At 46.8% G+C, this 142843-nt stretch overlaps 2 protein-coding genes across 3 annotated transcripts; both read left to right on the top strand.

Annotated features, from left to right (window-relative positions):
- Positions 1 to 21785: 21785 nt before the first annotated feature.
- On the top strand, positions 21786 to 110704 carry IQCJ (IQ motif containing J; the record flags this gene model as incomplete). Its single annotated transcript, XM_088530440.1, has 5 exons — positions 21786 to 21955; positions 55814 to 55878; positions 56934 to 57014; positions 60536 to 60686; positions 110465 to 110704. Coding segments are annotated over exons 1-5 (546 nt in total), but the record flags the coding sequence as incomplete, so codon positions are not given.
- Positions 110705 to 110820: 116 nt separating this feature from the next.
- On the top strand, positions 110821 to 138742 carry SCHIP1 (schwannomin interacting protein 1). 2 transcript variants are annotated; one of them, XM_088530470.1, is made up of 7 exons: positions 110821 to 110947; positions 131369 to 131487; positions 134714 to 134831; positions 135434 to 135631; positions 136411 to 136534; positions 137178 to 137271; positions 138691 to 138742. In XM_088530470.1, exons 1-7 carry the CDS (start codon positions 110861 to 110863, stop codon positions 138740 to 138742), a joined length of 792 nt encoding a protein of 263 aa, XP_088386596.1. In that variant the 5' UTR covers positions 110821 to 110860. The 2 variants fall into 2 exon arrangements, with proteins under 2 accessions (XP_088386596.1, XP_088386597.1); XM_088530471.1 differs by lacking the exon at positions 110821 to 110947 and adding an exon at positions 125037 to 125109.
- The last annotated feature ends 4101 nt before the right edge of the window (positions 138743 to 142843 follow it).

Raw genomic sequence — 142843 nt, 5'->3', positions numbered from 1 at the left:
AAAAGCCAGGAGTTAAAAGCGGTGGTTTTGATTCCTAAGTTTAAATGGGACAAAAAGTTTAAATGGGACAAGAAGTCTAAACACTATTATAGGATTTACCTGTATGGCCAGGGCATGCTCCCAACCTCAAAAGCTTAATATTCAGTGGTAGACACTGCAGGAAAGAAATACTGAGATAGGGAATTTAAGAGCAATCTGAAAAAACTATCTGAAAACCAACAGGCTAAGAATAGCTAAAATTTATATTTCCATTTAGGAAGACTAAGTTATATTGTGTTGCTAGCTACGGAAGGCTTAAAATTGGGGAAAATATTAAGTGTGAAACCATTAATCTACAATATTGTACTACTGTAGTACAATATTACAATAGTACAATATTGCAGCATCAAAAGCAAGACCTTGTCTTCCAATGCCTGGGGCATTTGTGTTGGAAAACCGTTCATTTTACTCAAAGAATATCTTTTTTATGTTAAAAGCTTGTTCTCTTTTTTCCCTTGTGGCTGCATGTGCTCTCCAGAGATGCCCACGGAGCAGCTCAGCTCAGCAGTGTTTGCACTGGCGCGTCAGTTTGCAGGAAGAAATCTCTGGGCTGCTGAAGGTGAGAGGGAGGTTATTTAAAGGGCTGGGCAATTGCTCCAGCCTGGAGCTAAGGAGCAATGCCCTTAATTTCGTGTTGCTTATCCAGGCCATGCCCGTGTGCACCTGGTTTCCTGGGATGTCCTGGCGTGGGACAGGGAACCCTGCTCGGAATGAGGAGCTCCGCGGGTGCCGGAGCGTTCGCAGCCACACTCGGGAACAGCGGGAAAACTGTCCCCCTGGGAGCCTCCGAAAAGCAGGGCCTGCCTTGCACAGGGTTGCACTGAAAGCAAAACACCCGTGTTACCCTAATAAATTATAATAACAGTGCCCGGCAGCGCACGCTCATTTAGAATAGATTAATCTAACAACCCTCAAGTATGAATAAATAATAAACATCCTCGTGCAGGGGGAGTCTTATTCTGCCTCCTTCTCGATGAATATTAATTACCCCTCATCAACCCAATGCAGAATGGATCCGGATGGAGAAGGCACGAGGCGTTAAGGCTTAGCTGGGCAGGGCTGCAGGAGCATCAGTTATTAATGTGCACGGAAGGCAAAGAGCAGACCTGGGAAAGGCTGTTGTGAGAGATTCCAGGCAAATTCTGGGAAAACACTCTGAAACCTTGGAGCTGGGATACCTGGTGGAGCCCTTAAGCTCTTGCACCTGCCAGCCTACTTGTATTTACTTGGCCTGCTTTCTGAGATGCCCAGGGGTTTTTGCTTAGCCCCTGCCTTGCCCCTGCCTCTCTCTGCTTGCTTAAGAAATAGCACATAAGGTGGGCACGGGCACACCACTGTTGTGGCCTTTTACTTATGGCCTTTATTTTGTTATTAAGCACATACAGGATGGAAAATGCAGTGGTTGTATTAATAAATGCATTCCAGTGAATGTTTTTTGGTAACACGGATCTTTTTTCCTTACAAAGGTTTCTAATACTGCAAACTCTCCTGGGGCTGTTCATACAGTTTAAAAACAAAACTGAGCAGGATAATAGTATTTAAAGTAATCCAAGCACTGCTATTCTGAATGCAAAGTTGTCACTGGTTTTGTTCCAATATAAATCTACCTGGCTATTAAAGCTGCCGTGACTGATGAAGTCCTCCTTTTTCAAGCATGCATTAAGGGGACTGCAATTGAAGATGGCATAAAAATTACGTGGTTTTACTGCTGAGCTCTCTGATTACAGCTGTCTTTTATATCTTCTGGAAATTCCTCTATTTGCCATAGACCCTGCGAGGGTTTGTAAGTATTCAATTAATTTGGCAGCGTGAGGCTCTGAGAAATAGAAGATATCCACGTGCCAAGAAAAACTGTATTTATGACTTTGTCCAAACTTCATCTGGCTCTTCAGGAACCTTGTTCCTCTGCTAGGAAATCTGCAGCTCGAGGAAAGGACCCAAATAAGGCTCCACTTGAGGAGCTGTTGCCTGATAAGAGGGAGCATTATGGTCCCACAAGGTAGCTTGAGCTTAGTTTTAACTATATTTTCCTTATGTCAAGATTTCCCATATGGTTTTATCCGTAGGGCATTGCAAAACGTGTGTGAATGTGTATGCACATGGACACTGTTTTAGCTGGTTCTGTGGGGTTTTTCCTTGCTTTGATCATCCAGATGAGGAGCCAGGGTCAAGAGGATTTTCCTTGGTTTAAAATGCAAACGATGTTGAGCACTCGGATATTTATAAATGAGTTTCTGCCTAACTGTGTTATTTTAACAGCAGATTTCAGAAGGCCTATAACAAGAAAAACAGGTAAAGGTCAAAACCTTAATTGAAAAATAAAATGTGAATGCAGCATCTGGTTTCCCTTCCGCTGCGGAGTGAGGCTTCACCTCTAACTTCCCAAATAGCTCTTAAGAGAGATTATCATTAAGATTTGGCAGGAACTCAACTGGAGTGCATCTGCGTGGTGTAAAATGAAATCTTTATTTAACTGCAGAACACTTGAATCAGCCAACTTCCCTGTTCATGGGAAAACCCCCGATCTGCCCGAGCAGCATGAAATAATCTCCGTTTTCAGGACCGAGCATGAGCAGTTGGGGTTGCCGGTGCAGCTCCTCCTTGGTGGCAACCAGAGGGGATGTTCCTACCGTCTCACCACAACGTAGCAATAAACTGGGGGGGACGATGAGAGGCTTGTGGCCAGGAGGAGGCTAAAACATCTTGTATTGGCTTTGCCACAAGAGAAATTGTAAGTCAGAATTGTGCCTTTTGCTTTATGGGGCACACCTCATGGTGAGCTCTACTGCAAGTTGAGAGTCGTTGTGTTAAACAGCTTTTTTGATATGTTTCCTGCTTTGCACAGACATGTATTGCTGATCTTTTACTTATCCTGTTGATTAAGAAACAGTCCCCAAGGCAATTCCTCTTGGAGTTTAGCCCAGTGTTTTAAGTCCCATGGTTCTGCCCAAGGTGGTGTTCACAAAGCTTCTTGATGCTTGGATTTAACAGATAGATACACAGCCCCTTGCCTGGGTTGGTGAGGATGATCCTGATGATGATGATGGATGACGCATGCAGCGGCCTTGGTAAAACAACACATAAAACCCCAGCCCCTGAGTATGTAAGAAATTGCTGTTTGGTTGCAACGTGCCAGGGGTGGTGTTTGCATGATAGCAAACTTTCTATCTGGAATTCATTGAAGGATTGAGTGCCCATGTCTGTAGGGTTCTTGGTGTGGCCCAGTGTTGCTGAGTCCTTAGGAAACACGTAGCTCTCTCCTGAGTAAACTTCCAAAAAAGCCGAACGGATCAGCTTCAGGGAGCAGGAGGAGATGAGAATGATGAGGGGGCCGGGAAGCCCAGCGGAGGGAGTAATTGCTCGCTGTAATTGAGGAGCAAGATCAAAAGAACTTGACACAGACACTTGACTTCAAACAGTAGGAGGGATGGTGAGAAGATTTCAGGAAAAGTAATTCATAAGGGAAAAAAGATGCATCTGATTGTTGGAGGAAAAAGATGTTCAACCAGCCCAAAACGTCTCCCTGCTTCCCCCTGCAGAAGGGCACCTTCCTCATCCTCCAGGTGCTGGTGAGAATTTGGTGGCACAAGCCCAGGCTGACGGCTCTTTGGTGGCCAACTTTGCACAGTGAACCAGCTGATGGAAGACCATCTCAAACTGCACACAACTCCTATATCAGTACTGATGCTACTGCTTACCAAGCCAGAACTGTAGAAACGGTCCATTTTAAGGGATTAAGAAGCCAGTTATGAGGGGGGAAAAAAAAGGAAAAAGAAGTATGTGTGTAGGGATAAAGTCCAGCAAGAAAAGCAGCAAGCTAAAACCTTCCAGTGAAACTTTCCAGCCACAGGCCTACCCCGTGAGGGTCACGTATGTTAATTTAAAGACTGGAGTGCGATGCGCTCACATTTGCTCAGGAAGCACGTGAGGAAGCATTGGATGCTGATGGTCTCAGTATTGTGATGTGCCTTTGCGGTGTTTTCTGTCAGTTAACGAAGAGGAGCTCTGTGGTGTCCGCGCGTCGCTGCGGAGCAGCCCTGCTTGACCGGAGCTGCAGGAGCCGTCAGGCCGGTGCCGAGCGCCCAGGCGGCCCCGCGCACTGTTGGGTTCCTGCCCTTCACCAGCGGCCTCGGCCTTCCTTACCGCTCTAGGAGGTTTGAAGCATTCGTTATCACTTGGGCAAGATCTGTCATCGCTGTCTAGGCAAGATGGATGTTTGCTCAGGAGCCGGCAAAGCGGCTGGCGGCTCCGGAGCTTTGGGAGCGCGCGGTGGAGGCAGGACATGAGGAGGGGGAGCGCGGCCGGATCACGGGCTCTTGGGCCTCTGGTGCCGGAGGAGGGTGTTTTGGGTTTTTTTCTGCCAGAATGCTCTATCTGGTCCCTATGTTGGCCACACATCTGCTCTGCAAAGCCCTGGCACTTGCTGTTACTGGCGGCGTCCCTTGGACAACCACCTCCTTGGCTGGTGGTTTTCCAAGCTGTCGTGTTTTCTGCAGAGATTTGTTTCACATGGTTCCTCTGCTCGTATGCTGAGCTCTTAAATGGCATTGAGGAAACACTGGGGACTTCTTCCAGCTGCTGCCTCTTTTAAACAAAATCCAGGAGCACAGTTAAAGTGTCTGCTATGGGCCCTGGTCTGAACCATGGTCATGTCCATGGGAAACTTGTCCTGGCCCTGACTTTGGGTCAGACCTTTTGGTTTTCAGCAGGGAATGCATCTGCCACAGACTGGCTTTGGGGACTCCGGCCGCTCCGTGGTTAGTCCAACAGCTACTCTCTTATCTCCTCCCCGGTGCCTCGGAGATGGAGCCTGCTCCAAAGCTGGTTGGGAAGAGTGAGGCGGATGTGCTCCACACGCAGGAAGAAGTCAGGACCTGAACTCAGGGCTCAGGAATCACATGAACTTAAGCAAATTTGATCAGGCCTCTGGCTGTTATCAGCACATGCTGCAGCTAAAGGTTTCCTGCACGGCTGCTTATAAAGCACTTTTTAATATACAATAGCCAAGCTGTCCTCAGCCGGCCTCAGATTTATTGCTCGAGCCCCAGTTCATCTCAGGGCTTATTTCTTTCCTGGTGTTTCTAGGTGCGTGTCCGGTTCTTCCTCACTTGCTGTAATGAGAGTTGTGGGGATTTGTGCAAGCGAGAAGGGTCCACGTTGGCGCGGAGGCGACGTCGGCAGCGCGTGTGCTGCTGCTCGATCCCTGGCGCACGGGAGCTGCTTTCTTCAGTGAGGTAAGATATATATATATACAGCATGCAATCAGGTGAGATACATATGCAATAAGCCATCCCAATTTCCTTTGCTACATGAATTGGCTCGTTATTTAGTGTTGCTTCTGAACTGGCCATTTAAATGCTGGGTATAGCTATAGCTTGTGCCTTGTTTGGTGCATCATCTTCTGCCTGTGCCCTATGGAACTGGAATCACGTTGAGCATTCTGGAAACAACTGAGCGGGAGAGACATCTTCGTAGAAGAGACTTCTTATCGGGCAACATTTGTGAAGGATCGGTCAATAGTACAGCAGGTAAGTCTGACGGAGGAGTGTTAAAACAGTCCTCAGAATGAATATAAATATATATGTATTTTTAATAACATGTATATTTATTATTAAATGCATTGCAGAATGGTATCAAATCCTGCTTGAAAATTTCTTCTGAACATTGCAGAATTAGGCACCATGGCCATGCTGAGTCTCTGAGGCATCGAAGCCCTGTCTACCTCTGCATACAGTTTATGGAAATTCATTGCACGAGGGGAAAAATGCCTGTTGTTTCCATCAAGGATGGAGAGGAAAGGTGGATGGAGAGACGTGCCCGAAGCAGCATTAGTTTGTGAGTGTATATTAATTTCTGCACGTGAAGCTGTGGCTTTATCCTCCTTCCTTTCAGCCTTAGGCGCGTAGGGATGGAGGGTCGAGCTGACGTTTATGTGTGGACATAAAATACCATTATAAAATGCAGCAGTGGCGTGTGCCCTAACAGGTCTGTATTTCATCATGTGTTTCACAACCTGCTGGGCTGTAGCTGGGAGAGCTATTTACTGACAGGCTGTAACCTCCATTCTGAGCCTTAATTCAAGAAATCAGAGGGGTCTCCGCAGGATGCTCTGGGGCAAGTTTATTACACGTTGCTGTTGAATGTGTATCAAGACCTGAGCTGCAAAAGACGTTATTACAGCTCAAAAAATGGCTAAGCTGTATTTCTCTAAATTAGAGCTGAAATAGGAGACTTTCCCCAGGGGGGACTTAATTTGCACAAACGATAATAAATTCCCTTTTTGCTCATGCACAGTTTTGTAAAGCAAGGTGCAATGCATTGCTTCACGTTTGGCTTCGTTCTCGTTGCATTAACAAACTTGTTACAGGAGACGTTGCTGCCAGCTGAGCAGCTTGGTCACCACCAGGGAAGTCTGTGGAAACTCTGGGGCTAGAAGGACAGTCATTGATAGCTACTGAAATAAATGCCAAGCCAAATATCTGCTTATTTTCATCATTCAGCTGCAATGCCCGTCTTTTGCACTTTGCACAGTGAGGAGTAGCAGGTTGCTCCTAGAAAGATCTAGTTTTGTGGGAAAACTAGGAAAAACAGGGCAGCGATGTGAACAGCCGTGCCTCGAGCTAATGCAGATTGATCTGTACGAGTTAGCATATTGATCTGAGCCCTGGACAACAGAGACTGAATATCTCGTAGGGGTGATGGGCAAAATGCGACTTATCGAGCTGGGTGATGCAAAGGTCCCTGTGCTGTTTGCTAAAACTCATCATGGTCTTTCTTGCATAACGAGGTATTATGCAATTTCATTAAAAATGAAAGTTGGTATATCTAAGGGTGGTTCCTATAATTACACAATTTCTTCGAAAATGTAATTAAGGAGCCATCTGGCCTAGGGATTTTATTGACCTGTTGCTGGCTAATTACTTTGAAAATTTAATCTTTTATGATTATCATTAGTAACTGCCCAGTGTCTTGAAAAAGAACTCCTCCTCATCTCCAAGTGTTGCCATCTTCAAAATCCAACATGTAACGAGAGGAATGCGTTTATGGATTTAGAGGAAATGTTCTCTTAGGAGCAAAATGCAGTGTCTTGTGTTTAAAATTTAAATACACTGTAGCCAGGAGGTTTGAAAGCCTGTTTTTAGAGCCATAATCCAGAAAACGCATAAAAGGACTTGAATATGCATGTGTTCTCCTCTAGAAAGATCTTGAGATGGGGCACTCGGTGTTGGCACTTTGTGGTGGACATCCCATGTCCCTTCATGTGCGTACTCTCTTGGTGTGTCTTTATATGTACAGAACTATGGCTATGACTCTGGGACGTGCCTGGGAGACATACAAAATTCCAAAATTTCCCTGTGAATCTGCCATGCAGTTTTCCTGCACGTTGTGCAGTCTGGAGCAGTGGGTTCTGCATCGAAGCCAGTTGAAATAAATGATGTTCAGGTGGGCGTTAGGGCTTGTCGCGCTCTTCCTGCAGGTCCTCCAAGTGTGTGGATTGCACGCAGAGTCCAAGATCATTGAACAAAGTCTTCAAAAGAGTCTTTGCACGGCTGGTCCTTGAGCACTGAGCCTGGTAACCAAGAGCTGTGCTATTTGCCCAAGCACCTCCAGGTTAGTCACTTTTTACCGACACTACTTCCCCTTTGCTTCTATTATTCTCCTTATTCACTTACCATGTAACAAGCACCTTGCCAAAATCCGGTCATTACCTTTATATAAGCAACCATTTATCAAAAAAAACTAACGATTTTTTCATCATTGATGAAAAATGATGTTAATCTGGCCTGAGTTGCCGAAGCTGCTCTGCCGCACGTGGCCCTTCCCTGGTGTCCTTGCCCTTGGAAGTCTCCTCCGACATCTCACACGTGCTGGAGGTCAGGCCAACAGCTGCCAACTCTTTCCCTCTGCTCCCTAAATACGCAGGATACTTTGGGAATTATCCAGTCAAATCTCTGGCAACCTCAGTTAACCAGGCACAGTGTTGAAGTTGGGACTTGCTTTAGGATCTATAGGATTTTAAAAAATGTTTACCTATTAATGACTTATTACCCACTAGAGTCCTTTAATATGAATTGCCGTTGTCAAAGAAGTACTATTTTATCTGGGTTTACAGTTAGCCTGCCTCCATTGGCTTCTTAGTGCAGCTAATTTAGCAAAATTGCATTTAAATGAGTCCCTGATGAGAGACCCAGAGTTCACATTTTTCTTTTAATAGACATGTTAGTCTTCCAGCATGCTAAAACTCCATAAATGGCTCTTTACTCTTCACACGCGAGACAGCTATTATATATCAGCTAGTGCATTATAGGCCTGCCTTCACCTTGGGGAATTGCTTGAGTAGTCCTTGCGTTTCTTTGAGGTGGAAGACAGGATTTTTTTTTTTTAATTGGATAATTTATATTTATAAAGTGGTTGGTGTCCTTTGTCAGGGGAGTCTTGTGAGGGGAAAAAAAAAAGGAAAAGCTTATTTCAACACAGTAAATTTCAAAAAATAAATTCATTCAGTACAAATAAGATTATGTCTTTCTGCGGGTTGAAGCCTTTGGGAGTGAAATTGTTTTAATTTGGGGCTTGCTGGCTGGCAGTGTGTTACAGGATCCTGTGAAATCCCGTGTCCTTCCCACCCGTACCCTGACATCGAGAGCAAGGGAGAGAAATGAGGCCAGCTGGAAGAAAAGGAGTGAAATCGGCCTATGTTGATTCTCATCTTGGGGAAAAACACTGGAGTCTGTGGAATTTGGCAGTAGAAATTTAATATTCAAGCCCTTGGGTTGTTAAAGGTGGCCAAGCTTTGATTAAGAGAATGCGATCGTCAGCGTGATGACAAATTTAGGGTTCATGTTACCTCCTGGTCACAGGAGTCTCTCCATAGAAGTGATTAACGCACAATTAAGCGGGGACAAATTTAATCACCCAGGAAGCAGCGTTTCTCTAAACTTTGCAGCCTCAACACAGCTTCCTCCCATTCGCTTGTGGCCCGAGTGGGAAATGTAGCAGAAAAGAAACATACCTGGCAAGGAGGAGATATCTTTCATTTAGTATCATTCCCCATAAACCAGCCAGCAGAGAACAAATGTGTGCTGGAAATAATTTTTTAAATTATCATAGAATCATAGAATGCTCAAGGTTGGAAGGGGCTTCTAGAGGTCACCTAGTCCAACCCCCCTGCACATGCAGGGTCACCTAGAGCACATTATAGTGTTTTGCAAATTATAGTGTTTTGCAACACGAAGGTCTAGGTTTCCTCCCAGCTTTCCAGCATTTTCTAGTGTGCAGATGCTGTCTATATACGTGCTCACGAGGTGCGTGTGTGCTGTCTACAAGTGCAGCAGTACCTATATATTTCTTTGTGCTCATGTGTCCGGCAGCTCCGTGGCCTGTGCACAGCAGCCGTCGTCTTCTCGTGGAGCTGCAGGTCCCTGGGACCAGCCAGGGTGTCACTGTGGAGGCAGCTGGAGACTCCTCCTCACCCATGGGCAACTGGGGCACCCGGTTGGCCACCCAAAATCACTTCAAATTGCCTTGGGTAGAGCGCGGCGATCAGAGCAGCGAGATCAAGACCTTAAAATAAGTTTTCTTCCCAGGAAATTGCTGGTGTGCATTCCCAAAATATTAATGACTCTCCCTGGAGAGCGTGTGCCAAGGTGAAGCGCGTGGGTACAAGCTGTACGTTTCTGTTGATATTGGTCTTCCTCACAGCGCTGAAGGCCGCGCGACGGCGCCGAGTGCTCGTGTGCCTCATTGCTACCGGAGCCGTCTCGTGAGGACGCAACGCTCAGAGTGTCACGGCAAGGTCGAAACCTCCCCGGGCGACCAGCAGGGAGATGCTTGGCTGCCGTTCCTTTCCCAGAAAAAAAGGGAATCAAGGGAAATGCTTAATGAATCGCTATAAATTTTGCTTAAATGTTTCTGCTTAGGAAAAAATTGTAGGGTTTAGCTGCACCTTGCTGCTGGGATGACCTGTTTGCAAAGCAGTGCACGACAAGAGCCGGGGGGATGTAACCAGATGGTGATTCTTGTGCTCCCTTAAAGCAGCCACGAGCCAGGGCCTTCAGCCCGAGGGCCCCCTCGCAAGCAGGGGGGATTCAGCTGGTGGCAACCTTGGTGCTCCTGAAAATGTGGGTGGAAAAGGGCTTTTTAAAGAACTTACCCCTTATGGAGAGTAAGGATGGAGTTTGGAAGCTTTCTGTTCGTTCTTGCTTCGTACTGACAAAAGTGACCTCTGGCTTCCATCCAGCCTTGATGGGAGTCGCTAAGTCGTTGGTGCAGGAGCATCTCTGTGTGTAGCCAATGAAGAGGAAAATGTGATGTTTGCACCTTCTTCTACGCATTTGCCTGTATGCAGGGTGAGCACATTCAAAATAATAATTTCTGGGATTCATTTATATAACATTTCCCAGCCCTTGTCGTTGCTCGAGGAGCCACTCCAACAAGGAGCACTGCAAAGCTCTGCATGGGGCTGGGCTTGCAGAGGAACCAGGGCTGCAACAGCCCCGGGCAGGCGAGCTAATTACCGAGGATGGCTAATGAAGGGATGGGAGAGACAGCACTCAGCCAAGAGAATAATGCAAGATTGCATTTTTTTTGTCTGTTTTTCCTGGATTGCATTCTTTTGGCTGCTTTTCCTGTCTATACTTTGCTTTGCACCACGCAACTCTTGCTCTGAGGTTGCAAGGGCTCTTTTTGTGCTCTGAATCTGTTGTTTTGGGAACTGAGCTGTTGAAAATGTAGCTATGTATTAAAAAATATGGAGAGCGCAGTTGGACTAGAAAAAAAAATATATAGCAAACTAAATCCAGAAGAGTATCAGGGGAAATGAGTTTTAAATTAGTCATGGTGTTAAAAGAAGAATTAAGCAGTATTTACTTACAATTATATCCAATAACTTTTTAATGCTGTGATTAATTAAGTTCTAAGATTTCTTCCTAGCCTCTGCATATATTAGAAATGGAAATTAATTTTCTCTAGCAACTGGTTAAGGGTCTGAAACAGGGTATGTTTCATTTTGGCTGTTTTTTCTTCACTTTGCATTGTAAATCTTTCCATGTACGTCAGTCTCAGCTCCCAAACTGAACCGATGAGGAGCTGCAAATTATGTTAGGACCATTTACTTGCACTTTTTAAAAAGTCTATTATAAGTCTGTGTTATCAAACACGTCTTCTTTTTGAGCACTGGGCTTTAACAGCCCATGCCACAGGACCAAAAGGGGTTTTCACTCCATCGAAACTGAGGCCCTGAACTCAGCAGCAAACACGGCAGGTCGAGGGCAGGATGCGCTTGTGTCTCTGAGCACTTTCTTGCCCAAATCCAGTATTTGCCGGGTGTTTCTGCATGGAATCCTTTAATTCTAAAATAATTGTTTAGTGATAAAATGTTATTTATTGAAATGCACAAATGCTCTTCCCTCTCCTGCTCGGCACAATGCCAAATTGAGCCACATCCAAAGTCCTTTCTCTGTTGGATAAATATTTCTAAGAGCAACCAAACGCTGGCATGATGAGAGAACTTTTCCTGGGTGAAATATTTGAATTACAGAGGCAGCTCAGCAATTGCATTTTTAAATGTATTAGAGGCCGTGTCTCGAAATCCTGACAAAGGGGTTTTGAGCCATCCCCAAAGCTTTTGTTTGGCTGTGTGGAGATCATGAGCAGCTCCGGCCCCGCGGGGCCGCCGCCGATCTCGGCGAGCGTTTCCGCGCTAATTAGCTCCCAGGAGGTCGGAGCAGAGCGGTGGGAGCCGGCGCCGGCGTCTCCTTCCCATTGGCATGCAAGGAAGGTACCGCGGCAAACCTCCAGGCACAGCCCGTAGCCATAAATGATTCATGTGCCCTTCGCAGGGTGCCGTGTCTTCGGTGGGCAGCGAGCGCGTTTTGGCTGCCCTTCCAAGGGCAAAGCCGGTTGTGGTGGAAGACGCCGTGAAACGGTCCAACATCTGGGCAAAGGCACCAGCACCGTGGATGCAGAAAGGCTCCGCTCCCCTCCGGCTCCGCGGCATCCAGACGGGACCTCGCCGGGGTGGCTTGGACGTGGGTGGTGACACTTGGGGTTGCTCACGTGGTGGACATGGATCTGAGGCCCATGGAGCCCATGGAGTGACCGCGAACTGTCAGCTCGCAAAACACGGCCAAAATGCAGCAATTGCAGCAGATGGGAGCTGCTACTTCTGGAAAAGCCAGTTAAGCCATATTGTCCCTATTTAATTGGACACATATGCATGTGTGTGTGTACACACACACGTATATATTTAGTACGTTCCAGCTCTGTAGACCACATTGCATATCTCTTATCTAGCTAGTTAGTGGAGTGAGAAAAGATTGCTTCGTTGACTTTGCTATTTAATTTTTGCCTTGAAGGCTGCTGGCCAGAGGGTGCGCGGGGGCCACCGAGTGCTCACCGAGCACCTGGGAGCTGCTGGGCTCTGCCTGGCCGCCTCTCTGAATCTGCTGCTGAGGCCGATCTCACACGTTATCCCAATAACTAAACACCAAACAGGCGGGTTAGGAACGAGCCATTTACCCTGACTCTTGATTTCCCACCTTTCCACCTCGGCCGCAGTTATTGCAGCTCAGATCCTTTATGAGCAGCGTTAGGCAGGGGCCAAGGCTTTCTCTTTGCCATCTGCTCTTCCCAGGCAATTTATTCCTTTTTTTTTTCCGCTGCTGTTAGACCATCCAAAATTTACACGTTCATCTCCTAATTCGCACTGATGACTACAAGAGCAAAAGGGCTTTGGAAAGACAGACTTGCTATCGATGGCGAGCAGGACTTTTATGGCTGGATTTGCAGGGTGACATCAGAGAGACGCGGAGCATCCGAAAGCCCTTGGAGAAATGAGGGGCTCTGGGGTTCTGTAGGAAGGGTCACAGGAAGCTCATGGGGAGAGAAAGCGGCTTGTTCTGCATCTGGTGGCATCTGGTGTTTTCCCAGGCAGTAGATCCTCCTTATCTGGTCTGTAATTAGGCTTCTTGAAATTATGTTGAAGTGCAGTTGATTTTTAATTTCTCATAATAATTGGATAATAAAATCTGATCTCTTTCTAATGGTGCATTATTATCCTAGTGATAGGGTAATTCACCATATTAATTAGTCCAAGATACCCAGAGCTTCTTTTTTTTCTTTCTTTCTTTTTTTTTTTTTTTTCTTTAAGAAGAGGAAAATCCACATTTCTTTTCTCTGTAATCCTCTCCAGGGAGGATTAGAGTTGCCATTGTAGGTCAAGCACAGCAGCATTTCGGTCAGGTCACTCCTGTATCCCTGCCCGGTCTTTGGCTGGAGGAAAAGGAGGGAACAAGCATCAACAGCAGCCAGGAATTTTGGCTGGTCTTTGGACCAGGAGAAGGTCCATTCCCTGAGGAGCCCCCCAGCGCTGGGCTGCTCCCAGCGCGGATGAAAGGGCCTTACCCAGGTGAGAGCCTTGGCTGCCTCATGGGGAATATTCCCATTTATTGGATTCCGTGAGCAAGATTAATTACATTTATTTCCAGTTCTGCCCTGCAAGCCTGCTGACCCACACTGTGCAGGTAACGTATGATGTTCTTGGGATCGTTTTTAAGGCAGCCTTTTCAAATGCATTTATCTCTTTTCAAAGACACACACACACAATTTTGAAACTTCTAGATACAGCTGGAAAGAAGGAAAACTCAAAAAACTTTATTTTATGAAAGATAAAGCTCTAAAAGCTTTATTTTATCAAAGAATCAAAATGCCCACGCGTCTGTGGGGTAGCAGCCTGGCTGGCAGGAGCCCCTGTGTCCCTCGGTACCAGTCTAGAAGGCCTGGATGTTTCCCATGGCTGCACATCTATACACAGGGGGGCTTTTCTGTCATTAGGAGCTGCTCACCCATCTCCCCATATAGTCAACATCTTAAAAACCCTGCTAAAAAGCCTTTAAAGAAATTTGTTCTTATTGCAGTGAGGCCAGAATAAAGTCCCTTCTCCCCTTTTTCAGCACTGCAGCTAGAATGTGAGCGGCTTGTTCATGGTAGACAGACAGGTCATAGTGGCAACCTCGAAGATTGCTTTGTTATTTACTTTCCATCTTCTTCTGAACGGCTTTCATTTTAGAAAGCAAGAAGGTGATTATGGACAAAAAAAAAAAAAAACCCAAGTTATATCCAAAACCTTCTGCCTAGGAGGACAGAGACACGGGGAATCATGATGGCACTTGACTTCGTGCCACTGGAGCATCTCTGAAAAATCAAAATTTGTCCCAGAGGGGAAAAAACAGTCTTTCCAGTCTTTGTTAGAACAGGAAAAGTGCTGAAGACTCATTTTCATTTTTAATTTATAAAAATTATTTTCGTCTCTGCCTTTAGTTGAGCTCCTTAAACAAGGGAGATGAGCTTCTCAGGCAAACATCTGCCATTATAGAATCATAGAATCATAGAATGCTTAGGGTTGGAAGGGACCTCTAGAGATCATCTAGTCCAACCCCCCTGCATACGCAGGGACACCTAAAGCACGTGGCACAGGACTGCATCCAAGCGGGTTTTGAAGATCTCCAGAGAAGGAGACTCCACAACCTCTCTGGGCAGCCTGTTCCAGTGCTCTGTCACCCTCACTGTTAAGAAATTTTTCCTTAAGTTCCTATGGAATTTTTGATGTTTCAGTTTCCGGCCATTTCCTCTAGTCCTATCAGTGGCCACCACTGAAAAGAGACCATCCCCGTCCTCTGCACTCCCTCCCTTGAGGTATTTATATACACTGATTAGATCCCCTCTCAGCCTTCTCTTCTCCAGGCTGAACAGGCCCAGCTCCCTCAGCCTCTCCTCATAGGGCAGATGTTCCAGGCCCCTGATCATCCTTGTAGCCCTGCGCTGGACTCTCTCCAGCAGCTCCACATCCCTCTTGTACTGTGGAGCCCAGAACTGGACACAATACTCCAGATGCGGCCTCACCAGGGCTGAGTAGAGGGGCAGGATCACCTCCCTCGACCTGCTAGAGATGCTCTTCTTAATGCAGCCCAGGATCCCATTGGCCTTCTTGGCCACGAGGGCACACTGCTGCCTCATGGTCAACTTGTCGTCCACCATGACACCCAGGTCTTTCTCCGCAGAGCTGCTCTCCACAAGCTCGGTCCCCAGCCTGTACTGGTGTCTGGGGTTATTCCTCCCCAGGTGCAGGACCTTGCACTTGGCCTTGTTGAATTGCATGAGGTTTTTCACCGCCCAGTTGTCCAGTCTGTCCAGGTCCCTCTGGATGGCAGCACAGCCCTCTGGGGTATCGGCTACTCCTCCCAGTTTGGTATCATCAGCAAACTTGCTGAGGGAGCACTCTGTGCCTTCATCCAGGTCATTGATGAATAAATTGAACAGGACTGGACCAAGGACTGACCCCTGGGGGACCCCACTAGCCACAGGCCTCCAACTAGACTCTGCACCGCTGATCACCACTCTCTGGGCCCTGCCATCCAGCCAGTTCCTAATCCATCTCACTGTCCACTCATCTATCCCACACTTCCGGAGCTTGCCCAGGAGGATGTTGTGAGGGACGGTGTCAAAAGCCTTGGTGAAGTCGAGATAGACGACATCCACCGCTCTCCCCTCGTCTATCCAGCCGGTCATTTCATCATAGAAGGCTATCAGGTTAGTCAGGCAAGATTTTCCCTTGGTGAATCCATGCTGACTACTCTTGAGCACCTTCTTGTCCTCCATGTGCCTGGAGACAACGGCCAGTATGAGCCGTTCCATCACTTTTCCGGGGATGGAGGTGAGGCTGACTGGCCTGTAGTTGCCTGGGTCCTCCTTCTTGCCTTTTTTGAAGACTGGCGTGACATTGGCCTTCTTCCAGTCTTCCGGCACCTCCCCCGTTCTCCAGGATCTTTCAAAGATGATGGAGAGCGGCTTAGCTATGGCATCTGCCAGCTCCCGCAGCACTCTGGGGTGCATCCCATCAGGGCCCATGGATTTGTGGGTATCGAGGTTCCTTAGGTGCTCTCTGACCCAATCTTCCTCTACCCAGGGCAAGTCTTCCTCTCCACCCGCTTCTTCTCTTGCCTCTAGGGCCTGGGGCTCTAAAGGGCTGCCCTTGGTAAACACCGAAGCAAAGAAGGCATTGAGCAACTCTGCTTTTTCTGTGTTATTTGTAACCAAGGTGCCCATCCCATCTGCCAGCGGACCCACGTTTTCCCTGATCTTCCTTTTGCTGTTAATGTATTTGAAGAATTTTTTTTTGTTATTTTTAACGTCCCTTGCCAGCTTGCCTTCCAGACGTGCCTTAGCTTTCCTTGTCGCATCTCTGCACTCCCTGACTACGTTCCTGTATTTCTCCCAGGGGGCCTGTCCTTTTTTCCACATTCTGTATACCGCTGCCTTCTGCTTGAGCATTGCCACAAGCTCCCGGCTCATCCACGCAGGTCGCCTGCCCCCTCTGCCTCCCTTCCTACACACAGGGATGCACTGTTGCTGGACGTGGAGAAAGTGCCGCTTGAAAACTAACCAGCTCTCTTGGGCCCCCCTGCCTTCTAGAGCACTAGCCCATGGGATTCTACCGAGGAGGTCTCTGAAGAGGCTAAAGTTGGCCCTCCTGAAGTCCATCGTCGCAAGGCTACTTACAGCCCTTCCTCCTCCTCGTTGAATCCTGAACTCCACCAACTCATGGTCACTGCAGCCGAGGCTACCCCCCACCTTCACATCTCCTACTAGGCCCTCCCTATTTGATAGCACGAGGTCCAGTAGCCCACCTCTCCTCGTCGGCTCCTCCACAACCTGCGTCAAAAAGTTATCGTCGACGCTCTGCAGGAACCTCCAGGACTGCTTATGCCTGGCTGTGTTGTCCTCCCAGTTGATGTCGGGGTAGTTGAAGTCCCCCATGAGAACCAGGGCCTGTGACCGTGAGGCAACATCCAGCTGCCTATAGAAGGCCTCATCAACTTCCTCGTCTTGGTCAGGTGGCCGGTAGCAGACACCCACCACAGTGTCTCCCACATTAGCCTGCCCTCTAATCCTTACCCACAAGCTCTCAACTCGCTCATCCTCGACTCCCAGGTTGAGCTCCATGCATTCCAGTTGCTCTCTCACATAAAGAGCAACTCCACCACCTCGCCTTCCCAGCCTGTCCTTCCTAAAGAGCACATAGCCTTCCATGGCAGCGCTCCAGTCGTGCGAGCTATCCCACCACGTCTCTGTGATTCCGATGAGATCATGACGCTGGGACCGCACACAGATCTCCAGTTCATCCTGCTTATTCCCCATGCTTCGCGCATTGGTATACAGGCATTTCAGGGAAGCAACAGAGGCCACAGGTTTCCCAGGAGGGGTGAAAGAGGACCCTCTGTGATCATTTCCTATCCTCACTTCCCCACTACCATACTCCCGCTGGACGCCATCTGACCTGGGCTGTGCGGTACTGCTTGCCACGTCAGTGTGCCACTCCCCTTCCCCCTTCTTGCCTAGTTTAAAGCCCTCCTAACCAGGTTGGCCAGCCTTTTTGCAAAGAGACGTGTGCCCCTCTTGCTAAGATGAGTACCATCGTTCCCCACTAGCTGTTGGTCATCAAACAGAGACCCATGGTCGTAGAAGCCGAAACCCTGTTGCCAGGTCCAGCGGCGCAGCCAGTTGTTAAGCTGCCATATTCGCCTTCTCCTCCTTGAGTCCATTCCCCTCGTTGGCAGAATGGAGGAGAACACCACCTGGGCACCTGTACCTTTGATGGCCATCCCTAGGGCTCTGAAGTCTTGCTTGACGTCCCTCATTTTCCCCATGGCATCATTAGCACCCACATGAATCAATAGTAGAGGATAATAGTCCGACTCCTGAACAATTCTTGGGAGCCTTTCTGTGACATCCTTTATTTTGGCCCCAGGTAAGCAGCAGACCTCTCTGGATGAGGGGTCCGGTCTACATATCGGTGCCTCCGTGCCCTGCAGCGTGGAGTCACCCACGACGATCACCCGCCGCTTCTTCCGGGTGCTCCTTTTCACTTTAGGGGGAGCAGCCTTGCTGCATGGATTAGACTGTCCCTGTGTAGAGATCCCCTTAGACGGGCCTTGGTTCAAGGCCTCCTCTATCTGATTCACATGTTCCAGGGCCTCGTACCTGTTGAACGTGGTCACCGGTGGAGGTGAGGTGGGCTGTGGAGGGGATCTTCTGCCACCTCGAGTGGGGACCCGTTTCCATTGTTGGTCGTCCCTGGAAAAAAAATTATAAATTGAAGAATACTTCATGAATTATCTAAAAGTAGAGGTCCATTGCTCTTTGAGGGAAAAAAAAAGCCCAAAACACACAAAAGACATATAACAGTTTGCCTGGCTCAGAGACCCCTAGCGCACTTTCATTCCAAGGTGTTTGGAGCTGTCTTTGCTGCAAGAGAAATAATCGTACATTAGGCTAGATGAAGAAGTGATGGAGCCATAAATTATGGCTATGCAAGTGCGGTTGTTGGGAGAGGCTGGGTAAGGTAACTGATGAGCACAGTAGGCTTTCAGACAGCAAAAACAGAAAGAAAAAGAAAATACTCAAATGACATTAGCTCCAAGCAAAGCATGCTTCATCAGCTCTACAGCTTTCATTACCTCTTGGTAATGATCTCTCTTCAGTCACAGGGAGACAAAGATGTAAAAAAAAAAAAAAAAAAGAGCCCTGAACATGTTACAGTGCAAGAGGCTGAATATATATATGTAAATATATAATTTACACAAAATTCAGATCATGAAAACTCACAATATAGGTAATATTCACACGCTGGCTCCATATCGTCTTTCCTTCCAGTGCACAGCACCATGGAGCATGTAACCTTTACAGGCTGTGACAATTTCAGTATCTTCCCAGTCAAAAAGCATGCATGCCTTTTCATATGCCAAAATATTTGACACAAACAGATATTCTAAATGCACAAACCTGGTAGTGGCAGGATACTTCGTAATGTTTGCTCGTTGGGTTTATGACAGGGTGCTGCTGCATTTGCATGGCTGAGTGTCCAATGCTGCCTTCTACCCTCGCGCACAACTTGGAGATGCTTCCCCATGGTGTGGTTATCTTTTAGGCTAAGTTGGACACTCACCTCAAAAATGCTCTGGAGAAAGACAGGGCTAAATTCAACAAAGTCAGAATTGAAAGAAGAACTTGGAGTGGAAGTGAGGAGATATGAGGATACATGAGAGAAGAGAGAAACCAAGGGGAAGTCAAGGCCTTCTCTTGAAGGGAAGGTTTGTAGATATAATATTTGAGGTGGATTTTCGCATTGTTTTACTTATGTTGGAAAATTTGAAACAAACGTGTTTCATCCTGCTTTGCCACTGGCCTGACATCACTCTGCTTTCTGCCGTCTCCTTTGTCCAACAGACGTCTTGTTCTAATGTGGTGGCAGCTCCCAGGGCACCGTCCGTCCTATGGGACCGAGCATGATCTTCCTCAGCTTGTGCAAGAGAGACGGTGACAGCAGGAGCCCTTGGGTGAGTGCTGAAATTACCTCTCCCTTGGGTGTTCTCAGTTGTTGTTTTGGGAGGGAGTTGCTTTTGCTTTTCGCACAAGTCAAACCCAAGGTGTTTGCACATCCAAGTGCTGCAAGCCCCTTCCAGCCTTCGGAATATGGCAGTACAGCTCTGTAGAAAATCACCTCTAGCTGTTTTTGTTTCTATGGGGCTTTGGCATGGCCCCAAGAGCAGCCCTGGCTGGAGCTGCCCACATTGCTCACAACTGTGGGGCTAAACTCCGGCCAGGACATGGGGGGCACATGGGGCTCTGTGGGGTGAGTTACCCCCGGCCCACTCGAGCCCTGTGTATTTAGCTCTGCTCGACCAGAGACAAAAATGCAAGAGGCAGCTGCAGTGAGTCTGTGCATCGCTACCCCTCGGCACATTGACCTTTGGGTTTTATAGATCCCTGAATTTGGCACCTTCTTTCTAAATTGCTCATCTGGGCAGGATCATGGTCCTTCCTATTCCCAGCATTTGCATCTACATTGATTTTCCTAGAGGAGCTCGATCCTTGCCCAAAATATAACATTTTCTCAAGCTTCTTCGTCTGTCTTAAAAAATAAGCTCTGTTTTGTGAGTGGTGTGTGTGTGTGGTGGGGGTGGGGATCCTTTTTCCTGTAGGAAACTGCTGGTTTTCCTTAGCAGTAAGAAGCAAACAGCAGGTTGCACCACAGCTGTTGACTTTAAATAAGTTATTGCAAGCCCCGGAGAGCCTCCCCCTGCCTGGGGGCAGCTGCACCAGGGCTTTGCCCACCAGCTGCGTCTAACAACTGCGATTTGGGCAGTTTTGAAGCAAAACCAACACCACATGCTCCTGCCTAGGACATGCATCAGAGGACGCTGTCGCAGAACGAGTTCTCCGGTGCAGGTCTGCAGCGTCAGCGCGTCACGGACAGGCCGTTAACCTTGCGTTTCTGGAGCTGTGTGTCGGTCGGTTGGTTCCTCGGCTCCGTGAGGAAGCCCCGTGCGCAGAGGTGCCTGGCGCTGGCCTTGTGCGGCGCGTGCCGGTGACGAAGCCGGTGGCAGGGCCAGCGCACGGGCCAGGACACCTTCACCCAACGCGCTGCACGGCGCCGGCACCAGGGCCCAGCAGGATCTTTGGAAGCCGCCTTTGCGCTTGTCCGGCTGCCGGATGGATCCGGATGGTGATCCCGGAGGGCGCTGAGCTCCACGCGTGCACAGCCGCTCGCCGCCGGCACCGGGTCCTCCATCCGGATCCGAGAACCAAACGTAGTGTCACCAATGTTGAGGACGAGTCTGCTTCTGCATTCCCCAAATGAGCTGGCCAATGTTTTCCTCTTTGTTTTGGAGACCTTATGCCTTCCTCGGCGCTGCCCTCTGTGTCATTAAGTCTTGTTTGTTGCTGTTTGATTTTCCTCCCACAGAGGACTGATTTATTAATAGGAAGACTGCAAGCAATAACAAATCCCTCCAGTTATTTAGCTTAGCTTGACTTCTTGCTCTCCTTTGTTAGTTAAATTAATGCAATCTAAAGCTACAGGAACCATACTTCTAATTTTGAGAGCTGTAATTATTAGTAGCTATATTTACTGTCTGAACTTGTAACCAGATTTAAATTAGTGAATTATCAGTGCAGGGAAGAAAAGAGGCTGAATTCAGTAATGCAGTTTAACCCACGCTGCATGGAGCCTCTCTTCCCTTTTCAAGCCAAGATACTATTTATTTACAGATTTTCTGTGAGCTTCTCGTTCACCATGCAGAGAGCTAAGCCCAAGCCCTGTGTTCCTGAGGCAAGTGAAGCAGAGGTTCGGTGCAAAACACCAAATTTGACCATTTTGCAACAGCATTCAAGAGCACGGATTTTTATTCTTTTCTACTTGGTTATTTATGCCTTCAGCAAGTCTTCCACCAGTATATGAAAAAAAAAGGTAACTAGCAGTATTTCTGTCTTATTACGTCAACCACACACTCGCTTATTTTGATGCAAATAAAATGCATTGATAAATACTTGGGCAAGTTCAGTCGCAGTGCACTTTTGCCATTATCTTTAAAGCAAAAGAAGCGCTTTAGCATCGTGGCACGAGAGCCACCTCCGTGCCGGGCTTCCTGCGGCGGGCAGCAAATCGGGAAGGAGGGAGGAGGGATCCTGCGCGAGCCGGGGCCGGCGCCTCGGGAGCGCCGTGCACGCGTGTGCAGCCCCACGGCGCCCACGGGAGCGGGCGGCTCTGCCCTTCCGAGCGTCACCGCCGGAGCCGCAGCCAGAGCCATCCGCGCGCCGCGATTCCCTCCTTCCCGGCTATCCAGCCCTGCGCTGGACACTTGCCAGGACTCTCTCGTCTCGCTGCCTGTGGGCTGCTCGCTGGCTCTTTCTTTCTTTTTTTTTTTTTTTCATTTATTTTCCCCTTTCTCGGAGGTTTTCTGATGCCGATAGAGCCAGCGCGCCTCGAAGGGCTGCAGCTCCGCTCTCGCCTGCGCTGCCGCCGGCGGCCCGGCCCGCGGCGGCCCCCGCTCCGCTCCTCGCAGCCCTCGCCATGCGCCTGGTAACGTATGGAACGTATGGAATTCCCTCAATACCTCCCTGCCCTATAGCTCGGTGCGGGGGGCTCGCAAGGCCGGGGGGCCCCGCGACGCGGATGCCGCTCGTGGTTGAGATGGGCAGATTTCCTAAAGGCAGCCTCAACCCAGCTGCACTTTTGATTTCCCCCCCTCCTTTGGGCAAGGAAGCTTGCACGTTTAGCAAATGCTGCCTCCGAGGTGCACAGAGCTGCAAGTTTATGGGGGAAACCGGGGTTGTTTTTGGCTGGCAGGGTGTGGGCTCAGAATTGAGAGCCGCGTTTGAGGAAGCGCGCAGGGTTCGAGGGGCTCGGGGGAGCGGCGCTCGTGCTGCTGTGCAGAACCGCTGCGGGTTGAGCTGCCCTTTTCTTTTGGCTCGGCAATTATTTGGGGGGAAACGTGGGGTTTGGGTGCCCTTAGGGTGAATAAGCGTGGGGATGCAGCGGGTGCCCCGGTCCCAGCACGGACCCAGCAGCAGCAGATCCACCCAAAGCTCCCGGCACCCTCAGCTGGGTGCTCCTCAATGCACAAGCGTCCACATAAGCTGTTGGAATTCTCTTTTTCCCTTATTAATACTTCTCCCCCCAAGGGTAGCTTTTTCCAGCATGGGTTATATTTACAACTGGTGCAAAGCTGCGCAGGATTTCCACAGAGTTTAGAAATAAGCCATGAGGCTTTCCAATTTGCTCCGACTTGCTAACTGAACAGCTAAATGTTGTAGGCTCTATTAAAAAGCTATCAATCAGAGTGCAATATGTTGAAATGAGCGTGTATAAACCCCACGGGGAAATATATACAGCTAGGTGCTATTAACTCTGAAGAGATATGGCAGACTAGAGTATTTCTGGGGTAACAAATTGGCGTTAAAGCTAATTGTAAATGGTAGCTCGGGCTTTTCATTTTAGGGTTTTGACACAGCAGGTGGGACTATATCCACTACCCAGGCAACGTCTAGCTGCCTTTAAACCAGCGGGAGGGAAGGGGGAGGTTTAACGTGTTGGTATTGATATATCTGACATGACAGGGAAGATATGGGTCTTAACTGTAGTGTGGGTGGGTGGAAAAAAAAAGCAAATATTGAGTAATAATTTCTACAAAGCTAAAATTAATCGGAGCTTTTATGTTTTCCAGGACAACTTGTCAGACAATGTAAACTAATTTGCTAAATTGCACAGGGGAAAAAAAAAAGGAATGCATTAGCAGTATCTGATTTAGCTAGAGCTGAGTATATTTTGATTCCTTTTATTGCCTGATTCGAGTTTTGCCAGATGTTCGATAGGCAAGGTAGGCTGTGTAGGTAGTCTTATAAACAAATATGTGTATGTAAAGAGTTCGTTTTAACAGTGAGCTGCTGGAATTTACTTGACACTCCCAACCCAGGGCTGCAGAGCCACCTACGTTGTGTCAAACATTTTTTCTCACCTACTTGCACCATCTATTATGAAGTACAGATGTTATATCTGACCTTGGCTTACTTTAAAGCTCTGGCCTCTTAAAACTGCCTTTTTAGGTAATTTAAGGGTCCTGCAAGTTCTTATGCTAACAATTTGTCAACTGATATAATCTGAATAAAAACAATGAGCCTACTTATATGCCCAGTGGTTACCAGTTAGTTCATATATTTTCTCTTTAAAAGTTTGTGTAGATTTGAAATACAGAAATGAGGTGAATTTCAAGGGTATTTTCTGTACTGGCAGCAGTTTCCCTGGATGCTAAAGAAAAGGCAGTAATAGAAGACTTTGCTTGCTGGTGTGCTCTCTGAAGGTGAAGACAGAAAATGCCTGTAGCTGTCAGACTTGTGAGTGTAGGTGAATGTCTTTGTGAAGACGATATTTAACACTCTATATGTCAGAAAAGACAGAAATTCGCAAGGGTTTGGGCAATTCAGTCTTCAGGTGTTCTTACGAGACGTTGTGCCGTACCATGAGCCAGAGGGGGCGGCCCCGGATCCCCGTTGAACTTGCCCTTGACCCAGCAGCGAGGTCCGAATTGCTCTTGTTGATGGTGGTGAAAAGGCTTCTGCATTTGCGAAGGTGTCGAGAGCACAGGGAGCTCAACGATATGGTGTAAGCTGAGTTTAAATACGCTCCCGAACAAGAGGTTTGATGTGTAAATACAGTGTGCTGAAACACCCACCACAACGCTAAATGCGATGTTAAAACCCCTCAGAAAAGAGCGATTTTGCCTAGGAGCTCTTTAGGAGTTTGGGCAGGAGCTGTGTGAAACCTTTATCCTCATTGAATTCAGCAGAATCCAGATACGGAGACATTTCCATGTAGAAAGGTCATGTCCTTTGAGAGTACATAACACTCTTTTGAGAAAAATATGTATCTGGGAAAATAGCTACTAGGTAAGAGTACTGATTGTATCTCATCTTAAAACTGCGGATCAAGGGAAGGAGGGCAGCTCTTCACTGCAGCGTGAGGAGATGCCGTGGGTAGGGTGGTAAAGGTGCAGTTGGGTTGAGTAGGGGGAAATCTTCCCTGCTGTATGGTCTGTTTTTATAATATACAAATAATCTCCATGGGGAGCCAAATGCACCTTGTGGCTAAAACACCCAAGCAACGCAGCAAGGAGAGACGGGCACAGGCGAATGCGTTGTAGAATGGACCAGACACCCAAACCCGTTTCTTAAATCTCTACTAAATCGCAATATTTCTCACCCTCTATTCTGTGTCAAGAAGATATTTGTCCTAAAATCTCCAGGTTATTTTCAGAATCCAATGAAGTAGGCCTATTAAATTACGAATGTTTAAAATACCTAGAAATGAGGGTGTTTAACAGCACTATTAAATGCAAAGTGGAGCTAGGGTACAGTTCAACACCAGCGATGCTGTCCAACCATCCTGGCAAGAAATGAGCCTGAAAATCGGAAGAATGGAGTAAAAGTGCCCAGCAATTCTTGCAGGGACTATTGTGTCCGGGCAAGCAAGCTGCGTGTGGAGATTGGGGTAATCAATCCGCCCTGCCCAACCTTAACCGACGTAGCTGCGAGTGGCTAAGCTACTTACATGCTAAGGCTTTTGGATGGAAGCATTTCCAAGCCATCTCCGCACCACGGGGTGACAACGCTGCGCGGGGTTACCAGCAACTCCTTGTAAAACGCTCGGCAGCGCCGTTCCCGTCCATAATATCAGCTCCATGCCCATCCCTAAAGGGTTTTGCGGAATGTCCCTGCCAAAATGCCCCTTCCCGGCTGGGCAGCCGGCGCTGGCAGAGCCAGCAGACTCTGTCATCCACGCAGGGCTTCCGCAGCCCCCTTTGATAGGCAGATATGTAACATATATCCTAAGCATGAGCAATTTTTTCCTGATCTCATCTCATATCTAGCTTTGTAATCTGCTGCTTGCTGTCTTGGACCCAAGCAAGCCCGGAAACTTGTCTAGTTTTTCCAGCTGTTTCAGCTGATGCAATAGGAGATACAAACTCTAGCCACAAATTTGCCTTCTTCCATAGCAGAGAAATGGCTGGGAAGTCTACACAGGTGGTTTTGTTCCCTCTGTAGTTTCAGATTAAAATGTTTTTATTTCCTGTACTAGGAGCAGTTTGGGAAGGGCTGGTGCACTGAGGAGCAGTTGCTGCAGGTAGATGCCACCAGCTCAGCTGCAGATGAGCTAACACTTTCTGCAAACCCCTTCACAGTAAGATGCAATAACATCTAGCATTGTAAAGCTTGGTGTCAGATGTGAACAGTCTGTGGATACCCTTTGGATGCGTGCTGCCCATAAAACATCAGTTCTTGCCCTTCGAAGCTCCAGCTTTTCTGCTGGATACGTAGACCCAAGGGCTGGCAATCGGCTTTGATTTGCTAGAAGCCAAGTGGCAAAGGACTGTGTGTGTCTCAGTGCAGCCACCTCTGTGATTGCCACCGGTCAGGACAGCAAGAGGGCAGAAGCTCATAGTTAGAGTAGATGAAAGTTATTTTGAGCAGCCCCTAAGCAAGAGTGGATGAATCTGTAAAGAACTCTTACAGACTTTTGGTTTGTAAGCCATTCTCTACTACTTTGGTGAGCTAGGAGGAGAGAAATATCTTTGTTTTATGCACAGTCTTAGAATACATCCAAAAGTGACATTTGATGTGTTTCTGATCACGCTGAGAGTGACCAGAAGGGAGGAGGATGATGCCCTCGTTGCGCTTCCCCCGTGCCCACAAGCTCTGCTCAGCACCCACCCGTATTACCCCAACTCTGTCACATTGATGAGCTGCATCTTGCCTGGTCTCGATAAGCATAAATCAGATGAGGGCAAGTTAACACCTCGGAGGGCGTTTTGGCAACTACCCTTAGAGCCGTTTCTGCAGCGCCCAAGGTAGCCGAGCTGGCGTTATCCAAGGAATGCCGGGTTGGGAAGGCCAAAGCCAACGGGCTGCAGTCACCGTGGCCTGCGGTTGTGCACAAGAACAGCAAACCCAGCAGCTCGAGTGCTTCCCTGTAGGCCCTTCCAGTGCTCCAGAGCGGCAGATAGGGCAGGTTCCCTCTGCTCTTCTGTCCTGGAAATCTCTGGCTCTCTGGAAAAAACAAGAAAAACCCTTTTGAGGACAAGCTGGAGGGGGTGGAAGGTAGCAGGGTGGCCAGGGCTGTACAGCAGCAAGGGACACCAAGGCCATGATCTCCTTGGTGTATCTGGTGGGGGGAGGTTTGACTGGCGTCTCTAGGAAGGAGTTACAGCTCCAAAAAATAAAGAAGTTTCTAGGTACTTTTGGATTATTTTAAAGCCAGGTGCCATTAATTTCTTTCTTACCTGTGCTGCTCGCTGATTAAACATCTTTTATTAATACAATAAAACTCCTCTTAATCAGCGTAAACTGACCAGTTTCCAAATGTTGTGCTAAAAAAAGAGAGCTCAGCACTTCTCAAACCAGTAGGTTTTATCTGAGTCTCTGGTGCGAATCCCCAAAGCAAGCTTTCAAATAGCTTTATGCCACCAAAAAGAACCCTTTTTTTTTTACTGAAAGCACAAGCTATGAAGAGGAAAACTGGCTCAAATCAGACTTTGCAGATATAAGAGCTTTTTCCTCAGAATTGCTTGCAGGGGTCAGGTAGATATTGTTGATGCATCAGTATTAAAAAGAGCTTGGTAGGCATTTTCCCACACACAGACTCCACATTTCTCAGGAATCTTCTTGGCTTTTGCATTTTTAACGAAAGTGTAGTTCTGGCTTTCTCTGTTTGCACAGAATAGCTTGCAAAGGCGAAGTCCAAAGGCTCAAAAATCCCAAAGGCAAATGGAGCATCCATATTTATTGCTATTTAAAGTCATTGCTTTTAAGTTCCGTTTCTTGACATTTGGGGTGTGACTTGGGGATTTTCAATGAGATCTGTTCAGATTTCAATGAAATCTGTTGCAAATTACTCTCAGGTTTCATAAGCCAATCACAAATGTTACAACCTGAGGCCGTGTGGATTTACCAGGCACCATGTGCATCATACCTGAAGTCATCAAAACGCAAGGATTTTGCATGCTGATAACCAAGCAAATGACTGTTTTCTTAAGCAAGCTTTTGTTTAAGACTCACTCTCTGGAGCTGGGGCTTCTCCAGCTATTCCAGGGGATTCTGTACTGCACTCTGTGACAATGACAGTCTTGACTATGCTAGAAACTGACTACATTTTAGGCATATATTTTTCAGCATTTAAGTGCTTCACCCCTAGATCTGGTGTGCGAATTTGCTGCCAGAGAATCCCGTTCATCTGTCTGTAGTTAATGAGCGGACCTGTAAGAGCCACCACATTACGTGAAAAAGCACCCTCTTCTCACCACCCCAAACCCAAATGTGCAACAGAAACGCTAATTCTTGGTCTTGCTCCCATCTAAAGTAATGCTGAATTTCCTATTAACCTTAGTAGGAACAGACTAAGGCAAATGCGAAGACCTTTTAAAACTTCCTTCTATAATGTTTAATATAACACCAAAAAAGATACCTCTGTCATGAACAAAAAGTTGAGTATATCTTGTCTTAATTTTTGTAGTAAATCTAAAATCATGCCATAAGTCAAACAACAGCTAAGTCATCCTCTCATTTTCTAAGAGACATATGTCAACTCTGGGCCAGTCTGGCATGTCCTACCCATTCTCAAACCCTGAAGAAGCAGTAGAAAGTGTTAGACAGGGCTCGGCTGGTCTCACAAATGCAAAACCCAGTCTTACCCTTTTCACAGACTGAGTCCAATGTTGCTTTTGAAGCGCCCTAAGTGACTTTAAGATATAAACCATACATGTAGTTAAAAATAACCCTCTTGGGAGTCACCTTGTCTGGACATTAGTTTGGCATGCTCTTGGATCTTCTGTTGGCTTTGGGGCTACGCTAGGCCCTGCTCCGGTTAAATGTGCTTTCCCACTTCTTGGAATTTTCTTAGGACCACTAGTGCCACTCTTTTTACAGTTTTTTTAAAGAGAAAACTGTTTCTGTGTTTGGTTTTTGGTTGGTTGGATTTTTGCTTGGAAGAGATCAGTGACTTCATCCCAGAATTTTTTTCTGTAGGTTTTAATCCTCTTGCCTTGAATGAGACCCACTGGTCAGGGCAAACGCTGTCTTCAAGACCTTGTCTTGCCTTTCGGGCACCGCTATAATTCTTTTTTAATGCTCTATCTTAAATCAATGATAAAGGATCCTTGAGGCTGTGACTTTTCTGTTCTGCTAGGAACCTAGATAGTGGAGGTTTCCTTTTTTTGTAAAAGTCAGGTATTTGCTAGGGCAGCATTTAATAACCTACCTTCTCTTTTTCCCTCTCCAAATATGCCAAGCTACTTGCCCACATTTTGCCTGTTTTCTATAGGAAATGTAGGAGACCACTTATAAAACCAGCGGCCACTTATGTGTTTTTATCTGGTAGACCATGAGGATGCTTGTGTGGATGTTATTGATCCCAAAGTACGGAAAATGTCCATTCGCCAAGGAACTGGTGCAAATTTTGGCAGGAAATGGTGGATTTTAGGCTCAGCAGATGGCCAAAGGACCTACACGTTTGTGTGAGTGCAGCCCAGATCCATTCTTGGGTGTGCAGTTCATTAAAGCTGTGCTAAACTCCTCATTTCTCTCACAAAAGTAGGATCCACCTAGAAAATAAAATCAAATAAAAAACCAACCTGGGAAAAATGGAATGGAAATGTTCAGATTGAAGCGGTTGTCACAGGCACAATGACTGCTCTTAAATTACCTCTTTAAAGAAGCACAGCCGTAACATCATAACATCACTGCCAGCTATTTGGGACCATTTCTCTGTGGAGGTTTCAGTTAACAGGCTGTGTCACGGCGAGCACATGGACACCAAGGAAAAGGCACCTAATTTTAAAGCAATGGTGGCTTTGGGCAAGCAGCTTTTCACAAACTCCTAAATCCTGAAAGCGACGTAACGTCGCTTTTTCCTTAGCGCGAGGAAGAGCAACAAATTAATGTCATTGAAGCAGAGGATTTAATGGCTGTTCTACAAATTAAATGCTACTTTCTCCTTAGGTTTATGATGTGGAGCTACATCCCTGAGTGAAGTGTTGTAATTAAAAGTAAAACAGAGGCCTGGGGATGATGGATGTGACCTGCAGCGCCAGCACGCTGAGAAGCTGCTGTAATTTTCCCGTGGCAGAAGGGAGATGGTAGATTCATCATTAGGACAGCGAACATATTCAAGTGGGGGAAGCAATTACATCTAGACCTGTCTCTGAGACGTCTGCGACTGTTCTTGCACAAACTTTAATTTAAAATACGGATTTTAGCGTCCTTTGAGGAACTCCACGCTTGTTTAGAAGCAAAGCGATGAGTCTGGCGGTCACTGCGTCTCATGGGGCTGGGGAGATGTTCTTCTTTGTGTGAAGATGAAGTGACTTAAGACACCAAGCACTGGTGGAGCATGTCATAAACCTAAAAATAAGAGCGTTAAGTAGTTTAATGCCTTACATTTATAACTGAATATGACTTATCCAGTGATCTCTGACAGAGTAAATTGCATTGTGCTACAGGAGCTTGAACTAGTGGACAAGATTAATGGTCATATAATGGGAGGAGAAGCCTGAAAACACTTTCTTGCTACAAAAATTAAGAGGCATTAATTTAGATGTAAAAAGGCATAAATATTTGAAGGTATTGGCTTGCTAGGAGCAATAACATGTATAACAACAGCACTTTTCAAGTTTATTACTGTTTTCGGTATTGCAGATGGCTGCAAATTGTAGGGCTCTCTTCTATTGTGTCTTTCCCCTCTGCCAAATTAACAAAAGAATGTTAAACCTTGGCTAGGCTTCCTGCAGTGCATATGCTAGCTATGGAAATGGCTTCACTGCGCTGCTAAACTGATGGAAGCAAGGCGAGATGTGGGAAAGCATGTGTGTTTTCGGTGGTGCTGGGTATTATTTTGGGCCTCAGACTTATGTTCTGTGCGTAGTGGGGCTCTTTGGAAGATGAACACATTTGCGTTTCGTGTTTGCCAGCACATTTCTGTTTTGAGTGGTTGCATGTTTCGGGTGCTACTGAGTGTATTTCAGGACAGAAACTTATGCTCTCTATAAACTGAAGCTCTTTAGAAGGTTGAGTGACTTCATTCTTGGCTGCGAGCTTCTGTTTGGAGTGATTTCATCCCAACCGGCCGTGCAGACACCCATTCCCCACCAATGTGTCACTTTGGATAATGAGGAGGAGATTGCCCTGATCCCGGTGGGAGAAGCGGAGCGTGGACCAGTCCGGGGATGAAGCAGAGATGCAGGGAGCAGGAGGCTGGAGCTGGCAGAGCCCAGGTTCAGTTACTGCAGGTTTTTGAAGCGTGTAGGTGAGACACGGGCTCGCAGGCAGGTGATGAGCAGTGTCCTAGGTAATGGACGGTGACGTTGCAGTGGGATGTTGCCCTCTGAGCTTGTCTCAGTGCCAATATTTGCGTGGGTAGTTGGGGACCTTGTTGTGGTCTTCTCTCTTCTGGACAACCAGTTTATGGCTGTAGGTCCTGAGCTATGGAAGTTGCATCTGAAGCATGAAACACGGGTCTATCCAAGTGTTCTCCAGGTTTACACCCTCACTCTGGTAGTTTCCCTATCAGCTTGGAGAGCTGATGAGAACATCTTATGTATCCATATCTAAAAAGACATTTTGTAAGGACCAACATATAACATATAACACATTCCCTGTAAAATCAGTAGAAAACAGAATATTTGTGTTTTATTTTGAACAGACCAGCATCAGTTATTGGAAAACAGCTCCTATTCTGTCCTACCCCTGGTCTAAGGAAAGCAGACCAACGTGAGAACACAGCAGCTTTGCTCTGTGCAGGTTTAATATCACTTATATTTTGTGCAGCTCAGGTTGCTGTTACTGCAAACACTGGTACATGTTTAGCGCTTCCTTTTTCCTTGTTTTAGGCTCAATGGGAATAATGGTGCTGGTTTTGTCCACAATTTCTTGGCAAGTGAGCCCGGGCTTTCTTGGAGTCAGTCCTCGTTACTGTTCAGTGAATCGTAGCTGAATTTTTATTTATTCTGGTTCTGAACTCTTCAGCTTGTATGGAGTGGCCCAGGGGATGTGGGGAGCCATGGAGAGGCTCCTGGCTTTCCAGGTATCCGCACTTGCTGAACACAAGCACATTCTCCTATTTGTGCCTCATGCACATCCAGGAACAGTGCACAAGCCCAAATAAATACCCTGGTCTTGGTGTAGGCCCCCCTTCAAGCCTCATCTGGGATGGGAGTCTAATCTCCTCCTCATGATCCCAGTAGCTTCCTACGATTTTCCGTAGTATTTATTTTGAGCAATCTTAGATGGTTTTCCAAGTTATATGACGAATGCACTGTTCAAAACTTGGTATAAATGAGAATCATTTTGCGTAATAGACTTCAATGACAGAATATTTGTGGGGAGGTACATTAAACCTCCTTTGAAGTTAGTAAAAATGGCTAAAAATGCTAAAGCTGTTTTCTTTAAATGGTCAGGAATCAAATACAGACTCGTGTAAGGAAGACCTTGGTTACTGGCAGTGTGTTTACTCCAGGCTGCTTGCAACACAGCCTACTCGGTGCTTTTCCTTGCAAGAAAACCCCGGGGTGTCACCAGGAGCACCCCTTGACCCTGCCCCAAAGCAGCCATCCAGCCAGTTTGCTGCTATTCAGTTTCATGGAAAAACTTGGCTGCGTGGGGCACATCCAGGTGGGAATTTTGGCCATGAAGGAATCTCCTTCCCATCATGTGCCGCTGCCGTGAGCAAGAGCTGAACCCCAAAGCCAGGTGCCCTTCTTGGAGGTCACCCGAGAACCTTGGGGGCTTCAACAGCAGCAAGGCAGGAGCTGAAGGAACCACCTGTGTGTGTGTGCTGTGCTGTACTGTAATTTATGCTAGCGAGCAGCTTTAAATTATTCAAATTACCGTCTGCACTGAGTCTGCCATCTGGAAGAAGTTCTGCCTATGGAAATCTGCTGGGGCAAAGTGAGTGTCGCTGGAAAGGGAGAAGGTTTGATGGAGCAAAAGCAGCTTGTTCTGCAGAAATGGTTTGCCTGCTACAGTCCAGTGGTAAAGCTGTTCTTCTGTAATTTGGTAGTGCTGGAACAAATGTGGGAGGCTCTGTGGTGGTTTGGAGGCTTTTTTGCTACCGGGACCTGACAAAGAGCAGGAGGGGAAGGTGGTGTCAGTGGAAACACAAGTGTTTGGGGACCAGTCAGCAATCTCAGGGTATGCACTGGGGAGCTGTGGTAATGAGAAAAATAAAATAAAATAAAATAAAATAAAATAAAATAAAATAAAATAAAATAAAATAAAATATTTTTTTCCCTTTTTGATGGGGAGACATTCTGCAGCCATCCTCCATGGAATTGTCTGGGGTATTGCAATTACCTATTGCAAGGGTAAAATACTTCAGGCCTTTATTGCCTCTCCAGAGCATCAGCTACTTTGCTCTCTAAGGTCAGTGCAAACTTGTTCGGCTTATTCTCTCCTGAAGCAATTGCTCCCGTGAGCTGAAGAGTTTGCCTTTGAGCGAGGTCACTTAATGACACAGACAGAACATTTCCAAAGCTCAGTGAGCAGATATTGCCTCACTTTCATCTCCCAAAGGTGCCAAGGCAAGCCCTGCATGGAGCATGTTACAGTCAGCAGGAATGGGATGAGGAAGGGCTGGATTTGCTCTTCAACAAGAAACAGCAGCAAAAACTCTTGTTTTTTTTTAGCAAATCTGCTTAAATCTTTCATCCCAGCTCCATCGGTGCCTCTCAAGTGTAAGCAAGCAGCAGGGTTTATCAATGTTGTGTCATTTATTAGGCTGAGCAGCGTGCTCTGCGTATCAGTAATATTCTATAAAGCGGAGTGGTAATTACAGAATGCTTTGTCAAGTTTTATTATCTGTTACTACAAAATATTGCATGCACTATTACAGGAACTTATTGCGAGACCTTCCTGACTGCATGCTTATTAACTCGGTAGGCACAGCACTTAATTTAAAAAAAATAACAGTCGGAGGCCGCCAGTGATGCTCCCGTAAATGCAGGCCGGCTGCTGCTGCAATGCAGAAGGGAAACTAATGGTTCCCATTTAGACTTGGCACAGCGTAACCCTACGGAGCTGACTTACCGTGATGAACTATTGTCATTGAATTGTGTTCCCACAAGCCATTACTATAGCCTATTTAAAAAGCATAACGCGGTCTCATGGATTTCTAATTATTTGTAAGATGAAGGGATAAATGCCTCATAGTGCATTTTTTTTTGCTTGCTGTTCTCATAACTTGCAAAGCAGCTCTGAGTGCTTTGTCTTGTTTCATTACTCTTCAATAAACTGCTCTTTAATGAAATGGGTCAGCAATATTTGTGAGGTGCTTTTGCCTTGGATTAAAAGTGTGCATTAATGGTTTTAAAGAGTGGTTGGTGGACAGTGGAGGAACAGCATCAGTTTTTGAGCGGGCCCTGCAGTTTCAGACAGCAGTGGAGGAACCCACACCAAGTGTATCTGGTTGGAGTAGTTGTTTGCTAAAGGTAGAAGCAAACTCAGTGCTCGTGGTGGGGTCTGAACACAGTGTAGAGACACAAGCTTGGAGAAGCTGGTTCATCTTTTCTGATTCTTTAAAGAGACCAGCAGCCATACGGTCCATACTGAGCTAGCTGCTGCCATAGCTCATTTTCTCCTGAGGTGGTGTTCCCTCTTGAGTAACATCCTAGGACTGCTCTTCCGGGGCAGGACTGCTGCATGTGCCCTCCTTGCCATGTCCTCCATGTGACTGCTTTTCAGAACAATGTCATCAATTTCCTGTGCAGAAAGAACCCCCTGGTCCTTGCAGACACAGTCCTTGGCTTGGAGACCCGTCAGCCAGGAGGAATCTCCCTGTCAATGTGTGCTGCAGAGCGCCCGGCCAGCTCTGGGGTACCAGCAGGTTGGTTGTTGTCTCTGGAGACACTTGGCTGCCGGGAAAGAGGAATTCCAGGGAACGAGGCCAAGGCAATGACAGCCATCAGGCTGGCTCCTCTCTTTGCCAACGTCTCTGTGGTGAGGTTAGATACCTTTCTGCAAGAGATCTTCGCTCAGCCAGTGGTTATGGTCTGCAGTGCTGGCATGGAGAGGGGCAATGCTGTGTTAAACAGCAGGCAGGAGATGAGGAAGCCAACACTGTACTCTATGTCCTTAAAAACTCAGTCTACAAAACTGCTCCGCGTGGATGACATGGTGCCTTGGCTTAGGACACGGCAGCCTGTTCTAGCTAGTGCTGTCTCTGGATGCTGCCCAGAAGATGGTCTTCAGCATGCACTGAGGTCATGCATAAGTTTTGTATTTTACAGTGTAATGTCTGACCAGGAGGATCCGTCCCAAGTAAGAGCAGAAAACCTTGTTTCATCCAGCAAGAAGAGTCAGGCCTAGCACGTCTGCCTGTAGGTTGAGTCGTCGCTACCTGTCTCACAAAGTCTGTGTTACCAATATTTAGGATTTGAAAAAGAGCAACAACTTAATGTATGGTGGCAAGAAAAGTAATGGTCCTATTGTAGATACAATAAGTATCGATTGAACATATGGTGCTGCTTCTCTGTCAGGTGGAATTAGAAAGGGAAAACATAAGATTTAAATAGAAATCCATTTACTTTCTCAGTAGCTTTTACTGCCTCTGTGCTAAATTTAGTGATAATTAAGTTCTTTCTGCTTGCAACAATTCACTTCCTTCTCCCAGTAGCTCTTGCTCGTGGTCAGTCCTTTTGCAGACGCACAAGTGCTTCCCGGCGTCACGTAGCACCGTAACGAGCAAAGGCTTGGCCTTTTAATCAGGGTTTTGGGAGTCAGGAGAACACAGGTTATGGAGGAACTAGTGTTGTGTTCAGCTGCTTCAGGCCAAGCTCCTCAGCCAGCGAGGAAGAGGAGGGCGGCATTGTCCTGCCTCATCCATGCATGTGGCACGGGAACAAGACATCTTGGCCAATGGGATGGAAAATGGGAGCTGGCAATTTGGATGAGTTCAGCCTGACCCGCATGGTTGGGGCTGGGGTGCTTCAGGTCCTCATGCTTTTGAGCGTTGACCTCTTGAGTGTTGGCCTCTTCTATCTACAGAGGAAGACTACGCTTCCTCTCCAGAGAAGGGTTGCTCAGCAAGGGGTGTTCAAAGCCCTGGAGAAACCCAGCACCTCAGAGAGTCTTTGCACACATCTAGGCTCAACCCTACAAGGGGATTTAGGGCTTATGTTTTGTGGTAGTCTATAATCCTTGTTGAAAGCCTCTCATGGTGAACTCCAGATTTAAAATAACGAGTCCATGCCTCCCTTTCACATTGGGAAGCCTCATGCAGGTAACAGAGATGAACATCCCTGCACGGCCAGGCCCTGCCAGGCCTTGCAAACCTGCCCGAGCAGTGAGATGATCTCTGCAATCCTTCTGATGATTAACAGCCGCTTGCTCTAAGCGATTACACAACATTATTGATCTGACCTTTCCTTCTTATAGCTAAAGTTTACCCACTTGTAAGGAGTTTTCTATAGAGCAACTGACTTGACCTTTTCTGCTTTCAGCAGGCCATGATAAATGGACCCAGTTCCAACACGTGCCTTTTCTTTAAACCCAAGTCTCTGGGTTTTGACAGATACATTCTGTTAATATCGCAGTTCCTAGAGATATAATCATAGCATTAAGGCAACATCTTCAACTTAACATTTATGTAACATTTTTCTGTATCTTCCACCCTTTCCCCACCATACACACAAATTATCTCCGTAGGGATGTGACTTTGTGTGACCATTTGACCTTTTCTTCTGCTTTTGAATCAATAAAGTTCACTTCTGGACCTTACTGCACGTTGGCAGTGAATATGTTTTATGATAGTGGTATTTCTTACATCCTTGTACTATTCAACTTGGTGAAAATAGGTTGTTTCACATGCACTCAGGTGTCTGTAAGACCTTTGGTGCAATGGGTCTAACTTTAAAAGCTAGAGTCATTGTGAAAATACCTCAAAAAGGAGATTTATAATGAGATGGGTTCTTTCATGGGTGAGCTGAAGGGCTTTATCTAGTTTTCTGATGAATGAAAATTTCAAACATTTGATGAGTTCTCTTTTTCTGTCACTTGGCCTTGGGAAACATGGCATTGGGAGAGCAATTTTTCTTACTGTGCCCTTTGGGGCATCTTGCACCCATGAGTTTAGTGGTTCCACCTCTGCTGTTGGGAACCCAAAGGAGAGACTTGCAAGGTTTGCACGATGGAGAACCCATATGGTGATTCCTGACAGGGAGAACATGGGTTTTCCTATCAATAGGTAAATCGGTATTTGAGTTTTATTTTACTTGAAATAATTTCTGCAGCATATTTGTTTAGTCTGAGGGAGGGAATGCCTGGATGACATTAATGTTTTCTAGTACAGGTAACTAAGTGCCAGCACTGCTGATATTATCCCTATGGGCTTGCAATGAGATAGTTAAAAAAAAAAATCTTTTGGCAGATGAGCTGAAGCCTTCCAAAAACTCAAATTAACATTATCACAGTGTGCAAGCTGCAGCCATATTGCATCCTTCACAGCAGAATGAAATGAAGGCCCCAGCTGCACAGCATATCTCAAAGCAAACCTTTAATGTCCCCTGGCCATGCAGCTTTGCAGGCTCTATCAAAGCCTCCCAGACTCTCTCCTCCTCATTGACCAGCCAGGCTTCTTGTAGAGCACAGATTAATAGGCTCATTAGTGGCAATGGAGGCTACGTGCCCTGCCTGCCTGATTTACTAATGATGCTCAGGTGTCTTTCTGCTGATCCGTATCGCTTAGGGGAAGAGCTGAAGAGTGTTTAGGAGAATATGGGGAATGCTCCTTGGCTTTGCCTGGGGAGCATGTTGTGGTGGCTCCCTGTTTGCCAGGTGAGAAAGCCCAGCTCAGGTTGCCTGCAGAGCAGCTCCCTTTCTCCTGCTGCAGGGTCTCCATGGAGCCTGTGGCTCAGCTCCAAATGTAGCCCATGAAATGGCAGGAATCTTCAGCATGAAGATGGATGGGCCCTTCCTACCTTTCCAGCTGGACAGCAGCTGGGGCTGGTTAATGTGTTTGTTCTCTTGTTTGTGAACACTGCAGTTTTCATCTGCTCTTGCGGTGGCTGGAGATGGGGCCTTGTGTCTGGTCCTGTTTGCTCTTATGTCTTTTAAACTTTCCTAAGAACATTTTTCTTTTCAAAAAAAAAAAAGTCTCCTCTGTAAGTCTCACTGGCAAAAATGATCTCACAAATCTCAGATGCAGAGGGCTGAACTAACAAAAATAATTCAAGGCAGTCTTGTATAATGTGGTTGTTGCAACATGACCTCTTCTGATGGAACCAGCTGAAGATACTGCAGCAGGTAAAGCTGGGTTTCGTGGTAAGTAAATCTACTGAACCAAGACAAGGGACTGCAGAAGGCCAAGAGGCCCTGAGGACTCTTGCAAAGCAGTTGCAGGCTCTTCCTTCCCTGCTATGCCTAGATGTGCCTTATTTGCCTTTAAGTTCCTGACTAAGCAGCAGCAGGTTTAAGTGGAGCTTTATCCCTTACAAAAAGTTGTAACCTCTGTAAAAGCTTCAAGGGGCTGCGCTCCGATCAGACTGGGGGCTTCCATGAAGGTAAGGCTCCTCTTCAGGACTCTATGTTGGCACCTCATACATTGATGATGGCAGAGCAGAAGTGGCCTCAAGGCAAGTCATTAGCATAGTGCTAACGTGAAGTCTCTGGGTTGCAGGTCTCCTCCTATAGAAAAGCCTCGAGGAAGAAATGGTTTTCTGCCATGTTAGGAGATATTGAATGAACTATCTGCAAGTTTTGGATCAGTTCAAGTAAAGCTAGATAAAACTCTTTCAAGCTGAGGGTCAAGGATGGAGAGACTTAGAGACTTCTGAAGCAAGAGGGGGGAAAAAAGAAGTCAATTTTAGTGCACTTAACTCAGCCTGACCCTAGTTTTTTCAGAGCTGCATGTCTTAGCAAAAATCAAAACAAAATTACTCCAGAGACAATGCTCTTTCCATTCTCCATTAATCATCACTATGTGTATCTTCACAGCTTGAACAAAACATTAAAAATTAAAGGTTGATATGAACTCTTAATGCATGTGGCTAAGGCTTAGGGACCTGCACCCTTCAGACGAATTGGCCTTGTGCTGATACCACGACTAGATACAGCTTTAACAGAGCTGTTCTGGGGCTCCTGAAGCTCTAACAAAGTTCTCCAACCTTCAGAAATTAATCTCTGCATTTAGTCCTGCCATTTCAAGGTCTCAGTAAATCCTCAGCAAATAATAAATTATATATAGATATACATGTATGTGTGTGTATATCTATATACACACACTATTCTGTTACTGGTGCAGTTTTCTCAGTAGCTGCTCTAGTAAAGCAGGTGTTAGGGAGTGAAGCAAAAAATCATTGCTATTCTAGTAACTCAGGCCAAAAAGCCAAGATGAAGATGAGGAATTGCACTGCAAGATACTGAGAGCTTCTGACTGTGCTTCAGTGCCAGTCCAGAGCAGGCTGCAAGATTGAGCTCTAAATTTGTTGCGAAAAGCCATTGGATTCCTGTTTTCTTTCTCTCACAACTAATCCGTAGGTGCGAATCTATTTCCTGATGGTGGAACTATAGGGAAAATGCAAATCCTTGTGCAGCCTTTTAAGTTTCTAGCATGGTTTATTGCAACATGAGAAAGAATAATTCATGTGTAGGCAGGAGGAAAAAGAGTTCAGACATGAACAAAGAATTTTTGGTGATTTTTTTTTGGCATGTTTGTGAGTGTGCATATATGGATATATCTGTGCCACATACGTGCACAGATATGATGTAGATGATTGTCACCTCTGGACATAATATCCAAGAACTGAAAGGCATAAGGGTATGTTTCTTATCAGACCTTTTCTTCCTCTGGTTGGCAAAAATAACCCTGCATTACTATGCAGTAATACTAGCACAAATTTTATTGTCATCGTGGATCAGCCAGGTTGATACCAGTTTGCTGATCAATGACAGGCTGCATTTTCCTGTCGTACCCAGCCCGGTGTGGAGTTATGACGCTGGGGTCTAGCACGCAGCTTCCCCTCTGTTTGCTGGACGTAGCTCTTGGCTTCTGGCTGCAGAGAATTGCCATTTTCATAAACAAAATCAAACCCATTCCACTCCTAAACATGGGTTTTTTACTTTCTTTTTGCTGTGATTGAAGTGGAATATAGAAAAATAGAATATATTTACTATTTAATGTTTGGATGATTAAGAAATACTTTTACCCTGCGTGTTTGAAGTCTATATGTCTGTTAATCTTAAAACATTTCTTTTAAATAAATGCCGAGTGGAACAGATACCTCTGCTTAGATAGGTGAATGATGAATAATGAAGGAAGATATCCTTTCTCTCTTTGGAGTTCAGAATTAAAATAAGAATGATTGTCTGGTTGTAAAGTTTACATTAGAAAGTATCAGTGTATTAAATGGCGCTCGTTGCACAGCTTATATATCCTTCTTTCCTTTGAACCACTCTCATAAAAATGTAGATGTCTTAGTAAAATGCAATTTCAGTGCAAGTCTGTCCCGTGAAATGGACTTTTATTTCAGGAAGATTAGGTTGGATCCAAGTAAGTATCTTGAATTACCATGCTGAAATCTTGTCGTTGGATGGCATAGTGACACCAGTCTTTGAAAAATAAGGTGCTGTGATTTGAAGGCTTATTTCTTGCCACATCACCTCGCCATGTACCCTCTATTATACCTGAATTTTGTATGTCCTTTCCTGACCTTTTGGAAATGGGGGTGAGGAGGCGGCAGGGCTTCCCGGGCTGTTCTCATTCCAAGCAGTGAAGATGATGCTTGCTGGGAAGAGTGGCTGAATAAACCTGGGAATCTGATTGACCGGGAGCTCAGTTGGGCCCGGATAAATGTAAATGGATGTATGTGGGGAAAAATCCTCCTATCTCTCCCTTTGGTGGGGACGTGATGAAGCTCCTTGCTGGGGGAGTCACTCGGGATGTCCCTTGTGCTGCAGTTGGAGCCAGGCAGCTCCACACGCGGAACGTGGCTTCTTCTTGGGGCAGGAGTAGAAGTGCTGGACTTAAATGTGTGAACCCACTGCCTAGAGCATTCAAGGCACAAAACGGAGCTTTTCCTGTTTGCAATTATAACTGTAAACATAAAGAATGAAATTGTTTAAATGGTTTGTATGGTGTCAGTTTACTCAGCATCAAAATGTATTAACAGGGAAGCGTAGATAACGGCCTTGGTAGCCCGAGTGCTAAATTATTAATATTCCCATTAAAGCAGGTTTATCATTTGGAGTTACACTGGCGTGCTGGGGAAGGCTCCGCTCATGGAACTGCCCTCGTTGAAGCGATGCTGTCTCAGGGCGAAAGGGAAGTCAACCAAGCTCTTCAAGCCAAGGTCCTTCCAGTTCACGAGTTGTGGCAGAAGCAACGGTCACCTCTGATGGCCGGCTTAAATGTCCGCCTAGAGCCCCTGCACTCTTTTGGGTTTTTTGCTTGTTTTTCATCTTTCCAGTGAAATTTCCATCTTGTCCTCCTCCATCTCTGCGTTTCAGCATGTCTGGTGCTTGCTGTCTCACACCCACAGGTGTTTGTGCACAACTGCCACATCTGGAGTTTCTCCCTGCAGGACAGGGCAACAGAACAGCGGTTTCTGTACGGGTTTGGACTAAATGGCTTGAGATGAATATAAAGAAGGCATTTGTATTTACCATATCTCACTAGAGCTCCCAGATTCAAATGTAGGGGCAGCAGCTGGCATTGCATGTCATCTGAGCCCCTCCATCAACATCTGACTGTATTTTATTTCATCAAAGGAGGAGCTCTTTAGATGACAGAATATAGGTAAATGGTTTCAAGCCTTGAGGGTTCAGGACAGGCGTATCTGGCTTTTTTGGGTGCTCTCCCAACTTTTTTGCAGTAGAGCAAATACTGTTTTTAGCACATGCCCAAGTGGCTAAATGGTCTCTACATAGCTTTAGAGCTCTGGAGTTATTTTAGTGCAGGCTTAAATTTTCCAAGTCATTGTGCTCTCCCAGTTACATTAACCAGTTTCAGAAATACAGGGCTACCTGCAGCCTGCTCTCTTCTGCCTTCTTGGAATCTGCCTGCTGGAAAAGGCAGCAATGGCCAGAAGAGTGGCTGAAATAATTGTGATTTGTTGCTGTGGAGATAGAGAGGGTGTGGGACCGTGCAGGAACCGCTGGGCTGTGGAAATGTCGTTTTTATCCAGCCAGTTGGTGTGGAAAAGAACGGCGATTCCCGTTGTGCATCGTATGCATCCAAATGAGAACGTATCCCACAAGGTTGTTCTGATTTATCAACCTCATAAATATTCACCATGACAACCCAGTTTCTAGAGTTACAAGAAACTGTGAAGTCATTTGGGGAATTAGTGTTGATTATAATAATTTGAGTTTTGGGCCCAAATATGTAAATGATTTCTACAGGGCTGTAATACTGGAGTTATTTGTCTCTTGTTCTAACAAAATACCAAAGTTTTGCCAATGAGCAGATGTCAAAGATTTCCGCTGCTTGCAATGCCAAACTGTGATTTTTATTAGAGGTAAATTGTTATTGAAATTATTAAGGAATTTCACCTTCACCTGTTCCAAGAAATACAAAGCAAATAAGCTGGGAATTCTCCCTAGTATTAAAGAGAACAGAGGGTGATCAACTCATTTTTCTGAAGATAGAGTCTTATTAACAAGTTAACGAATTTGGGGTTCTTGTCTATGAAGGTGACACTCCAGAGCCTGCCACAGGTTTTCCTGAAGCAAGGAGGGCCCTGCAGTCCTGCAGACAAGCCCAGCTTAATCACTGTGACCCTCCACCTAAAGTGAAGCAAGTCACTTCATTTAAGCTTGGTCTTGGCTGTTAAGTCTGATAACAACTTAAATCTGCTGTATTTGTGCAAAGCAGGGTTTGAGGGATTAAATTTGTTTTTCATAACTCGCTTGGTGCAAATGGACTTCTACTCTTCCACAGGAAAAGGAACGTTTTAGTTCAGAATTACAGAGTATTCTGCAGGACTGGTTATAATAACGCCATGGAAGGGCTCGGGTAGTCCTTGCTGCTCCTCATTCCTCTGAACCCAGGGTAACCAGTACAGCCCAAGGGAAGAATGGGCCGTATTTCCAGTTCTCCAGAAAACCAGCAGCAGTGTCGCTTACATCCAGGGTGCACCTACACCGACTGGATTAAGATGGAATCTGTGCAGATGTTGGAGACAAGTCCTAGAAATGATGAAATTAAAGACTCAGAAAAATATTTGTTAATCATATTCTTATATGTCATGTTCAAATCAGATGCCAGAAGCTCTTACAGACGTAACTTTCCCTGCTGTGGTTTGGGCTTTGGAGACTTCCTTTCTTCCTTGGCTCTCTTCCAAAGGGCCTCGAGTATTTGGGAAGGGAAACACTGGAGTTACAAACATTTTAGGCTTTCCATTTTATTTTTTTTTCTTTTCAATTTGTTTGTTTATATTATTATTTGAGTTGCAGCTCTGTGTAGCTGTTATGCAGCCTATGGCAGTGATTTTACATCCAAACTAATTAGGAATCTGCATGGGAACTTGTGGCTTGGGTTTCTTTTCTCCTGTAAAAGAACTTTTTACTATGCCTGGTTGTACGCTATTAAATACTGCTCTCTTTTCTTGGCAATCTTGTTGTGGTATTAAGAACTCACTGTGGAGTTAATCAAAGAGCAAAGCTGAAGGTTGACCATGAAGACAAGCACATTCCCCAACCTCCAGAGGTGTTTCAAAGTAGATGTGTTGTCCTTTCGTGTTTCTGGTCCAGCAGTGAGAGCAAAACATGGTCCTTACTTTCTAAAGGGAGATATCTTGAAGAAAAAGCTGCTTTTGAATACCTGAATGCTGTTGGTGTGCATTGCCTAGGAAACCTCCTCTGCACACAGCGTGCGTCCTCGCTGTACGTGCTGTGGGGACACTTAGTGCTTGGGTTATTCTGCAGGGGGTTAAACCCCATGGTGAATATGAAAATGGAAGAAACACTCTATGAATATCAAAGTGGAGTGACTCTGCCTTAATTCGGAGGTAGTTTCTCGGGATCGTGGTGAAGGGTGAGGATATTGGCCTGAGCAGGAACATACTGAGGAGCAACACATTAACTCGGGAAGGGTGATGGAAACCATCATTGACTTAATTTGTAAAGCAAATCCTAACAGCCTGTTTTCCAAAATGCTGCTGAGCGATATCCGAAGGCCTGTCTGCAGATCCGAAATCCAGCGTGTGCTCCAGTGTCTCAGCCACGGCTCTGGGCAGTAGTCATCTCTCTATAGACATTGCATGAAAGTAGCTACAGCGATGCTAATTTGTGTGTTGTCTAGGGAGCAAACACAAATCCTCAGAACAAGACTAATCTCCATCTGTGCTTTTTTTCTAATAAAAAGGAAGAACACTAAATAATTAACATAAACAAATGAAAACTAATTCACCAATTTTTAATTTTTACCCAATTGCATGATCCATGTTAATGAATAATTTACAAGGCTGAAATGAATATAAAATTAAATTTTTCTCTAGGGTTCTGGCTGTATGTGTTATCTGAACATCCTATCTGACTGTTCATTTATATATATATATGTGTGTGTATATATATATTTATATATATATAAAAGAGTAAAAAATAACCCTAGAGAAAACAGCATTCAGCAGGAACCAGGCTGTAATAAAAAGAGCTACAGACTCCAGAGGTTTTGCTATTTCCTTATAGACCTGGGATCATTTGTCTGAGGCTGTTTTTGAATTATTCATACAAACTGTAGCTCTTTGCTTTCAGAGATTGAATGCGACCAGCTTCTATCATAGGGTTTCACATGCTGCTTTTTTTTGTTGTTGTTTGCATTTAAGTTTTTTTATAAGGTGCCCTTTATTCAAAAGCTCTGCTGGGTGCTGCAGGATTCCATCAGCCAAACATTAAACATTAAGAACCTGTTTTGTGGATAACGGCGAGGTTTCACACAGCAAATAAGGCAGCTGGTAGGAGGCTGAGCCAAGAAAACAAGGGAGTGTAATAAGCAGAGAGCTAATAAACCTTGGAAATAATGTTCTCCTCCTTCTTTGACTTTGGAGGGCTACCACCAAGGAAGGAAGTATTTGTTATTTCAGCTGTAAAACACAGTGTGTTTGTTATGAGTCTTCCACGTGTTGGTGCCCTGGACCTGTATACAGCTGACAACGCTCTATTGACACCAGAGCCTCTGCGTTAGCATTTTAGGTTGGATCAGGAGCGTTCCCAGTTGTCCTCCCTTGATATACTCTGACTCTCAGAGCAGTTTTGCATGGCATGGACTGTGTTGGTTGTGGATGAAGCAAAAGCGAGAGGCACTGTTGGGTGCTTGCCCCTAGGAGCAGATTATGGGTATCTTGGACTGCCTGTAGGAGCCACTGCTTTGCCCTGCTGATTTGCCCTTGCCCCATCACGCAGCAAAACGTGTAGACCATGGATCAGAGCAGGGTCTTGCACTGCATCTTCAGCCCCTCTCTGCGAAGCCCGTGGCACCGCGCAGGGAGGTGCAATGGCCTCACCTTCCACCCCAGCCAAGGGAAGGTCCTCCTGGCCCTGTCAGGGCGGACTCTAGATCGTGAAGTTCAGGGGGCCGCTGCCCTCTTCCTAACGAGAGCTGCAAGGTTTGGGTGCAGCCGTCTGCCGTGGTGCCTACAAACCTGAAGCTTTGCCTTCTGGGATCCATCTTATGTGAAGGACTTGTCTTCTAGTTTTTCTGGAATAGATATTCTTCTGTCTTGTTCACGAGGGAAAAAAAAAATCAAGCAGATTCTCAAAACCCAGCTGGAGCATAAGGAGGTTTTCTGAACAGGGACTCTTTTCTCATCTAGGGTTCAAATCCAGGCTGGGTGAGTAAAGATGCTTTGAACCAAATGAGAAGACCCAACACAGAGGAGGCTCTGTCCTCCTACAGCTCTTTAAGTGCACAAGGAGGAAAACTCAGCAAAGCCCTTTCGAGATACCCTTTTTTGGGACTTGCCCAGGACAAAGAAGTTTGATATCTTTCCCATTCCCTGAGGACTTGTTGCCTGGTCTTTTGGCTTTGACATTACAGAGTTTTGGAACAAAACAAAGACAACAGGAGTAGCCTTTACTCAGCAAATTGTGTTCTGGTCATGACTGGTCCCCTTTTCTGTCGCTTTTCACAGAGTCATAGGTCTGTTTGGAAGAACATCTGTGCATAACTGCGAGTGCTCTAGTATTTTATCATTATGTCTTCAACTGCAGCAGAATAATTTGAGCAAGAAAAACTCTGTCAGTGCTATTACCCTCTTGATAAACTCCAGTTGTGAGGAGCAGCCTGAAGCATTTGGTGGGGAAGAGGAGGAGGTTTTCTAACCTCTGAATGACTTTGATTTGGTTTAGCCTGTTGATGGGTATCAATTTTGAAGCAGAACTTCTAGCAAAGCATTTGCTATTTATTGTAGCCGGCGATTTCATTAGGGCTAATCAGATTGGGAGGGTGCCATCCTGATGTTGATCTGCTCCAGGTGAAAAGCATCCCTGCAGTACACAGGATGCAGTTGCTAGGCAACCACCTTCAATTAAAACATCGTCTTTAGATATCCGCAGTATAGAGAGAGAAATCAGATTTAACTCTGCTCGGGCAGGAGGGCTCGTGAGCGCGGTGGGTCTTGCTGTCAATCCCTCCTGCTTTGCGCTGCCTGTTGCTCTCCCTCCCGTCGGTAACGTGGTCTTGCAGATCCCTGCTGCAAATCTGTCTGTGTTAGTGAGGAAACCGCTGCTCACAGTGGGCACCAAATCATTTCAGAGCTGCAGGTCCCCTGGCAAACCCCTCTGAGAAAGGAGGAAGGCCTCAAGCAACCTCCGACCTCAGCAGTTTTTGAGCTTCTGGCCTGGGAAGTGTAGAAATTCCATGGTTCATCCCAGCGGACCCCAAATCCAAGTCCTGGAAGAATGTTGGTTGTAAATAAGGTCTGCATAGATTATTTTTTCAAAATGTAGCCTTGTATGTGTTTAGAAAGGAGTTTGGATGAGTAGGTCCCACATGAAGACCATAGCAGCAGATCAGGGCTTCAGCTGCTGGACTGGCTTGGCAACTCCTGCTTTGTAATGGAAAGCACTATGTGTTTTCACAGCCAAATAACAAAAATGTGCCTTATGGGTGCATTGGCCTAGTGCTCTATGTTCCAGGAAGAAGAAGCTGCTTTGGATGCAGGAAGGGAACTGCAGAATCCCACCTAAGGGCTGTGCCGCTCCAAAGTTCTCTGTGGCTCTTGCAAACGTTGGAGTTAGGCTCAAGCTATCCCCAGTCTCTGGTGCTTTCCAGAGGTCTTCCCAGGGCATTTAGGACCTCCTAGTCCCTGATGAGGTGATGACACCAGAGCAGGGAAGGTCCAAGATTTCCTTTGCCAGAATATCAGAGATATCAGGAATGGGTTTGCAGCTTGGCTGTCTCTCCGTGCCCGTTCCCCTCTCATCCACGGCTTTAGCAATCAGCCCCTTTTCCCTCAATTTGAGGACTCCACTGCAGACGAGGCTATTTCAGTGCTCCAGCCCGCTTTCTGATAGCAGCCTTCCCATCCAAGCTTGGAAACAGCCCCTCACTCCTACGCGCCGGGCTTCCTCCTAAAGCACCGCAAATAAGTTTATTGGAAATTTATGTCAATTGAGTGTGTTGTCTTCAAGCCTCCCTAAAGCTGGAGGAGAGAGATGAGGAGGGTTTTTTACAAACTGGGAATATTTGCTGCGTGACTTTTTTAGGATGTCCTAAATCCCCCAGCTGCTTCGCTGTTTGTAAAAGATAAAAAATAAATGGAGAGCACTTGGGAAGGCAAAGTGCTGCTGAAGGAGGCAGTGGCAATATAAAAATGAGAGGTCTTTTATATTGGGAAGCTCAATGGCTTTAGTCTGGAAATCCTGTTTTCTTGTCTTCAAAGTGCTCAGGTGCCTAAATTGTGTGGGTTTTGTTTTTTGTTTTTTAAAAAAAGAATAAATAAAATAATAGGATCAGGGTGCTTAACTCCTTGCTTATTTAGGACCATCCTAGCTTTTAGAGAAATCCAGATGAAACCCAGAATATTCTGCTTTTTTTCTTGAATGTCCTTAAGGAAATAATGAAGTAAGCTTCTATATACTGGATTTTAGAAACTAATGCCAAAAAGCAGGAAAAGACAAATATTTGTTTTGTTGTAGTTTTACAAAGTTCTACCTCTTCACCCATCCCTCTCTTTTGAAAATCTGAATGCTCAGCATCCTCCAGCACCTCAAATTACAGAATAGAAACAATCTGGATACTTAGCAGCAGAAAATTAGCATAAAATGGGAACTAACTAAATCCTAGCTTTTTAAATCAAATAACTTTGTATAGCTTTTGTGCTCTTTTATTATTTGCCATGCGTTGCTATTCAGAGGAACAAAAGGCCCTGTGGTTTCTCAGCAGTTAAACAGAATTTCCCGCACTTGCTATTTTACTTCATTTTTATATGAGAAGTTAGATAGGTCGACTTAGATGGGTGTATTTGCTTTGAAATTGGCTACTTTGGGTGGATTTTTTTCTTTTTCATTTTCTTTTTAATTTTCTTCTCCGAGATGCATTTAGCTATAACCAATGTGCTACAAACACAACTGAATAGTTTTGTAATTTGCCTCTGCGACTAATCTGTGGCCATCTCTTTAATGGAAATGTAAATTATATTCACTCTATAATGAGACTACAGTAGACTGAACAATTGTGTTAATGACTCTTATCAAGTGATTAACTAGCAAGACAGGGTGTAGAAGATGAGATTATTTCACCTGTGAGTTTGCTATGGGAGCATCTTTATTCCTTGTCTCATTAGCACGGTGTCGTTTCCTAGCGGTCCCCAGCAGCACTGCAAAAGCTGGAGGAATTTCTGCTGTGATCCCTGACTTCTCCAAGTGCACTGTGGCCACGTTGGGTTGCATTGGGGCGACCTGCCAAGGCATCAACAACCCCTTTGGGAAGGAGCACAAAAAACCACCTCTTTGCAAGGTGCTTTACACCTACGGAGCCTCAAGCTCGCAGTGGCCAACACTGTGTCCCTGCCCTGATGGGTTTGTCCTCCAGATCCCTTAACTTCTTGAAGGGGATTAACTCTGCAGGGCGATTTCTGAGTTTCTGCAGCTCTCTGTGCATTCCTGGCTGATTCTGTAATGGTCATCATGGCTAAGCACTTGTTGGATGGGAAACATAAAACACTTTCCATTTGTATTGTAAAATATTATATGGTTTGCACAGGAGATGCTGGGAATGGCAGGAAGGTGGCATTGGGATGAGGATTGACATGACTTGTGCTCACGCTCTCCAGCAAACACGGCTCAGCTGACACATTAATAAGTGGCCTGCTGGTTTCCTGGTGCGTTTGCATAGTTAGAAGCATCAGGATGAGTGAGTGGTTTCATTATTATCAGTGTGGAAAAGCTATTTCTCACGCTGAAGACAAACACGAGAGTGTTTGGTGGAAATTACAATACACATAAAGATTAAGACCCCAATCAAAACTGCTCGGTCTGCAGTTCATCATAGCAGAGGAAATATCGTTTACGTGAGTGCACATGTTCTTCATAGAACCTAAATTATGTAGATGCAGCTGCTCTTCTCCGGGTTCCTCGAGCAGAGGGTTCCTGTGGCTGACGAGTAACTGTGGGTGCCTTTGCTTGAGTGTTTTGCAAAACAGAGACTCACCTTGGGCACAGACCTTGGCTTGGCCTCGGTGGGAGCCTGAGAAATGGGACAAGTGTTTAAAAGATCATTTCTGTAATAGCTGCCCGCTTCAGGCAGCAACCTTCTGATTCCTGAGCTACTTTAGCAGTCTCCTCTTTTGTGAAGATGAGCAGAGCCATGTGCTGAAAAGCCGAAAATTGGATTAATATCTTTCTTTTCAGTTTTGAAACAGTTGGCTGTTGTTGTCATTAGAAATAATAGCCTCACGAGCTATAAAAAGAGCTGCCTCCTTTTTTTTTTCCAAAGGGGAAAAAAGATTTTTCTGGGAATTCAGAAGCTGGATCTGTCATGTGCAAACACTCAGATGACTACTCTTATTCTGCAGCCTTCAGATGAAGGGTTAAGTTCAGATAAAGGGATATCTGAACCTGTCCAGCGATCTGGACTCTTGGTGGCATTCAGGACTGATATATTCCTTTTCCATAAAAAAAGAAAGTCCACCATTAACTAACTAGCTAATCTCTTCTTCCCTAGGCAGCTTTTCTGAGAAAAAGCTATAGACAACTCTAGGTTTGCCATTTGCTTCTACTTCCTGAGGACTGAAGCACCCTCTCACATGAACAAATAGGAAGACCTCATTTTTTCCAAAATGTGATTTTATTGGAATTTGATGCCTTCTCTGCAGTTTGCTGACCAAAGCCTAGCAACTTCTGGCCTGTTCCCTCAGCGATGCCCCTTTGGCTCCTCCAACACCGTAGGAGCTGGCATGGTGGGGCTGCCTCCTCTGGACCTGGTGCTCAGCAGGAGCTCTGCAGCGGGGTTGTGGTGGGATTTGGCCACGAATGTCCAAACTGTTGGTTTTTCACTCCAAATGGAAGCTGCTTTTGAAAAATGAGTATTTTCTAAAGCACGTCAGTGGAGCTGATGGACTCACGGGCTCTTGGTCCTGCTCACTGCCCTTCTGTGTCCCCTTGGCTTTGTCTCCGAGCTCCCAGTCAGAAGCAATGCAGGCTTTCAAAGAAGGATCTTCATTTTTCTGCTTGAACCACAGCCGATTTTTAATGCTTTCTTTACCAGGTCTCCGGCCACTCCGGACTCCTTCCTCAGCACAGAGCTTGACCAGAGCTCTCAGAAGCCCTTGGGTTGCAGAAAAGCCCGGTAGTAGTCGAGAGGCTTCTCTCTCTCAATGTGGTTCCCTTGGCAAAAGCTAAAAGCTAAAGTATTTTGAGGTAGAAGTGGTGCTGCTAAAAGCCCTGACCACAGTGACAGCATCAGAAAGAAGAGGCTTTTCAGAAGGAATCCGCCTTGTCTTTTTAATGGCATTCATTACTGCACGGGGTTTGTCGGGAGCTGGAATAACACTCCGTAGCCATGAAGTGCTGGGTTACCCTTCCCGAGGGCAAAGCGAGAGGAAGGAAGCAAAACATTTTTTTTGACATTGCAGGAAAGTGAAAAAGCGCTCAAGAGGTCACCCTGCTCATGCTGCCATCCTGGGAGACATCGCGGGCATCGTGGCATCTCCCCTCCCGGGGGCTGGAAGTGCCCCCTCTCCTTGGCATCCTTATGCAGCAAAAGGATCTGGCACTGCCTTGGTTCAAGTGCATGAAAACCCAAATTTTCCCTGATGTGTTTTGTGTCCTGGGTTGGTGCTTAGTCTGCTTGAGTTTCGTATCAAGTCCTAGTTTGATTGAATGATGACAGAGGAAAAAGGAACATCATGATTTACAACAGAAACAATTATATAAGATGTGTTTGTAATAAAATGGTAGAAATGGGCATATGTGGAGGAATTGAAATATGAAGCAATTGTCTCCCATGGGAATTTTACACAGCAAGAAGTGATGAGCCATGGTGCAGCAGAGCCCTAACCTGCCTGCTCTTGTAGAGCCTTCCTGTCCCAACCTCACCAGATCTTCAGTTTTACACACAACAAAGTATTGCTTTCCAGTTTGGGAAGGTCACCTCCTGTGGAAACCGCAGGATTCCACAATCCGAGAGCAATCCAAATTGGCATGTGGATTTCCAGCCCTTAGGAAGCAAGTCCCATAAGCTGCATGGATTTCTTGATGCCTATTCCAACGCGTGCCCCAGCACTGTATATTTGGGGACGTACTATATATGCACTATATGCAAGGGATGGACTAAAACTGGTGATACACCCAACTATGAAAGAGTCTACACTTCAGTAACAAAAACAAGCACAAAAGTGGGCCAGTAAGAAGCCTCGGAAGACTCATCAATCAAGCCACATTTTGCACAGGACCTAAGGGAACTGTAGGGAAATTAGACCGTATCCTGTAAAGATATTAGCTTGCAAATGTACAGGAAAAAGATGGTTTTGAAAAAACTTCCTGAGAGTTGGCCTGTGCTGGTGAAATAGGGAAAGCAAAGTGGTTCTTCTTATCGCAGAAAAAAATATATATATGTGTGTGTATATATAACGCATAAATATATAGTAGCAATTGCTGCTCTACAACCATAACTTTGATTCTTAATAAACTAGGAAAATGCATATGTGGGGTGAAGCATCTCTTAGTATGCAGAATAAGGGAAACACAAGCGATAAACGGCGGGAGTTAATTGCCCAATGGCTGCCATTCCCCTAAGTGCTCCATTTATCAGCGCGGTCTCGGGCACCGTGCGCATCGCACCAGTCATTTACACCAAGCAGCCGCGAAGCCTCCTGCTCAGCCCCGTGGTGCTCTAATTAGCAACAACCTCATTCCAGCGTTTCAGTCCTGCCTGTCCTCGCTTTCCTGCTCTTGGTTTTGTTTTTTGTGTAACGCGTGACCCCAGCAGCACGGAGGGCCCAAAAAAAGCACAAAAAAGAAATCCAGGCAGGATGGGATGGGAGAATCTGAACCGCTGTTTGCCGTTCATTAGTGGTTAATTAACTAAGCAAGGTCAGCATCCCATTGCACAAATGAAAAGCAAGGGCAAATCCCTTCCTTGATGGTGTGATGGTCCAGTGGCACAAGGACCGTTGCCCCATGCTGCTCCCCACCCTGGTCTTGTTTGGAAATCTGGATGCAAAACTCAGTTAAGTCAGTTCAAGTAACTCTATTGATGGTGCAATTTTGTTTTTTTTTTCTTTAAGTCAGCTGGTAAATCGTTGTGACAGCTCTAGATCACAGAGCCCCTGTAGCTGTGCTAATCTTGTGCTGTTAATGTGCTTTTCTTCAACGTTTTTAGCTCAAACATCTCAAAAAAATGAAACAGCCCCTGTATTTAAAAATTGTGTTAAAGACTAGAAAAAGAAAACAAAACAAAACAAAAACCCCACTAATCTCCCCCAAAGAGAGTTTGATTCCTTAGCATCCCCTTCCCTTTCATCCAAGGTCTCTGCTAGATGACCCAGGCGAGGGAAATAGGACCTGGAAATGGGTGTTGCTGATGCTGACAGCCCAGTGTGCACATAGGATCCTGCTCTGCTCAGCCCCTTTCAGCCCATTAAGGGGCTTAATTAACTAACCCACTGCATGACAGACCTTGGCAGACCGAAACAGCAACTCTGCATCATTTAATTCGGTGCTGCAGTCTTTTCTGGGAAAAGTGGGCAAAACACATTTCTGTTTTTTTTTTTCCCTTGCGCGGCTGTTCTTCTGAATTATTGCCCTTTTTGCAACAGCATCTGGAGTTTGTGTGAGGAGGGAAAAATTAGGGTCAAAGGAAAGTTTGGGGGGTTTAGTTTTACTTATTCTTTTGGACCTAAGCAGAGCTGCTCTCCTGCGAGGACCATCTTCTGCTGCCTGCAGGGCCGATGCTTTGACCATATCTACCCACAAAGAGAAGGCATCGGCTCTGGGGCAGGAATGCTGGAATGGGAGCATGTGTTTCCAAAAACGGCTTCAAAAATTAATTTTTAATACACGGCCTCTGCCTTGACTTCTCTATGTGTGTATAAACCCACGGGTAGAATGGCTTTACTTACCTCAGAGGGGATTTTTGGGCGTAACTGCAGTCAAAGATCACTTGTTAGGTAAATATTTGTTTAGGTGGGGTTTAATATCTACAAATTCCTTTTCATCCCATAGACTTTACACTAAAAATGGCATTTTGGAAACGTATTTCCTCAAGCAGAAGTTAGAGACTATCGCTTTTCAGTGGTGTGGATATTTATTTCCCAAAGGCCTCCGTGGCCTAGAACGATCCAGGAAATTTTCCTTCCTACACGGCCTCATGCATGGCCATGGCCTCAGCTTTCCAAGGAGCGGGAAGCCTCTCTGAGCCCCGGGAAGCCCTGGTTCCTTGGGGAGCCCCTCGTTAGGCCGTGCACATTGGGATGGCCTTGGGCAGGGGCTGAGGTTGGCTCCTACAGGCAGCGTTTCTACTGCAGAGGCTCGATGGGCTTGAGCCCTCTTGGTCTTTTCCTCGCTATAAAGTCATGATGTTTCCCAGTAATAACTCAGTCATTGCAAAAGCCTGGTTTCCTAAAAACACAGATCTACAGGCTGAAAAATGATGAATACATGAACAGAAAGTTCAAGTTAAAGCCCTTTTGCTTTGCTCTTCTTGAAACTGGTCTTGCATTCAGGCTTTCGCTGCTTTTTTTGACTTCAGCATTTCTATCCAAGTCCATAGACGCGCAGTTGCTATTAACATCTATATTCCACTGACGTAGGAAAACGAAAACTGCAGTAAATTTTACAATATGTTTACATTATAACCAGTTTATAGCGGCGTTGTAACTCATGGCGTACTCCAGCAGAAGCATGGATCGCTTCCAATTCAATTTTCCGAAGTCGGAGTTTGCAGCTGGGTCACTCCTGGCGTAATCTGTGGGACGCATCTCCAAAGGCTGCGACTCGGAAGAGCGGCCGCGCCGCCATCCCCGCAGCCCATCATTTACTGCGCTCGGGTCCGGGGGTGAAACAGCAGCAGCGCTTTGTGTGGACACAGCAGCAGAGCTGGCTGCATAAATCTTGCTGCAAGGAGCAATAATCAATACTTCATGTTTAATGACGCAAAACTGAAATTAGTATGGATTTTATGTCGTCTTCTCTTCCAAATTATGCAAACATTACTAGCCCCTTTTGTCGTTGCCTTGAATTACAGCTTTTATAAAGAATGTTTGGCGATGTTTAATTGAAAGATTGAGTAGTCAAAAATGTCACAACCAATTTTACTTTTTACTTCGTTGTTGTTGTTGTTCAGTCTTCACCCTTGGGTTAATAGAAAATGATGTCAAACACAAAAAATGATTTATGTAAGTCATGCAGGTTTTGTCACCCAGAGCTATATATAAAGTCAATTGCAAATTGTTTTCACATTCTGAATTACCTTTCCTAGCTCTGGGATATACTAAAAAAAAATGACCAGTGGAATAATAAGGAAAATAAAAGGTTTTCTTCTGAGCTGAACTGTACTTCAGAGAAAACAATTTGGGAGGTTTTTCTAGCCCCCCCTTTTTTTTTAATATTCAAGAAGAGCATATTCCTCAGAACAAGCCATAAGGGAGGGCAAAAAGAGTTTCATGACCAGGTTATTTGGTTATTTGCAGATGTTGGTTAGTGGTGAGCGGCAATGAGTCCTTCTGGCTTGTCAAGGAAATGGGGCAACAGTGAGAGACCCAGAGGGCCAAAGACAGGGCAAAAACAGGGGAAAAATCTAACTTCTCAGATTGACAAATCTAGTTAATGCATAAAACATATTTTGCAAGCACAGCCCGTCCGAGACTGTGAGGAAATGAAAGTTGCATTAGAAGTAAATCAGCCTCCAAGCATGAGCCTGGTTCATGCTGAACAGTGTCGAGCCTCATGTGAGATTAAAAAGTGCTGTGTAAAATTCCTCTGCGTCAGCTGTATTTGAAAAAGTGGAAGGTGGAGCTGGTGGATCCGTGTTGCTCGTAAAGAACGGCGATGGTTTTGTTGGAAAGCAAAGGGTTGGAGAGCGCCGCGTTGCAAGAGCTAGAGGTGCCGTGGCCTGGGGTTCCCCGTGGGCTCGTGTCTTACTCAGAGGTCTCGTTCATCCTAGCATTACCAGTCTCTGCAAAGCTACCTGGTCCATGGACATGTTTCAACACCAGGAAAATAAACTAACACAAATCACAATCGGCTTCAAAAATCTGGGGTTTTCACCTGGCTTGTTTTCAGTTGAATTTCTTCACTGATTGCTGATAACATTTTTCAATTTTAGGCCAATAATGGGGGGTCTATCCCCCTACTCCCACCCCCTTCTGAGCAATAAAACTTGTGCAGAAATGATTTTGCTTTTTAAGCCAAATCTGAGTGCTGAAACTCATGGGGTGATTTCTCCTGGCCCTTTGATGTGGAGGGAAGGACCCAGTAGTGCGTGTGGAGTTAAACTCGTCGCATGTCGTCTGCAGAGAGCAGGAGCTGATGCAAATGGGCTGGTGAAGACATCGCGCTCTGCATCTCCACCAGTGACTCTCTTAATTATGAGGCTGAATACTGTTTGATTGCAGAACAAAGAGGAATGTCTGGAAGCACGAACTGCTGCTAGCTTGCCTCTTATCAAGACCCTCTATCAAATCAAAGCAGCCACATATCTAATAAAAGAGAAAAAATACTTCCCTCTTTTGCTCTTTCACTCTGCCCATCATCTTTTGTAGGTCTGGTATTTCTTTTCATAGCAATGTATGGGGCATACTGATAAATATAGTGGCCTCTTTGTAGTTATTTTGGATGTCTAAATTGGAAATGGGAGGGGGCATTTGGATTAAGGGGTGTCTCACAGCACTGCGGGCTCCAGGACAAGTCTCTGGTGCCAAACCTGGGTTGCCACCGTCTCACTGAAATGATGTTTCTCTCCTTGTAGGAAGAACTCAGACGGCTCCAGAACACCTTGGAGCAGGTCAATGATGGCAAATCTTTACTTCAAAGGTAAATCTGGGGGTTCACACGTGAAATAGCTTTTATAAGGCCGCAGTTAAGTGTGCCTCTAGTGCGAGTAGCCCACACAGGGTGACGGTGGCATCTGTCCTGCACGAGGAGCAACTAGAGCCTGAACTGGCAGATGGGGGGACCAGGCGTCACTTCTGCACAGTCAGGAGAAAAGATGCAAAACATGATCCAGCAAAAGGGGCCACTTCACTAGTCCATTTGATGGTTTCTCATTGGTCACCTCTGCTCTTTAAGGGATCCTCTTCCAGTTGTAGACTGTGTTTTTTGCTTGGTAACATACCGCAAGACTTTGCATCTCTCCCATAAACGATTCTCTTTTTAGTTACAGGAGGATAATTTCTGAAAACTGCTGCTGATTGAATGATGTAATTAAGTGTCCAGTAAAGTCTCAAAATAACTCCACAGGTTGGGGTCTCATCTTACAAAATTTTCATGCGAAGATCTGTCATTCATGTTGTTAGTCCCATCCAAAGCAGTGTCCCAAAACATTTGATTTTTTTTTATCTTCTAGCATTTTAGAATTGCTTCTTCCAAATGATCCGTTCACAGCACCAATTCCCCCGTCATCCTTTATCACACGGAATTCTTTTCCTCATGTTCCTGTATGGCTTTTGCTGATGTAATTCATTTGCTGCCAGCACTACCATTGTTACTTTCCATTTTTACACTCTGGCTTTTCAAATCTAGCCTCAGGGGTGAAAGTTAATTTAGCAAGAATATCTCTTCTATTTGCCAGTGTTGTTTTTTTATTTCTTTATTTGCAGCAGCTTCTTTGCTGGGTGTGCCTGTCTCTGGGGCGCTGGCATCTGGGAGGGTTAGTGCTGAGATTGCACAGAGCTCCAAGTCTGCAAACTGGATTCAAACTCTTAGGCTTTGCTAGCAGCCCAACGGGGACCCAGATGCCACCCTCCAAAGACTGCAACACCTTTAAGTAAGCAGCTCATGTACAGTCTTCTCAAAAGTCCTGAATTAATTCACAGTGATTGCAAAAGCGTCATGCACACATTGAAAGCATCTTCTTTTCTCTTCCTTAGCCATCAGCTTGCCATGGATGAGGAAAATAACATTGAAAAATACCCTATCAACTTACAGCCTTTGGAATCAAGTGTGAAAATGTAAGTAGCAAAGACTGGTGTTTCGTGGCTGAATGCAGCTGGGGTTGCTGGATTCCTGAGCATCTGGGATTTCTCTGGGACTTTAAGTATAAAAAAACATTAATTTAGCAAGGTAGTTAAGCTCCCATCTACCTTTAAGCATGTGAATATTCTCTTTGAATTGAGTTTCAGATGCTAAACTTAAATGTTACACTAATTTTGCAACTTCCTCTTTAAAACTTAGAGAATATTTGAGAACTTGCCAGATTTTTCAGGTGCGGAGCTCTTTATCAGATGTGAAGTGTTCAGGCAGGGTGTTGTGAATACAGCGCGTGTAGCTACAGCGCCAGGGAGGGAAGAAATAAGCAGAAATTTCTCCTCCTGGACATAAACTCCACCAGCTTCCCAAGCAGAGCCATTGCAGCCTCGGCAATGCAGTTTCTGCTCAAAAAATAAAGTTTATCCATGTGTTTGTCCAAGTAAAGAATCCCACTTTCGAATCTGCTCGCACAGGAAACCCTCATCACTGAGGACAAACTTCTCTTACACCAAAAACGTGGCTGCCTTTACACTGAAACCCCCTACTATTTCCAGGAGAAATCCTGTGACGTGTGCTGAAGGACGTAGCTTTGCATGGAGAATTTTATTCACTGCTGTTTTTCATATCGAATTTCATTTTCTGTGGAAAAGCTACAGCTAACTTGTTATAAAGGCTGTTAAAATATTAATGCTGCATTAAAATATTAAAAGGACATGAAGTTTCAAATTAAAATCCAGCCAGTGCCCTTTAGTCATGCCAATATAAGTCAGATGAAAGAAAAAATTTTCAGGGACTTTTCCAGGAGGTAGCTATGCCTCAAACTCACTGTTGTCTCATGCTTTAAATTGGAAAGAACATGCAAATATAAATATGTAAATACTCCATGTAAATATTATGCAGTAAGGCATGAAACTGAAATAATGCAAAGTATAAATGCTTTGAGCGTGAAGATGTGATTTTTTTTTAAATAAAAATGTGTTTACTGAAAGCTCCTTCATTGACACGCACATTCAGGAGCCTCAGCAGATATTCGTGTCTCTTTTAAAGCTGTTGCAGGGCCTTGGCCCACCTGATCAGGGCTGTAGCATCCCTTCCTGGGGATACCCTGGCAGGGGCTCTGTTGTTTCTGATCTTGCACTTTTCTAAAAAATAAACAAAAATAGGTATTTGGCTTCACTGGGCCTTCAGATGTCCCAGATGCCCTCTGAATGGGGAACCTGCCTGAAAATTCCCCTCCTAAGAGGTGCCTCCTGGTGCCTGCAGCCGCCGGCACGCCGGGAAGGGCTGTCTGGAAGCGATCACATCCCAGGGTGAAGCTTGGCCCTCCTGCTGATGACACTGAAAAGTACCATTTTCCTATGCTATGGAGGAAGATAAAACCCAACACCTTTTCAGCCTGATTGGAGGCTAAAACATTTTCCTGACTTGTGGAGAAGGTAGTGGAAAAGCGCGGCTGTTTGCGGCCTACAGCGGATGCTGAAGACAGACCACGGCCTCCAGCGGGTTCCCTTGAACTGTGGTGCAGACAGCAGATCTGTAAATCTGCAGTGGAAGCAAGAAACTACACTCAGGAGCCTTTGCCTCATGCTGACCGTGGTCATATACGGTCATACAACCAACAGCCATTGACTCTTTTCCATATCTTCATTCCCTTATGATGGTGTCCAGCACACGGTGAAGAGCTGCTGTGCTCCCCATCCTCGTTGTGGCCTCCCAGAACCAGCTGGGCTTTGACTCCCAAGGTGGTCCTGCCACGGGGAGCCCAAGTTAGGATGGAGTTCAGCTGTGAGAGCCTCTGCACCTGGAGGAGCTGCTGGGCTCATCAAGCCCCTCAACACCACACACATGTGGTATATGGAGACTTCCTGGTGTTCATCAGCTTCCTCCTCACTACAGAACTGCCTGGGAGAGGAGTAGTAGAGGCTCTGAATCCTCTAGCTCTTCTAGGTGAGACTATAAGCAGCTGAACAGGATGTCTAAGGGATGGATATTCCCTGGCACCTAAGGAAGAGAAGCTTTCCTATCCACCAGAGCATTGGTAAGCGCTTTCTTGCCCAAACCCAAGTGCTATGAGCACCATGCAGTGCAGCCTGGCATCTTATGTCTCAGGTACCTACAAAACCTCTTGTGTCTATTCTCAGTAGTCAGAATTGCTGCCTTCCCCATCCTGGGCCTTATGTGCTGCACATTCTTCCTCTCAAGTCCTTTGGTGCATGTGTTCCTGCCCTCCCAAGGAAGGGGCTCTGAGCAGGGAGTCACACACGTGCCACCTGCACTGGCCCCTCTAGCAGGAGAGGGGCTTCGAGACCATCCATCAGACCACAAGACCAGAGGAGGTTTAAGAAGCAGAAATGGATTATGTGGGTGATGTATGTCTGTCCAGCCCAGGAGAAGAGCAGGAGATGGGATAGTGCAAAGGGCCTGGTCCTGGGCACTTGAGATAAGATGTTGTGCACGGCAATTAAACGCAGTCCTCAGGCTGCCCCCAAATTAGAGGGCAGGTAAAGGTCAAGGTCCTCTACTTGATTAACGGGCACGATGAAGGTTCTACTGACTTAATAACCAAAGGAATAAAATCTCAATTACTTAAAAATTCTCAGAGAAGCTCTGTATAGCTTATTGCACCCTAGTGATACAGATAACTGAGTCCTGTGATGGTATTTACCTCTGCTTTCCTGCAGATCACCCTATGCGAGCACCCACACACTTGCCTCCATTGCTAGTACTGTAAGCGCTGCTTTAATAACTGGATTTCTCCCCGATTTCGTGGCCTCACAGACGATATTGCAGTGCCACCTGGTGAAGGAGCCGAGGCTGGCAGGCCACCAGCGTTCCAGCCCGCTCTCCAAGGGACCGTCACCTCTCTGCCCCTTACAGACTCCAACCCATCAGTCAATTGCTTGTGAATATTCACTTGCAGCACAAAAAAATGGAGCTTTTCTTAAGCTAAGATGTTAACAGGCTTTTTTGAAATGTGACTTCCCTTACAGAATCTTATATGAGACTTGAGAGAGCTGATCAAAGTTTAGTGTTTGAAAACAGAGCTCTGCGTGCTGATTTAGAGGAGTTTTTAAGTCTGGCTATAGCAGTACAGAAACTATTTGAAGGATGCTGATCCAGCTCTGAAGCTGCAATTGTATCTACATTATAATCTGGAAGTTGCATAATTAAAAAATTTTGAATTCTTTTAAACAGATAATTGTGTTTTGCTTTCTCTGCAAGATGTGAAAGAACTATTGAGTTAAATGTAGTCTAGAATGTAGATTACTCCTGTGAACTGAGAAATTTAGATCAAAGAATTGCTTCTACTTAACAAGTACCTCAAGGTTTCCTATCAGTGGATGAGACTTATGGTGGGTAGTTACGTGTGAACACTCTCCAAATAAATAAGTCGCTTAGAAAAAGAACACCCAAGGATGACCTCTTAAGTTTAGAATATGTGTTTGAAATCCCGTACTGGTCGGGCATCCCCCCACGCCTGTGCTCTGGTTTCTGCCGACAGCATCCAGCGAGCATGGCGCGACTACCTGCAGCGGCAGGACGGGCTGCACCACGAGGCGCCGGAGAAGCGCAGCCCCTCGCCGCCGTCCCCCGCGTCCGACAAGCTCAGCAGCTCCGTCAGCATGAACACCCTCTCGGACAGCAGCACGCCGGTGAGTGCGGCCCCGGGGCCGGTTCTGTCCCCGTGGGCGCCCGCGCGCCTTCCCTGGGCTACCACGTAGATGAGCTCTTTGGCGAAAGTTGTGTTGTTGGCTTAAAGAGGGACATTTAAGGCAGTGGTAGCATCTCAAATATGTGTAGCAGCAAATATGACTCATAGTTGGAGGTGCAGATGCATGTTCAGCTGGGGTTAGTGAGACACTGGTCCTAGCCAAGCGAGGTGAAGGATGTGGCTGGCAATAGCAATGTCCTGCATGGAAAAAGGCTATGCCCAATGGTGGCTTGTCCCCCTATGGAAGGGACACGTCTTCAGAGAAGCTGGTCTTTGGTGTTTTGTATTTGCTCTCAACATCAGGTGACAAATGGTGGGGCTGTTCTCATGGAAAAATGCGGTTTCAAAGTTCTTTTTCTGTAAGACTCTTAAGACTGTAAGAACATTAAGACGCTCATCAAGACATTACAAATTAAATTTGATCTTGGAAGGAATGCTTAAGCCACCTTGCAGACTGGGGAGACTAGCGACAGGACACCATATCTCTCCTTTTTAAATGATCATAAATGTTAATTTCAAATATACTGCACACTTTTGAAAATGCTGTGTGGCTTCGTGATTATCTGTGGGGTGAGATTTTGGGGTCACTAAAAATCAACAGATAAATAGGGAGTCTATAAATATCACTTCTGGCTTGTGACAGAATCCATCAATTTGAGGCAACTGTAGACCAGAGTGCACTCTATATGTGTATATATACACACAAACTATATATATAGATAATCTGAGTTGTTGAATGTGCCACGCAGTGTGATAGATCACTCAAACAACAGCAGGATGGATCCTGCTGTTCAACTGGAGCGTGCAGGATTCCTGTGAGCAGGTTGGCTGAGTCCTTGCTATGAGTGTCACTTCTCCGAAGCATTGCCCTCAGTCACACAGGGAAGAACAGTTAGCTTCAGCTTTCATGAAGGAACTCTAGAAATCAGCTCTAACGAGGTTCCTAGAGGTGGAAACAACGCTATTTAGTGCAAACATGCAAAAGGCTCCCAGATCTAGCATTTTTTTTTTGTGTTAAGAACACAGAGCTTGGACTTAGGAGGATGATTTAACTCTTTTCCCCACTGAATTGTATTATCTAGGTAAAAAATGAACTCAAGTGAACTGTTTCCAGCAGCTATTATTTTTTGTGGCACCGTTGTTTGGTAGGCTGCATTAGACTTGACAGCTTTTAATAAAATATTACTGAGAAAGTGCACTGTTTTATTTTGGGGTGACTTGTGTTCATAGCTGGAGGCCGGCTTTCTTGGGAAGACAAACTATAGCAATATTAGTTTATAAGCTAATGCCTTATGCGTTAAATGAGAAGCTCCTGTAATAAGGGGAATGAATGCGGGTCTGGTTTTTATGTGCTGCTGGGACTAGTTGGAACAGGGTTGATGGCTGAGGGTGGCCAGCTGGCTGCTTAGCCACCACCAGAGGTCCCTCGTACCCTGCACAGGACACATCGTGCTGGAGGCAACACAGGACAAGGCCAAAACCAAAGAGGGATGGTCAACCTAAGGCCAAAACCAAAGAGGGACGGTCAACCTCATACTGCTAAAATGTGGACAGGAGAGTGACAGCAAAGACCACCTTAACTAGATAAACCAGCTGTGGTCCATATTCCAGAACAAGAGCTCCAAGGATTGGCACAAACTCCTTATAATGTTATTCCTTTGGCATTAGTGGTGGTGTCAGTGCCCTAAGAGAGATGCCCATGGTTAATCTGCCTGAAAATGTTAGACTGAGCAGTATGTGGTTTCTGACAGAAAACAGACTGAAACTTGGGCTATTTGGGAGCTTTTTCCATTTAATTTCCAGGTAGAAAGGAAAGACTATGCCAAAATAAACTAGTAATAAGCAGTGATGCAGATGGGGTAGGGAAATTCATGAAGTATTTTGAGAAACCAGTGTCACAGCAGAGTAGCTTAATTCAGCTGGAATCTAAAGCTGCCTTTTTGCTTTCCTTTCTTTCCAAACCTCCTCACGCTCCGCTGGACCCTCAGCGGGACCTTATGCTCCTGGAGGCGTAAAAGTAGCTGGATACTTGAATAATGAAAGACAGAGAGGATTTCATGCCCACAAAATAAATGAGAGCTTGTGGGCCAACTAGTGCAGGTTAAAGCAGCAGGATGGGTAGGAAAGCTGCATGCATCAAATATTTATATATGCCAGTACCTGGGACCAACAGTTGTGAAGGAGTAGGATTTGGAAACTTTTAACTGGGTCAGTAGTGTCTAAAAGCAGGTTCAGGCAGGCTGCTGGAGAGCAAGAGACGTTGTGGGAATCTGCAGGTCTGTAAGGGGAGAGTGAAGATCGAAACCTGGATCTTCGTAGTTGAAAAAAGATCTTGAGCTGGTGTCAGCTTTTATTCCAAACCTCCTGTGGCATTTGTAAGGGAAAATTGGGAATTACTCAGACTGACAAGTCTGGGATTTTAAAAGCATTTTTTTTCTTTGGCATGCCTGACAAATAGGACAAAAAGTGCAAAAGAGAAGCAGAAAAGTGATGAAAAACACAGGAAATTGCAATCTAGTAAAAAGCCTGTACACTCAAGTCAAAAATGCCTAGGAGCAGAGGTGTGTTTCTGTGGGGACAGAGACACAGCTCGTGTGGTGTGCAAGGGACAGCAGGACAGCAGCTCAAATGTGAGCCCGGGGAGGTGGCACCCGCGATGGCCTGAGCCGTGACAGATTTGATGCGGGGGAGCGATGCCCTCCCTGTATGCAGACACCCTCTTGTTCCTAATCATTAAAATTTCCTGTTTTCTTCAAATACGATACTTGTCCCGGTAAGAAAGATAAATGCAGAAACACAAAACAAAATCTTTAAAATAACTGCAAAGGTGTGATGAGACTGGGAGGTAACTATCGTAGGAATGATTCGTACCGTGTTTGGCAACTGCTGAGGTGCTTTCTACCACAATTTTCATGTTTAGCAGTTTCATGTGATTTTTTTATTTTTTTTTTTAAAACAGCTCTTTGGTTTCCATGAGATGGGAATAAGCAAGAAAAATGGGATTTTCCTCTGGCCAGTGTGAGGTGCTTGGCTTCTAATCAGTCACTGGGTCATTGAGGTATGGTGCTGTGAGCCCTCCTTAACCTGCTGGATCCCTTTTATGTATGTGGCTTCAAAGAGCTGTAGCTGAGCCCCGCTGGCTGTGGTTAACCATGTTGCGGTGCAGAGAACCTAACCGTGCAATTCTAAGATTCAGAAGTTTGATAAATCATTAATTATGATACCTTTGATTTGACGTGGTGGAATTTGTTAGGGATCACCAAACTGCCTTTGTGACTGCACAAAGTTGTTGCTCATGAACCAAAATATTGATAAGAAACTTGTGCTATAGAAAAGAGACTGCTAGCCTGAGGAGCAAAAAATTACAACATGGAAAGATTTATTTATTTTTGCTATAACTGTCAAATCTTGCTAATTTCTGCTATATGAAATGTAGTCTTAATCTCTATGGAAGAGGTCTGGTACATAGGACACTGAATCCATTGCAGGTTCTAGCAAAAAAAACCCTTTTTCTTCAAGTTTCATTTATACGTCTTTATGCCCTTGAAGCTTGAGCACCTCTTCTCAATAGCGTTTCATTATGATTGTCTGCATGTCCTTTTGTTGGCTGCCTCAGAAGTACCAGATGGTAGACAAGGCCAGAATTAATTTTTTTAGACTGCCAACATCTTTTATTCCTTCCTCTGGCACCAGGGCTAGTCAGAAAGGCAGTTAAGGAAAATAGATAATTAAATTCAAGTTACTTGTGATCAATCATTACAAGTTAGGCAGCTGGAAATCAGTTGCTTTGTCGATGAACTTCTAGAGTAAATAAATTTACAGATGGAACAGTTCAAGAACTTTTTCTGGGCTTCAGTGACTGCAATAGTAAGAAGGATTAATACTGTTCTGGAGGATTACTAAGAAATATGTCTCTTGTGAAGTTTTCAGGGTTTTTTAGGCATGCTTGAATGCTTAATAGAGTTCACACCATTTCATCTGCAGACTGGTCAGCGAAAACATTCTTCGAGTTCAACTTACACCTTATACCTTAAGAATTTAAGTGCATCTTTGTCATGATACTGAGACAAAACAAGGCTCTGAAAAAAGCACAATGAAAAGCAATAAAAATCCCCCCTTGCTTAAAAGTAAGAAAGGGGGTGGTGGTGGGAAGACTGTAGCTAGCATGCAGAAACTGGCAACTAGAAAAATCCAGGCTGATACCAAATTGTCAACACTTGTGCCTACAACTAAGCAGCAAATGGTGAATATGAATTTCAAAGGCAGGGAAGACTCTGATATTTTTCTGTCTTAGAAAGACTTTCCACTTAAAGACAAATAAATGTCTGCTGTTCCTGTCTACAGCTGCCGCTGCAACTCTTATAACCATCATAGGGCTGTTAAAGCCCCTAATTTCACTTGTTAGTGTTGTGAACATAAACTGAGAAGATAAATATCTGCAAGATTTTACAGTGAAATTTCATCTCATGCTTTAAACAAAACATTTCTTGTTTAAAATGGAGACTAAATTGTCTACTCTGCACTACTGTTCTTATGTACATTTAAAACCTTCTGAGTTTTATCTGTACCTTATGCACATTCATAATAAGATCCCACCTGATGCAAAAACAGCTCCTCTTTTCAGCCAGCTCCCTTCTTTGTTAAAGACTGCTGTGGGCAGGACAGTCCTAAAAGGATTCTCCCCATCCAAGTCTTAAAACTGCATTTGAATATGTGCTCCCTGTTTGCTCCCTGTTGCTATAACACACGTATTGTCTGCAACTACCTTCTGAGAATCTCTCAGGTAGATCAAATTATCAGGTAATGAGTCGTGGTGCTAGTGTACAAACAGATAAATCATTCCTGACATTCCTCAGTGCTTGTGCTATGATAGACCGTGTTCCCTTAGGCCTGCCTCCCAGTTAGAACCTGCTGTAATGGGTAGAACGAACTGAAGTTGAGCAATGAAATGAGAAAGATTTTTCTTGTTAGGCTACAGCTTTGTAGCATTGTACAGAATGGACTTGCCAGCCAAATGTATGCAGTATAGGCACTCTCCTGTTTGGAAAGACTTGCTTTGCATCAATTATCAGGTTATTTTATTAGAAAGAAACAAGAAGCGCTTGTGCAGTCTTTAGTTGCCCATTTTCACCCTGTTTTACTCTGCTTTTAATAAAAGCTAAGGATCAGTTTGACAGTAGTATTCTGCCTGAGAAATATTTAAGTTCTTGTTATTGTATAGAAAAGTGGCAAAATATCTTGGTGGGATGTGGCTGCGTTTCTGCATTCTTTCCCCAGAAACAGACAACTGAATGTGTAATTGAGCTTCCAGAGCTTAAAATCTTCGTGGAATATTTATTAAGGAAAAATGATGATGCCAGGAAAGTCTAACTAATGTGAGGTGGTGGTGATGACCTGTTCCAGTAGCAACACCCTTGTGCCTCTTTAAAAGGTTCAGTGTCAAAGATGTAGCCTGGAAAGCCTGATAATCCTCCCCAGACAAGCAAAAGGTGGTGTGAGACGCATCTACACCCAGGGCCCTTGCAGCATTGCTGCTCGAGCTCAGATTTTAGCTTTAATCTAAAGCCCCGACTTGGGAGTGAAACGGGGTCCCAGGTCCTTCAGCACCGTGGATAGCGGTGCAGAAAACCCGGCGTCCTGCTAGGAGACGCTCTTAGAAACCCCAACACACCAAAAGCAACCAATTTTTTTTTCCAAATGGGACCCTGTGGACAGTTTTCTACCTTCTCTCCATTGGCTGATGTTGTAGGAAGTGAATTCCAACATGTCCCCTTCTTCCCTTGCCCTGCCAAGAGTAGCTGCAAATACAACATTACAAAAAAACACATTAAACACAAGATTCTTAACTTTTCTCACAAAGATGTTATTGATGATAGATAATAGATAGATAATGTTAATGTCAGGGCATAAGACTCTTATCAGACTGGATTTCATATCTTGCAGTTTGGGCTAGAATTGCTATAAAAACATATTTCCACTTATCAAGAATTTACAGATAATTCAACAATTTTTGGAGGTGCGATCTTTTGCAAAATAGAAAAATAAAAAGATAAAGATATATGATTTATTTAGATTTTCATTAATATGAGAAACAGTGTGTGTATGTATCTTGATCAGCTTCCACCACTCTTCCTATGCATATATTCTACGTTACAAATTTGAAATAATAAAATTCTAATACAATGTTACTAGTAAGTGTTATTACTTACTGTGTGCAGGATATTAAGTGCTTTAAACATACAATTCACAATGTGCGAGTACTCGGAACGTGTGGGAGGGTATCTCTCCAGAAAATCAACAGTTCCAAACATTTCCTGTCACTTGCAAACTCCTGTAGAAGGAACAAAGGAAAGAATTCAGTTCACTGCTACTATTACTGCTAGTTGGAGACTATTTAACTTCTCAATAGCCTTTTTTTCCCCGCCTTTAGCTATTGTCTGGTACTTAACAGAAGCTATTTTTAAGCACTAAGTCTTGTTTGGATTAAATATTTTCCTTTGTTTTTAATAGTGGTTGCCTGCAGTGCTGTGAGACTGCAGTTTAGCACTCCACTGCCTGTGAGTTCAGAAAGGGTTTGCTTTCTCATTTAAAAAAAGAAAGAAAAATGGCCATGTCATATGTTTTCCTGTTTATTTTGCTCTACCAGAAGTTGTCACCCTTGTGACTTAGACAAGTCTTGAATGCTTTCTAGCATTGTATATTTATAAATCATCTCGCTAAAGTGACTTTGGCTTTGTGTACTGCAATGCAGTGCTATTTAGAAGCAAGAAAGAGGTCTAAGGTAAAAAGAAGGTCTCTCCACTTACAGCAGCTCTGAAACTCCTCTTGACTCGCTATAGCCAGGCTCCCAGGAGTGTATATCTGGGGGCTGGCTTTGGGATTTTCTTACATTATTATCGAAGTTGAAAAAAATAATCCTCCTAAAATGTAAGTGATTGATGAGATTCTTTCAGCACTTGAATCTGTCCTTTTCCTTCTCATAGTGATGGAAAATGATATATTGTGTCTAACAATTTAAAATAAGGCGTTTTCAAGTGAAACCTATCTTTGTTCTAAATGCTGCCTTCAAGGTGTAGAAGGGAGGGCTGGGGTGGCCCGACCTCCATCCTGACCCTTCTGATGGAGTTTGACCCTCTTGTCAGCAGATTGTCTTGTTTTTCCAATAGGTTTGAGGATTGTATGTGATCATATATGCTGCATTTCACTCATCTTGGTCATAAAAAATGTGTATTATGTCATGAAAGGGTCATGTTTCCTGTCTGAAAGGATTTTGTAACAGACCACAGTTAATCGCTGGTATAAAAAGGGTAAGTGATAGAAGGCAAACCCAGATGCTGTCAGAAGTGTTTTCCTGCCCCGGCCCCATGGCTGATAGCGCAGGGTACGGCAGCGTTGAGCTCTGACCCTGGAAGTCACCCGGTCCAGCTAGGATCGCGGTGTCCTGCGGCTCCGGGCTGCCTTGTCACCGCGTTACTGCTCTGACACTGGGCTCGTGCCCTGGCAGAACGACCCGGAACGTGCAGCCTCCTGCAGCCCTTGTTAGACCAAATCAGCGGCTGCCGGCGCGACCCGACCTTATCCTCCCCTGGGTGCTTTGGAGCACGGCTCTAATGACTGACCGAGCACGGTGCGAGTAGGAGGCCGTGCCAATAAAGTCTGGACTTTGCAACGTTTCTCCATGCTAATAGACAGGTTTCCTCCTTGACCTTCCCCTCCTTCTCTCTCCTCCTCACTGCCCTCTTCTTGCCGCAGCCCTGCAGGAGCACCCGTCCTGCACCCTCCCTCTGGGTTTGCCATCTCAATTTGAATATAGTGAAGGAATATTAAATCATGCAGCTACTGCAAGTTATGTCTCCTGGTTGAAATGACAGCCCTCATCTGATGCTTTTGCCCTATTTTTTTTTTTTTTTACCCTTTAGAGTCATTTCTGTTGCATTCTTTAATTTCATTGGCTTCAGCATTACATACCAATTGAGCTCTTATGTCCTGCTTCAAATAAAAAAGAAATTGCCCTGCAGTGCACTAAAAAATTGCAATGAGGTAATTTGGGTTCCACACATGGATAGCCAAAATAGCTTCAGCTTTCCAGACAGATTTTGTTCCTCGCCGGACGCGGAGCACAGGACAGTTCTGGCAGATGGGACCCGTTTTAGAAAGAGTGCTCAACCACCCAGTAGAATAGCAATAGTGTGCATGTTTTTGTAATGAATCAGTAATACTTAGTCCCTCTGCGTTAACCTCATTCAAGCTAAGTATTACTTCTCTCCTTGCTCTCTGTGGCTGATTTGCTACCAATAGTAAATATTAAGCTATAAACAGGAATTGTTCCAACATGCACCAGTAATCCTGTGTAGCTTTAAATAGATGTGGATTAAGGTAGCATGTAGTACAAACTGGGACTGTGAAAACAGCCTTTTCCCTTTGGCAGGGAGCAGCCAGTATTAATGTGAGGATGGTGGTTTGTTTAGGTGGGACTTGTGTGAGCTAATGCAATTTGGGGTAATTAGCAGAATAATCTCCAGTGCCATAACTAGATTCATGTCTTATGGATAATCCTGACTCAATATTGCAAAGAACCTCAGAAATATCAATTGTGATAAATAGAATAGTATGCTTAATAACTTTTTATGCATTTGCCAGCTGAAGCTCTCTTTAGCAAAATAGTGAAATCTCATAATTTTGTTCTGGGAGGTCAAACTAAGAATTGTAATTATTCCCATTACTAATCACCTGGAAAGGACTAGCAGAGCCCGTGGGAAAATGAATCCAAAACTAAGAATTTCATTAAATAAGTGCAGATTCTGTGTAATAAGGAGGTAGTAAGATGGAAGAGAAAGTCTGGCTTGGAAAGATTGAGTATTAAAATACATCTGTCATGGAAGGCCCAGTTTGCCAGGTTGTCTTTCATCCCCAGTGTGATATCTTTACTACATACATTTTTGCCCAGGGGTTTATTAATAATTGACTCTCAAACTAGAACACCGTACACATCTGCAACTCTGTGCATTTGCTGGTGCAATTCTAACGCGCACTCTTGTCTTTATGGGGATACCTATAAGTGGAAACGGAGCATTGGTATGGGGAGCGTTGCCTGTTTTCTACAAAGCTTGCTTCAGAAATTTATGAACAGGAAAGGAGAGAAGGACTTGACTCTGCCAAATATTTACTGTGTGGTTTCTATATAATGTAAAACTGCAAATCTTTGCATTTGCTCTTGAATAACTGAGATAATTAAAGATGAGAAAGACAAATCCAGCACTGGAATGAAAAGAACTTAATTAGAAATCAAATATTTGATGATTCTGTAAGGAGCATTAATGCTAGTGTGGGCTCTCAGATAACATGCAGAATTATGTGAATGTGAAAACAAATGTTACTTCCAGTTTCTTTAATTTGCTTCAGATAATTTTAGTTCTACGTGTAAGCAGAGTGTGCACGATGCTTCAGGCAGGCCCAATAAGACTTTTATCTTTTGAGTGTGTATTTTATGTAGAAATAGTTCTTGTGGTGTGTTTGTGTGTATATATGTCTATATCATAACCTAAGGTGGATCTGTATATACATCGTGGTTACAAGTAGTTTCCTAGGGGTTTTTTTCGTGCTGTGATACTAAAGGATCATCTCAACTCCTTTCCATTGGTGGTAGCAGAATGCCAATGGATTTCTTTTGCTTTATGTCCATATATTGAATGTTGACTATTGGTGTGGTTAGTCAATTTGATACATTTCAGTTGACCAGCAGCAAAATCAATGGTGAAATCACAGTGGGTGACAAAAATGCTAACGAGGGGTTTCTGCCCCTCACTTTCGTAGGGACATTAGAGGGGATGTGCTGCTTGAGAGGGTTATAAAATTTTCATTGCCTTCTGGCACAGGGGTTGGATTTGGTGTGATATCTCACAAGATCACCTTCTCTTTAGTATTGGTGGATAGTCTTGAAAATAGGGGTTTTACTCTTTTTAGTAGAGCAAAGCTTCCTTAGATGTTCCACTTGAGAAAGTTAGGATATATACTTCATTTGTTTTCCGTATTTCCAAAGAATTAGAGAAGTTTGGTCAACAGTATCTGATTTATCACCCAATGTGGGAACTCCATACCCTCCTTTGAAAGCCACATGCAGTAGGTCTTTAAAAATAAAAATAAAATAATAAAATATATAAAAAAAACCCTTTTCCATGGCCAGATAAGCAGGTGGGATCAGCAGCAAGAGTCAGACCCTTATGGAATGTTCTTGGAGCTTTAGCTCTGCAGTATCATAACATATGGGCTGTAGATAGGCACATCTGCAGAGACAAATATTCTCATGGTGCAGGAAATAAGCATGTTTTTTAAATGGGGAAGAGGGGGAAAACTCAAATCTGCTCAGAGATTCTTCATGGTTTGTTCCAGTCCAAATTATGGAAACCACAGTTTATTATTAGTCCATGACTGCAGGCAAGTCCTTCAGTCTTTTCAGTCTCAGTTTCTATCTAAAAAAGTAGTACTTGGAGAATAATATTTCTCTCCTACATAGTCTGATTTTTGAGGAAAAAATATGTTGAAAAATGGCTCGTTCCCAAGGCAGGGTTGGGAGGAGAGAAGACAACTCATGTTTTTGTGCTCTTGAGGACAGCAGTAGTATAACATAAATGTCCACTTAGCCCTACCACTGCTTGGCTGCCCCTGCACTGTTTTTCTTGTTTTCTGAATTTTCCCCAGATGGGCTCTGTGATGGTATTTCTGCAGTGATCAGTACAGATTGCACCAGAGCAGATTAGATTGCAGGATTGTCTGTCTTTGCAGCAGCCACTGTTGCTGTTCAGTTTTTCCATCTCCGTTGCATGGGAAGAACATGCACTGGAGTCTTAGTTCTTGGTTATTGGAGACTAGCAGATTTCCAAACCCGGATTTTTCCCTGGAGTGATTAACTCCATTCATTGGAATTAATTATGTTCTGTTGTTACCAAAAAAAGGAGAGAAATGCAGGAAATCTAGGAAACAGACAATACAGTCCTGATCAGCCAGAAAGAATTAGATATGCAAAAATATATGTAACAAGCGTATTGGTATGTAGGGAGAAGCCTACTGAAATGGCCAGAGATGTCGAATTACGTTAGTGGCTCTATGGACACTAAAATGTGGCAGCACCACTTTAAAAGTGCCTGCAGAAGTGTTGCAGAAGAACATTGCATCTTTCCAGATATTTTCCATTTACAGACTCATGAAGTGGAGATAATTTATTTCTGTTCACAAAATCAGTTTTTAGATGAAGTCCACTAGAAACGCATCTTTCTTTTTTTGGATAAATATTGACAATCTTAGCTACCTTTTCCACTGTCACACATTTAAGCAGGTAGATAGCAGACATCTTCCTGTTCTTTAGATTTCATCTGTATTTTAATAAATACTTTTTTTGGAGCTAGTTTGGCTGTTTCTGCCTGTGAAATATCATCTTAGGGTCAGCTGAAGTTCATTAGTAAAGGCATATATGACATTTTAGAAGGGAGAATGTGCTGAACAGTTCTGCTAGAGGAATATATTTAAGGGGGGGAAAAAAAAACCTTAATTTCTTAGTCAATTTCTCTGCAAGTGGTGAATTATTTCACATTGTGTGGCGAGGGGGAACAAAGCCATTAGAGCTTTAGCAAAGACGAAAAACCTGGAGCAGTAGAGGTGCCTCATTGCTCCTTCATTTTTCATATCTGCACATCAGACGACAGCCCAGGCCACAGGGCCACTACTCCTACACACAAGGATTTGGCCCCTCTATTTGCTGTCCAGCTGTTTTGGTGCTTCCAGTAGCACTACAGCAAATCGTTGTGTTAAATCCACAGCAAACAATGCAGAATACATGTGTAGAACAACAAGATAAAGCTGCTGGGAGCAGCTGTCCCTGCACAGCATAATTAAACCAAACTGGCTTTGCATGAACAGCATTGAAGGAGCTCTCGATACTTTTGCAAAAGTCTTAATTTTGACATTAAGCTAGCACATGAACTTTCCATACAGAAATTATCAAACCTGAGTCATAACTTGAATTTGTTAACTGCAAATTATTATTTGGTTGGTTGACCTCTTAGTATTATCTCTCCATTTTTTTCTTTGGTCAAATTCCAGGAACAAATTACATTATAAAAACAGCTTGAACTCGACTGTCTATCACTTTTTCTATTAAATGTGATCATACATTATTTCTCTGTGCCACTGATATAGGGGGAGAAAATCATTTCAAAAATGAGTTCTTGCACAACTGGGTGCAAATAATAATAGTTCTGCAAGTAGATCCTTCCCTGAGGTAATATAATCTTTTACTTAGATTGAGTAAGGTACAGTTTTCTGACATATTTGGCCATTATTTTGCTTGAAAAGTGATACTGTGGATATTGGATATGAAGTTATCTCCTAGGTTCAGTAGCAACTGTCATGGATACACCATTATGGATGACACAGAAGATACGGGTTTAAATAGCAAAAATTTCAACAGATGCTTGTGCCGTGCCCTATATATCATGTGTAATGTCCACGACGTGGGTACAGAAAAACCCATTGCAATCCCTTATTCCTCTTGCTCTGCTCAGGGTTTGGTGGTCACAGTGTGAGACCTTCCCCACCGGATCCAAGGGCCTCCAAAGCTTTCCCCAGAGCCCTGCGTTGTCCAGCTAACCCTAGTCCATGATAACTGTTGGCCATGAGAAGATGTAGGGTCTCCTATCCCACTGTCCAATGCTGAGAACTTGCCCTGGGATTTCCCAGGGCATGATATGCCCCTCTGGAGTTCCTACAACTCCATAGGAGCCACAGCAGAGCTGGAGCAGGTTCCAGCTCCAACATCTTCCCACTTTCCAGTGATAGCAACCCAAAAAACTAGCTGACTTGACCCAACTGAGCTTCAGGAAGATGATGTCTTGCTGTGACAGGGTGCCAGTTGTGCCCTGGCCTGCTTGCTGCTCTGGCTGGCCCCATCTGATGTCTTCTCAATGTTAAAGTTGCTATGATGTAAAGCCAGACACCCTCTTAATTTAACCACCCAGGAGCAGTGAGGTGAATTTGCTACCTCTAATCCATTTTTAGGTGGGGGTGGCAGGAAGTCTTCTAATTTCCTCTTGGAAAGGGATCATGCAAATAAATTGAGTAATTCCTGAAACTTTCTCAGGAGTTCTTTGCTATCCAAAGCAGTAGGATTAGAAACAGAATCTTGTTTTTGCTCTCTTCTGAACTACAGAATTTTCTGAAGTCGATGGCAAAGAATTAATGGAATTTTCAGCCTTGAAATAATGGGAAGAAATTAATTCATATAATTGTAGCAATATTGTTCCTAAGGATCTCATTTTTAAGCTCATAGGTATCTTTCTAGTCATGGATTCTCCTAGCTGTGGGGTTAACACAATTTGTGTTATGGCCTTGAATTCATAGCATTTTTTTTTTTTTCTTGAGAGAGAGAGACAGAGCTCTTATTTGCTGCCTATGAGTTCTGAGTGATTTTAGGTTACTCTTTAAAGAAGCTCTTGGGGCTTTTGGAGGTTGGTTGTTTTGCTGTGACTGTTCCAGAGCTTCAATAAATAAAGAACAACATGGGATATAAAGAGCAACCACTTCTTTTTGTCCTTTTTAGCTGAAGTCTTTTGAAGTGTGTGTCTCGTTAACTTGTATTCTAATGGACGGAGATTTCTGTAATATATTGATTTGAGACTTCATGTTTCCTCTGGACCTTGTCTCTGCTACCAGTATATTTTAGACAAGCCAGCCTGGTTTACCAAAGGCTTTGGGGATGTCTAAGGATAACAGGGGACCTTTCTTTTTTTACTCTGTGCATTATGACTGGCTCCCTCAGTGGCATCACTTCATTGTCTACTACGTATGAAAACTATTTGACCAAAGTGCAGAACAGGAAAGATATTTTTTCCTGGGCAAAAGCCTTTGTAAACATTCTGACAAACCATAGGGTTGGCCCCTCTGAATAAAGTGATTTGGTGCTGCTGTAAGGCTGATTTCACTGAGCAATTCTGTCTAAAATATCACTTAAATAGCTTTCTATCTAAAAGAAATAGAAAAGGCTTGTGCTTGGCATTTTTTTTCCAGAGATATATGATGCTCTTCTATAACTTGATTAGTTATTGGGATTTCTTGGGAGCTACTACTAATTGCTTTTGGCAATTTACTACTAACAGCTAGAAACAAGTGGCTACAGACAATGGAGTGGAAGCAGCTTTTAGTAGGGACGAGAAAGAAACTCCCTCCCTTTCTACTTGTGTGACACTTTCCAAGACAACTGCTACCCCTCTCCTTCCTGCTCCTCTGATGCCTCTAAACACACCAGCCTTTATGCATCTTCTCCCCTTGGTATCTCAGCTTATCCACCACCCTGTTCCTGCTGTGGTCTAACAGCAAATTCTGAGGGGTTTCTCATTTCCTCCACTTGCCTCCTCTTTCATATGCTAACAGCCTTGTGAGGCTACCTAAAATATACTCAGGTCTCCATAAAGGCACTAAAATCTGTCTCATTTCCCTCATTGAGGACCTTCTCTGTGGCCTGAGCTTTGCCAAGGTACCACTCATGGGATTTTCCCACCCTGTGGCCACTTAATTCTTTATAACTTGCCTTTTTTTTTTTATTTTTAGTATTTTTAACTTTTATAGCTTTTTTCCCCAGTTGCTTCTGATATACTCAACTTTATTCTACCAATCTGGGATGGATTTCTCCTTCTTAGCATCTTATCTTCTGAATTTGTCTAATATGTTCCTTTTTAGGCAAATTAAGGATACTTTTTTTTAGGGAAATTAAATGCTTAAGGCAATTAAGTATTTTTCCTTCCCTTCAGAAAGGGCAATTGCTGGGGTCCCTGCAGTTAACATCAGGCAATACATGAGAACAAGGTACAAAGAGCCATAGCTGAACTGGAGAACGTTGCCATCCTGTATTATACTGTATTATATTTGACATTTCCCTGTTGTGGCAGATAATGCATTCCTCACATCTTGTGCAACAGCCATGTTACTTCATTGTTTTAAAATTTAGGGGCTTTTGTTTTTTCAAACTGAAACCCATGTTTACAATTGCTCATTATGGTGCTGATTTAATTGCATTACACCTCTCATTGTGAGATTGAATATGGCCATTGAGCTATAAAACTGCTGCTGGAATAATGCAAATGGCCGAGCCTTGGTTATTCCAAGGTATTTAAAATTCTGTTGCTGTTCCCATAAGCCAGAGCCAGTGGGTTATTTTTCATGGACAGACAGTGCATCCTTCTCTTGGGGTTTTTATGGACAGACTGTATGAAATGATAACGCAATGAATGGGGCACCTGCCATATTCTATCAGCTGCCCAAATCGGCTGTTTCAGACAGAAATTCAATACAGCAGAATATGTTTCAGATAGATTTTCAGGAACAAGGTGGGTGCAACGAGGAATTTCAAGAGTATTCTTGATATGTTTGCACTGAGATAGCTTTAAGGACATGTACGTTGATTCAGTAAAGATGTAGTTAAGCTGTCCTCAGAATCTTCAAAATAAAAAAGATGACTTTGGTACTGAGAGGAGCTAAGAAGAATATTGTATTATTATATTTGCTTATAATAGTGTTCAGAAGCCTTAGATATTTCACAATCTATTGGATAAAATATTACCATTTTATAGAGGAAGAAAAGGATTGCCTGGTTCTAGAGAGCATTTTGAGGATGGAGGAGAATGTTTTGCATGCAGCAATAAAATCCTTCCTGCTAATTTTATTTTTATGTAAAATAAGTGCAGTGGGGATATATAAGTAGATTCTTGTGTCTTATTATCTTACATGAGAACCAGCAGTATTTCTGCACAGCGCAGTGCTATTTAACCTGCAAGAATCCTGCTGCATGCACGCCTGGCCAGCCAGCAGCCCTGTGTGCCTGTCACCTCTGTCGTCCCTTGTGCCATGTGTCTCATTCTGCAGACTTGGAAGGGAAAACCAGAGAGCTTATCATGAAACCAAAACCCAGAAGCAGACTTATGGCCTCAGAGGGAACTGAAATGCAACAGGAGGGGCCGTGAACCTCGGAGAATTCAGCAGCATTAGTCTGGAGCTATGTTTGCTGGCATGCAAAGTTGTAAAAAAAATTGGCTTCTTTACTACAGAATGTCAAAAAAAAAAAAAAAAAAAAAAAAAGTAGACTGCATGACTGGTGCAGCTTCTCGCCACAGCACTGTGTTTTTGTTCTTTTTTTATTTCCTGATGATATTTTCTAGGTTCTGTTCCGATATCTTTTTAAATTTTTTGATCAATCATTTGGAAAGCAGAGCTGCCTTTGCTGCTCTTTGACGTCTCTGGACATCTGTCTGCCCTGCCCCATTTCTGGGCTTTCTGAATCTCTGCAAGCAAAACTCAGCTGAGACATCAATCTCTAAGCGAACGTGATAGGAATCTGTGAGACTCAGAAGGGCTTAAGTTTTGCGTGTACAAATCGCTTTCTGTTTGTAAGTGTTTTTGGTTTCTCTGTTTCCATCCAGAATGTCCAATCCTGTTACAGTCAGCGTTAGGAATATCTGCAGTCATTCCTTCGTTCTGCCCTAATGAAGCAGATCCCTAGGTGACCCCTAAGGCAACGAGAGGGATATTTGTGCCCTCACTGAGAGCTTTCTTTAAGAGATCCTCTTGCTCCTTGCCATAGACGTCATGCCAAGAGCACCAACCTTCTGCCAGTGGCAGCCTGGGTCACCATGACATTGGACTTTCCAAAACCCAACTTAATGTAGCAGTCAGAGCCCAAAGTTTCCTAACCTACCTTCCAGAAAGAGGCTTAATGATCCAGAAATTAAGATTATTCACATTTTGTCAATGAAGAGAGACTTTAATTTTAAATGTTCATACTCAGTTCCCTCACAGCCTTTAGCATAAGCATTGACTTTTGTCCCTGAATATCTGGTATAGATGTCTTTCCAACCATCCTTGTCTTTTCAAGTCTATTTCTGAATCTGAGAGTCTTAAACAGAACAGAAATGTGTTATTTCATACATTAAGAGGACATGTACAACCAAAAAAGTGACACTGTATAACAATGCCAAAGAAATTAGATGCTGTTATTGAGTCGCTCTTGCTGTGAGATAGGAAATCCAGCCCCACTGGTTTCCAATAAATATATTTTCTGGTGTCACTGCAGTGCATGAACTGGTCTTCTACAGTATTGCTCTCCATCCTACGCTGCTGTTGTACTGTGGTTCTCTTGCTTGACTGAACGGTTGATGTGGAATACAGGGAAGGCCCTGGCAATTTGTGGAACCGCTTTCTGGAGCCCTGGAGAATCCTCTTCCCAAAACCCTTGGAAGGAGAATCCATCCGCATTGAGGGAGAGCTGGGTTGGTGGAAGGCGCTCGCTTAGCGCGTGCCAGAGCTAAGCGTGTCAGGGAAGGCTTCGTTCGACCTGTTTATCTTGGTTTGCACTCATGTTGTGACTCTTAGAGAGGTGTTTTAACATCATTTTGTGCAAGTCTACAGTCTGTGGTAGCCACAGTCATATGGCTGTGGTAAAAACAGTCATTTTTATCATAGTCTTATGTTTTTCTTCCTTCCCCCCCCCCCCTCCAATTTGAACTAAAAGGGAGCTTGTTGACTGCTTCTAAAAATAAGTTTGATATTGCAGCTGTCTTTTTCTGCATAAGGTGTATTTTAGCATTCCTTTCTAGGTGCTGAGTGGCAAAATCAGTGGGGATAACTTGTGTTTCTAATTCTCCCAGCCCTTTTGCCAGGATGTTGTTGGGTTATTATGGCTTGATTACTTCCCTAAAGCAAACACCTTCGGGGGCTGGTTCTGTTGCTCCTTTGGGGGCTGGTTCTTTTGCTCCTTTTGTGTGTGTTAAACACAGGCTGTCGGTATCCCCTGGAGTCCCAAATCCAGGTTATTGGCCTGAATGTGCATTAGGAAGCTGTGCAGCATGTCTCAGTGTATTCCTTGCAACTGGTCATGTTCACTTGGTTTAATTACATATTATGCTTGAGGGTTTTTTATATAGACTTAACCTTGATGGAAAAAGTAGTTGTATTTTAGCGGGACTATTGATAGTGGATAAGTAATTTATGATTGTACAAGCAAGATGATTTCTTATTCCGTATAACTTGCATGAAGATTTGCAAACACTTTTTTCTTGCATTTTTTTTCCTAACCTCTATGGAAAGCTGACAGATGGAAAGGCTTAGATAAACCTGCATGTTTAGGGAAAGCAATCCTGCTGGGGATTAGACTTGCTGGTTGCTGTGCCTGAAGGGGGCACAACCTTTTCGCTGTAATGAGCTCTGAACAAAAGCAGCATGCGGCATATTACCATGTAGGCCTTAAGTGGGGAAAAATGTAGCATCTTATCTTATTTACCTTGACGTAATGCTGGCTTTCCTCTCCACTCTTGCATATGTTATTCTCATATCACTCTTAAAAGTTTTTGTAATAACACAGTAGTATCTTTTATGGGCTGCAGCCATTTCTTTGCTGCCCACGCTCTGGAAGGAGGCTGGAAATAAGGTTTAAGGTCTATTGTTGCAAGATATCAGAATGCCAGGCTAAATTTGAGCTTGAAGAGATGCATTTGTGAAAATCCAGTGCCAACTCAAGAGTTTCAGTGGTGGGGGAAGAATAAGATGGGATTTTACAACTTACTCCGGTCGTATGACAAACAGACACCGCAGATGACCAGAGCTGGTGCAGAACTGAGCATATAAACAAGAGCAAACAGGAGGACATTTTGCAGCCATTCTTCAGTGATTTCCTATAAATTTAAAACCCCCAAATCAAATAGCTTTTTTTAAAAAAGCTATCAAGACCTTTAGGTGAAAGGGGAGTAGCTTCTCGAGCATTTCTAAAATAGCTGGAGGAAGTGGAGAGTTCTGCTTGCAATAGCAGGGTGCCTTGGCTCATAAAATTTCAAAGAACTTATCTGTTTGAAAGCAACGTGAAGAGTTTATGTTTCGTAATTTTTCTTTATTGCTGAAATATTTTATGCAAATATTCAGGGTAGGAAGATGTTGCCAGATGGAGATGTGATAGTGGTGGAGTTCTTCCTGGCACTTTTGGCTGTATATATAATCCTGAATGGCTTTATGCTAATGCTTTGCAGGGGGATTCATATTTTATAGCTATTTTGAAATGCAAATTAAAAAGGTTTCCAAACCGACAACCCTTGCCCTTTAAGGAATACAGGAGTGTGCAAAGAAGCCTTTGGCTACCTTAGTGGTGTTGTGGCTCGTGTAAGAGAGGATGATCTTTATGATGTGAGATGGAAGCTGGGAATGTGGAAACACCATTTGTGTTGCAGGGGACTTTTAGCTTTGGTGGACACTGAAATCCTTTTTTTTTTTTTTTTTTTCCCCCAAAAAAGTTACTTTTTTTCCCATTAGCCGCTGTATCCCAGTCTCTTGCTTCAGCACTGGTGCCTGTTCTGGCATGGCAATAAGCTTCAACATTTAATGGTCAACAAACCTCAGTATAATCCATGAATTGGAAATCTCCGCATCATATCCAGAATAGCAAAGAGTTTTGAAGAGTGCTGAGGGCAATACAAGATATGGGAGCTCCAGGGCTGGCATTTAGCCACGGCAATAAATTACAATTGGTAATCTCCTCTTATAGTGCCAAATCATGGTTGGATTCTCAGTTTAATTTATAAGGCAAGCATTTCCCTGGTGTATAAGGGGCATTTTACTTGCTGGGAATATTAATGTTCACAGTGTGTGTGCTTTTAGAATCACCATATACTGTTTTAGTATAGTGTAGTCGATTCACCATGAATTTTCACTTGTGTGCAAATTATTTTGAAGTCGAAACTTGATATATGAGAAAATAACTTTCTTAGATATATAAGGTGGTGTCGCATTAGCGGGTTGAGCAGCAAAAAATCTGGGGTACTCTTTACCTGGCTCAAAAATAATAGTAATAATAAAGTTATAAAGAACAAGTGTATTTCTGCTGAACGGAGGAGGAAAGGAAGCTCTTTTAGAGGCTTCCATGGTGCCCCTTGGAGCACTCATAGCATCCCTAATCACGGAGTCACTAGTGGTCACTTCCCACACTCAAAGCAGGACAAATTCCATTAATTGCTTTCATATCCCTGTGGATAGCAAGGGAAGAAAGGGCCCACATGTTCCCATCATGGGAAGGTGGCAACTCCTTAAATTTTTTTTCCTGACAAACCTGTTACTTGGCACCCCTGACTGCCCTTGGCTAATCCGAAACAAATTGTGCTGCATCCGAAGCATTTGAGGTAAATTAGGGATCACCATCTGGCAGAAAGATCCCCTTAAAGTCACTCTATCCTCTTAATTAAAATATTCTGTAATTAAAAATGGGCATGGGAAGAAGCGCAGTGTCAATTATCTTAGTGAAGACGGTTTTGGCCTTTGCTCTTGGATGTTTTTGCACCAGCTCACCCAAGACATGGAAACAGCAGCCTCTTCTTCACCTTGCACCTCATTAATGCAATTTTCTTTCCTCATTTGCTGGTCCTGTGGGATGAGCAGAATGAGTGTCCGACAAGATGGATCTCTCTCCTTAGCAATAGGAGTTCATTTTGAGGAAGAGAGATTAAAATGTCCTTAGTTCCAGGAATAGCTGTATTTATTGTTAGTGGTACCAGAGTTGTGAAATAAATGACCAGGCTATCATAGCCTTGAGACAGGTTTTTAACAGCTGGCAGATGGGATTTATTCATTCATAAAATGCTGATTTATAGCATTTGGGAGAAAAATGACAGAAAATATTAAAATCCGATTCATTCATCAAGTATCGTGGTGCAAACAGCAGGTCTGTTCAGTGAGAGATAGGGGAATTAGAGCTGCTAAAAGCAAAGCTGTTGCAGTTTCATGTTCATTGCTATAGCAGAAAAGATTTGAGCATGGAGTTGTATTTATTCAAGTGACCCTCAGATTTTAGACACCTTCCCTGTTCTTCCTCTTCTGCGAATAGCATCCTATGTTCCCATTGCAAGAGAGGAAAAAAAATAATAAATATTGAGTAGGAATAATTTTAGAAATATTCTCATTTTGGAATTTTCAATTCAGCTACTTCATTTCATGACTTTAATGACTTTCAAATTGCCACGGTGTTGAAACACATTGAGAGAAAGTTTACCTGGATGTTTTAATTTACTTAACTTCTGTGCCGGAGGTATTTTCTGCTGCCTGCACACTGTGGGTGGTGGTAAAAATAATCTGACCCTGGGGTGGAAGATATGGATAGCCTTACCCCATGGAGATTTTGCAAGAAAAAATGAATTACAGAATTAACTTTTTTAACACGACTTGGGCCTCTCCTGGAGCTTATGTATAGCCGTACTTGAGACCTCTTTGTCCACCTTGATTTTTCCATGTACACTTTAGTCCCTGCTTCTGCCTTCTATATTCCCATCTGGGATGGGAGGAGAAGCAGAAATCAGTGTCTGTCTTTAGTCTACCCAAATATATTCATTATATGACAATTTTTAGGTCCTTTATATAGAATATCTCAACATTTTCATTGCGATGTGTTGCTTTAAGTAGGAAACTCTGTTTTTCCCATTGTAAAGCATGGGGGGAAAAAATAGTTTGCTTACATGTCCAGTAGGCTGAAATGCCCTCTGTAAATTACTTGAAATATTGCAAACCACAAGTGCCTTTATAGGAGCGAGATTAATGGAAATAAATCACAAGCAGGAGAGGTTTAAGTATAATTCAGATAATAACGATCTCTCCTTCATCTCTGGGGCCTGAAGCGCTCAGTTGGGAGCTCCCTGTGTTCATATGACCTTTGTGTGAAGCTGCCCAATGTCTGGGGCCTCTGGACAGCCCTGAGGATGAGGGAGATCCAGGTTGAGCAGCTCCAAATCGCCTGCCCCAGGGCCTCCCCAGCCAGGATTTCTGTGGCTCCACAATTTGGTGGTCCTGGGGAAAAGCCTGACCCTTCCCAACAGCTACCGGCAGCAAAACTCCCTTTATTTTATTGAGACAAATAAAAAAAAACCCTTTCTCTTGTCTCTCATTCTTTCTTAACATGGGAATGTTGAACCTGTGAGGCTGGATTGAATAAAACATGCATCGGAATAAGCATGTCCAGGATTCCCAGCCCCCCAGATCTTAAAAAAAAAAAAAAAAAAAAAAAAAAAAAAAAGGCTGTCGTTCCATAAGATGTTATAACGTCTATTTATTTGTTCTTTACAAGTATTTTCAATGAGAACAGCAAATCTGTGTTATTTTTCCTCCTGTTCATGGTTGCCTGACTTTGCCTTTTTAGACAACACTGTTATCTGAAGAATAGTTCTGAAATAGAAAAATTGCTGGTTTTCTTCCATCAAGATTGAAGGGTTCATCTCAGCAGTTTTGCAAAGTGCTATATTCTCGTGTTGCACTTCATCTTGGGCATCAGCACAGGAGCAAAAAGCACCCGTAGTTAACAGCAGGCTTAGCTGGAGGTTTTTCTTTACCAGTGCATATGACTCGTGATCATTAAATATATTGAGAAATGTGCTCAGAAAAAAATAAGCAGTCTGAGTATCAAATTGGAAACAGGTCAAAATTGGTGAAAAAGAGGTAGAAGGCAAAAAAAGTTAGTGTTATTTATAGAGGATCTAACAGGAGGACATGTTTTTGACCAGTTCAGGCAGTTTTGGTGAGAAGACTGCAAGCACAAGCCAGACCCAGCTGCTTGAGTAAAGCAAAAGATCTCTGCCATGAGATCTTGGTGCCATGAGCCACCAAGATAACTGCAGGGAAGTGGACTTGCTATCAAGGAGGGTAAGGACAAGCTGATGAGTTATCTTGTTAAGTAATTAAAAGCTGCTATCTCTAAACCCTGATAGAGGACAAATTAAGTGGGAACCTGGAGGAGGAAGGAGCCATGACTCTCAAAAGCAGAGGTCACGCTGCTCAAGTGCACAAGCTGTTCATTAGGATCTGGAAGTCATAAAACTTAATTAAAGCCACACTGCACAGAATAGGAAGCTTAAACTGAGGTGTTTCAGCTGCAGAAGAACCCGGGGACTGGGAACTTCAGGGAACACACAGATGAAGACGAGGTTGATGGCTGGGCTTTCTTGTGCTGTGACCCCCAAGGTTTTCCTGGGATTTTCCAGAGATTTCCTGCAGAAGAACTTTGGGATGCTTGGGGGGCAATGTGGGGCCAGAGTTGCAGTTTTATTAAGCCACTTCATTAAGTATTTATTAAGCCACTTCCTATGGACGAGTAGTGTGAACTGGATTTGTCTGCAACGTCCAACTTGCCTCGTAGGAAGAAAAGGAAGGTTGTGTGGTCTTGGTGCCTCCTGAGCTTCTTTCCCCAACATTCTTGGTCTTTATTTGTATGAGTGCTATATAGAAATAGTTAAACATAAGATAAATCTCTTATTACGATTCTCACAGTAAAGGTAAAATTAAGGGTTTGTACCACATGTTGTATCTGAGTGATAAGTAGATCCTGTCTCCAGCTTTTTTTTTTTTTGTAATGAAGATATTAGAATGGGTGGTTAATTTAGTTACGGCATGCACAGTATTAGCTACAGTATAAGCTATATTTCAGCAGATAAACTGCTGCTAGTGATGACTCATCTCTGCCGCAGCAATAATTATAGTTCAGTGAGGAAGGATATAAGGGAATTAATTCAAGAATGTTTAGCCTGAAGGCATCTGACAGTATGTAGAGGATGTGAGATGTGTTTTCTTTGAGAGCCTTTTTTAGAAAGAAGACTTTGTAGATTGACTAATGCAAGCCAAATGGCATTTATATATATATATGTGTGTGTGTGTGTATATATATATATAAAAAAATCTCAAACTCAATCTTCCAAGTTGCCCTAACTAATATCTAACTCTTCCCTATCTAAAAATCTTAACTTCTGCACTGTGGATTTTCTTATTTTTGCAAGGTGTATTTTGTTTCCTACACAAATTGGTGGATAACTGTCTTTGGCTGACTTTCTAGGGAAAGAATCTTAATTATGCAGTTCATGAAGTGCAAACCTTGTTTCAGCAGTCTCTCAGCAGCAGAGATTGGTGATAAAACGCTTTCGGTCTCGTTGGTGGTGTTTATGCATTTGTAACCGTGGTTGTGGTCTCCAGCGATAGCAACGGCAATAAATAAAAGCTATTGGGGCTGTTCTTTTCATTATCCCATGATTTTATAGCCTTTGGTGTCTCAACCACCCATGCATAAAATTGGCTGATATCCCTCATAATTACTGGAAAAAACTGCTCTTAATTCTTCTGACGTGTAGTTGAAGCTTTTTCAGGCTCAGTTGGGCAGTTTTTGTTAGTGCAGCAAGGTATGGTCGGGAGTGTGGGATCAGGATGGGAAAAGAGATCTGAGGTTTTCCCTGTCCATCAGCAGAGAGGCTGTGACCAATTGTCACATCACGGGCAATTTAGGTAAAACCCCTCTTGATGGCACCTTAGCCTCAGCGAGTGCCAAGGTGGTTTCTGATGTCCTCGTGGGCAGCCTCTGCCCACGACCGCTCTTGGGCTCCTTGAACCTCATCCCGCTCCGTCTCCCAATAAACCGTCTCACCCCGCGGTTAATGTAGTGCTGGAGCTCTCTGTTTCCTTGGCTTGTGACCACAGAAATACCTTATTAAAGGCAGCTCCTTGGATTTCCTTCTGCTGCCCTGTCACTTGCTGCTTTGGAGGCTCTTGCATACGTGGAGGCCAAACCAGAGCAGCCCCTCCAGGCTGCCAGGCCATGTGAAGGGCGTTTTGGCCTCAGCCTGTGCCAATCAGTCATGCCTTTAAGCGCAGAAATTGTTACAAACCCGCCTGAAATGGTGCAATTTTTTGTTTTTCTGCCTTCAACATCTCTCAGTTATACAGTATTTTATGAAAAAAGTGATGTCCAACCATTCAACATAAGGGATGTGGAGACATACGTTAAGGAGTTTATTTTAACCGTTATGCATTTAAATTGTCCCATTAGAGTGGACATGCCCTCCCCTCTCCCAATAAAAAGTGGTTTTAAGAGAGCAATGTAGGTTCTTCAAGGAATTATTTTTTGCTATATCAAAGCTTAATCTGCTCCTTATTTTATGAAACGATGATGAATTTATACAAACGAAGCAGTCTGCAGCTTAACCTCTGTGGATATATATGTGTACTTTGTGTGCTTACCATGTGGTGTTTTTATATACTATTACAGACTGTGGAATAAATGAGTTTGCAACAACTCAGGCCCTCAAGGCATCATATGGCTGCTGCCTTATCCCATGCATTGAAGCCCAGGTAGTTGCAGTGTCTGCAGCAGCTGCGTTTATCCAAGCTGCTATTCTGTCCATCAAAAAAATAGGAGCATTATCCATAATGTTCTCCTGGAATGGCTTTTGGCCATATGTGATAGCATCGTGAGCTGGCATGGAAAAAGGCAGGACATTTAATGCCTCTACTATCCAACACTTCTTCTGTGTCTGAAGGAGTCACAAATATAAAGGCAACTTTTAAGTATTAAGTTAAGGCAACTTAACTTAACTTAACTTAAGCAGTGGTCCCAGAATGCTTGAAATGCTTGAAACCAGACCCATGTACTGCTGAATACTGCTGAAAGACGTTAGCTTAAAAAAAAAAAAAAAAAAGGCATATTTGCTGACTCTGTATTTTGTAGTGGAACTGAGCTCACTTAGATCACAAGCAAATTAAATATTCGTATCTATTCCATCAAACCTAAGAATAGATTAGTTTAGCACTGGGGCAGAAGGGAACACGTGCTTACAATAAGGTTTTCTAATCTCCTGTATCTTGCAACATGATTATCACTTACTAAAATAATGTTGTTTTATTGATTAGATTTGCATCAGCTGAAAGCTGTTCTGTTTTTTTGTGTGTATGTTTTTTTTTCTGCCTAATTACCCTGATAAATCCAAGAGAGGCTGTAGAATAAATTAGATCTGGAAGCAGATTTCTTTTTTCCTTTAAAAATTTGGCGCTCCTCCAGGCTTGAGCAGAACATTACTTTGTCTGTGCAAAGTCTTCAACACTCAGCATTCCAACATATTATTATTGTCATTAACTGATTACAGTGAAGCAGGGTGGTTTTTCTTTTCAAGCTGCTCTGTTTTGATTATGGAACAGAAGGCGCTGTGTTCCCAAAGCCATGCAAGAGGATTGCTGCTGCTGCTGGGGAATGTAGCAATCTGACCCCAATTTCTGCAGAGCCCTGGGGGATATAGCAAAAACCTGCCTGCAAATCATGGGCACCTTTGTCCCAAGGACCTGAGCAAATTTCTCCTCTGTTTGCTCCTCTCACAGCCAGCAGCTAAAGCTCTCTTGCTTTTCTCACCTCCAAACTTCAGGTAAAGCAAATGCTTCCGAGGGTTTCAGACATCATTATACCCACCTAACCAGTCGCAGCAGTAAGAACAAATACCATGAAAAAAGGTGAATTCACATAGTCGTCTTCCTAGGTGCAGCTTAAAATTGATTTTTTTCCCTGCAGTTTTAATACCCTTTAATTATCTCCTTATGAGAAAAATGGTCTCCCATTCGGTGCAGCTGGACTCCTAATCAAGCTTTCGGCTGCTCCTGGTTAATAGGATATATATGTGCTTTACGTGACAGGATTAATGCAATGCTTACAATGCCTTATGTACAAAATCTAATGGAAAGGGAAAGTCATCTTTTACATCCTAGCGTGTGAAAATTCTGTTTTTTAAAAGTTGTTTGTTTGGATGCTACTGCTAAACATCCAAGCAACCCCTGCACAAGCTCTTGGTAAAGGAGCATGGAAGGGAGGAGAGGGCCCTGGAGCTCGGGAGCTCTAGCAGCATCTCAAATCATATAATTTACAAGTAAATAAAAGTTATATCTGTATGTATTGGAGGAAAATGAGCAAACTGCATATATAACAAACCTTTACGAACATAAAGCATTAATGCGTCTTCTCTTGTTATTCTCTCCTTACATCTATATGGATTCATGCAGTAAGGAAAGGAGTGTATAGTTTAACAACTGATTACATTTAAATGCATTTATGCAGTAGAAAAGCCATTAGTTTTGTAGCATACAGTCACTTTTAATAAGCACAAAAAATGTTTCATGCAGGAAGATTTATGCCCTTAATATACTAAAGTTTAACCTGTGTCTGCTTTTAGGCATAAGTCAAAAGTAAATGCCCTGCTGCTCTGCAGCTCAGACCCAACTCTTGGAGGATTTGGAGCTGACACCAGAATACAGAAATACTGAAATTTTCTAAAAAGCAGCGATGCCAGCCTGGCTTGTCAAATGCAAGCAGCTCAACATCGCGCAACAGTCTTTGCCTACATAAAATGGAGAAGAAAAAGCCGTCATTTGTGTAAAAGCAATCACTGAAAACTAAGTCAGCCTTTTAATTTTATCCACAGTGTTTCTCGCAGAGGGAAAAAATGGGAAGAAATGGATGAAAACGGCCTTATCCATCCTCTTTAGCTGGATAAGCAGAAGCTCCAGCATCCTTTTAACCAGCTGGAGCGCCCGGCACTGGGATCATGGGGAAGGGCTGAGTTTGTGCAGCTGGTTGCTCCCGTGGGCTGCGTGTGTAAGGCTGTGTCCAGCTCTCGTTAAAATGCCATAACAATTGAGTTTCCATTGATTTTTCTTATTTGAAACTATAACAAATCAATCAGATGGAAAAAAAAATGTTTTTCATAAGCAGGGTCCTTAGCAATACACACATTAGAGCACTGTTACACTGCTAATCTTTTGAAAACCGATTAAAGACCCAAATTAAGATATTTAGATCTAAACTACAATCAAAGGTGAATTTACATAGTCTTCCTCCTAGGTAGGCCTTAAAATTGATTTAATGAATGAAATGATATCACTGCAACATGTCATGGATAATGTCAGGGCAAGTAAAGCGCTTGTTGGTGCATGTTTGCATTTCAAATGGAAAAGAGGAATCCTCTGGGAGTTTCCAGGTGTTTTGTTTCTGGATGTGATCAGCAATGGCCCTTCATTGCTACCTGCTCTATTGGACGTGTTTTTGTTGGACCATGGGGGAAGGACAAGGTTATGTGGTGGATTCAATTTGCACTTAATGGGGGAAAGTGAATTGCACTCATTAAAACAGCACCCAGTGATTTCCTCGGGCCACATTAACCTTTTCTTCAGAAATATAGCTGGTTGGTTTATGCGGAGCTGCAGAAGGGCATATAGTCAAATGAGTAGTTCTTGAAATAAGTTTTGCTTTTGACTTTAGGAGACTAGGGTTAAATCAGCTGTGATGTGTCAAGGCAGTGACTAAGGGGTAGGTGGCTGCCCTCTTCCTAGGGCACCTAATTCCCGTCGGAAAAGATGGAAACAGGACCTGGAAAACGTCATCCCCAGCAGAACAGTGAGGTACAACCAGAGCACAATATTCCTGTTTACCCCAGAGCAGCGGTGCGGGAGATCTAGTGGGAGGTAGCAATTAAGAGCTGCAAATATCAAAGCTCAGCAGCAGAAGTGAAGCAGCGTGTTGATTCATGGCAATTCCCCGTGCATTAAAGCTACGTGGAGTACAAAACCCAAATCATTTACCTCTCGAGACAAATTACTGAACGTTATCATTTTAGTGACCCAATCTACTCCTCATTGTTGAGTGAGGGAGATTATCTACATCCAGCGAATTAGGGATTCCTGTTTGAAGGGAAATTTATGACAGCCTAGCACATCATTTACATATAATCACAAGTATTAGTACTGAAAGTTCCCTTAGATGTTAAAAAAGGGGGGAACAACTGTTTTAATGGCAGGAATTCAGGCAGTGCCCAGCAAATTGCCTTGCTGTGGGGTTCCTCAGTGCAGTCCCTGGAAGACGTGGGGCGATGCTCAGACCTTCCATAGAGCCCAGCACAGCTGGAAATGCCGGGGTGGTTTCTATCCGTGCACAGGCACTTTGGTGGGGTTAATCCCATCAGCAAGCAAAATTTTTTGCTTCTATCTCCCCCTTCCCCATCTGTTTGCTCGATCCCTCTCAAGATTTATTCTTTCCCTGCATGCACGTCAAGCAAGGCTCAAGCTAATGCAATTAGTGGAGCTCTAACGAAAGCAACATCTGCACAGGAAGAGCTGCAGTTTGTCGTGTTGTTGCAGGCAGGAGCAATGTCAGGCACCTTGATGCTCCTGCAAAACACTGTCCATTAATGGGGCCACCCATTCCAGCTCCCCGTCCCTTTGGGGCCACACGCTCGGCCGCACGCGCAGTATTTCACCATGCAAATCTCCCTTTTACTTACACCTGTGAGGCAGGTGCCAGGTTGTTAAAAGAAAAAGGAAGAAAGGAGGGGGAAATATGCCCTGCGTAAACATTTGCATTTTAATTTTCTTTTAATTTCGCTCTGCCTGTTGTGTGTTTACCAAGGCGTGCAGCAGCTCGGTGCTAACGGCGCGAGGCGGCATCGTTAAACGCGCGCCAGCTGCTCCCGGGCTGGTTCCTAGCGCGGCGCGACAGGAAGAGACGCACGCTTTGCTTTAATAACTAACGCTTCAACACAAGGAGCAGTGAAGGAAAAGCCCTGACACGTTTCTTTGATAAAATACTGCCTGGGAGCTCATTAGCTGAGCAGGCTCCGTGCGAAGCAGAAGAGCCGACCCTGAATCTTGTGCTCGGAGAGTCCCGAAATGAAGATACTCAGTGGGAGGTTAATCCTAGGGATTGACTTTTCCAATGATGATTTTATGGATGCCTGGTGAATTCCCAAATAAACTCTTTGCACCTGCGTCCGCAGCTGTGGAACAGCGGGATGTTTGGAGGTAGGTCCATCAAGAGGCCAAGAGCATCCACCCACCATGGATGATGCTGGGACTCAGCTGGCTTGTCTATGGCTAAACTCAACAAGGGAGTGGAGGGTTTAAATTTATCCCTCCAAAAGACAAGTTATATAATAGGAACAGGTTGAGTATCATCACTTTCTGACGTATGAAATACCTTGAATTGTAGGGCAATATATATGTTAGGGGGTAAAGCAAGGAGGAAGGTGTGGAGAGGAAGCAGGCTGGCGAAGGTGCTCCAGGCGGCTTTTGGTGATGGAGCAGTAATGGCTTGCTCGCCCTCAAGGCTGGCATTTATCTCACTTTATCTCACTTACATTCAGCTGGGTAAAAATGGGATGTCTAGCCCCGTTTCAGGCTATGGGCAGGGGAGATGGACGGCTCTGGAGAGCTCCATCCCTCCTGGGACGGATGCCGCAGAGAGCGGAGACGAATTATCTTGCCAAGCTGTCAGCTGCAAAAGGAGACAGCTTTGAGGAGACGTTGCTACCTATAATAATGTTAAGAGGTCTGAGAACAACATCATTGTTCGAAATCCTGAGCAAAATTTTGAGAACTTTGCTAGTGAAGAGGAGGGGGGTAAGAGTAAAGCAGGAGTAACCTAGGTGATCCCCAGCAAAGCCATCTCCTCCGTCCTTTATCCTTCACACTGCCTTATCTTTTGCTTCTCTCTTATTCACCTTCACTTGAGCAAACATGTTAAGTTTGTGGTTGGTTTGGGGTTTTTTTGTTGCTGTTGTCAAGTCACCCCAGGCCCTCAAACATTCAGGTAGGGTCTCCTAAGGTTGTTCTTAGTGGGTGAGATGACTCATTTTCTTACAGAGCTTGCGCTTGGTATCACAGCTGTGAAAAAGGAGGAGAGAAAAACGAAAAGTATGAAAGGATGTAATGAAGGGAAAGTTAGGGTACAAAAATCGTCCTAAAATTGTGCATCTATTCAGCTGAAGGCACATGCACATCTTGACAGGGCTGTCAGGGTCCTCCAAGGATGTGATGACACAAGGTCCTGCTGCCAATACGTGTCACCCTCCTTTTAGCTGCAACTCTGCATTCTCCTACCCTTTCAACCCAGGGATTTTCTTAACATGGGCACTGAAGGAGTGACTAGAGGAAAAAATGCAGAAAATGGGAGCTTTCCAGATGCCACTACTGTGTTTCTTACAAAGCAGATACAGCACTGAGCAGAGGTGGCCAAACGGGAGAGCCTGCAGTGCTGGAAGCAAATGGTGTGACCGGCTGTGCAATGCTCCTTCTAAATTCCAGTCACCTTCCCCCCAAACTTGGTGCTCATTTAAGGAACTCCCTTTATGACCTGACAAGTGTCCTCATCCTCTGCATTTATTTTGATTTTGTAGAGCTTTCAGCCATGGCTTATTGCTCCTAAGGAGTAAAATATCTGTTACTGCCAGAATTATAAATCTCCTCGTAACGGGGGCTATGTCCTTTTGACTATGGATCCCTTTAATTATCATCAAAAAGTGCTGTCATATCACACTGAAAATTAGGGGACTGATGCACAGTGCTTTGCTGACTGTGCCTATTATGTGCACCTGAGGAAAACACTTGACTCCCCAAACTATTAGACAGTTATGAGAAGTTCAGAGAGAAGTCAGCAATTGATGGTCTATAGGATCTTGTTCCTCAGCTTTATCTGAAGAAGGAGGCTAGAAATGGAATCATAAATCCAAGGAAGTCCTAGAGCAGAGTACGCTTGGGTGGGGAGGACCTCGGGAGGTCACGGCTCATCTGACCAGGGAGGTGGAGAGGGAAAGGATGTGCTCATGTCATGTGCTCGGCAAAAGATGGACTAAGGCTAATTCATGGGGTTTTCGTCATTGCTTTTTCTCACCACTGGAAAACAGCTAGAAGAGTCCCTAGATGTTGTGGGCATTTTTGTTTTTTTGTTTCATGTGCTGTGCATGGGTACAGTTAGGTAGCACTCGTTTCTCAAAGTCCAAGGAGATGACCTAAAAATTTCCCCTTCAGTGCTCAATAGCATCTAACATGCAAGAAGGATGAGAGGTAGGATGAGAACCATGTGACTAATCTCCCCCTTCCCCAGTTGCTCAGATCTCAAGTCTGGTAAGAGCTTCTTAATGGACAGCAAGGCCGTGACTTGGACACGGACACTACCTCAGGGGCCCCCACGCTGAAGGGATTTAATGGAAATAAAAGGAGGTGGGCTTGGAGTTAATTGTGATTGCCCCTTTTGTTTTATGTTCTCATACAGTCATTAATTTTATTGCCTCTCTTTTGCTTTGCTTGTTCTTTTAGTTTTATATGAGCAAACGAGGCCAGGGGGTATCCCAGCCTTCCAGAGGCAGCAACTTCGCTGTCGTTGGATCCGAGTGCGGCGAGGGGCTGCTCATGCCCCCAGCTCTGCCCGAGCTACCCCACGGGGTGAGACATGGTCAAGCCCTAAGGGTCGGGATTACTTTTCTGTGTGTGTGTGTTTGATTTGACTAAGAGATGAGCAGTCTCTTTGAGATGGCTTTCTGGCAGTTTTCAAGAGCAATATAAGAAATAGTAATGAAAGCAAAAGTTGTATTACATCATTATTCATTAAGATTTGAGATGCTCTCAAGACAAGGTAAGGTGACCCATGTCTTGCTAGCACAATATGTGTTCATATCTGTTGGCAGTTTGGGCTTGGCAACAGCAGAAGCCTTTCATGATCTAGAGGAAAACTTGTGTTTTCCAGGAGCATGAAGGCCTATGTGAGGGCTTGGGCACAGCTGCGCCCAGCTGGTGGCTGCCACTGCCCATCTGTGGCCCAAGGGAGTCCAAGGATGATGTTGCCCAAAGACAGGCACTGGAAGAGCTGTAAATGAGGCCAGGCAACAACCGCTTTGATTACGTTTCTGTTTTCTGTGGGCATAGAGAAAATGAAGCTTTCCCCATTGGCACTCTGGTGGGTGACATGTTGAGAATTTGTTCGTGTTCCTTCTGCTCTGTTCGGGGCCCTGTTCGTGAGCCTTCTGCACTGAGGCACATTGAAGTTTCTTCAATGATGGGGGTTGGTGGTCCTGGCCTCTGACCTTAAAAAGCTACCAGACCATGAATCACCCAATGGTTGAGTTTGGAAGGGGTCTCTGGAGATCATCTAGTCCAACCCCCTTGCTCACGGGTCATTTCGAGTGGGTTGCTCAGGACATTATCCAGGCGACTTTTGAATATCTCCAAGGATGGGTATTACACGTTATCTCTTTATGGGGAGTAAGATTTTTGATACCAGACTCTTATTCTTGCAGTTTACGGTCTGACAACAACCGTTGAAACTCAACCCAGGCCCGGAGAAACTTTGCGATTTTTCATTTAGCGATTCCTCAGATTTTTTGAGTTACCACAGAGTGTAAGAACCCTGCTCACGTCCCTGCAACCTGCCTAGCTAACTGCAGAGCCTGGTTTGCACCCTGGTACCTCCTCTGTGCAGAGCCACCTCCCAGGTAAAGTTTTTATTTTAGTCTCTCAGAGGATTTGTGGGGCTAATGATTTTGACACCGGACCTTTGTGCTCAATCAAAGTATAGAAACACTTGGCTCAAAATTAAGTAAACGTGAAGTTATTAAATGGCTCGTTATTGGAGATGAATGAGCACGAAGAGGGTCATTGTCCTTCTTAACACATCCAGGTGGTCACATACATCTAATAGCCCAGAACAGGGGGGAGTCATCAAGTCCTGCTCATGCTTGAGAAATTACGAAAGGCACGTCTCAACTGGCCCCTTTCATGCAGAAAATAACTTAATTAATGATGGTTTTTAATAGGGCTGCTTTTTAGAGACCCCACTGGTACAAATGAAGATCAAAGCACACTTTTAATGCGAGGGCTTCAGTGAAACATATGTCTCTTGTAATAATTGAAGGGCAGCAGCGTGGAAAAGGAGCAAAGTTCCTGGGCACCGGAGCTCTGTCAGATTCAAGGATTCTTGGGACCCTTCAACTCTTTTCAAGACCATGTTTACACAGCTCTATTCTCTTAAGTCTTTCTTTTCTCTCTGGAACATTACTAAAGCAAAGAAATATGAATAAATTAAACACAACGTTAATTATTTACCAACCTGAAGATCCTCTTCCTGAAGAACTCGGCACCCTCCTCAACATCATCTGCAGCATGGCTCTTGCTTTATTTTTTAAATTATCCAACATTTCTTTCAATTTTTAATTCCCTTCCCACACCATTTAATAATTAATCATCTTTCTCTTTAGCACTTTTTCCAAACAGAGCTGCAGGGCTTATAGAGAGGCCTCAGAGAAAAGGCAGAGTGAGGCAGTTTTCCTGGTATCCAGCAGCTCATATCTCTAATGCAGCCTTCACCTGTAACCTCAGTTTCCCACCTCTAGACAGCCCTTGAGGAGACAAGTTGGTGCCTTATCTCAGTTGACAATAAACTCGATATCTGTTCCAGGTCTTCCTTGTGCTGCTCAGGGGCTCCTCCTGGAGACCCATCATTGAATATCCAAGTCAAGGATGATTGTGAGTGTGCCTGGGTGGTCAACACTGCTCAACGTGGGTCTAGCTGGCTTGCCCTGTTGGCAACCATCCCAACGGGCCGGGCTGGCTCCACACTGGGTCAGGTCCCATGTTGATCCTGCTGATGGACAGGACTTTCCGTAGGGCTTTTCTGCACTACTTATTATATGCTAAAAGCAGAAAAAGTGGGGAAAACGATGACTTGTTTAGAAGACCATTATGGGCTGAGCCTTTGTTAAGGTCAGGCCTGTTCCTGTCCTGTCTAACCTCTGCAGGAATTGCTCTTTCCCCCCATTGCCAAAGTTTTCTGACTACTGTTGTGCATTCCCTGATACTTTGTCCTTCTGTTGTTTGGCAGTTCGCTCTGTACTTAGTCCTGTTTTTCCCCCTCTGTCTTTTCTCATCCTCTGCGTTCACATTCTCTCTCCTACTGTTTATTGTCTTTGCCACCACCTCCCCGCAGTGATTCTATCACAAATCCTTTCACCTATTTTTTTTTTATCATTCATCCTGCTGCTATTTTAGCTTGGTTTTCACTCTTGATGTTTCTTAGTGGTGCTTCCTACCAACAGGCCATGCTGGAGATATTTTGAAGTCAGTAAATTTTTGTGATATTTGCGTATTTTCAGCAGCAGATGGACCTAGAATGCCAAATTCAGGTTTTGTTTTCCCTTTTTTTTTTTTTTTTAAATGACATTTTCATTTGCTAGTGATATATTCTGATCTGCGCAAATGAGAAAAAAAAAAGAATATCTGGAATGACATTTCACCTGTATTTTCTCATTTTCTCAAAGCTTTTAATGAAAAATTTCTTTATTTTTCTTTATCTCTTCTCAAAAGGGATAACAATTTTAAAAAGGGCTTAGAGGATATAACTGCATCTGCACGCATCCCAGTGCTCAGCAGAGCACTGCTGTAGAAAAGAAGGTCCCTTTTTGTATGGTTTTTGCTACTCAACTGCAATACCAAAATGCAAAGCAAATATATTTAGTACATCATTTCTTTCAGGAGGGCACCCACAGGGAGATAGTTACCACAGTAACCTCGAGTAAGGTTTTAAATCCCTCAGTACAGAACACGTGCAGCAGGGCACTGGGGGATGTTTCTCCTGGGGACTCTCTCCTGGTGTCAACCTGGATCTCGTGCAGACCCGAGGAGGGATCCCAACAGCTGTGGCTACAACTCGAAGAGCTTCCTTCCAGCTCCAGGAGAAGGAGGATTCTTAGCATCCACAACAAGTTTGCCCTTATCTAAGCATCTTTCCCTCAAAAGGAGGAAGCTTTCAAAGGTTCATTAAGGAAGGAACAGGTCATGATAACTCAAGCTATTGAGTATTGCCAGTTTCCTCACCAAGCTGTGTGCATCCCCCTCGGAGAGCTGGCTCACGGAGAAGAGCCCCCACAAGGACAGAGTAGCCCAAATAGTTCGATGACACCTCCAGGATATTGAAGACATTCCACTGCATGGGAGGGAGATATAATCTGACCCTTGCCTTCCTCTATGAGCAAAAGGCAAAAGTGACTTGGCACAGCACCGTGTCCATGGCAATCCTGGAGCCTGGGAAAGGAGCAGGAGCCTAGTGCTAGGAGTTGGGAGCAAAGTAGTCTTTAATAGTGGTCTGGTCTGAGCTCTGCAACCCATTGGGGATTGCCGTCCTCCCAGGCAGCACAACTCCTAAATACGCAGCCCTCAGAGGCAGTTTCTGCTATAACCCAAACACTGAACTCCCCTGCGATGAGCTGTGAGCAACGCGTGGTCCCAGGCAGTGCCTAATACCTGCACAACACAGGGGGCTGCACACTCCAGCCGCCCTGGAAATGCGCCTTGTTCATAAATTCAGATTAAGGCAATTCACATACTGGATAACACCTAATTGCTATTTAATACTTTCCCATCCTAATCTGGTTACAAAGGACCAAGAATTATTAGGATCTTTCTTAAAAGATCCCTTTTGATGAAGAAAATATTAGCTGGGAGTTGCTGGCATTAGCTCTGGGTGGCGAATATTGGTGGCTTACTGCAAGCTCCGCTTCCACTGGCAAGGAAGATATTTCAAAGCCCAAAGCTATACAGAGACTTGAAAATGAAGTGACACACGCATTGGAGAACAGTTCGAGAAGAGCTCAGAGAAATAAAACACGGCTTTATAAGTTAAATCTCCCAAGGCCTGGGAACACGTAACCCTGATGCATTTGTACACAGCCTCCCCGGAGGCTCTCGGCACTTCATTTGCCATCAGATAGGCAGGTGGGTTTTTGTTGGTGGAGGGCTATGTGAGCTGGGGATACTCCTTTATTATTGTTTTAGCAGAAATCCCAATTTCATCCTTATAAAGGGAATATAAGCAGTGATTTGGTCTGAGTGCTCTGAGCATTCCCATGGCTCACGGGAGGCACTGCTGCTGCCTCCGTGTTGGACGTGTCTCTTGAGGACCCCCACGTTCACCATCCTCTGACTTCTATTTTTCAATCTTCTAGTCTACCCTCAGGCTCAGTGTTTATATCCTTAGATTGAACTTCTATGAAGTGTCTTCCAACAGATAAATATAGATACACAAATTACATATATATGTTGAAAATGCATGTATATACCTTCATTTCTTGGTCTTACGGATGGATAGTGCTAAACTTCTGCATGAATTTTAAAGCTAAGAGTCAAGCTGATCCATAAGTCCCTAATGAGTCAATGCTAAGTGCAGCATTTCCAGGTTTCTCTCGCTCCAGATGTACTCGCTGCTCAAGGCCCAGTCTTCAGCAGGGGCATTTCTGGCTTCTCTGGTGTCATTATTTGTATGATACGTTGAGGAAAGATAAAAACTCACCACATCTTGGGCTTTATTCCTGATCAGGTTGGTTGCAGCGTTGGGTTTTCAGTGCTCTGAAAGGCCTTCTTGCACCCTCAAGCAAACAGCTCCAGAGGTGCCGCTTCCTAACTGGAGCTGCCTCCCATCTCCAGGTTCTGTCACATCCTCCCTCCAGGATTTTTTTAATTCCTTGGAAGAAGAAACAGTGTCTCACACAATTGTGTGTCTTTCTGATAAGACGTTTAAAATCAAATTTCTGATTAATTGCAGTCTGGCACCTCAAGGTCCAAATAGATTCCTAAAATATTTCATGCTTGAGGAACTAGACTGATCTCCTCCTTGCGTGCAGCCGCTGGGAAGGCAATTGGGGAGGGAGGCTGTGAATGATACCCATCTTTCAGAGGTGACTGCTGTCCATCAGCCTCCTGTGGTTTTAATTAAAAGGAAGGATTTAGCTGTTATTGCCTGAAGAGGGATGTTGACACCAGGCTCTTCCGCAGTTGCTTTTTCCCATTCTCTGCCTTTCCATGGGCTCAGGATCGAGCTTCGGAGGGAGGACGAGCTCGCTGAGGCCGGGGTGCTGGACAGACCACGTGCAATTGCACGTGCCTGGGGACCACGCTGTCCCCAGCTAACCAACCACTGAGGGGATTTACCAATTTGCAGCACCTTTTTGAAACACCCATACATTCATTTTTACAACAAGTTGTTACAACCTGCTAATAACTTGAGCAAATAATTTCCCCAAACATCTTGGCATGCTACTCTCAGCCAAAGTAAGTGACCTTGATCCCATCCATCCTGACAAACCCCTTGCAGACACCACTTGATGTTCATATATGTATCTTATATGTTCATACATAGCTGGCTATTGGGGAAACAGAGGCGGGTTTGGAGAAACAGATTATGTAGGATCTGCCCTCCGGGTTTCTGTGTGGTTTGCTGGAGCATTTCTCTGGGAAAAAGGGGGACAGGCATGGGCTGCCTCCGAGCAGGGCTGCAGTTCCCATCCTCACTGCTTCCCTTCCCCGAGCCCTGCATGGAGCGGGACACGCTGACGGATCGGGCCGGATCAGCTTGTCTACGAATACCGAGGGTGGGTAGAATTAGTGGGAGCAGCTGGGAAGAGGCAGCGGTCGAGCCGAGATCCTCGGTCCACCCCCTGCCCGTACCAGACCAGCCTAGTGCTTTCCACAGCTAATTCCCTCTCTCTTCATCTCGGCACAATAAATGGCAAATAAGGGCACAAAAGGCACATAAGAACTGAGCTAGGCTTTACTAGGAAATGAATTTAAAAAGATGTAAGCATCTAGGAGTGCAAATAACTGCCCGTTTTCTTTCCCTTCCCTTCCCCTGGGTTATTCTTCTTGTTTTTGAACGTCTCCGCGGCGTTGGCGTGGCGGGTTAACCGTCCGGTGTGGGAGCGAGACGCGTTCCCGCACCGGGATGGAGCAGAAGGGAATGGGAGAAAGTCATAATGCACATATTGGATTCAGGCCACGCGCAGGGGAGGGATGTGGAGCTGCTGGGGTCGATCCGAGGGGTCTCGCACCGCAGGATGTGACGTCTTTCGTGTTTCAGCCCCTCCGGCGCTCCTCAGAAATACAGATTTTAAGGGTTTTTACCACAAACACGCGCATGGTGAGGCAACCCGGGAAGATCAGATGCGATTTCTGCCCAAGTCCATCGTGGTGTTCCTGGGTCCTTCTGCAATGGCTTCAATGCGAGACCAGGCACCATCCAGCAGTGAGAAGCAGGATCAGATCGATGGGTCATTCCCACCACTAACACAGCCACTCTTGAAGTGCTTGAGTACAAAAGAGCAAGAATCAAAGTATTTTGATTCTCTTCAGGTCTGGCAAACAGTTAATTCCTCCTCCTGGCTGAAGTCCTTGCCCATGTTTGCCGATGGGAGAATCTCAGAAACGGGTTAACTAGACCAGCCCCATCCTGGGACAGGCTCAAGACTGTCCCCATTTGTGTGTGACCTCCGTTTGTGTAACCTAGTCTTAAAACTGGAAAATGTGCCTGTACTGGATCCATTGACTTGTGCCTTTGGCAGGTTTTATTTTAGATCAGGGCCGTTAAATAGACGTATACTGAATACCCAGCAAGGGGATAAGCAAAGCGCCAGCACAGCGGCGTATTTAAGAAGTCACCACTCCAAAAAGCAGTAAACTAGGGATGAGCAGGAACATATAAACGGAGCCTGCAATAACTGTTAATGTGTTTTAATCTGCAGTGCTACCCACCTGCCAGTTAAATTTCATGATGCACTTGTAATAGTGAAATATAGCGGGCAATAAAAGGGCAGGAGCTTGGGCAGGAGCAATGGGCAGTGAGGCTGGGCTGGCCGGCGTGATGGCTGTGGCAAATGAAACACTTTTCACTATAAAATTGTCATTCCTGGGTCCTAACAGCCTAAGATGGATGAAAAAAATATCTGACAGCTTTGAAATCACTGGGGGAGCTGCATAATTACCGGTGCTAATTAGATCCTTGCAACGTGAGCTGGGAGAGCAGGCCAAAAAGGCGAGATTTTGAGTAAATAAAAATGACGGAGCGGGATTTAATTAAACCGGGGGTGACTCTGCGGGACCCATGGACTTTCGGCAGGGCGCTGCTCTCGCCAGCGCCAAGTGTGTGATTTGGTCAGGAAGCTGGAAGAATGCACCTTGCCATGTTGCCATTAGGCCTTGCCTACTTTTGTATTTGCAAATTTTAATTTTTTTTTTGCGGCAGTGACAGAGCATGATGTGGGACCGACACCTATGGAGGCTTTGTGGGTTTGCTGCTGTGGCTTTGTTTGTGCTTTACTCTCTTAAGGAATTAGCGTAAACCCATTAGAGAAAGCCCTAATCCCCTATTGCAAAGGGCAGGGGTGAAGGGACGGGGGAAGCTCTGAGTTTTGGGCTGTGTGAGCCCATTTCCCGGTCGGCTCTGGGGTGGTCACAAACCTGCACCAAACATTTTGCAGTATCGTTGGTTTGGAACTCACAGTGTGTTCAGAAGAGTTAATTAGTTATCACCCATTCCACAGAGTGAGTCAGGGACATGCTGTTCCCAGCCAAAAGGGATGGAAAATCCGAGTAAAAAGAGGAGCAGATTGAGAAAGGCTGCGACCCGCACCAAGCAGGGTGCTCAGGACCCTGAAAGCAGGACTAAACTGGTTAAAAAAGCACAAGAAATGGTTAAAAAGGCAAGTTCCAAAAGCCATTCCGACTCAGGGGTCTTTTCTGAGGGTTTTTAACACCAGAGACAGCTCCTGCTCCAGCCGAGGACGACGTGTCCCGATGCTCAGGCTGCACATGAGCCTGCGACGGGCACCTCGAACCTGCAGCCCTTTGCCGCAGAGTCTGCGCGGGACTAAGTAAGCTCAGATTAATGCTAACGAACGTCGCAGGAATCCCGTTATTTATAAACACAGGAGCGCGGATAAAAGTCGGGTCGCCTGGGAGGCGGCGGCGCCGCGAGCGCTATGAATAACGCAGGGAGGCCGGCGGCGCGCGCGGAGCGAGCGGGAGCCCCGGGGCGCCCTGGAGCGATGCGGGAGCCCCGGAGCGATGCGGGAGCCCCGGAGCGATGCGGGCGGCGCGGGCTGACGCGTGGGGACGGCGCTAGGAGATGCAGGTGAGCGCGGCCCTCGGGGACGCGGCAGCGGGAGTCCCCGGCGTGACGCGGGCCAGGCTGCCGGGTCCTCATCACGGCTCCCGGGGCATCCAAAGGGAATGTTTTTAGCATTGCTCGGCGTTACTGACAGTGTTTCGCAGTCAGACCCCGCCGGCTGCGGAAGATGTGGAGCCGAGGCGGCCCCCGAGCACCAGCCGGGAGCTCAAACAGGGCCCTTGGGTTTTTTCCAGGTCAGGCTCCTCCAATGCACTGAATGCACAGCCAGAGACCACAAAGACTTGTCTTTTTTAAGGAGCTGAGTGCTTTTTGCTTTGTCACATCATGCGGCTCAGGTCTGGGAATTGCAAGAGCTGATGTTAGTGGGTGTCCCCTTGGTGGACGTCCCCTCTGGGGCCAAAAACAGAGGCAAAGCAGCACCTAGGGCACCCGTCACCACAAAGCAGCACCTAGGGCGCCCATCACCACAAAGCAGCACCTAGGGCACCCATCACCACAAAGCAGCACCTAGGGCGCCCGTCACCGCGTGCAGCCGCCCGTCTGCTCGAGCACAGATATACTGCACGTTTGCCATTATTCACACTTCATATTTTAGCCTACACCTTGGCTTGCCACAAACTCCGTCTGCCCTCAGAGCACTCCAAATCCTGGGATTTTTGCCCGATTTCCAAGCACGTGAGACTGAGTTGATACTGAGTCCACTTGGGTTTGTCTCAGGCAGGAGAGGATCTGCCAAGGCAGCCCCAAGGGTGTCCTCTAAAACGTCAACATTTGACCAAAACATCAGCCTTCAAACGGGCTTTTCCTGCTGGGATAATGTGGATATTCCCAGCTCCGTTCTGCTGTACCAGGGCTTTGCCGGTGCGTGAGCGGGTGGAAGCTGGTGCTGACGTTGTGTGGTGCACTAAGGTTGCCTAAGTGGGTTCCAGCTTGAGAAAAGCCAGAAATATCTCCATTTAAATAGTGCATAGACCCTAAGCAGGCCCGCTCGCCGCAGCAGGTCCCGGAGATTGGAATCTCACAATCACGGATTTACAAGTAGATCCTGCACCCGGCAGCCACTCACTGGCGTAGTCGCTGCAATTCCAGCGTGCAGGTATTAAATAAACCTCCTCCTCAGAGGAGAAAATACATTTTCCCAGAGAATCACTGTCCAAGCGATCCTAAAGAGGAAAACGCAAATGTGTTTTTTAAAAAGCAATTAAAAATAATTTAACTTGACACCAGTAGCATTAAACGAGATTTCTGAGGAGCTGAAAAAGCGCGCTCGCTGTTTGGTAGCATGATTGTATTTTGTACAGATGCTTTTAACTTTTTCTGCTTATGGTTGTAAATATTCCTCCTGCAAGCTGCACGTTTCCACTTTTATCTCATCTCCCGGCAGGAGGCACCCGGGGTCAGCGCTGTGGCCGCTTCTGAGCGCCGGGAATGCTTAATAGCAATAAATTAGCAATAAATAAACTACGTGATGTAACCCTGCTGAAGCGCCGGCGGTTTTGGGGCTGGAAACGCTCCGTTTGGGAGCTGCTGGCACGCGCAGAGGTTCAGCCCCGTGCTCAAAACCCAAGCGGGGACTGGGCCGGCGCAGGAGGAGCTGCAGCCGGGCGGCTGCTTCCAGGCTAACATGTAGATTTATGCGGAAAACAAATATAAAAAGCTGCATCTGTTGCAAGCAAAATAGAACCCATCAACGAGGAGGAGGGTTTCTTTCCTTACAGATATAAATATAGTTGCTGCAGTTACTCAGCTTATTATCCTCAGCTTTTTAGGGGTTTTGGTTTTGTGGATGTTATCACTATCCATGGAGGAGCCTGGGAGCCCAAGGCATCTCCCACCCACCCCTGCCAGGTCGCCTCCAACAGCCCAAATCCTGCAAAAAGCTACTGAGGAGACAGCGGTTCAGGGAGTCCAGCCTTGAAATTTAGAAGAAAAAGAAGAACCGTGAGCAGTACATCCTTAATCAGTTTATTGAGCTGTTATGTTAATGCCGCATTCCTCAGAAAGGCTGCATTAAGCATAGCATAAATCATTAGGGAAAAGCAAAGCTGCAGTACGTACTCGGGCAGACCTGAACTGCATTGAGATGTATGTTGGCTCATAAAGATGTGGAGGCAACGCAATAACCCAGGATAATTGTCCTTGCCTGGAAGCTGGGGATCAACAGCAGTGGTAGAGTCAAAATTAAACAGTAATTGGAGAGATAGATGGACCCAGAGCCCACACATCTTCAAGGGCAGAAACATCTCGTTCAGCAATACACAGAGTTTCCCTCTTTTCCCTTGCCAGGAGCTTTCTCCTGCAGACACCGGCACGTCCCAAGGCCGGCGCTGCCTTGGGCAGGGCCTATTTGGGTGCAAGGGGTTTCAGTGGGCAACCAAATCCACCCGTGCTTGGAACTGAACTAAAAGGGCAACCATAAACCATCTTCGAGGAGCATATGAAACATGCCAAGATTTCTCTGTCCCGAACTTTTCTTTGGGTGCATCTTGTTTTAATAGGTTTGGGCAAGAAACAACTCATCGGGGGCGATACTTATATTATTTTTCCTGGAGCAGCGAGGTTTTTAATCAGTTTAAATAACTGATGTAAATACTACGATGCGGCAGAGCTGGTGGGGATTCGTGCATTTGAAATATTCCAGCTATTTCCTTCCTTGCATTCCTTACTGCCGTGCCTATGAAGCCAGTTTATAAAGAGCCTTTTTTTTCCCCACAGCCTTGATGATTACACCAAATTCCAGAGGACTTTTGACTGATAAGGACGAGCCCTAATGACCTTGTGTTTTATTTACCAAATATATTTGCTCTAAGGGTTTTTAATGGCTCTCCTATGTAGGGAGGCGGTTTGGAGTAACCGCGGCAGTGTGTCCGTGTTGGAGGGGGATGTAACAGGGATCGGCTGCTGCCTTCATCGGGAGGGAGAGGAGGAGAGTCCCCACGTCTCAGGTGGTGGCTCCTATGGCAGCAGGTGAGGTGGTCAGGGCCAGCAGGGCCAGGCGGTGACAGAGGGTGCCGGGCGGCTGGAGGAGCGCGTGGGCCAGGGTGACATTGCCCATGGCAAGTCACAGCGCGGGGCGGGCAAGGCTAAGCATGCAGGGATGTGTCTGGAAGCGGCAGGGAGAGCCCTGGAGGGTCTTCAGGGGATTCATGGGGAGGTGGAGGGGAAAGCGGTGCGAGGAGCGGGCCAGAGCGTGTTGGACATGTGCACCGGGAGGAGACAAGGAGCCTCCATGCTTGGAGATACTCAAAAGGCAAGTGCTCAAGGTCCTGGGAGGCCCGGGAGACCCTGCTTGAGCAGGGGGTTGGATAGATGGTCTCCAAGGTCCCTTCTACCCTTGACCATGCTGTGATCGGCCCAGACGGCCAGGGAAGAAGCAGCAGGGGAGGTTTGGGGCTAGAGAGCTCCCAGGCACAGGGATGTTCATGCCAGATGGACGGCTGGAGCGGGCCAAGGGGATGCACGTAGTTACCTGAGGGCTCCCAGGGGAGGTGTAGGAGGGAAGGGTGAGGTATGCAAGGAGGGGAAGAGCAAGTGAGGTGGGAAACACGGCTCCTGCATCAGTAACCACCGAGAGCCGCTGCTGCAGGCCGTGCGGCTCCGTGGGAGCCCATCCCATGGGAAGGGCCCTCGCGTGAGAAGACGGGATGGAGGAATACAGAGAAACACCCGGAAAACCCGGGAGGCCGTGGAGCAGAGCTGCGCTCCGTGCTTGGATCACCAGGCCCGGAGAACCCTCGGCAATCCTTCTGCCGGGCTGCTAATCACTTAATTGCAGCCTGTTGACTTCCTGAGGGGTAATTTTTGGTAATTGTCTTTAAGGCACTTTTGTTAAAGCAATGAGGCAGTATTTGCTTTCTCCTGGTTTCAGCAAAATTTAAGTTTCAATATATTCAAGCTCTAATACCCATTTTGCCCACGCAGTGATAAAGTTTCTGGTGTGCGCATCGGCACATTTCCCAGTGTTTGGGAAGAAAATGAGCCATTTGGGCTATTTCTTTTCAGAAACTGTTTTGGGAACCCTGTTTTTAAAATCCACTCTGTTGTACGAGGACACAGGAGAAAGTGATCTTTGCTTTAGGACAGCAGCTGTGAGCATTTTTGCAGCAGAAATCAGGTAACCCTTGGCAATCAGCACGGCAGCACTGGGGGCCACAAAACTGGAGGGGACGAGGCCTCACGGGGGCTTTTTTGACTGTAGAAATCGAGTCCCGGGGCTTGAGACCCAGAAGGGTGAACCCAGGGTGAGAGGGAATTAGCTCCAAGGCAGAGGGGATTTGGCTGTTCCAGCTTTAATGGGTTTAGTGGAGATGTCAGTGCAAGCGGCCGATGCTGGTGAGGAGACAGATGTTCCTTGGGAAGCCCGGGGAGAGCGGCCCAGGGCACCGGGTGTTTCCTGGGATCCTCATGCAGCCCGGCTCCACAAAACGCTCTTCCATCCCAAAGTACCACTGAACTTTTGCTTTCTGCAAATAAATCCCCCCGTGCTGATCCGTGGGTGCAGAGGCTGCGTTTTCAAGCATTTTTATTGTGAAGCTTTTCCCCCCACGGCTGCAAAGCTGCAGCAATCTCGTTTTGTTCCCTTTCTGGCTTTTGTTTTATTTATCCGCCGAATGAGTAGGAGGAGCTGAGCTGCTCGTGGGTCTCCTTGTCACCTCCGGAGCAGGAAAGCTTGGGATGGCCTCGGATGCGGGGCTGATCCCACCTGAACGGGGCCATGGAGTGTTTCGGATACGTCAAGAGAGCAAAAATCAGCTGAAATCCCTGCCGAGCAGGCTGAGCAAAGATGGGGAAATACGGAAAGTTCACGCTGGGAGAAGGAAATGGAGGTGGATAGGGGTGAGCAGAGGAAAACCTTTCCCTTTCTCAAGGTGCTGGCGAGCATTCACCCTCCGTGTCCCCGACAAACAAGGCGCCACGGGCGGATTAGCGTCATTTCGCTCGCAAATCCCCATCAACAGGACAATAATGGTCAACTCTGCACAGAATTCAGCTGCTTAATCAGATTAGAGCCTAATCCTCCTGGAAACCCTGGCCCGACTTTTAAGGTAAATGGACTGTTCTCTTGGACCGACCGCGGGTCTGATGAGAAGCCTCGGCAGGATCACGGTTGCACGGTGAGGATACATGTTGAGTTCATTATATACAAGAGCACAGTCTGGTTTTGCTAGGGCTGTTTTATGTTTGGGAGGTTAGAGGAGAGGCTGCAGGAGTGATGATGAGCGGGAGAAGTGAAGGCCCAGCCAGCTGAGATGCTCTGGCACCTGCAGACTTGGATGGTGTCCGAAAAGGCCAGGAGACGGAGGCGATTTTAAGGTCGCTTGTGACTTCTCTGCTTCCCCCTGCCTGCAACGCTCTGCAATGTAGCACGAGAGAGAGCACTGAAATGTGCTCGAGCCTGGGCTTACAGTCACGCCAAAAGGGTAAAACAACATGAATTTAGTAGCTTGTGGTAACAAGCAAGCCAGCCTCTCGAGCAAGCCTGTGCTAATTCCATGAAAGCAGCATTTTATTTTTATGTTTCTTTCTGTTTCATAATCAACTCGGTGTGCCTTGTTTGTCTTAAAAACTCCTTTGCACTGAGAAAATAACTGTAAAGAACGTTCTTTCATCTACACGGACTTGTGTTCGCACTCCTCACCTTTTAAAATTTGTATGAATTTCAAGTTGCTCATTGCTTTGGAGAAGCAACCTATTTGATGTAGGCTTGTAAAAAGGAATGCATTACATATGTGTTTTGAATAAGAATATCCAGTTTCTTCTTGTGAAGTGTCCAGTAGAAATATTCTCTCCGCATGTAATTAGAAAGAAAGAAGTTAGGAAATCATCAAACGTGTATTCTCGTTCACCTAACGAGGGAATGCAGTTGTTTGAAGAAACGTTCCCCAACACTGTTCCCCAGTACTGTCTTGGGGCAGTACTGAGATATTAACGGTGCTACGTGTCAGGGAGCTCTCTGCCACCAAGTGTCATCGTTACATTCATGGCACTGAGGGAAAGAAACCTTCCTGATCAATCACACGTACTAGGAGATCCTACAAATGAAGCCTTCCACAAGCTGTAACTATTCAACTGGAGCCTACCGGGCCACCCCTCCGCTTTGCTAAGCAAGTATTAGCTTCCTAAGGTGATCTTGGTATTAAAATACCCTCAAATACCCTCAAATAGTCATGCTGGTGATGCCCAATCCTATCTGCTATCTGCTTCCCTCCCAGCCTTACAGGTATGCAGCTAGTGGACATTTTTTGCCAGTGTAATCCATTCTGGGATCAAAGCTTGACTCTGGCTTCCTCCTGCCATTTGCTGGGATTATTTTTAAAACTGCATTTTCAAATTACTGATTTTTATTAACCAGCATCATTTTCCTTTTTCATTTTAACTGCTCTGCTCTCCCTTGCGTGACACTGAAAGGAAAACAACAAAATGCAGCCCAAGCCCCTTCTCGCTCCTGTTTGCAGCACCAAGGGCTAATCTGTGTTGCTGTGCAGTTTTCTTGGAGTAGATGGTCTAACACTGATTAATCATCTCCATGATTAATGCTGTACGTCTGCACATCTCCATACAGATTTGTTGTATGGAGATGGGAGAAGCAGCTTAATACTCCCAAGGAACATGGAAAGTAAAGATTTGGGGTTGTAAAAGACTGTGAAAAGAGCAGGTGGTGGTGGTGCCAGGCCCATCTCTCCCTTGCACATGGAAAACAAGGGCTCAGCCCATCCGTACGGTATCCAGCATGAATTTATGGGACCAGAAAAGAAAAAGTATCATCCAGGGTCATTCACAGTCACTACGGCCAAAGATAGGAGATTTGGACAGTACTTTAAATGTCAGCAAAGGAGTCGATGTAATCATATGAGCCTGGAGCCTCATTCCTTTTTATGTATTTCTGGGAAATGATCACCACTAGCAAAGGCAGATCATGTCTGCTCCAAACTGCAGAAACTGGAATATATTTTGAGCCTTCTCTGAGCACAGTCTCTGCCATAATCCTACTCTTAGTGTGGAAAAATTATTTTGGTCCATATTTATTGTATATTTCTCCGCTCGGAGCAGAGAACAACAGACTTCATTACCCTGAAAAAATTGGCTTGTCTTCTCTCAGGACAGCGGCAACAACTTTGTGGCCGTTGTAATTTTGTTTTATCTCTCAGCTCCTAAGAAGGACCAGGTGGAACACGTTGTCCCGCATGTGCCTGGGGGAGCTCACAGATCCGCTCGCAGAGTGCGGATCAAGACATTACAGGGGGGATAATAGCCAATCTTTCCATTTCTAGACCCAAAGTGCATGATACAATGGAAAGTCACATAAGCTCTATGAGGTTCATGGTCTTAACGACCAAACGGTGTAACCATGTGGCCCATGGTGAGACCAAACCCTAATAATGTCAATGAGCAGGTGACAGTTTGGAGATGTTAGAGGGAGCATCCGCATCCGAGCACGGAACAAAACATTGACATCCAGACTTGGGGACGTGCATGTGTGCAGCCCTGCAGCAGTGTCACTTGGCAAAGATCGCCGAGTGCATGACCAGATTTTGCTGGAAGGTTTTGCAAAATTGGCACCTACACATTTACATCTTTTTTTGTTTAAGGTATTCATAAGATTCCTCCCTCCAGTCCTCTGGCTGCGGTTTATACTCTCCCCGAGATGAATAGCTGCATAGCAACAAGTTGAAAAGTCGCGTGAGTTAAATAGCTGCAGATGTTTCCCTTCTTTCCCTTCTTCCCTTTCCCCTATTTGGGAGAAAAATGAGAAACTGAGGAGCTAGCTCCCTGCGCGTGCTAGCAGAGGCAAAGCACGGAGCCTGCAGAGGGTCAATATCTAACGGCCGTGTAGAGCCAGTCTTTTACACATTAACCCGTATTTCTAGCCCACAAGAGACGCTTAAGCATGTTCGTCATTACGCCCCAAATCCTATAAAACGCACCAGAGCTCGCGACATGCCTAAACCTCAGCGTGCTTAAGGAGGTTCCTTATGTAGCTTATTCCTGCTTCTGCCAAAAAGTAAACTTTTAATCCAATTAAATGCCGGGATTTAAATACTACACTATAATTAAGAATCATTTCTAGCTCTCTATTCCAGCAGATTCCCAAAGCCGCGAGATGTTTCCTACGTTCCCCCCCCCTATATCCGCTCTGCAGCATCGCTATATGTATTTGCTAGTGAAGGATTAAGAGGCCAGCTGGCTGCTTATTATTTCCTGCAAATATCCTTTCTCAGGTGGTGTTCGGTTAATACTCTCCCCCTCAACCAGGCACTATTAAAAAGCTTCTTTAAACATGTTTTGGCAATAGGAAAATTTACACGTTGCGCCGGGCTTCTGTAAAATAGATTCGATTTAAAGGGAGTTATTTATAGGCTGCTCTTAATTAGTTTCTTCAAATTAAAAGGAAAAAAAAAAGAAACTGAGGGTGTGGAAAGAGGTACTTTGGGTGGCAGGTGCAGAAGGGGTCATGGTGGCACAGGGCCAGATGCTGTAATTAACCATTAAGCATCCCAAAATGCTGGGCAGCCCCAGCCTGCAGCAGAATGGGCCTCCTTGCTTTGAGGAAGAAGCGAGTGTTTTGCCTATAACCCTGCAGCCTGCATGGTTTCACCATACTGCAAAATTGCCTTTTTTTTTTTTTTTAATACTGATTCTGGGAGGATGCGATGGAGACGGGATGTGGAGGGCGAAGCGGGGCCTGAAACCTGCCATGAGGAGCGGGGGGGGCGGTCCCTAAAATCACCATTTCTGGTAAACCCCTCAGTGCTCAGGGCAACTTTTCCTTGTAAAACCGCCACAATCAGGCCGTGCAGCCTCGGTAGGAAACCCGGGGAATGTGGATTAAAAAAATAATATTAAAAAAGTGCTTTAGAAGGAAATTAGTGAGCGAGACCGGTTCATTTCTCCTCAGACGAGGCCGTAGCGCGGCGCCTCCTCAGGGCGGTGGCGCCCGCGGGCGGGAAGGCGCCCGCGGGGAGGGCCGGCCCGGGCGGCGCTGCGCCGCGCGGCGCCGCGGGGGGCGCTACAAGCGCGGGCGCCGCGCGGCGCCTCCCCCGCTGCCTCCCGCGGGCGGCTCGGGCCGGGCTCGGGCCGGGCCGCCCCGCCGCGGGCCGGGCACGTCCCGCCTGACGCGGCGCCTCGCGCTTCTCTGCCGGCAGGACCCCCGCGAGGATGGCATGGATCTAGGCAGCGACGCCGGCAGCAGCGGCAGCAGCTCGGAGTCCAACTCGAGCAAAGTGACGCCGTGCTCCGAGTGCAAGTGCCCGCCGTCGCCCGGCAGCCTGGACGTGGCGGCGCCGGGCGACTCGGACGACGACGACGACGACGAGGAGGAGGAGGAGGAAGGCTACCTGCCCCATGAGCCGCCCCGCCGCCGCCGCCGCGCCCAGGCCGCGCCCCGCCGCGCCGCCTCCTGCCGCCCGCAGCCGCCGCCGCCCCAGCAGCAGCAGCAGCAGCGCCCGCCGGGCGGGGAGGCGGCGGCGGCGGCGGGCGCGGGGCGGCGGGGCCGGCGCGGAGCAGCGGCGCAGCCCCCGCGGGAGCCGCCGCCGCCCGCCATGGACTGGGCCGCCCTCGAGAGGCACCTGGCCGGGCTGCAGTGCCGCGAGCAGGAGGCGCGCGGGCGCCGCGCCGGCTACACCTCGGTGAGTGCCGCGGCGCGACCCCGCGCGTCCTCCCGCCGCCGCCGCCCCGCAGCCCGGCTTCCTGTGCAGTCATCGCTCCGCGGCTCTTTTTTTTCCACCCTAAATCCTTTGAATTACAGCTCATTGCTGAGAAATCCGGGCGGCTGCTGCCGTTTCTAAAGGGGAGCGTGAGAGCAGTGCACTTCTTTCTTTTTCTTTTTCTTTTTCTTTTTCTTTTTCTTTTTCTTTTTCTTTTTCTTTTTCTTTTTCTCTTTTTTTCTTCTTCCTATCCCATTCGGAACTTAAAACCAAGGGGCAGCCTCTGACGGGACACATGGTGCCCATGGGTTTTGGCTTCTTAGCAGAACTGCCCGCAGTGTGTGGCTGTGCGTGCGAACACTTGGCTTTATTTAAAAAAAAAAAAAAAAAGTTTTCTTTATATATGTATATTTGTATATTTTATGGCCAGGAAGCCCATTTCTGCAGTGCCCTTGGCCTCCGCAATGAGTTTTCTCCCCTCTTGGGTGGTGTTGTTGCACCTGATGGCACCAAACCGTGAAGCTCCCATTTCCCACTGCCTGGGTGTTCTGGTTTGGCCGTGACTGTTGGCGCTGGAAACTTTCCTGAATTTTCCACCCATCCCATTGCAGTTTTTCCAGCGCCCCGGGGAAGGGGATCTGGGGCCGGTTGCGGTTCCCTCCGCCCGCCCGTGCACATTCCTGTCTCTGGAGGAGCCCCGGGGGCATCCTGGAGTTCACCTGACCTAGGTGGTTTGGGTGTTTTCTTGCCTCGTTTTGCTTGAGCTTCTGCCTTTCTCTGAGCAGGGAATTGCCGGCGCCCGGATTTCCGTGTAGGATGAACGGGCCGGTGCGGAGGCCTCGCTGCGATGCTGCCCCTGGCGCGTGCTTGGGGACGTGGCCTCCAGGGCCTCTTGGAAGAGGAACTCCTGGGGCTTCTCCGTGTGCCGGGGCTGAGCTCGTTCCCTGCGCCCTGACATCCTCTCATCTCCTGCATGAGACCTCCCCGCGCTTGCCTTGGTCTTTTGGCTGCGACCTGATCCTTTGGGCTGTTAAAAAGAATGGAAAGGAGCTTCTGGTTGCCAAGAACCGGGGGGAGATCTTCGTCTGCTCTAAGAGGATGAGGATGTTGATGAGCCCAGTGCTGCTTCTGTTCTATGGCGCTTTGTCAGGGCTACAAAGAGCTGCTTTTTAGTCCGGGCTGGTCACGGAGATGACGGGGCAGTGGGCAGAGCGAGTGACATCTCGGGGCTGTGCAGGGAGCACGTGGGATGGCCCGGCTTGCTCCATGCAGCTCGTATGAGCGCTGGCCGTTGGGCTGTAGGTCGTAACCCCTTCCAAGGGGAGCAGAATCCTGCGGAAGAATTGGAGAAATTGGGAAATCTTCCAGGAGTTGGTACCTGTGTTTAACTGCTCTTTGTTGTGCTCCAAAACAAGCTTCTTCAGAGGCCTATGGCCTCGTTGCTGGTACTGGTCTGGCTGGTGTTACAGGGGAAGGACGCTGAAAGTTTTGTGATAAAGATGCTGAAATGGCTTTAGGAAAACATCTAGGCTGTGAAGATCTGGTGTGAAATGCGGGATGGGGTTGGGAAGACATCACGTGAACTTAATACGGTGTTAAACTCAACAGGACCCTCGGGCTCACCCGTCCAGAGAGCAGTCGGGTGTTTGTGGGGATTTGACCTTTTCCGCTAGAAAGAGCGGAGAAAACGATTTTTAATTGCAGGGGAATAATGGCTGTTGTTTAACTTCCAGACACAGTCGCACAACACAAACGAGGCCCAGGGGACAGGAACGAGGTGCACGTCACCACGTACCGTGGTGAGGGCTGTCACCGAGGCCGTTCGGGGAGAGGCTGGAGGCTTCGGCTTCGGCACGTGGGTCGAATGATGGTGGCGAAGGCTGTGGCACCGCGTGGCTCCTGCCGAGCTGTAGGTCTGTGCCGATGCCAGGGACGAGGTGGAGAGGGGCAGGAGAAGGCCCTGAGCAGCCCTCGTGGCCAAGCTCGTGGGACAGGCCCTTCTCCAAAGCGCCTCGTGCCTTCGCGGAGAGGAAAAATGAGTCGGGTAACGGAGAGAAGGGTGTGCGCAGAAATCGAGGGGTGTTTTCTTCTTTCTCTACAAGCGGGAGGTTGTCTTCCTCCTCACCCCCTGTGCTCCACGGTGCTCGGAGCTCCTCCCGCGTGCGGAGACGCTTTATCTGGTGGCTCGTCGCGCTCGAGAGTGTAGTTCTAAAAGTAAATGACAGCACGATGATGCGGGGAAGGCAAAACAAACGTTTGCGTAGCTGCAGTTTGATAATGCCGCTGGGCCAGCAGCAGCCCGAATTTATCAAATAACATTAGTCCTCCTCCTGCTTGGCGCTTTAGGAATGTGGCCTTCGGCAGCTGTTTGTGGGGGCTGCGGCCGGCCCCGCTGGGGACCAGCGTGGAGCTCTCGCTGCCCGTCTGCCGCCGCGGCGCAGCTGTGCGCGCAGCGGGGCCGTCACTCCGAGACGGCCAAACTCGGCAATTTCACGTCTTCTCACTCGTTCAAGAGCAAAAGAGAGCAGCTTTTCCAAAAGCGCCTTTGCAAGCTCCTGATTTCCAGCTGTTGCCATGGGCTGAGTGTTTCACGTCTCGTGTTTAAGCTCAGCCATGCGGGAAGTGAAATAAGGGCAGCCAGGTGCCGGCGAGGTTTTGCTGGAAGTTTTTGCTGGAGGTTTTGCTGCGTCCTCGCGGGCTTGTTGCTGTTGGAGCAGCTCCTGTAAAGGCTGCATTAACCTCAGCCTCGGGGAGAGGCAGCCTGCCTGCAAACCCGTTGCAACACGCGCAGATCGTGCCCCAGCTCAACGAGATGCGTTGGATGCTCTGGTGGCTGCTGGATGCTCCTCTGATAGAGAAGGAAGTGCATGTTTTCTGCAGGTAGCTCATGCTTAGAAGGTTCCTCGAAAATCCACGTGGGCTGATCTCATCCAGCTGCAGGAAGCCTGCTGGTGATGTATTTTTCTTTATTCTGCTCAACTGCTGAAGCTTCGCTGTGTCAGGAGGAACAAATGTGCCACGACGTGATTTATGGCGCCTAGGAGCTGCTGGGGTGCCCGCGAAGCAGCAACTCTCTGCTTGCAGCCTCGCTAATGGTTCTAATAAAATCAAAATCAGCATTAATGATTCTAATAATTCTTTCCATTGCATCCTGGAGGATGGTAATTACAATCAATAGACTGTATTTTCTGCAAACAATATCTGCAAATTCCATAGTCAATTAAAAAAACACTTGTGAAACAGGAAGCGGCTCAGCCGAATGACTTGCCTCTCCGAAGAGGCCGTCGCGTTTGTGCTCTGAGGAGGAGTTTTGCCATCCGCAGAAGAGGCTTTTTGTGCCCAGCAGTGATAAAAGCCCATCCTTGCAGCCTGCAGGAGGTTCCCTGATGTGCAGACACCTCCTGTGAGGGTGAGCGTGTGCTGGAGTCCCTGTTTTTCCCTTTTCCAGTAGGATATCTCCACATACGCTGTCAAGACTGATGCTGGGGCTCTATGGTGCCGGTTCTCTAACATCAGCACAGCCTGCCCAGAATCATCATGTGTCTTCAAACATGTTGGTTCTCAGTTTTATAAAACACACTCAGTGTGTTGAGAAGTTAGGTGTGTTCCCTCACAAGCCTTTTGCTTCTTAAGGCTGTCTTAAATTGATAGGGATAGACATAATGCACCTGGCTTTGTTCAGAGCAGTGGTTTAATCAGTGGCCTGTTGACCATAGAGCCATGTGAAGGACTCCCTGGGAGACTGAAGAGGAACCAACCTTTTGTCATTAGCCTTAAAGCCCCTGCGAGGCTGCCTCTGTGCCCCACAGATGTGCTCTGTTAAAGCAGTAAGAGAAAATCAGTGCACTAATTCCTGGCAAACTCATTTTCAAAATCAAACTTTTGCCTTGTGGGGAAAATGTATATCTGTTGTGTTTGCAACTTAGAGGCACAGCAAGACCTTTTTATGTATCTGATGGTGCCTATGGGGCTCTTTGACTTACTAGATTCGTCCATCTTGCCCTTGATAGGGGCAACTGAAAGGAGTAATAGGACTTTTTTGATGAGAGAGGTTCATTTGGGGTAGTTTGTTTCCAAACATAGGAAATAAGGGAAATATAGACAATAAAAAAAGAAAAACTAAGGCATTTTCACCATGGAAAGTGTTGTAATTTCAGGCAGATGGGGGGTGTGTTTGCTTTGCGTGAGTGTTTTCCCCGGTGCAATGGGGTGCAATGACTCAGGCGATGCAACGCGGCCCCCGGTGCGTTGCTGCCGCGCTCGCCGTATGGGAGTCAAAGTGGCCATGTACTTTGGCCACCTTCCACCCAGCTCAAAGGTTAGATGAGGTTGGCAAGATATTAATGAATCCGCCAAAGTGTGCGGAGTCATTAAGCTGAGAAAACATCCATGTGTGCTCTAAAGTGCTTGTTTCTTGAGGAGCCTTTCTAATTACGGAGATTGGGAAGATAAATGGCTGCTTCTCTTGAAACTGGTCCCGGCAAAGCGACAACGCTTGGTAATCTGGAGCGAAAACTTTATCTCTGTTGCTGCTGCGAATCCTTTCATTAAAGAGAGCGCCGAGCAGGGTGGCAACATGTATATTCCTTTTCCGAGAAGTGATTCTCGGTTATCTGAGCATTAATATAACGGTGACCGCTCAGTGTTATGGAGACCAGCAAGTTGGCAGTAATTCCTGGTCGTTTGGTAAGTGAGCGTTTCACACGTTATGTAGAAATAGCCAAAACGGGCGAGCGTTGGGTTGTTCAAATGCTCTTTGCGTTGCAGGTAGCAGTAGATACCTCCTTAACACGCCTGTGTGCAGTACTGGAAAACTCTTCATGATCCTGGCTGGGACAAGGTCCGTGCAGATCATTAAAAGAGATTTTTGGCATTTAGTACAGCCGCTAGTGAAAGCTGGACCTTTGTATGGAGAGAAGCGAGCTTTTTCGTAAGTCCAAATCTTGGTTATCTTGGGGCGCGATTTTATTGGCGTAATCATGAAATCATGGGATTCTGGAGCGCTGTGCTCCATCCTGCCCCTGCCTTTGGCAGCACTCTCCAATTTTTACGTAAATATAAGCAAACACCTCTTGTTGCATTAGCAGTGTGGAAACGCCCGCTCTACAGGATGATGATGATAATAATAATAATGTACTTAAGCGTCGTTTTCTGGCAGGGTGGCTGTGATAAGTGAGAGGGTTGGTGTTTTTAATTCTCGGGTCTGACGCGTGCTGTGTAACCCCCCCTGTTTTTGCTACCTGAGGAAAACCATTCAATTTGCTGTGGAACCATCGTGCCCTTCAGCAAAGAAGGATGGTGTCTGCACAGCCCCTGGCGCTAGGGAGAAACGATGGTGACTTTTAAGGGAGCAATTACAGAGTGCTTTAAGAAGCCGGGAAAGAGGAGAGTATTTGTTCAGCACAACTCAGAACACGTTTCAGGCTGAGAGATGAACGCGGGAAGGCCGAGCGTGCTCCACACCAGCCCATCATAACAAATATTGCACTCACCAAGCCCTCAGAAACTCTCCCATTTGGTCTCTCTAGTCCCCCCTGCTTCAATTGTGCCCTGTAAGACGTCCCAAAATAGGCTCTGACAGAGTGAAGTACTAGTAGATGGAGTATACATATATTTCCATGTGGTCAAGCAAGTGGTGGGGAAGTCAAAATAATCGATTTAATGGTAAGTGAAAGCCACAGGAGCGATAGCACAAATCTCACCTCCCTTATTGAAGTAAAAAGATTTTTCTTATGCTAGGAAACTTCTGTGTGTTTAATGAACAAATGTGTGTGTTTAGCCATGCAAATCATCCAGTTTAATCAGGGCTTATTGTGTATTCAGTGCTCTTCTAAGGGTTATTTTGAATTGCACGTATTAGTTTTAATGTCTGCTGTTACGTGGGGGATTTTTAGAAGTTCCCGCGCCACCAAAACCTGCTTTTGTGCCAAAAACCCGTGCCAAAATCCGCACGGAACGCGCCTTTCCGCGGCGGGGGATGTTGTGCTCCCCTCCGTATCGCTGCCCAGCGATTCAATATGGACCGAGGCGGCAGCGGGCGCTGATGTGCGAGCGGCTCCAGGTAGATGAACCTGCTCAGGGCTCTGTCTGCCAGGGCAGGGCGGAAAAAACAGGGCTGGAGGCTAAACTTCCCCGTGTGGAAGCGTGAGCCAAAGCAGGGTGTGTTTAAAGTAACTCAAAGTAACTTGTTTTAATGCAAACAGCGGTTTTCTGGCCCCGGGCAGGCTTGGGGAGCGCCAATGTGAGCCCTTTTCCAGCAGCTCCTCCTGCCTCTTGTTTTTCTTTGGGGAAAAAATACCCTTTTCTCATGCGTTGCAGAGCTAGAGCAGGCGGGGGCTTGCAGCTGTTTTAAATAACAAATGTAAATGCAACAGATCAGGGCAATATCTTGATGTATTTTAGAAGTTACTGTTAAATACGAACCGCTTTTGAGAGTGCAACTTTAAAATGTTGTAGGTGCTGCGTCTTGGGGCTTCTGGATCTGCTAATGGGGAATGGTTTTGCTGAAGGTTTTGAATCTCATAGGAAAAATGGGCTTTTATTAGACCTTTAAATATGCCAATTGCTGCGATGCGTAAAATTCCCCATTTAGGTTGTGAAAATTGTGTGTAATTGCCATGGAAGAAAAAATGCAATTCTCCCAGTTTCTCCCTCGGAGCTGATGTAAACTCTCATTTTCTCAGCCAAGCAGCCTTTTAGGGTAATCATGTAATAATCCAACCAGTTTGGTGCTTTCCAGCGTTGGTGGAACTCCGGGGGTTCCTATGGAGACATGGCATTCCTGTGATAAGGTCACTCAAGACACAGGTATCAGTTTCAGGACAGAATTATATTTTCGAGGAGCGGCCATAGCTTCTCAGCAGCAGAGTTGCATGTATTTTGGCTGTTAATCTTCAAATAGTCAGCTTTTTGCAGTGTTTTCCTTCAATGCAACTGAAGCCAGCGCTGGGTTTGAAAATTTTTCTTCACGACAATATGCTGCTATATACTAAAATTAATCCTATTCCCTGAGGAAATAGTTAAAGACTTTGATGGAAAAGAGGGCTTTGTGTTCCAGTTACTCCATGGGCGTTTGTTGGTTTGCCCATCAGGAGCTACATAATAGCTATTGTCTCCAAGGGCTTCCTGCTTTTTCAAGCACCTGTATCATTTCTGCACACTTTGTCATGCCCCGTCAAGCCTATGGAGTCGTTTGCGTCACAGAAATGGTAGATTTTATTTATATCGCCAATTTTGGTTTCCTGCCCGGTGATCTATAGATCTCCTTTAAATGAGAGAATTGCACAAAAGCCATTTATGGAGACTTGTTCGTGCTTTGTTAAAGCAAAAGCCAAGCGCTCGTGCACGCGGGAGGAAATAGGAGTAGGAAATTTAAAGGGATTGGGGAGGAATGAAAAATAGAGAGATGAAATTTAATTGTCTTTAAGATAGTAGATGGTGATGCTAAAAAGAAAGAACTATATTAAAGTGTGTAATTCTTTATGCATACAAGAGCTGGTAGTGCACGTGGTCCACAGAGAATTGAAGTGCTTTTAGTGAGTTATTAAAAATTTAATCTAAACTTTTTATTTAATGTAACTCCGATATTGAATTTATTAAAGAGGGACTTGGGGAAATAGCAGAATTCTGCCCTTGTTTCACGTGCGGCTCTTGTGTTTTCTGTTTTCTTTGCCTGATGGTAATTTCATGATAAACCATTCTCGGAAGTTTTTTAAAAAACAATCTGTGAATCATTTTTCCCTACGGAATTCCCTGTGCTGTGTAGGAACATTAATACTTAATATTCCCATATCTTAGCATGTGTACAGGTACAACCTGGTTGGCCCTTTCTGCTGCTTTCTCATACATTATTTCTCAGGTTGAACATTGTAAAGCCAAGTTGTAGCTGTGACTTGCAAGGCTGAAAAAAGCCCTTTCTTCTTCTTTATTTATTTATTTTTTTAATGAGAAAGACTCGCAGATTTTCACTTTATTTTGGGTCGGGTTATTTTGGTATTGGGAATGTCAGGAGTTGCTCAAGCTCTTTTTGCTAAAGGGCTGTGAAACGGAGTGATGAAGCGGTGCGATAGGGATGTCTCAGAAGGCTGAAACCAGAGTGAGTGATGCAAGATAGCTAGAAGCTTTCACTTAGACACCAAAAAACAGGATTTTATCTTTTGGGAAGGGTTTTTGTTCCAACGTTAACCACTGATTGCACCTCTGCGCTGGGCAGAAAGCTTTGCAGCACCCCCACTAAGGAGGCTGTCTTGGAATAACCCTCAGCTTCTTCCTTCTGTAGGTTGACCCAGGAGGTAGAAGAAGCAGGAAAAGGGCCTGTAACTTCCAAAAATAAAAAAAAAAAAAAAAAAAAAAAAAAAAGGCCATGGGACACATTCCCAAGCATCTGATTCTATGAAAAGCAGGTGAAAACCAGGGCAGTCGCCTGTAACCAGAAACCAGTGTGGAAAGTGCCAAGTAGATTATGCAGAGCCTTTTCCACCTCTTCTTGCAAAGTCTTAAAATACCTTCTCGAGTGACTAGGGCAGCAAACACTTCCATGCTCTAGTAGTACTTAAATTGCACAAAAAGGCTGCTTTTGAGAGAATGCAGTGTATTTAGTTTTCGAGAAACTTCTCCAGAATACAGTGTGTTTAGTTGTCCTCCTCCTGCTGCAAACGCCACGGGGTTGAGCCTCAGGGTTGCTGCAGGTGGAATGTTCTGTGGCTCCAGCTTGGCCCCTGGGGAGATCCCGGCAGCCTCCTCCGTGCAGGATTTCCAGGCTGCGTTTCGGTTGCCACGAGCTGCTGCTTGGCCTGGAGGTGCCTTCGAAGGGGCTGCTGCTGCTTGCAAAGCCCTTAGGAGCCCCTTGCGTGCGAAAACGCTGCGGATCCGTTTCCTGCCATTCCGGCTCGCGCCTTCCTGATGGAGCCGACCGGGATCGATGCCGTGTGGTGGAACGGGAGCCCCTTGCCCGGGTGGTGCCTCCTGCGAGCCGCTCTCTGCCGGGGCCTTTCTCTGCCTGCTCCATGACAGGATTATGAACTGGTTCCTCTGCAGAGGGAGCCTGAGGGCCAGGAACAGCCTGTGGCTCATGGCACGTGAGGGAGCTGCGCTCGTTGCTGGGGACCCTCCAAAGCTTCACGGAAAGGTCTCGTGCACAAGGTAGAGCTTCATCTCGCGGCCTCCGCCGTAACGCAACCCGTGCGAGAAGACCCAACGCCCACGCACGTGTTTCCACGGAAAGGGCTGTGTTCCTGGTGAGATCCATGGTAGGCCGGGCCCGGCCGCGGCGGGGAGGACAAGCGGCCGTTCTCCGGGTTTTGGCCTCGGAACAGGCGGTCGTTGTGTGTCAACGCGGCCCTGGTTGACCCCGCGCGTCTGCCCTCGTCCCCCGCAGCGACGTCCCGAGCTCGGGCTACGGGCGGCATCGGTGACACCAGCAGAGCCAAGGCCACGTGAAGGTGCCGGTTTTGACACAAAAAAGGGGTAAGCAGAAAGCGATAATGAAACCACGTGCTTTTCTGTCAATATTGACCCGGTTCAAGCAGACACCCTCAAGTGAGTCACCTGTGAGTCACTTTTGAGGGCTCGCAGAGAGCAGCGTGCTGCCTTTTATTAGTAAAAGCTAAAGGTTTCCAGACACATCCTGCTAGGAGGAGAGCGCCTCGGGCATGGGAGAGCTGAGGAAAAAAATGATTGAAGAAACCAGATTCTTGCTCTTTCTCTTGCTCTTATATGGTGCTGCTTTGAAACCCACGGGCAGCCACGTGTCACTCCTTCGTTCCATGACTAATAAGGCTCAGTCAGGATCCACCCTTGCTTATCCTGTTATTTTTAGCCTTTTTTTTTCCATCCTCCTGCTGAGTGTGCCTGCCCTATCAAAACCTGCAACTTCCCACAGTTATTTTCAATACTGTTTTTGCTAACCAGCAGGCTCTTGTTAGGAACTGGATGGAGTCAGGAGGGAATGTTTTATCCAGGATGTATTTGGGAGCTGGTGACGGGTGCCCGCTCCACAACGTGCCCCATTTCCCAGATATATCAGCTTTCCCATTTAGAGGCTGCTGCAGCATTGAATTTTTTTTATTTCCTCTTCAAGTGACAGTCGGGTTGGGAGCAGCATTTGGAAAATCATCTTTGTGGCCATTTGCTCGAAGGCTGCAGATGTAAAACAAGGCTCGTGTAAGAGGCCTCCCGTCCTTAGTGTTTTGACCATGTGGATCAGGATTTTCCTCCACGCGTTAACTGGAGCCTTCCTAAAAATCCTTGCTCGCAGCTCTCAGCTTTTAAGGAGCCGGACCCTGGGGCTTGATTTTGGAGAGATGAATGTGCAATATGTCAGCCAAGAAAAATAAAGTGTTAGATTGATGCCAGGCTTTTGCAGTCAGCTTTAAACTGTGGGCATCAACTTCGAGAACTGTGAGAAACGTCACCTTCTGCTTATTTTTATCCTGTCTGTGAGTCACTGAGGTTTGTCTGAGCAGAGTCGTGCTTTTATTTAGGAAGCAGCCGAGCACGCTGCTGTTAGCACTTTGTATCAGTGCATTTGTGTTTGTAGTAGCTGGCCTTTGGCTTGAGAATGAAGATTTTAATTTCAGAGCTTTGTAATGTAATTTGTGGTCGTTTCTGCAGCCTGTAAGTGCCGGTTCTGTGCTGTTGCCACCTGCTTTGCAATCAAGATGGGCTCTAATGTAAAAGGCTGCCCGTAAATTAGTCTTCTCAGGCACTTCCCCTGCCTCGAGGAATGAGGAGAGCACAAAGGAAATGACTTGAGGCATCAGATGGGCATCAGACTTCTCCCTTGCCACCCACAAGGTCCCAACTCCCCATTTCCAGCTGCACCCACGTGTGTTGGGAACAGCCTCTTTTGGATGGATACGTTTTCCTTACATGCACCTTGTCGCCTAAGGGTGTTCCCTGTTGATACGCACCCCATTAGAGGCAAATTAAGCATCTGTGTGTAAATAAGTTACACACAGACCTGTGTTCCTGCCCGGCTGCAGGGTCAGGGACTCTTTCACAGGTAAAAAAGGAACCGTATGGATAAAATATTAGAAAACTTTTAATTGTGGAGAAGTTGGCTCTCAGGCTGGGCCCAAGCTGGTTACGATGGTCCCTAGTTCCAGCTCTGCTGTTCCTTGGATCAGGCAAAAAGGAAGGGAAGTTTTTCCCTGTGAGGAAAAACTGTGCCTAATGCAGCCTGTCCCAAGCAATTACCCAAATCCATGTTTTATGCTGGTTTTCCCGTGCGCGCTGTGTTTTGTCCCAGGGCATCTGCGGCCCCATCTCGGGAACCCGCCTGCCCTGGCGCGTTGAGGACTCGGATTTTCCTAAAATTGCTCATTTTGCAGCATCCTTCCAGCATCGCTTCCCATTTTATGCCGGACACACGGCTCTTCCTTGGCGCTCGGTGCTGTTCCGCGTTTGTGCTGCGGGAAAAGCCGACGGGAGAGGTTTAATCCTGGTGCAGCTGCGAGGATGTAAAGTAATACGCTGTGACCCACTGACTCCTGGCACGTGACATCTAATCCCCAGACCCTCTGCCCCCTCGTGCTTCACATCTGCTGCGCCGTGCGCGTTGCTCTAGGGGCCCAAAATGATGAAAATTCCTTGTAGCTGATGCAATTCAGCACCAATCCCTCCCCAAAGGGATGCAGATACAGAGCTGTAGAGACAGGTGAGTTGCAACATTTCGGTTTATTTTTGTTGATATAAAAACTTTGAGGATTTCGGGTCCTGCGTGGCGCTGCCAGAAAGCGCGTGCTGCTCTCGCAGCATCTCTCAGCACGTGAATATTCCATTTCCAGCAGTTGTTTGGGTTTAAGAACACAAGTAAAGGTGCAAGGAGCCAGCTGTAGCTTTTCCTCTGCCGTCTCGCCGTGTTCATTAGCAGCTGCCACATGAAATGGTTCTGTGCTCGTTAGCAGTAAATAATTGCTCGGGTATCATGACTACCTAATGCTCCAACCAATGAATTCCCGTTAAAGGTGAGTGATCCGGCTGCTCAGTGGTTTGTGGGACAGCTCAACCTGTGCAGCGCTCTCAGCAAGTCTTTCTAGGTGGCTTTCCTGAAAAGCCTGATTGTTTTCCATGTGTTTTGTCACTTCTACACGAGCAGAAAGCTATAAACACTCAAGTGACTTAAACAAGCCCCCCTAACTCACCAAGGAGCGTTGGACAGGCCGCGCATCGGAGCTGCTGCCCTGTGATGCCGAAATTACCGTAACCTTCTGCTGCATGTGAGAGGATAAAACTGTTTTTGGATTATATAACACCAAAGATGCTGTGTGTGGGCCGTGGAGCAGATGTTGCCGTTTGGACACGTCTTTTACCCACATAACCCAGCATGAGGCTGTCAAAGTTACCACATGTGCACATCTTGCAAATACAAATGCAGCAGCTCCTCCCGGGCAGGTAAGGGGCTGGTTTTCTCCATGCTCTCGTGTGTGAGCTGCATGTTGATTTTACCCCAATGATGTCATCTTTGCATTTGTAGGAGGAAACAGAAGAGTTTTATCCTAAAATTGCAGTGCACAATTTTCTACCCTTGTTTTTTTTTTTTGAGTTGCTACCTCAGTGCTTCCCAAAGTGCTCTGGAAACCTCGTGGAAGGGGGAGGAAGATGCTCTGGGTTCTCCAACCACCTGAGGGTTTCTCCTTAGAAAGCAAAGGAGCTTACCCAAAATGAGGGAAAACGCCTCCTCCTCATGTCTCCTAAATAGAGAAGTCTGTAGCATTAGACTTAATTAGACTTACAGAATGGAATGTAATCCAGACAGATACTCCTCTTTTCAAGCAGATTTCTAGTATTAACTGATTAAAAAAAAAATCTTTTTCTTGCAAGGTTTAAACCCTGGAAAAGCTTTAGTTTGGCTTAAGGAGGAGCTAAATCCATAACCCCGGAGAAACCGTGAGCCGATATATGGAGAGAGTCATGGGTTTTGTCTTGAAGTTTCCCCGTTCTTTGCAAACTGCCGGGTTTGGGCCAGCAGAGCTGTCCCTCGAGGCAGCCCCCGAGGTGCCGGGGCCGCTCCGAGGATTCGGCAGCTCCGGGTGAGCAGGCGGCCCTGGCGCGTCGCGCTCGGCGCAAGGGCTCGCGCTTGGGCCCGTTTGCGCTCCCTGCGTTACAAATGTGTTGTGATTTTAACCACAACTCACTCTTATCCGTGTTGTCTAATCCACGTGTATGGATGTATAGTTGGAATTTGAAGAAACGTTCCACGTGGCCTGGCTTTTTGCATCACCCTGGCTGGCCTGCCACAACCCACCTGGAAAACTCATGTTTCCCCAGCTACTACAGGGCGGGCTCCTGCGGCTGCCGGAGCTCCCGCGGGGCAGGAAACCCTCGGAAAAACATGGATGTGGGATGCGGGGGCTCGGCGTGACATCCCGCGGGGCTCCTGCCTTCCCACGGAGCCGGGAGCTGCTTTCCTACCCCTCGGCTTTGTAACCGCGGGGGCTGCCGAGGGGTCCGTTTTGCTGCGCACCCACCTATAAATACATATATGTATAAAAATGTAGACATACATATAGGTGACAGGGGGGACACGGAGCCCCAGCTGTGCAGGAGCCCCAGTCCCATCCTTTGCACCAGTTTTGCTCCCACAGCATCAGTGCCTCCGCCCCGCGGGGCCTCCCTCCCTCCATCCATCTCATCCCAGGGCGCTTTGGCTCCATCCCAGCTCCATCCCGGGGTGCGGGATGGTGCGTGGGGACCTTCCGGACGCAGCTCGCGCGGGCCGTGGATCCGTGCACAGCACCAAAGCTTTGGAGAGGGGGCTGCGTGCCCGTTCGGAGCTGCTGTTCCCAGCCCTGCTCCCGCTGCAGCTCCGCAGCGCGATGACGGAGCAAGCGCCCGGCTCCACGGATGCAGCATGTCCGCGGCGCTCGCACGCGGCATCCCTTGCCTTTTCCTTTCCCGTTTTCCCCCGTTTTTCCATGCCTTTCTCCCCTTAGCGGGGCCGCGCCGCAGCAGCGGGTCCCCTCGGCGTCCCCTTTGTGTGGGCCCGGGGCCGCGTCCCTCCCTCCCTCCCCGCGCGCGTCCCTCCCCGCGCTCCTCCCGCCGGCTCCCGCCGCGCCGGCGCTGCCGCAGCATCCATCTTAGCGCTGCGGGCAGCTCCTGCACCATGCGCCGAGATGGTCCACCAGGAAAACTGCTCCTACCAGGTGAGCGACGCGCGCGGACGGGGCCGCGGAGCCCCCGCTCCCTTCGGAGGGATCCGGGCTCCGCACCTGCCGCGGCGCCGGGTCGGTGCTCCGCGCTGCTCCGTATTGCTCCGCGCTGCTCCGCGCCTGCAGCAGGGCCCCGGGGGGTCCAGTGCCGCCACCACCGCCGCGTTTCCCCCTAACTTCGCTCCGGGCCTCGGGCTGCAAGAGCAGGGAAAAGGCAGCGGCGCGGACGTGCGGATGGGAGGAGATGAGCAGCTCTGCCGCAGTGTTTCACGGACTCCCCCGAGAGCAGCTTCCATTTTTAGCTCCTTCCCGGTGAAATCCCCCCTTTCCTTCCAGCTCGCGCTCACCGGAGCCGCTTTTCCCGTGGCCTGTTGCTCTTTAGCCCTTTGGCAAACGGCACCCGCCACCCCCGGAGCGGGCAGGATCCTGCGGAAGGTGCCGCTGCCTCTCGCCCCCTCCTTGCTGCCTCCAGAGCCGTTTCCAAACAAAACGGCCGGCTCTGGCATGCAGGGACAGCCCCCGTGCCCTTGGTGGGTGCCCATCACGGGAGCACCCCAGGGTGGGCAGCATTCCGGGGGCGATGCATTGGAGCACGGCAGGAGGATGCGGATGCGGTGGGAAGGGGCCCGGTGGCGGCGTTGGGAAGTCGCTCCGGGTTTAACGAGAGCTGCAAATAAAGCAGCGGCAGGGAGAGCTTGGAAACGTGTTTGTTTTGCAGGAATTCAGCCTGAAAACAAATCCTCTGCTCTATTTGGTAGCTGGTTGAGTTCCCAAAACGCCCCGAGGTTTTGCCCGCGGCCCGTCCCGGGCTCAGCCTCCCCCGCGCTCCGGCGTTCCCGGTGCTCCGGCCTTTCCCGCGAGCTGCTGCTCTCCGGGATCGGCAGCGGCCATGGGAGCCGGGAGCGGCTCCCGCTCCGGCTGCGCCCTCCGCTCCCGCATCCCGGCCACCGCCCTCCGCGCGCTGCCGGATCCCTCCCCTGAGCAGGGGGTGATTCGGTTTTAAAAGCTATTACTAAAAATCTCCTTCCTTAACCGCCGCAGAGTGTTTAAATGAGGATGTGTAGACTGGAGGCTGCAAATAAATAAAGTGTAAAAGGGGGATGTTATCTCCGACGCACACGGATCAGCCCCGCTTTGCTGCCGGGTGCTTTGGTTCCCGTCACTAAACGCTCGTTTTTGGCCCCATCCCGCAGGACGGTGCTGGGAGGCGTCGGGCTCTTTCCCGCATCTCCTTCCTTGGGAATCCCTGCGGGGCTGGGATGCGAGGCCGTTCCGCGCGCGGGCAGCACCGAGACCCCGTCGGCGCCATCTCCTCGGGTGGGTTTCGAAAGCGCCTTTGAAAGCGGAGCAATCCCGAAGCGTTGATAAAATATAAACAAATCTGATAGGAATAATTAGGTTGTGTTTCCGTAGAAATCCTGGAGCCGGCTCCAAAGCTGGCGCCTGTGGGGAATCCAGTGCAGGGAATCTGGTGGAGGCCGGAGCTGCAGCGCGGAAGGAGCCAGCGCTGCCGGGGCTGGAGCAGTGGTCGGGGTCGGATCAGCCCTTCTGCCTTCCAGGGAAGCAGGAGAAGGAGCTGGAGCCACGAGGAGCCAGAGCAAAGGCACCGTGATCCGGCCGCTCCCGCTGCTCCCTGCCCAGGAATCCCGACACGCGGTGCTCCATGCAGCCCTTATCCCAGGAATCCCGACACGCGGTGCTCCATGCAGGCCTTATCCCAGGAATCCCGATACATGGTGCTCCATGCAGGTCTTCTGCTGGGAATCCCGGCCTGCAGTGCTCTGTGCAGGGCTTATCCCGGGAATCCCAACACGTGGTGCTCCGTGCAGGCCTTGTCCCAGGAATCCCGATAGGCAATGCTTCCTGCAGGCTTTCTCCCGGGAATCCCGACACGCGGTGCTCCATGCACTTCTTCTCCTGGGAATCCCAGCACACAGTGCTCTGTGCAGGGCCTATCCCGCGAATCCCGACACGCAGTACTCCATGCAGGCCTTATCCCAGGAATCCCAACATGTGGTGCTACGTGCAGACCTTCTCCCAGGAATACCGACACGCGGTGCTCCATGCAGGCATTATCCCAGGAATCCCGATACGCGGTGCTCCATGCAGGCCTTATCCTAGGAATCCCAACATGCAGTGCTCCGGGCAGGCCTTATCCTGGGAATCCCAACACACAGTGCTCCATGCAGGCCTTATCCTAGGAATCCCAACACGCAGTGCTCCGTGCAGGCCTTGTCCCAGGAATCCCGACACGTGGTGCTCTGCGCAGGCCTTTTCCTGGGAATCCCGACACGTGGTGCTCTGCGCAAGCCTTTTCCTGGGAATCCTGACACACGGTGCTCCATGCAGGCGTTTGCCGGCAGTAGGGTGTTTTACATGGAAACCTCCGCTTCTCTTAGCAGGGAGGTAACTTGGAGCAGTTGGAAAACGGATCCCGACGCAAAAGGCCGTGATGGGTTTTCTCGCCCCCAGCCATGGCAAAGTGCCAGGAGCCCTGGGGCTTTCCCGTCACTCAGGCGGCCACGGCGGAGCTGAGTTCGGATACGCGCTCGTCCCTAGCGCTCACTTTGTATTTAAAGACCAGAAACTTGATGTGTCCCATTTTCCTGCCTCGCTTAAAGGTAGTCATAGGGGCTGCAGCTGGATGCAACCAGCGACCGCTGCCCTTTCCTGCTTGCAGCAACGGCGCCGAGCGGGACCGGGATGCAGGAGCCGGATTCAGGGTGAACGAGGGGGCCTCCGTCAGGCCCTTCCTGCTTTTGTGTCCCTTTTCCGCTCCCAGGCTCTGCCTGTCGCTTTCCTTTAGTGTAAAATCTGGATTTTCGGAGTGGACTGGTGCTGTGGCGCGTGTCCGTAAAACTGGTGAACTGGATGGAAAGGGAGACCCGGGGGAGCCTTGGGCAATGGAAGTGTCGTGCGGATGCGGGGGCCACCAAAACTGTGCAGGGCCACCAAAATTACTGGTCCAAGCTACAGCCAACGCTAGGTGCCAGGTCTGCTGTCATCACACATGGATAAGGAAGGACTTGAATGTGGATGTGGAGACTGGGAAGGCCTGGGATTGAGCGTAGGCTTTGGAGCTCGGGAAGGCCTGGGATTCAGCATAGGTTTTGGAGCTCGGGAAGACCTTGGATTAAGCGTAGGCTTTGGAGCTCGGGAAGACCTTGGATTAAGCGTAGGCTTTGGAGCTCGGGAAGAGCGGCTGAATCCGCCCAGCCGAGCCCTGTTCCTGACCCGCGCTCCTGTCCATGGCCGCGGGACGGGGCCGCTGCTGTTTCCCACCTTCGGAGAGCAGCTTCCCGGGGAGGCGCCGAGCCCGGGGCTCCCTTTGCTGCTCCCTAGACACCCTCCTGGTGCCTGAAAAAAAAGGGCTGTTTTAGCCAAGGAGCCGCTTGGGAAGTTCCCGAGCTGGGAAAACTTCCCGTTATCACCGCGAGCAACGCGGGGAGCCCCTCCTGGCTGCGCTGGGTCGGGAAGGCGCCGACCGGTGGGTCCCGTGCGGAAACCCAGTGGCTCCGCTCCCGCCTTCCCCCGGGATATCACTGCAGAACTCCCGGGAGGAAGCCCCGTCCCGTTTCCTGGGAGCCTCCGGCGCCTCCGGCTATTTTTATCGCGGCTCCGCGGCCGCGCCGCCGGCTCGCTGCCTTTATTAGGGAAAAGCCGTCGGGGAGGCCGCCCGCGGAGCGGCCGGCGCCGCGCGCACGGACACGCGGAGCGCGGGGCCGCCGGCGATGGGATGGGTGACATCATCCGCCAGGCATCCGCGCCGGACGCCGACGGGAATTACAAAAAGGTAAGGGACAAAAAGGGCCCTTTTGTCCCCGCGCGGCCGCCCGCTCCCCCTGCCCGGCGCTCCGCGGAGCTCCGCGTTTCCCGGCATTCGCGGAGCATTCCCGGGCCCGTTCCTGCCTCCGGCTCAGAGGGGCTGCGGGAGCTTGACCTGATCTTACGTGTTCTTGTAATTCTGTGGTGAAGACACAGATTTCTCAAACAAGTGCGCTGCAGTCCGGGTTTTTTGCAAGCCGTCGTGCTCTCTAGCGGTAAAAAAGGGCCCTGGCTTTGGTTTGGGGACTTTAAATATAGTCGTTGGCCGCGTCTGTAATAACAGGCCCTGGCAAAAATAGCCGGAGCTCCTGCCGGGGCCCTGCTGCCAACGGCAGGCGCGTGTTCATCCCACCCCTCCGTGGGATGGGCCGGGATGTGGCCTGCATTCCCATGGGATGATCCTTGCCATGGCCTCACAGGCCTTTTTTGGCTCCCAGTCACCTGTCAGAAGTGGCCCTGCTTGGGCTCTTGCTGAATATTCGTGGTTTCTCCCATCCAGATTTCTTTTTCTCAAGCGTTTCTGGCCCCGCGGTCCTCACTGCCGGCCCAGCGTGGGCCGACACAACCACAGAATCCGTCACTGTCCCTTACGGTCCTGCTCCAAAGCACCGCAGGGCAATGGCAAATCTCAAATAAATATTTTATGCGCCGTTTCATGTAGTTCAGATGACGGCTTGAATGAGCAGGGGTTATTAATACAGCTGTCTGCTCACTAAATAAATCAGGAGTGGGATGTATTGCAAAGAGACGTCCAACTATTGCTTCTTAAGCGAGGGAAATTATAAAACATGGGCTTTATTCCGATTCTCGGGAAGGAGCAGGAATCCCGCGGTGCTCGAGCGAGGACCCGGCGCCCAGGAAGGGCTTCGTGGAGCAGAGGCCCCCGGTGTTTTTATACCTCCGAATGTCAAGCGAGTGGTTCCGTGTGGGTCCCGCTGGTGGGTGCTATGGACAGACTGGGGTCTCCGAGCGCTGAAGAACTCTGTAGTCAGCTGTTGTTTTCTCTATGCAGAGGAAAACGTGCCTAGAAATGGGTCAGGGAGAGCTGAAATGGGTCAGGAGGAGATAATGGCCACCCAGGGATGAGCAACCGGCTCGCGATCCCCGCGGCTTCCGTGGGAAACGGCGCGGGCAGGAAAAGTGGGAACTGGTTGTGGGGGAGCAACCTGGGAGAGCGAGCGAGTTCTCCAATAATCCCTTTATTTTTCACGTATTTCCTATTAGATTCAAAGGGGGGATATTTGGCGAGTAGAGAGCATTTCTGCGTTTCCTTCTCAATCCCTGGTTTTCCATGTCGGGATGTGCAGGGCAGCCGCTGGGTGATCTGTCTGCAGCGTAAAGCCCGGCTCCCGGAGGAGCTCTGCATTTCCTAGGAACCGGCCCCTGGTTCATAACAACCAGGGACACCTTGGATTTCTTCCCGGTCGTTATCCCGCGGGGCCTTTGGAAACCGGGCTGTTGTGCATTCTGGACCGGCACTACTGGATATTCAGTATCCTCGGGAATGACCCGGTGAAGGAAACAAATTGTGCCGTGAAGAAATGTGCAGGTTTCCAGCAGGAGCCGTTGCAAATCCCGGTGGAAATGGAGCAAAATGAGAAAAGGTCTGGAGAGCCGGCACCATCTGAAAGGGGAAAATACCTCCCCGTCCCTTTGCAGGGCAGTGTGTGCGGGTGTTTTATTGCGTTCTGGACGAGTCTCCGACCCCATCCGAGGACGTTATTGGTTGCTCCTGGGAACAGGTGCTTTGAATCTTTATTTGCACTCTTGCAAAAATGCAAAACCCCTTGAAATGCAGCACGCCACGGCCTGTCTCATCACACCAGCATTTGACTTAAGGATTTGGCACTGCGGGTTTATCTTACAGATATCAGGTCTGAGATTTACATGCGTCACCTCTGCACATTTTAGGGCAAAGAGCTGGATAAATGGAAACCTGGGAGTCATCTGGAGTTTGAGACACTCGTATGCAACAAGGTGGGGGGAAACCCTAGGAAACAGAGCAGAAGGTTTTGTTGGACAGGCTGGTTACAAACTGGAGCTGGGCTTCAACACTCACTTCTACTCAGTACTATCATCAGATTGGTTTACAATATTTTAAATTATCACGTGCAGTGATTAAAGAGGAGTTGGCTTGCAAACGAGGTGCTCATTTGTTAAGGGAATGACAATAGAATGGATAATGTAAGAATAAAGTGTATGTAGTCACCACTGAAGTTAGAATTAAGTTATTAGCTATTTTAAGTTCACGCGATCGATGTGATCATCACATTTTCAAGTCAATGTGGTGGTGGTGGTGGTGGTGGTGGTGGTGGTGGTGGTGATGATGATGATGATGATGATGATGATGATGATGATGATGATGATGATGATGATGATGATGATGGGAGCAAGAGCTTAACCCCTTTGTGTTTCCCTTCGCTTGCAGGCTCAGAAGAATGAGAGAGAGTCCATCAGGCAGAAGTTGGCCCTCGGCAGCTTCTTCGACGATGGCCCCGGGATTTACACGAGCTGCAGCAAGAGCGGCAAGCCCAGCCTGTCGTCCCGGTAGGTGCCCCGGCCCAGGAGCCCTCCCGGGCGCTCTCAGTGCCACGGCTGAGGGAAATGTGCCCTGAAATCTGGTTTGGGGCTGATAAAGGGGACATCTCCAGGGGGAACCCTAGGATCGTCCCTTCAGAAGATCCTTCGATTCTCACTTGCAGCCACATGTTCCTTATTTCAGAACATCTTATGCTCCATGTGCAAGTGGTGTCTGTTGCTTAAGTAGCTGTAAATAATATGCTAAAAATACTAGGGTTGCAAAAACTGAGGGTAAATGAAACATTTTATGGGGTCAAACTCTTCTCGGTGGCGGCCAGTGACAGGACAAGGGGTAACGGGTACAAGTTGAAACCCAGGCAGTTCCACCTCCATGTGAGGAAGAACTTCTGTCCTGAGGGAAAGGGTGAAGGTGACAGAGCCCTGGCACAGGCTGCCCAGAGAGGCTGTGGAGGCTCCTTCTCTGGAGACCTTCAAACCTGCCTGGATGCAATGAGCCACCCTTTGCTTTGAGTGGGGTATTGGACTAGATGATCTCGAGAGGTCCCTTCCAACCTCAGCCATTCTGGGATTCTGGGATTTTTGCTGCTCAAGGAGTAAATCCAACCAGCTCCCTTTGCTGTGGAACTGCCTGGTTTCATTTGGGCTCTCTGTCGGGGTCATGCGTTGCCTTTGGACTTCAGCGGGCTGAGACAAGTGGTGGAAGCAGCACAGAGGCACAAGTGGAGACTTGCTGCTGTGACAAGAGTAGTTCTGTTTCGATTAAAGAACCACATCTTTGAAGCAGGAACATGCTTGAAGATAGTTCCTTGGACTCTTTCCTTTCTCATTAGACAACCTGATGAAAGTTGGTGGAAAAGAAAACAACTCTGTAGAGTTTAGAGAAGTGCCATTTCCTTTGGCAGCCTGGGAGGTGGCAGCCTGTTTGGAAGAAGATCCCATGGGGATAACTAGCCCTGCTAATTCCCCAGCTCTGGCGAGCAGTCCGGGTTCCTTCCCCTTTGCTAAGCTTACCTAGCATTGCTCTCAGAACACCAGCAGGGTTTTTAATTGGGTTTTTCCAACTTGGGTGCAGCCAGCTCTCTAGATTGTGCACACCAGACACGGGTTTATTCTTGCTTTGAGCAAAGCATGAGAAAAATGGGCAGGATTAGAAGCCCGGCACTGACTGCTCTGCTTGGATGCGTCGCTGCGAGCAAACGAGCGCCGCGCAAAACACGGGGACCCTTCCAAAGCTGAGAGCAGAATGGCAGGAGAAGGGCAAGAAATCTGCTAATTGGCCCTGGGTGTCCCTTAAAAATGAACTCGTGTGCTTGCACCCTAAAGAATAATATCCTAGTGCTCCTTTATCCCAGTGCTTGCCCTTCCCAGGGTGGTGCTCGGCCTTGCTGCAAAATTCCATCCCCCTTCGGAAGGGAGAGGGGACATGTGAGCAAGACGGGAAGCGAGGCAAGTGCATAAAATAATGTGTGTTATTTTATCCGTGTTTTGGCGTCCCTACTCTATAGGCAGCCAGCATATGGCAGAGCAGCCGTCGAGCTGTTCTGCATGGGCTCGAGGCAATTAATCTTGCTCAGAGAAAGCATCGGGGAATGATGCAGACATGGGGAATGAGAAATGTGCGCTTTAATCCCGCTCTCTGCCCCGTACCTGGGCTGAGCTCCCTCCCTGGGCCCCTGTCCCTTGTGCTTATACTTGCTTATCTATTTATTGCTCTATTTCTTAAAGCTGCTGTAGGTATCAGGGAGGCTCCAGAGAGGTTTGTTGCTGCTCAGCTGTCGTGAGTAACCCGGGGCGCTCGCAACGCTCGGAGCGACTCCCACGTGGGGAGTGAGGACAGACAGGTTGCCATGGGGAAGGAAAAAATCTTGGAAGAGGCGTAAAAACAGGAGGAAAACTATTATAACACCCGAGAGGTGCAATTGTAAAATCAAATTGAACTTTAATTTGAAAGGGAAGACAGTTTTGCTTTGGGTGGCTGCAGCTACACGGGGGCCGCTCTCCTGTAATTAGGCGGCAGGTCTAATTAACGAGTGCAGAGGGGCCGTGACGAGTTCCCGACCTGCCCAAGGCCCGGGCTGGGTTTTGTGTCCTGCTCGTGGTGCGGCAGAGCGCTCGCACGCGCTGCCCGCTCTCACGTGCTGCCTGCAGCGAGTCTGGACTCGGTGCAGCTGCTGCTGGCGCCAGCTCCGGCCCTCCCGCAGGGACCAAACGCTTCTGCTTTGGGATAGTTTCTTCCACCTATGGATTTGGAGGTGCTTGGTGAGCAGGAAGGGAAGGTCCCGAGCGGTTCCCAGCCCACGGGGCCAGGACGGGGCTGCATGCGGGATGCACCCGGAGCGCAGAACGGCAACGCATCGAGATTCACCCTGTGTGATGGAGACCCCAGGAGGGTCCAGGGAGTTTGTTTGTCACAACTGGGATGCTGAGGAAATTCCAGGCAGTGGCGCGTTGAGCTGAGCCTGGTGACAGGCTGGGAAACGGGCCCGGATGGCTCGGAGCGCGTCACAGCAAGGCTGAGCTGGGGCTCAGCTCGTAGTTGCAGTCCTGTCCATCAGTGGTCCTACAATGCACCTTTAAACGTGTGTCCTGCGAGTGTGGCTTTGTGCAAAGGACCCGTTTGCTGTGATGGGCTGGTCGGAGCCAAAGTTGCTGCCACAGGGCGAATGGTCTTCGTTTGCCGGGGCTGCTGCCACCTCCAGGGCCGGAGCTCAGCCCGGAGCTGCCTTTGGCCATGCTTGGGAATAAGGGATCCCGGTGCTCCGCAAGGCGAGCGGTGACACCAGCTCGGCTGCCCCGAGGCCCCTCCGGAGCGTCACCGGCTGGAAGGGCCGGGCGGTGGGAAAGGGGGCCGTGCCGGGCAGGATCCAGGGAACCGGAGCGAGGGGAGCTCAGCGGGACCATGGACGGAGGCGGCCGCGGGACAGGGCTGAGCGCCTTGGCCAGGCACCTCCGACGTCGCCAAACGGCACAAACCGGCCGCGGCGCAAGGAGCAGGAGCGGAATCGGCTGCGAGGGGAGAGGTCAGACCCCACCGCTGACACTGCCCGACCTCGTTCCCTGCCTTTGGTTGGGGTTTGCTGGGACGCGGCGGTCAAGGCCGCTTGTGTTCTCCTGGATGGATTTGCTCACGGGATAAGCAGGTTTGAGCCCAGGCAGGGAGGCTCTCGGCTCCGGGGGGATGTCCCATGGAAGGGCAGTCGCGGCTCCGTGTGTGACCTCCCTGTCCCCGCAGGCTGCAGAGCGGGATGAACCTGCAGATCTGCTTCGTGAACGACAGCGGCAGCGACAAGGACAGCGATGCCGACGACAGCAAGACCGAGACGAGCCTCGATACTCCCTTGTCCCCCATGGTAGGTCGGATAGCTCATCCCGCAGGAGGCCCTGCATGGAGAGCAATGGGATTTGGGATCATGAAATCCATAATAGAAACTGATAGAGAACTGGTCATGTTAAAATAACAAAGCTAAAGCCTGGAGTCTTCAGTCTTTGATTAAAACATGCAGGTTGCTGCCTAGGAAATCCCCACACGACACAGGCCGCGGCTGAGGAGGGAAGTCTTCCCGTTTGAAATTCCTGCTTCCCTCCTGCCGGCCCTGCAGGGGCGGTTAATGGCCCCGGCAGTAAGGAGCCTGAAGCAGCACCAGTTTCCCACCCGCTCTCCCTCTCCTTTCCCCTTGGCACTGCCCCACGGAGGCCCCGGCATCCTGTAGCCTCTCCTCTTTCAACAGAAAGAGCTCGAGTTGCTACTGATACTCCTGAGGGCCTATCTAGGAATTGCTCTGGTTTTTAAAGACCATCTTGCAGATTAAAATTAATAAAATCCCGGGCTCTTTGCCGTAGAAATTGTAGCTTTGCAAATGTATAAATGAATCTTCAGTTTGAAGCAAAACCTCTTTGTTCTGGTGCTGCTGTGGGAGTGAGGTGTTAACGGGCTGCCTGTCTGCTTCCCCAGAGCAAGCAGAGCTCTTCCTACTCCGACCGAGACACCACGGAAGAGGAGTCGGAATCCCTGGACGACATGGATTTTCTCACGAGGCAAAAGAAACTACAAGCTGAAGCCAAAATGGCCTTGGCTATGGCAAAGCCAATGGCCAAAATGCAAGTAGAGGTGGAAAAGCAGAACCGCAAGAAATCTCCAGTAGCTGATCTTGTGAGTCTGGGGTCAAGGGCTGCTTGGGTATCAACACACTTGTGTTGAGTGTCACCGTGCTCAGAGCTATTCTTTTCTAATTGCTTGTTTGCCCTCTGGGGAGGAGGCTACCTTACAGCCTGCTGTTTTTGTAGTACCTCTCCAAGTAGCTCTTGTCACCAACTGTCTGTTAGAGCTGACAAGTGTCCCTGTGTGCCCAGCAACTAGAGCGTGACCAGCTCTTGTTACACGTAAAGGCTGTTGTAGTGATTCAAGCGCTGTCTTGATTTGCCACTGGTCACTAGCTGGTTACAGTTTGCTCACAGGTGCTGCCGTGTCCACGCACAAAACGTGTGTGAAACACCAGGCTGCACTTGTGGGTCAATGGGATTCACCCCATCAGGGCGTTAAGGAGAGCAGGATCATAGTGGGAAATGAAACGATGAAGCTGGAAAGCTGTTCCTCCATCAAAGCCAGTAACGGGCACGATGCTGCTCATCCTCAAAGACTTTTTTTTTCTCAATCCATCCAATCTCAGCCCAAGTTGGAGCATTACAGTCTTGATGTAAAGCTGCTTCTCATGGCCTTGCCTGTTCCTTCAGTGCACGGTTAATAGCAGTGGTTTGGGTGGCCTGGGTCATTGTGTGCATGTGTCACACCACAGAGCAAGGACTGTTCTGTGGTCTGGGCAGATTAAGGTAAATGATGGATGTTTGGGAACGGGGTTGCGTGAGGGCAAACTGCTGCTGTTCACAAATACAGGCAAGGAGCAAATTAAAAAGTCTGACATTTGCTTTTAGCTGCCACATATGCCTCATATAAGTGAATGCCTGATGAAGAGAAGTTTAAAACCCACTGATCTGAGAGATATGACTATCGGGCAGCTACAAGTGATAGTCAATGATCTCCACTCACAAATAGAAAGTAAGTGATACTCGTTAAATTTTTCTTTGGCATATCCCTTTAAATTAAGACCGGTACTTCAGAATCCACATAAAAATGTGCCTAAATGTGCAGTAACAAAAGGAGAGCAGAGACCTGCACTGCAGAGGCCAGCGGCCGGGCTCTCTCCTTGGGTTTTGTCCTTTCCTCGCTGTCTCCTGCGGCCTTGGCCCGGCTCTGCTGGTGGCAGCGCTGGTAACTCAAGACCTGGGCAGTTAAAAATAGCTTGGGAACGTTCCCTGTCCTGGGAGCATCTGCCAGTTCTCGTGGCTTTGTGGGGCTGTTTTCCTGCTGCTCTCCCGCTCTATCACGGCTTCATAAATATCCCCGAGCGAGGAGCTGAGCGGCGCAGCTGGAAGCAGGAGGTTTTTCCTGGTTTCCCGAGGTCCTGGCCCTGCCCGGCTCGTGCCCGGGAGAGCAGAGCAGGCTGGTTTGGGACACGTGTCCTGCCAGGGCTGCTCCGCACACAGGGGTGGCCTGTGGCCGGAGCTGGAGCCTGAGGAATTCCCCTTCCTCGACTGCATCCGGGCCTTCCAGGAGAGTCCCGTGTGCCCAGTAGGGAAAGCAGCTCTTGCAGGTCCGTGTGGAAGGAGGCTGATCCTGATCCGTCTCTTTGTGGGCGCAGGCTTGAACGAGGAGCTGGTGCAGCTGCTGCTCATCCGGGACGAGCTGCACACGGAGCAGGACGCGATGCTGGTGGACATCGAGGACCTGACCAGGTGACGGGTGCCCCTTCCCGCGCGCTCTGCCGCTCGCACGTGGTTTCCAGCACTAAATTCCAGCCCTAAAGCTTCCCAAAGCACGTAGGAGATAACGTAGCAGCTGTAAGGACGTGTGCTGGCCTACCGAGTGCTGTGTTAAACATCAGAATGGGTGTAATGTGCTCCAAAAATACTATTTTGAGCAGTTGGCCGTTATTGCCATTTCCCACCACTGCTTTGCTTGCTTCCTTAAGAAACTTCCCCACCATCAAAGCAAAGCGTAAATAAAAACAAACAGTAACAAATGAATGCAGAAGCCAGGAGAACTTGAACAACATGCAAAATTTTGGGGATTATTTTTTAAGCAATAATGTTCGATGGCAGATAAAAAAGGAAGCATTTCAAGATACTGTTCCCTAAGGAGCTCCAGCTCATTAGTGGCAACACGTTAGAGGTGTTTTCCTCTGAGACAGTGCTTCTGTAGTGCATAATCTGAGACATATTTAAAGCTTCTGGTGTTAAAAGGGTGGCACTGATTATTTTAAGTAAGTGTGCCGGGATTATGGCCTCAGAACTGAAGTACTGAAGTTGCAAAAATATATTAAATAAGGTCGGTTAAAAAATTTCTAGCAGCCAGCCCCCCCCGCCCCACACACACTTTGAATATTCAGTATTCAGAATTCCTTCCTAACACGATACAGAAAAAGCAAGAGTGGCCTAAATCTGCTTCTATTTTAAAACGTCTCACTGTTGCATAATTTTTGGTTGAAATTTGATCATTCTTTTACCTGGAAAAAGTTTCAATTGACTCTGGTAAGAGCCACGCGGCTTTTCCGAGTCCTTCTCGTGCCACCCTCAGGCACTCGCAGGAACGGCAGCCGCGGCAGCGATTGAGGGGATGGTGGTTTCCAACTATCCCTGCCCAGTCATTAACAGCGACTAATAAAACAGCAGGATTTGGGATTAGGGCTGGAGCTCGCTAATTAGAAGGGCTTCTTTCCGGGACACGGAATTTAGCATCCACTGGAGGTCCCAGGAGCTGCGTGTTGTTTTGATGGAGATTTTCCCACACAGCCGGGTCTGTCCGTGGGCCGGGTCGGTGGGCTCGGGATGTGGTCCCAGGATGGGATTCCAGGCCTGACCCCGGCCCCTCACATCCGCTGCCTGTGTCCAAGGCTCTAAACCCCTCCCGGAGGAGGAGGAAGCGAGCGGCGGAAACGGGAACGCGTCGGAAAAGGTGTTTCCTCCCCCGGAGGGCTCTGCCTTTCCCTGCCGTCGCGGTCGGGCCCCTTTTGCTCCAGTCCGGTTTGCAAGGAACTGCCGACCGCTTCCCTGCCTTGGGAAGGGGATTTTCGGGACGGCCGAGCACGCACGTACGGACCTTCCGCCCCGCGACCGGGCAGTAAATAACCGAGTTCTCCCTTTCCCTCCCGCCAGACACGCGGAGAGTCAGCAGAAGCACCTGGCAGAGAAGATGCCGGCCAAGTGAGACGAGGAGCCGCCGGCCCCGCGGGCGGCCGAGACTTTATTTTGCTTCTGTGTTCGTACAAATGCTGGTGTCCAAGGCGGCGCACAAGAAAAGCAGTGTTAGTCATTGACCATGTCCGAAGCTTTATGTCCAGTGATTGGCCTCTGCTTCTTAATTTATTTTAATTTTTTTACTTCTGCCACTAAATATGAGGCATTTTAATAACATTATTACAAAAATGTACAGTACTTATAACATTATAAATCATGGATAAGAAGAGAGGGTAGTTTATTTTTGTTTGTTTAGAGATTTTGAGTTGAACGATATTTTACCATTGACTACTTTTTTATTCCTCACTGTAGTTTTAAATAAAGAAACTGTAATTGACGGTGCTATACAAGTCAAAAAATACATGCCTGCCTCGTAGTGAAGTCGTAGCTTTCAGTAATATGTATATTTTAATCAGTTTTCAACATTTTGTGAATGTTGACTACCTGACGTTCATTTTTAGATGTGCTATTAACATTCAGTTGGATTCAAAGAGTTACCTGGGAAGTTTTATGTATAAATATGTAAAATAAAAACTAAAAAAATTGTTTCATATGATACGTCTTTTTGTTGACTAGTGGTTGACTTTGGTGATGCACCGGTAATGTATTCATATACTAAATGTACAATTCCTAATTTGCCATCACCAGAAAGAGCCTTTTTTGCCTATCACATGAAACTATGGAGAGAAGACAGGATTTTTTTGTAGAGTTATTTATTTGTAAGTTCATAATGTATGTATGACATTGACTTAAGATATTCTTATATTATGATAACGTTCACGGGAGCCCTAACAGTGTGACAGTTGTTCGACTCAGCAGGCACATATAGTAGATGTTTTTATATTTTATTGTCCGGGCTAAATATTTAAATGACTCACCAATGCCAGAAATAAAAATCTATGTTAAAATCGAAGCAGCATATGAACTGTATGATATACGGTAACATTATTATATCTATATTAAACAAACGGGCTGCCGTGCGGTCGGCGCGCGCCGCAGCCGGCCCTAAAGGGAGCGGTGACACCAGGGGAGCACGGAGGGGGCTTTCCCGCTTTCCTGTATTGGATTTAATGCTGGAATGCCGGTCCGGCTGCTGCTCCTCTCCGGAGCTGGCAGTGGAGATGTGTCAGGAGCCTTCCCTGTCTGTTTGCTGCTCTGTGACAAGCTGACGGGGTGTGTGGGGCTGCTGACTCCATTCGGGGGGTTTGCAGAAACGCGTGCAATGCATCTGGACTTCCTCCCGCACAAGGAATGTATTTTACAAACTGATTTAGTCTCTTTTATTTTTCGCTTTCCTTGCTTCCCAAAACTGCTAGAGTATTGCAGGACTGGGGAGTTTTTGTGCTCCTGTTTTTTTGTTTGTTTGTTTGCAATAGAAATCCCGCTGCCCAGCCTGTGCTTTGCGTTGCTTTAGGGGCTTTTTTTTTTTTTTTTTTTTTCCCCTTTTACCCTTTCCAAGATGTTTTTGCCCGGAGCCCGCAGGGTCTCCGCAGGGGCTGCTGCTTCCCCTGGCGGCTTTGCCCGCAGAGCGGGTTTCGCTGGGAAGTCGCCGCGGGATTTACGGGGCTCCCTCCTGCGCTGGGTTTCCCGGGAGAGGCGGCGCTGGCGGCCCAGACACAAACCCGCTGGTTGGGAGCTTCCCAAAGCCCCTCCGGGAGCACCCGGAGCGCCAGAGCCCGGCAGCAGCCGGGAGAGGCCCTGGATGGCCTGCGGGGTGGGAGCAGCTCTTGGCTTTGCTCCCTTTGGATCTATGCAGATGATACAAACCCTTGGGGCTCCCCTGCCCCGCACTTGCCCTTGGAGGTGTCCGCAGGGTCCTCGCGTGCTGCATTGCAGCGTGGCCCCTTTTCCGTGCTCCGAGGCCCGAGCGTCGCCATGGGGCGCCCCGAGCGCTGCGTTCCGCCTGCAGGAGCCCCCGGTCCCACCAGTTTGGTGGAAGCTTTAAAAAAGAAACCCCAGCCAGGCCGGTTGCTGCTTCCAGGGCACTTGGTGGGGACGCCGAGACAGCCAGGAATGTTGTTAACTTGCTAAGTGCCTTTAACTTGCTACAGAGAACTTGGTGCAATGCGTTCATTCAGCCAACCAGCTGGCGATAACTATCTGGTTAATTTTTTTTTCCTGTTACATCTTTAGAAGCTTGTTGTTTTAACACAAAACTGTTGCTGGGTTATTGCATCCTCTCGAGTGTCGTGCTGATGTGTATGATGACAGCGCTGTGGAAGTCATTAATTAAATTACATTTTTAAAAGACAACCGTGTTGCGTGCTCTGTGTGGCCGTTCTTGGCCTGGGGTGGGTTTTACCTGCTTGCAGGTGGCCAAAACTGGAGCTGAGTGTGTCAGAACGTGCAGAAACCCTCGCTGCTATTTAGGGGTGTCATCTGGGGCACTCAGCAGATATACATATATATTTATACATATGTGTATATATATATATATATATATATATGTGTAAATACCTGTTTAAAACTCTGGTTTTGTAGGGTCTCTGAAATACCTAGCAAACAGGCTGGTTTCACTATCTGCTGCTAAAGACACTCTCTGATATTTACTATATTTACAAATTTTGAGAATCTGATTCTGAACTTTGCTTTCATTCAGTTGTTATCTAATTTTCTTCATAAAAATTGGGCAGGAAGGCTTGATCCAGCAGCTCTTTTTTAATGCTATTTATTCAATACAAACCAGGATAATGCAAACTTTCTAACAATTTGCCCTTTCTTTTGCAAACACAGGGAGGAATTACAAAGCCTTGCTCGGGAAAAGCACCTATTCCGACTTCAAGTCACCAAAAGTATCTAATGCAGGCAGGAAAAAAAAAAAAAAAAAAGTGTTTAAGCCATTGGATGCCACTTTTCTGGTCTGCCTTAGGTGCCCAAGGGGAAAGCTTGGGCCTTATAGCAGGGCTCAGGTTTTTTTTTCTCTAGATTCTTAGCTCTACGGGCCATTAAAATTACAGTGTCTGCAATAATAAGCCTGAATAGCGTGTTGAATTACTATGTTAAGTAAAGTTGTGTTAAGTTATGCACAAATCCTGATTTTTAGGCCATTTCAGTGAGCTACAATAATTCTTCAATGGCGGGAATTGCTGCAGTGTGGGAAGAGTCTGAATTGGGGAATGAATAAAAGCAGAAGAACAAAAATAAGCTCCAATTCCTTCTATTTTCCTGCCTAGGGATTAGGATGCAATAGTGGAGCTGGGTGTTCACGTTCACTGCCACGTCATGGGAGGAGGAAGAGGATGGAGCTGGCAAAGCGCCGGCCGCGCTGGGCACGGGCAGCCTCCAACACGCAGGAGCTGCTGCACGTTGCAACATCGGCACCAAAGAGCAGCAAAGCCCCAGCAAACGCAGGTGTCAGCCATGGCAGCGGTTGAAAAAAGACAAAAAGGGGAAAAAAAAAGAAGTCAATTCACAAAACATGGCACCCACTGCAGCGCGTCGCTCCCGTCAGGCGGCTGGAACTCCAGGACAGAGGCAGGAATTACACTGTATTCTGTGCAGACAAGCAGTGAGGAGAGGAAAGAGGATGAGGGATTTATAATACTTTTATCTTAAAAAAAATAATAAATAAAAGAGCTTTTTATTTTAAAGGCAATCACGGTGCTAAAAATTACAGAGGTGTTGTTTGGTTCCTGGGGACATTAGCCATGAATAAATGCTGTTACAGCCACCCTCCTTCCTCAAAACGCATAGAGTGAAAGGCAAAGAATCAAATTCAAAGTCATGATCAAATGTTTCCCTATTTGTGACAATAAAAGAAGCATCTCTGAAGTCCAAGTGTTGCTTAATGTCTGAGCAATTCAGACAAGAGGCAATTTCAGATATCAGGCATCAGCTACTGTTGCCTCGTGGCCCTTTTCCACAGTTTTGGATTTGTTATAAAGCCCTGGAGACACTTGATTGATCTGTCTGATACTTGCCACAAGTGTCTGCACTCTATCATGGGTCCTTTCCTTGCGGGAATCAGGGAAACCAGGAGGAATTCCCTGGCCATCGGGGCAGGAGAGGGGCCTCACGCCACAGGGGAGCTGGCAAAAACACTTAACGTGCCTTGGCAAGTCAGTGGCCGATA

Source organism: Tinamus guttatus, unplaced genomic scaffold (assembly GCF_059628265.1).
Source record: "Tinamus guttatus ecotype Peru unplaced genomic scaffold, ASM5962826v1 Tinamus_guttatus_pri_ptg000376l, whole genome shotgun sequence".
Taxonomy (NCBI): Eukaryota; Metazoa; Chordata; class Aves; order Tinamiformes; family Tinamidae; genus Tinamus; species Tinamus guttatus.
The sequence above is the reverse complement of the archived record's forward strand: the minus strand, read 5'-3'. Positions and strand labels throughout refer to the sequence as shown.

Coding starts and splice junctions, on each gene's coding strand:
- SCHIP1 (XM_088530470.1), top strand. CDS start 110,861: ATGGACTGGGCCGCCCTCGAGAGGCACCTGGCCGGGCTGCAGTGCCGC. Junction 110,948..131,368: donor GCCGCGCCGGCTACACCTCG/GTGAGTGCCGCG, acceptor CTTCGCTTGCAG/GCTCAGAAGAATGAGAGAGA. Junction 136,535..137,177: donor TCTCCACTCACAAATAGAAA/GTAAGTGATACT, acceptor TTGTGGGCGCAG/GCTTGAACGAGGAGCTGGTG.